The sequence below is a fragment of the Canis lupus genome, chromosome 1 (assembly GCF_011100685.1).
Source record: "Canis lupus familiaris isolate Mischka breed German Shepherd chromosome 1, alternate assembly UU_Cfam_GSD_1.0, whole genome shotgun sequence".
Classification (NCBI taxonomy): Eukaryota; Metazoa; Chordata; class Mammalia; order Carnivora; family Canidae; genus Canis; species Canis lupus.
This window is the reverse complement of record NC_049222.1, coordinates 94,788,294-94,932,472: the sequence shown is the minus strand read 5'-3', so window position 1 is coordinate 94,932,472 and position 144,179 is coordinate 94,788,294. Positions and strand designations below refer to the sequence as shown.

The 144,179-nt window shown below is 39.6% G+C and overlaps 1 protein-coding gene and 2 long non-coding RNA genes across 4 annotated transcripts; 1 reads left to right on the top strand and 2 right to left on the bottom strand.

Annotated features, from left to right (window-relative positions):
• Window positions 1-30,804: 30,804 nt before the first annotated feature.
• LOC111090786 lies at window positions 30,805-35,672 on the bottom strand. Its single transcript, XR_005353191.1, has 3 exons — window positions 33,160-35,672; window positions 32,096-32,312; window positions 30,805-31,080 (listed from the first exon to the last, which is right to left on the bottom strand). It is a non-coding gene; the product is annotated as an uncharacterized LOC111090786 (long non-coding RNA).
• A 39,015-nt stretch (window positions 35,673-74,687) lies between these two features.
• LOC111096991 lies at window positions 74,688-119,444 on the bottom strand. 2 transcript variants are annotated; one of them, XR_005354294.1, is made up of 4 exons: window positions 118,647-119,440; window positions 101,532-101,691; window positions 85,855-85,967; window positions 74,688-74,880 (listed from the first exon to the last, which is right to left on the bottom strand). It is a non-coding gene; the product is annotated as an uncharacterized LOC111096991 (long non-coding RNA). The 2 variants fall into 2 exon arrangements; XR_005354295.1 differs by lacking the exon at window positions 74,688-74,880 and adding an exon at window positions 85,493-85,683 and having other exon boundaries at window positions 118,647-119,444.
• LOC102155374 (spermatogenesis-associated protein 31E1) lies at window positions 117,878-123,808 on the top strand. Its single transcript, XM_038527280.1, has 4 exons — window positions 117,878-118,177; window positions 118,932-119,001; window positions 119,532-119,592; window positions 119,812-123,808. Exons 1-4 carry the CDS (start codon window positions 117,971-117,973, stop codon window positions 123,749-123,751), a joined length of 4,278 nt encoding a protein of 1,425 aa, XP_038383208.1. The 5' UTR covers window positions 117,878-117,970; the 3' UTR covers window positions 123,752-123,808.
• Window positions 123,809-144,179: the final 20,371 nt, after the last annotated feature.

Sequence of the window (144,179 nt, the reverse complement as noted above, 5' to 3'; positions counted from 1 at the left end):
ATATATAATCAGAAAGGATTACTGCAACTGGCATTGCTGATAGAGATAAGTGTAGGGAAGATTTTACTTGCACCTTCACTCAGTATTTCTGATGGTATAGTCAGCCCTTCTCTACTGAACAGCATCCTAAGCCACCTAGAAAATCATCACATTTGCCTTTGGCATAATTGACCAGGATTCCGCCTGCCTTTTGTGGTTTGCTGAGGAGATCAGGAAGCCGAAAAGAGCATATCAGCCCGATCTGGAGCGTGCCTTCGGGACTGCGCAGGTGCTTTTTTGGTATTTCGAGAGTTTCCTAGAACTATAGATCAGGAATAGAGAGGGAGGCACCTCCTGTCTCATACAAACAGATGCTAAATCCCTCTCTGATTCCTCCATTCAGGACTATTTTGTTTGGCTTAATGAAAATTGTAAAGTGGAGAAAGGTAAAATACCAGTCAACCAACAGCCAGGCTAGTGAAGAAAAGATCTAATATGGTGGGTGGGGGGGTCACCCCAAGAATCTGACAAAGCCAGACACAGTTGTTGGTGTGGAACCCTGTGAGTCATGGCAGCCCTCCCACTCTGCTCAGCAGGCCCCAGAGCCTTGCAGATGCCTAATTATCATTACAATGCATTCTAACACTATCTACAATTTCAAATTTCCTCCTCTGGGGGTACGTATTATATACATGTTCATGTACTACCAGGCCACTACATTTCTCTAAAAATTACATTTTATTGCCATGAAACATTCTGAATTCTTTCCTTTCTGTCTCATTTCTTATTCTTGTTCATTTTTAAAAAATATTTTCCTCTCATCATGCTCGACTCACTAACCAAATCAGTCTTATTTACCACTGGATACTTTTCAGAAGAAATCCATATTGTAGTGATAATTATTCTATTTTTGTTCTATTTTCAGCTTTTACATGTCTTTATATCCTCCTCTTATCTCCTTTTATTCCAATTTATTTATTTTATTTTCCAATTTCTTCATTGGAATTTCTGCTTAGGCATTTTAATAGGATTTTTTTTTTCATCAAGATAAACGATGAATATTTATAAATTTTCTATGAACATACAAAGAACACATAGTCTCTGATAAAAGGGCACTGCCTATATCTTCATTAAATATGACTTGTTGATTAAATGAGTTGAATCTTTAACATGAATGCTTATTTTTCCTCCTATTTAATTAGTGCATTTCCAAAAAAGTGCATGTTAACATCTCATTATAATTATTTTTATTTTCTTCAAGATTTGCACATCAGGAATACTTGCACTCTGTATCTGCCCCATTGTTTAGTTCATAATGTGTTGATGTATCTACTTGATTGTGACTTTTGTTATTATGTGTTTCAGTTCTTCAGACCATCTTCTTTCAGCAAACCTTAACAATGTCCATGGCACTTTTTCATTTCCTGTTAAATAGTACATCTTTGTCTCTGTCCATTTAATTTCAGTGTTACTTTGTCCATTCCACATGCAATTCTTATAAAGAGCATCTTACCGAATTGTGCTTGTTTTCTAAAACTGATTAGACTGTTTTGTTTTCAGTAAGGGAATTCAGGATCTGGTGAGCCTCCCAGCCACCACACGCAGAGAGATGGCAGGGGCTTCTCCTGTTTGATCACTTCCACGCATTCAAAGTATCTGGTATCGGATGACTGGGTGGCTCAGTTGGTTAAGCACCTGCCTTCGGCTAAAGTAATGATTCCAGGGTCCTGGGATCAAGCCCTGCTCAGTGGGGAGTTTGCTTCTCCCTCTCCCTCTGCTTCTCCCCCTGCTTGTTCTCTCTCTCTCTTTTTCTCTTCGTCAAATAAATAATCTTTAATAAATGTTTTTAATGTATCTGGAATTACTGGACACCAGCTTCCTCTTTGGCTGCCAGTCCAAAGCTCATCCTGTGGCTTAGGAGGAGGCAAGGCCACAGCTCTTTCCCCTGGTGAGCTCCATGGATTTGCCTAGCACATGATCTGCAGGGCTTTCCAAATTAGGCAGAAGATCCAGGCTTAGGACAGACACTTAATAAACAGCAGAGTATATGGGACCATAGAGGTCACAGTAATACCAACAGGTTGTAGAATCAGAGAGGATTCTAGAAGGTGATGGTCAGTGCTATTAATTGCTGCCCAGAGGTCATAAAACAATTTAAAACTATCTACTGGATTAAGCTTCGTGGAGGCCATTAGTTGGGTTGGGTAGAGCAGTTTCTGTGAAAGGAGAAGAGAGAACACATGGAAGTCATCTGAGGTGTGGATGGCAGGGAGCAACTGGAGATAGAACTGTCTCAGCTCTGAGTATCACACTCAATCTAATCTCCCATGGCAGGAAGTCAGCAATCTTCACCACAGTCTCTGGCCTCTCCCACCATGACCACCATGAAAGCAGACACCAGAAGACACTATGGGGCACACTCACCTTTCCTCATCCCGACTCCTTGGAGCACCCTTCACCTTATGTCTTCCACTTCAGGTCCCAGCATCCTGGGAGAAGCAAAGCCCATCCTACAGTTATTGAGATCACAGGGAACCAATCTAGTCAACAGCAAGCTAAGAAGAGTTTTATTCTTTATGTTCCACCGTGCTGCCCATGGGAAAAGGGAGAATGCAACACTTAATTCACAAGGGAAATCTTGTAGTTTACTAGTTAAAAAAAAAACCTAATTTTAAACTTTATTGTTTATTAATGCATCTTTAGTGTTTTTTGCTTTTTAAAATCTATCTCTTCACCAGAAAATGAAGCCTCTGACCTCCAAGAAATTTCCTTTAAGTAATTCCTAGCGGTGGTTACTGGTGGATTGCTAATGTCCTCAGAAACTTGCAGTGACACGGGGTAAATGTGCTCATTAATCTCCGTCCCAGGGGTCCTCATCCAGATGGGTCTGCCTTGCCATCCCACTTCACTATAAAGTCTTGATTTCCATTTGTCTCAAGATCAGAGCTCTGTGGGCTAGAGCTCTGTGCTGAACACTCAAGAGGCTCAAGTCTAATTACTTAAAAAAAATCACTTTGAGAAATGAAATGGGATTCTAAGAATCATTATATGAAAAAAATTAGTATTCATAAAAGTGCAGAGATTAATATAATGTACTTTTTACCCAGAAGGAAAAGAATGTTATTTTGTAATATTTGCTTCCATTTTTTTAATTATAGACATAAAATATCCCTGATGAAGTTGAAATCCTCTTTATCCCCCTTGATTTTGGAGATGTGAATGTACTATATAATCCTCTAGTCCATGGTCTTATACATTTTCATACATATACATATCCACCTACAGTATTGGGTTGTAATTCTGTTTGTAGGTTTTAAATGAAATCATATTGGGTGTGATATTATATAACATACTTTATTCCCCCAATGTTATCTTCTCAAGATCTACCAATTTTGATAAAAATAGATCTGTGATATTCATTTGAGAATCATGTACTATTCCATCATATGAATGGACCAGAGGCTCTGTGTCCATTCCCTACTTCTCTCTGGAAGCCTTGCTTCTAATCCAGGCAGGCATGTGGTAGGGCTTCCTTCCCATCATGGTTGTCAAAGAGTTGGCCTGCCACCCCCTCTTAGGCAGGTGTCTCTGCTTAATGGCAATTAATTAATGTGTATTATAACCACAGAAGGCACTTGCTTTACTACGCCTTTGTTCAAAATACAGACTTGAGGTACTAGGTTGTGATATGCATCTGTCAGTTCCTAAGTGTGCTTGCTCCTTCCCATCAGACCAGCTGTGCTCATGGCTGGGATGCAGTTCTTGCTGTCTAGTGTTTATGGTGGGGTTGCATGGTTGGGATGCTGGCTGGGATGCAGTTTGTCTAGTCTTCATGGGGCTGCTTCCTTTGGACCACCCTTCAAACCCTCTAAGCTCTGCAGAAGAAGTGCTTTCTTTTATGCCTCTGTTTGTAGGAAGCAATTCTTATTGCTGATATTGAACCTACAATTCTACAGACAGCACTATCTAGTATCTCCCCGGAAACAGTAATCCAGAGGTTTTACTATTTAATATTCCTTTTGCATTGTGTGAGCTATGAATAGAATAAACACGACAGAGAAGGGTGTGATCAGTGTTATGGGCAACTATAGCATAAGGAATGTATTGAGGAGATGGGACTGGGGCTGAGCGCTAAAGCGTGGGCAGGTCTGGATGGCTGGAGAGGCCAGAAACCCAGGGCCCAGAAGGGAAGCAGAGGGCACAGCCCAAGGAGGAAGGTGTGGGAGAGGTGGGAGCAGCAAGAAGTTTTTTTCCTGGGAGAGGAGCCAAGCGCTATAGATGAGGAAGATGGTATCAGACATTGAGCACCTATCTTGTTAGATGCACAGAGCTCCCCATGGGAGATGCTGAACCAGAATCCTGGAGGAGCAGAAGGAATCCAATAACCATACAAAGATAAGAGCAAATAAGTTACAAATCCAACTACAGATTCCAAGTTAATTAACCTCACCACTTTCATGTAAATTTGGAGTCGGATCTTCACGATAAAAAACTTAATAAGTAAGGGATTTGAAAATAATTTCAAATAATTGTTTTTGTCAAGGATGATCGTTTTAAGGAACAAGTTAAATTAATGGGAAGAATTGTCACTGGAGGCCACGGGCACCAGTCTCCAGGTGGCAGGTGGAGGGATCTGGTGCAAACAGCTTGCCCACGAGGACAGCACCGCCACCCGCGCAGCCGCCCAGAACCGGTGTGTCACTGCCCTGCAAGGTGTCAGCCTGCTGCTCTTGGTCACTTGCTGCAGGATTGGCTATGCTGGGGCCCAAGCCCCCGGGCAAGCGGGAAAGGGCTGCCCGGGGAGAGCCAGGCATGGTGGGCTCAGAGCCAGAGGCGGCCTGGCCCTTCCACTAAGACTCACAAAGTTAGGGATTTCCCAAAAATGAGGCAAAGCACAACCAAAAAAAAGTCATGGCTGGCCCTCCTACCTATGAGCACATCGAGTATTTTCCAAAGGGAGTCATTAAAATAATTTCGGTGACTTTCTCCTGAAATGATGTGAACAGTGATGCTAATGTGGTCAGACACATGGCCCCAGGCTAGATGAACGCAGACCAAAGTGGCTCGGGTCAGTTCTGGCAGGAGCTGGGATGGCCGCTCTTCAGATGACTTGGCCTCCCACGGAGCCCGCAAACACCAACATGCTCCCCATCTACCGCCCCCCTCCCCCCTGAAGTGTTCCCTGTCTCCTACCCTGTCTTTGGGCTCCACCGGCCCCCAGCCCACCCACCCCCCAGGCCATGGAAGAGCTGCTGCGGGGGCCCCGGGCAGAGCCACAGCTGTCCTCCACACCCGTGCTCAGACCTGCTTCTCTTCAGTGCTCCCCCATGAGAATGTGGCTGTGACCTCATTCTGCTCCCCAAACCCTCCAAAGTGGGTCTTCATTCGCCACGTTGCCAAATGGAGTCATTGGCTAAATCCAGGCCCCACTCATATCTTATTTCGTCGATATCATATTTGTATTTTTTAAGTCACTTAACTACCCACATCTAGAAATATGCAGCATCTATGTTTATTCAATAATGGATTTTTCAGCTCCTCCTGAAATACTAGAAGACCCTCTGATGTTGGACCTGTTTTCCAGAATCCTTAGATGTGGCCTTGGCCTCCAGGTCCCCTCCAGGCTCACTTCGCTGGGGGGCACTCCCACCAGACCCTTGAGGGATTTGGGCCCTTGCCCCTAGCCCCACCTGGGCCCTGGCCAGCCTGCTGTGTGATGGGCTGGGGTGGGAGGAGGGGACACCCACTGCCAACTCGAGAAGCGCCCCCCCACCCCGGGTGTTTTCAGTGCCTGCATTCTTCCCTCGGAGCTGCCTCCAGAGTGGCGTTCAAGCTGGTGGCACCTGATGCCATCGGAGTCCCTTCTGTGTGCCCTTCCCATGCACTCCGCAGCAGGACCCTGACCTCTGGGAAGCTGTTTCTTTAGGTGGATTCGTCCCCCTGAGCCCATCCCCTGTGTGGCCAGAGGTAAGAGAACAAATGGAGGCTCCTGCGCTAAATAAAGATCAGAAACAATGAAAAGTCATAATCCGAACCAATCGAATCTAACCTCCCATTTAGACAAACACACCTTCATAAGCACCCAGAAGGCCAGGTTCAGATGGAAAATTGTCAAACTTCTCTGGGCTTCTCTCCAAAATGGACAGTGTGGAGACTACAGAGGCTGGGCCAGCATCTCCCCTTCTGGGGCTGGTCACCCCCATCTGAGAAGGAAAACCAGCCCCCGACATCTGGGAACCTGGAAGGAGGGCTCAGTGCGGCCATCACAGGTGCCACAGGCCTCCCCTGTTGGACATTATCTCAGACAAGGTCAGACAGGGTCACTCTGAGACTCTAATAAAGTGAGACAAAACAAGGACACCTCGTTATTTGTCTAAACACAGGTAGAAACAGTCACCATACAAACTACAAAATAGCAAACGTCCCGTCTTCAGGCTTCTCTCCAATTACTTCCTGACCCTGACTCCAGTCTGCTGTCTCTGCGGATGCGATTTGCTGAGATACCGCATCACAGAATTATCCCTCTTTCTGACAGTGCTCACTGTAGAGTGAGTCCCAGCTTCGTTAGCTCTTCACCAAAGGACCCAACCAAAGCCCGAATCTTATAGCTTACCCTCTTATGAGAGGCCCCAGAGTCCCTGGTCCCCCCGTGAGAAATACACCGGCTTGCTCAACTATAGGTGTGTTTGTTACTGGCGGTCTGTGCTGGAGCACATGACAGACTCACCCCAAGCAGTGGAGAAAAGATGAAATAGGGAATTCGGAGAGCAGGTCTATGAGTGATCTGCTGTCCTTTATGCACACCCTGATGACAGACAGCCTGCACCGAGCACCTGCACCCAGCACCTGCACCAAGTACCTGCACCCAGCACCTGCACTGAGCACCTGCGCCAAGGACCTGCTCTGAGCCAGCTCTGCTCAAGCCCAGCTAGAACCTTGACTGCTCTCAAAGGGACAGACCCAGTCCAGCAGCTTCTGGAATCTTGCCTTGCCAAGTGCTTCTGCTTTTCTCAGAGCCCCGGCTCCACTCCGCCTTTGCTCAGGCAGCTGTGAAAACAATTACCTAAGGACAATGGCCTGGTTTTAAGTGATACAGTGACCACAAGGGCAGTTGTATTCAGAAATTTTGTGCCATACATGCGTCTCACCAAAGCGTTTTTAAAAATGTCTTATGCTTTCTTCATTTTGATTTGAAATTCATAACTTCAACTGTTGTAATTCATAACTGTGAGCTCCAAGGCAGCTGAGAGGCAGTGGCTCACCCCCTTGACCTACGCATAACGAATTCAGCCAGGAAAGCCTGGTCCTCACAGCACTCAACCATAATCCTTCTCAAAAGGAATTGGGAGAACTTAATTCTGCTCATTCTGCTTATTCATACCCTAGTTTATTCCCCCAATAGTGTGAACTGCTTCACCAAGGCACGTCTTTAAAAAGGAGGTTCAAATAATTAAAAAATACACAACAGAGGGGAAATCAAAATGGCCAAGGACTCAAGAGAGTGTCCCCTGCTCTGCATCAGAGTCCCTTCTGTGCACCCTTCCCAGCCCCACTGGCAAGCTCAGCCTCCTGATCTCCCAGGCTCACAGACTACCACCTCTGTCCCCTCGAACCCAGAACTCCTCTCAGTCCACGTCTGGTCAGTCACCCACCATGAGAAGCTGCACACCTCCAGCCATCCCCTCATGTTCTGCACTTTTCTCCGTGATTCTGTCCCTTCTGTCTTGTCCCTCATGAAACTGTCACCAAAACCTCATTCTTCTCTCCTTATACCTTCTTGTTGTAATAACTCCCCCCAGACACCCTCGAGAGTGATCCTTTCTCCCAGAGCCTAGGCACCCTGATCCTGGGTCATGTCTACTGGGCCTCTGTGGCTGTTTTTAGACTGCACTCCCACCCACTTCCCTAAAGCTCCCAGCCTTGAATCTACATCACCGAACTAACTCAGGCACTGTGCCTCACTGCAGTGGCCTCTACCCTGGCCACTGCCCGACAGTTTTGAACATCTGCTCAGAGTCTGCTGACACTCTGATGCTCATGGCTTAATTTTGGGAATTTTGATACATTTACCTGCTCTTCCAGCCCCTGTTGGATTCTCTTGGATTCTCCACTGGCCCGTCTCCACAGCCTAGCCTCATGCTCCCACAGCCAGACTCAGTCCCCAGGTAAAGTGAGGTCCCAGATCACCAGCATCAGCATCACCTGAGGGCTTGTTAAGAATGCAAGGTCTCAGACTTTGACCACAGACCCACTAACTCATATCTGAGACCGTGGGTGATTCTTATGCACAGGAAAGATTGGGAAAGCCCAGCTATGATCTATAGCTGGAACTTCTCCATGATCTCAACTTCCTGCCTCCTATTCTCTGATCAATACTTTTGTTTTTTCAAGTCATTCTCTCTAATACTTCATTATCAACAAGATTTTGGGCACCATGGGAACCTCAGCTCCATTGGTTGAGCTAACCATCACCCTCACACACATGAGGCCCCCTCCCTTCGCCTTCTTGAGAGGGGCACACATACTAGTCCTAACCACTCCATAGAATATACTCCTTCAAATCCCATACTCTTCTCTTGCTTCTTTGCATCTGCTGGATGCCATCACAGCACTCAGTGTCATTAAATATAACATTCTACCTTTATTGTGCCTGTATCTAGGAAACCAAGCATGCCTGGAAAAAACGCACATGACCCCTGTAATGGGTCTCATGTCAGCCATAACCACTTTGAGTGGCCAAACCTGCCTGGTAATCCCCCCCATGCTCCTCTGGTCCATTGAACCTCCCACTTTCCCATACAAATATCCCACATTGTCTCCTCCTTCCTCAGCCCTCAGCACATCTGCCTGCATTGATGATCCTGCCCCCTACTTCACTGAGAAAATGGAAGCCATCAAAGAACAGATTCCTACCTCAATGTATGCATATTACCAGCATCACTTCCACATACTCCTGTCTTGCCTATCTCACAAGAAGGTGAAGCCAGAAATGTCAGTAACACAGAATCGTATGGCATAAAACCCTGCACAGATCTAATAATGAAGGATGAGAATCTGACTCTGGGCCTCCCAACAATCAATACAAATTATATACATGAACCATTCCGCTCATAAGTTTCTCTGCACAGCCATTTCCCAATCTCTAAAGCATAAGTCATGTGTACTTGTTTCACCTACCAACAGGTCTCTGGATCCTATATCTCACTCACACATTTTTCTGTGCAGGTGGATCTTGAAGACATATTCTTCTTGAAAAGTCTAGTTTATTTCAAACCTTCATTCTTCACCAAGGAATAATGGTGGCATTGATAACTGAGGAAAACCACTTCTAGCAAAAAGTGTTAATATGTGGCATATGTAAAAAACATTTTGGCAGGTTTTATGACGGAGGTAGAAATTGGTTCCTAAAATTCTTAATTGCAATGCTCTGTGAATCTTCAGGAGAATTTTGATTGCCACTGTGTTATTTTGTGTAGCTCCAAGAACTGAGAGGGCAGGCCTGTTGATAGATATGTAGTTCAGATTTAAGACTAAAATGAGGTTGAAGAGTAGATTGAAGAATTTTTAAACTGGGGGCTCCTGCGTGGCTCAGTCAGTTAAGCTACCAACTCTTGGTTTCAGCTCAGGTCAGGATCTCAAGGTCATGATCTCAGGGTCATGAGATCAAGCCACTTGTTGGGCTCCACACAGAGCATGAAGCCTGATTAAGAGTCTCTCCCTCTCCGTCTGCCCCTCCTCCTGCTCACTCTCTCTCTCTCTCCCTAAATAAAAATAAATGAAACCTTTTTTAAAAAAGAATTTTTAAACAAATCATTCAAATATTAGCTGTGATTTTGTTGTCCTCTGGTAATACTTTTCAATTTCCTAAGAGATGATCAGCCATACTTCTTGGCTTCACCCTGATGAGCTGACCTTGTGTTCCCCACTGACATTCCAAGAACTACCTTTCCCATCCATGTCAATTTTCTCTGTGCTTGGAACATAGTCAACACATCTTTCTACTTGGCTCCCAGAAGGCTTTCTTCAAACATTATACTGGCGTGTGGGTTTTATTTTTTTCCCTGTTTCTTTGTATGTTTGTTTTAGTATTACAACAGAAGGCACAATTTAAGCCATGTAAGAAATAGGTAAAAATATATATGTGTGTGTGTATGTATTTAAATCAAGAAGTCTTCAGATGAGAAATTAAAAAGCCACATAATAATTTTTTCAATAACTAATCTATTTTCTCCTTTTAAACAAAGGGCAGTGGCTAATTCTGGAACAGTTACTTATCTCTTGCCATGTGTCATTACTAAGATGTTTTTCTCTTTCTTTAGGGACTACAATGCTCAGGAGACCCTCACACTGGCCTTCTCAGGCTGTGAGTCCTATTTTAAGTGCCCTCTAGAAAATGTTTATGTAGTGTCCTTCACAGAGGGCAAGAGGATCGATTAAAAAAGTCGTATCTCTTCAATGGAGTTTTGAAATCAAGTGTGTAGAAAAATTCTATATCACATTCTGCCCCCAGGTCTTGTTCTAATTTAATCACATTCATAGGAAACAACAATATTGATTTCTATGGGCAGCTTGTAATAACTTCAGGTACATAGCATCACAAGGAATTGCAAGCCTAAGCAACATTGTGTAACTAATGACTGCACAAAAATAAAACACTGTATGGACATGTTAAGAGATATGCCAAAATCTAAAAAGATTAAATTGCTTCAAACCATACAATAAATACACACCTACTGCAAATAAGTATATTGGTTCTGAAAAAAATATGAGCTCTGTCTTCCCTTAAGCAAAAGTGATAAAATCGAACATTTGAGGGGCCTAACAAGGACATTCCAAAACTTAATTAAAGAAGGCATATTTAAAAAAAAAATCTTTTAAAACTTAATTTACAAGTTTTATTCCTCAATTCTGAACAGGCATACTTATATTTTATTCTACTTGATTATAAAATCTTACATTTATATTTTTTACTTATTTTTATTTATTTTTCCGAGCACTGTCTATAGTATAAAGGATAACTGAATCAGGGACAAATCACACACTCTAGCAAGTCTGCTGGAACAAGATTTATATGTGTGATTATCAAACAGGTGCAATTTGTCCTACAGGGGACTTTTAGCAATGTCTAGAGACATATTTTTTGCCACAATTGTGGGTCAGGATCAGGGAGTTGATCCTGGAATCTGGTGGGTAGAGGCTAGGGATGCTGATAAATAGCCTACCCCCCAAAAGAAGAGCTAGTTAACTCAAATTGTCAATGGTGTTAAGGTTGAGACACCCTGATGGAAATATTTCATGCCTTGGTATGGCTGAGTAGTATTCCATATTTTATTTATACCATATTTTGTTTATCCCCTCACCTGCTGATGGCCATTGGATTGTTTCCAGTATTTGGTTATTATCAGTAATGTTGCCACGAACATTTGTGAGCAAGTCTTTGCACACATATATGATTTCCTTTATGTTTCACAGGCAAACATTTTAAGTTTGATGAATTCCTATTTGTCAGCATTTTCTCTTATGGATTGTGCTTTTGCTTATGTATCTATTGCTCTTTGCCCAATCTGCTCAAAATGATCCTCTCCTAGGTTTTCTTATAGAAGCTATAAACTTTTAGTTCTTACATTCAGGTCTATTAGCCATTTGGGGTTAATTTTTTTAAAAGATTTTATTTATTTAATTAAAAGAGAGAGAGCATGAACAGGAAGGAGGGGCAGAGGGAGAAGCAGATGCTTTATTGATCAGGGATCCCAACTGCAGACATGATCTCAAGACTCTGGGATCATGACCAGAGCTGAAGGCAGACACTTAGCTGACTGAGCTGCCCAGGTGCCCGAATGTTTTAAGTGTGTAAGGGTCAACATTCTGTTTTTTTTTTTTTTTTTTTTTGCCTGATGTTATCCAATTTTGCCACCATGATTTATTGAAAAACCTATCTCTTTTCCACTGAATTATTTTGGTATCTCTGTCAAAAATCAACCATTTATTTTCATAATAACTATCTTGTACATCTTTGTAAGCATATTTTAAACTCTATGCATCTGTACTCATATTTGATCTCCCTTTAATTCTGAAGCTTAATAACATCCACCATTTAGAGATCATAGTGTAGATTGTGGATAATCTATGGGAGGAAAAATCAGAAGCAATATCAATACTAATTCAGAACATTAAGAATTGAAAATATACTTTGGAACTGGACTTTAACCTTTTGTTTAAAGTTAAATTATATTCTACTCTAGCACAATTTTACATTGAGAAAAATTTTTAGATTTATATTATTATTTCCTGTATTTAGTTTCTTGGAAATTAGAGAAACCTGACACATATTCCATCTTATAATATATTCCACTTGCACTAAATGTTTCTCCGAGAGTGAACTAAAAGTACGTGCACAAATGTCAGGTGCATTTTGTTTCTATATGAAGTGAAAGCTAAGTGCTGTATGATCTCTGATTCTACCTCAAGTGAAATGTAACCAGAAACGGAGAGAGAATTTGATGAAGAGTAAGAACATGGTGGATAGAGTCCCACAAACACCTTTCAATCACAGGGGCTTAGAACCTGTTCAAATCACAAACAAAAACCAAACCCTGTCAAATTGTATAAATTCATTGAGATGTCTGTTTTTCGACTCCTGCTCTTGATGAATGAGTCGGGTTCCATTTCCATACCATTGTCCTCTACGAATATGGACATCACACGCTTTCCTGTTTATTCAAGACTGAGTCACAGATAGGTCAAGAACAAACTTATGTGGTTTCTAGCTTTTTAAGATAAAAAAAATCTTTCAACAACAATTTCACTTTTTTTTAACAACAATTTCACTTTATTGCCCTGCTAGACGGTATCATCTATAGTCCTTTTTTGTTCCCATAGATCCCCTTTCTTCATAGTCACCCTTTTTAAAGACATCCTTTTTAAAGACATAGGCATCCTTTGTTTTGCCAATGCCAGCAGGGAATTAGATTAGAAGCCACACAGGTTTCCACATAAAGCAAAGCCCTAAAGTCCTCTAAAGCAAAACTGGTATCTCATTTTTAAGAGCCATAACTCAAAGCTTTGGTCTTATTTAAAATCTACAGTCATTATGAAAATTATATTTCAGTATGTTAGGAGGTCAGGTTGGAACAGTCAGTCACTGACAAATAGTGACTAATGAGCACATTTAAGTCACGTGGAACAAGCACAGCAGTGGAAGAGCACTGGGCAGAGCCTCCAGCAGCCCCTCTCAGGCTGCATGTAACCAAGTCGATGGCCCTGCAGACCCTACTGCCTTATCAGTAGGATAAGAGCAAGGTTTTCATCCACTAGAACCCCTGGCTTAGCAAGAAATTCACATTGCAGTAGCAATAAGCAAACCAAAGCAGAAGAAATACTCTTGAAATACATCAAGAAATACTCTTGAAATACATCAAGAAATACTCTTCTTGATGCTTACTGGCTGTGTTTTGCACATTGAGCTTACTTTTCACATTAGTCTTGGTACTGTCTTCATTTTTTTTTTGACAAATTTTTGTACAAATTGATGTATTACTAAATACTTATAGCCATGACAGTTATATAGGTCAAGATAAATATTATAACTGCTATCACATTAGTTAACAAAGAGAAAGAAAAAAAAACCCAAAGAATATAAATTTTGACCCAAATAGAAGCTGTACAGACATCATTGCCTAACAAGTTGAGTAAAAATTATTTTCTATATAAATCAAGCATCTACTATGTCATAAATCAGAAACAACGAAATGTCAGGAATTCTGAAGCTAAGTGGTGTTATGAAAACAGTTTACTTCTGGGTTCCTTCAGTTTTAAATTACAGCAGTTATATGTGATTTCCCTCAGAGGATCCTTCTGTTCAAGGGATTATAAGTAAGAGAAAAGATGAATGCCAAATCTATGCTGATATAAATGCATATGCAAAAGGAAGCACAACAATTTTAATTGCTTATATCATAAATTTAAGATGATAAAAGAACATTATGATTGGAATTCCACTCATATCTTCAGAATGAAATGCAACATACACTTATCTCTAAGACTGTGCACACATTTCAAGTTAATAAGAAGGCAGGCTTAAATTATTTTAAAAGCATTATTTGGCACCATCATAGAGTGGTTAAATGCTATTAATATGCAAATAAAAGTATACACATTTTAATAAATTTCTTTAAAAAACTTTTATGACAGACTTTTAAAATAAAATTATGCTCCATGAAAATTACCAATACTTATTGCCAAAATATTGAAGGAATATTTGTCATGTTCATTTCTAAGGAACACAGACTACTTGAAATCTGCAGCTGCAAACATTCTAACATATTGATAGCTTTAGTTCTACTCATGGTTTTCAGCTGTGGTTGTACATTAGTCCAGTCAAACAATCTAAAGGCAGGGGTCTAGGCATGAGCATTTTAAAACTCTTTTTAGGTAATCCTAATTTTTTATTTTAACATTTTCTTTTGAAATAATTATGGATTCATATACTGCTTGAAAAACACTACAAAGTTCTCATCTGTGTATCCACCCAGTTGCCCCCAATGGTAACATCTTATATCACTATTTCTTAATTCTTTGTTTTAGTCATCTTTAAAAAGAGCAGTGCTGCACAGAAAGTTACAAAGACAGTACAGAGAAGCCCCATGTATCCTTGACCCACTTTGCCCTAGTAGTTACATTTCACAGAATTAAATGATTCTAATTTGTAGCAGGTTGAGAGCTATCAAGCTACTCCATAGAGAAGTATTTATTCAAAGGATCCTATCGGAAAGTATGAATGTCAAATCTATGATGAAGCAAATATATATATATGACTTCCATTATAAGTCAAAGGTGATTTAATATAGGCATTAATTTATATCTATTCTTACTGATTCAGAAAATACTCATACTAGTAAAATATGCATGTGGATTAAAAACTGTATTGTAAAAGTAGTGTTTCTCGTTCTACTCTAAGCAAAGTATATACAACTCCAGTGGAGTCCAAAAGACTCCAGCATGTTTGGGTAAAATTGATCACTTGGAAATTCTGGGCATGGCCACCTGAGCCAATGAATGTCATAGATTTTGGTCTGGCCAATTCTGTCTTCAAGAACACAGACCACATTAGGTAAGAGAAGGTAATATTTTTTTAAAAAATCTATTTTGGCTTATCTATCCTGTTTTTGAGTGTATCACTTTCTATAGATCTTTTAGTTGTTATTTTGGGTATTAAATTTTACATAAATAACTTATAGATCCCTGGTGTCCAGATTTTGCCATGTGAAGTGAAGGAAAATTATTCTTTCCACTTTATAATTTGTCTTAAATATTTTATCTACACACACAGAAAACCACATTAAACAAAGCAGTGATTTTAGGCTTCAGTTGTAAATAGAACTTAGAATCTAACTCAAGACAAAAAGGATATTTATATTGTACTAAGTTGCATTTTTATTCTTTGGTTTTTCTTTCTTCATTCCTGATTCCACAGCTTTAATTCCATTGTCAGCTCATTTCTGATTTAAGAACTTCTTTTAGTTGCTCTTAACTAGGTTTCTGTGTCATTTTTGAGCCTCAGGCCCCCAGACAATCCCAGCATGGCTCTTGGCTGACCATGTGAGGTCCTGGAACTCAAGCAGAGGGGTCTGTACTTGACTCAAGAGACACTCCAAGGCAATAGAGCTTCTAAAACAGGACAGGGTTTCAAGTAAGCAGTTTCATAGTGATTACTTTCATCTATGAAGATTGACATCTTGGATGATTATTAAATCTGTGAGACCAACTGAAAGATTTCATAGTTATTTCAATAAATATTTAAGGTCTAAGCCAAAGTGGAGCTAAGTGGCATTGGGGAATAAACAACATATAGAGATCTAGAGAACCAAAATGTCTATTTTGTTGATTTTGAAAAGAGTAAGGAGGCATTCCTGGCTCCCACTCTCATCCCCAGAAAGAATTTTGTTAGAGTCAACCCACACTGATTATCTGCTCTCTCCTGATTGTAATACATGAAAAGAATCACATACAGGGCCATTTTCAGAAAATAAAAGAATAATGTTATTAGCAAAATCTCCTTTGATTAAAAAAAGTACACGTCACTTGTCTGCAATGTGGGATGAACATTGAGCATTTATGAACTATCAGGAAAGATGCCTTTATTACTCTGCTCTCCAATCAAGGCTGGGAAGAGACAGAGAGAATGGTCAGGGATTTGAACTAAACTTTTTGTAAATGACCTTGGCCTTTTCTTCCTGCAAATACATCTCTTGATCTTGAGTAGAAGGTTGCTGACAGAAAGAATTGCAGGAGCTGTGAGCAGGGAGGCCTATGACCCTTACCTCACATGTCCCAAAGCTGGGCCCTCTAGCAGTATAGAGCCAGCTACTGCTCAAAGCTCTGAGAGATCCATGCAAACTGTCCAGGCCAGCCACATTAACAAAGGATGCTGAGTGTGGCTGCCCCCAGGAAGAGACACTGTCACCACATGATGTCTTCCATGCCATACCATGGTCCACACAGCATCTTGTGAACAGAAATGCAGAAAAAGGAGAGATACCAACAGACCTGCACAGGTCAGGACAAACGTACAAAGCAGAAACATCTTTTATTTTTTTCTGTTCGTCTAATCTCTCTGAGGTGTGAAATCAACATTCAATTCTTAAAATATTTTGGTCATAATAAACAGTGATTTCTTTCCAATTGAGATTTGCATTACCATGTATTTGCAGTAATGTTTTGTTTTAAAGTTGTGCTGCAATGTATTCAGATAGAACACAGTCTATGAGAAAATATACTGGGAGAACTTCCTATGAATTACTTTGAAATGAAGTTTAGTTCAGCGGGTACCAATTCTCACCCCTCCACATCATGGCAAACAGCTGTGTACATGTTCTTAGGGCAGTTTTCACACAGCTCACAGGAGCCTGGGTAGGCAAAAAGGACCTTGTCCTCCAAATACTGAAGATCTGTGTTCTCTTCACTGATTGTTGCTTCTGATCACAAGGGTCAAACAAATAGGCAGATGGCCACTGTTGTTGCACCCCCCTGCATTGCTGCAAGCTCTTCCCCCTCTGACTGAAGTGACTTCCAGGGATTTAAATGGATGGTGTCTTCCCACCCCTTCTTTGTTCTCCTCTTTTTCCCCCTTTGAGAGACAGATATTGAAGATTAGGACATTCAGAAACAATTGCATATACAGGGAAAATTAGAAAGCCATTACACATGCCCAAGGGAAGGTATAGGCTCAGAGAAGACTTGAGGAGATCTTAAGTTTATACCTCAGGCTAATTCTCAGTACAGAGAACATACTACAGTGTTCTAAAAAGGACACTCCCCTGCATAAAACAAAGCCAGCAAACCATGAGGAAGGTGGAGAATCTGGTTTCTAAACTTATCACATTATTTTATTCAAATGTTCAGTTTTTGACAACAACAAAAATAAGCACAAGGCATGCAAATAAACTGGAAAAGTATAACCCATTCAAAGGAAAAAAATAAAGCAACAGAAACTGTCCCTGAAAAAGACTGATGGTCTTTTTTGACTGATACTAGACAAAGACTTAAAATAATAGTCTTAAAGATGCTTAAAGAACCAAAAGAAGATATAGAGAAAGTCAGAAAAATGATGGATGAATGAAACAGCAATATAAATAAAAAGATAGAAACCCTAACAAGGAGCTAAAAAGAAATTCTGGACCTGAAAAATACAATGACTGAAATGAAAAATTCACTGGAAGGATTCAACAGTAAATTTGAGCAGAAAGATGAAAGAATTGATGAACTCAAAGATAGGACCATGGAAGTTATCTATTCTGAGGAAGAGAAAGGAACAAAGATTAAAGAAAAGTAAACAAAGCCTACAAGATGTGTAAGAGGACCAACATAACTCCTGGTGGGAATCCCAGAAGGAGAAGGAAAAGGAAAAAGAGATGAAGGAGGCAGGCAGGCAAGAAAAAAAGAAAGAAAGAAAGAAAGAAAGAAAGAAAGAAAGAAAGAAAGAAAGAAAGGAAGGGAGAAAGGAAAGAAAGAAAGAAAGAAAGAAAGAAAGAAAGAAAGAAAGAAAGAAAGAAAGAAAAAAGAAGAAAGAAAGAAAGAAAGAAAGAAAGAAAGAAAGAAAGAAAGAAAGAAAGAAAGAAAGAAAAAAGAAGAAAGAAAGAAAGAAAGAAGAAAGAAAGAAGGAAAGAAAGAAAGAAAGAAAGAAAGAAAGAAAGAAAGAAAGAAGAAAAAAGAAGGAAAGAAAGAAAGAAAGAAGAAGAAGAAAAAGAAAGAAAGAAAGAAAGAAAGAAAGAAAGAAAGAAGAAAGAAGAAAGAAAGAAAAAGAAGGAAGGAAAGAGGCAGCCAAAGTCACAGAGATAGAAAGTACAGTGGTGGTTACCAGGGGTTGGGTGGAGGGAAGAACAGGGAATTATTGTCTAATGAACATAAATTTTCAGTTTTGCAAGATGAAAAGAGCTCTAAAGATGGATGGTGGGGAATAGGAATGAATTATTTAATTAAAATTATCGAATGCTGTGTCAGCTTCTAAACTAATGGCCAAGCCTTGAAGAACCCAGTGGATCCACATGGCTTGATTATCAGTGGAGCCATTATAGGTGGGACCACTGCAGACATCAGAATGTCTGCTAACAGAATTTCTGATGCATTTTTGTCGCAGCAGTTACCTGCATTTGTTTGGGTAAAGTACAAAAATTGGCAATCTCATAACAGAAAAAAGGTGTCTTGGCTTTTTCAGTGTTCTCCTTAGTGAACCCAACGCCTCGGGGATAGGGGAATGGGTGTAAAACATGACTCAGGAGTACAGAAAGACCCAAGAATCAAAGGATAGGAAGTGGACTGGAAGTTGTTCAGATTCTATATATGTAGTGTCAGGTCAGCAAAACTCTAAAACAATACGTTTAGTAAATGTGCAATTTATATAGGAATTTCCCAAATTGGATATTACTGCTAGGGAGATTTTACAGCTAATACACTGAACATTAGAAAGCAAACCAAAATATACAAATCCCTTCTCAGTCCTTCACATCCTGGGGATTTTTAATGGCTTAGCTGCTAAATGTTCATAAGACAAATTCGACAGCTTTATTGACTTTCACAGATTCCTTAACTTAACAAAACAAAACAAACATAAACAAATAACAAAAGCAGAGACCAGGCAAGGGTGAAGGGAAGCTAAGAATACTGTTACTGACAGAAATACTGTTGAAGCTTTGAAAGAATTCTGACTCACACCATCTGTGAATATTATAATATAAAAACATCAAAGTAATTAATGCAATTTAAAATTCAGGAAGAACAAAATTGTCTTGTTAGGGCAGCTAGCTTATGGTACTCACAAAAAGAGTCCGTGAGTTTTTCTTGAGTACTTTGAATTCCCATTGATATTCCTTCCCCATTCAGGCATTTTCTACTTTAAAAATTTCATGGGAAATTTCTAACAATGGACCTGTCATTTTTTGCACATTACTCTACATTGTCACTAAGGGTCTCACCTACCCTATGAATCAAGTATAAAGAGGCTTTCTAGGATACTAAATTAGACCTTGAAGTTCATCAATCAGGTGCCATTTTGGTCATTCTATCCATGGGTTGCAGCACAATGACAGGAAACTGGCACAGCCATACATCTCCAATCGTCAGGGGGTCAGTCACTGCACTAGATTTAATGTCACCCACAGTTAAAAAGCAATCCCGGAAACTTCCCCGAAGTAAAGAGAAGGGAAGCACTGAGCGACATCCTATCTATAAAACTGCTTTCCTGAAAGGTAGACTAGAAACTAGAATATGAGATATTTTTCTTTCTTTTGAGATCACTACCTTTTATCAGGCTATTTGAAAGAATCAAGCAAGGACAGAACCATGTTACATTTCCCGAAGTGCACAACAGGTGAGTTTCAGTTCATGAGAATATTGACAAGCTGGATTGCACATTAATATGACTCTCATACACTTTATTGTTTTATTGGTGAAAAGATAGCTCCTAAAGAACTTTAAGTGACCTGCACAATGAAAAAGATTATATCTGATCTTCACTGTAGTTTAAATCATGGATGTGTGGGGAGATTAATTCTAACAATGGCTAAGCGTGGGAAAGTTTTCTGTGGAGCAGTTGAGTTAGACTACCTCAGAGCTGGTTTATTCTGATTCACTGGAGCCTGTTTTATTAGCCCATAAGGTGGCTAATTATTAGCTGATCCTTGTTTGCCCTTGAAGACTCAGTCCAAAAAATGTGCAGTTTAGTAAGTTAATTGAAGTTTATGATTTGATTGGGATGCAAATAATAAAATTTACTCATAATATTCTGAAAATTTCTCTAGGTTTTTTTTTTTGTGAAATTACACCCATTTTTCAATTTTGCAACATTTCATAATACTTTAAAAAGGTATTTCTTGAGTCCACAGTGAGTCTTTCACAACCCATCCCTAATACGAGAAAGAAAAAAAAAAAAAAGATGTTTTAATGGAAAAGAAAACAGACCTTGATTTTTCACATAAGGTAAAAAAAAATATATATATATATATATATCAGAAGCACATCTGCTGTGCTGGTTTTCATGTGCCCAAGAGGAAAAACAAAAATAAAGACCATGTCAAGAAAACTGTTGCCACTATAGGGTCTGTCATTCATGATTTGTAAATGTATCTCCGGCAAAGTGAGGGCAAAATCCCCTTTCTCTCAGCTGCCTATAAATAATTCACATTTTTGTCAAAAGACTCTCCTTTAAGAAATGTAGAAAATTGATTCTGATGGGAAAAGGAAATATAACTCATGAGGGAATGGAGAAGAAAATACACAGGGATGATTTATCCTGTCACATTTTATGTCTCGATATCTAGTGCATCGAGGAGATGCATGCCTGATGATGAATAAAGGCAGGCCGGCAAAAGCATGGACATCTATTCTTGGATGCATGAAGCTGTGACTCTGAGAACCTAACCCCATATCAGAGTGTCTTCCACTATTTACTCCTCTGAAAGAGACATGCACATTGATTAGAGCCTATGTTCCACCTAGACTAACCCTCTTGCATACAGACGAGTAAACTGAATCCTAGAAAAAAATGAATTCACCTGAATTTACAAAACTAGCAAACTTTGTCACATGGATGGTTGAAGACTCCCAAAAATTATTGTACGATTGCTTGAGTCTGATCAACTAAGTTCTGCAAGGAGTCCAATTCGTCTCCCATATTTCAAATGAAAAATATCAGTGGAAAATATCAGAATGGAGCTAGAATACACACACAAGAGCTGTTGTAAATGCCACCTGAGTATTTCTCTGGGCCTTTTTTTTTTTTTTTTTTTTTAATGATAATATTCTCAGTATCTTACCAAAGCCTTCCCAGTCTCTGACCGAGGTCTCTGAGGCCACTGGGTGTTGCATGTGTTTCTCCACTGGGCAAATTATCCTCATGGTGTCACACCTCCTCCGTGTCTGATGAGATACATCATCATCAGTACATGACTCCCCACTCACCTCCCTGGTTAGGATGGTACCCCGTTCCCTCCACATTCTCTATCCTCTTTCCTTGATTTTGCTCCATAACCTCTGGCTTCCAACATTCTACAGTTTTACTAATTTGTGGCCTATGCGGTATTCCACACAAAACTGCAAGTTTCATGAGGACAAGATTTTTTTTCCTATACCTTTGTTGATAGCGCAGAGCCTAGAAAGTGCCTGCTGCACCATAAGCCTTGTATAAATTTTTGTTGAATAATGTTGAGTGCTGTAGGAATTCTGCTGTGGTTCATACCTGGAAGTTTCTTGTCTGGGGAAGGTACCTGCAACACCCTTGGCCACTCCCATGTGAGGTCAAGGTCTGCATGTATAAAAAAGCATCATGTCAACAATACCATGCCTTCCCCTTCTCTCCTTCCAAAACTCCTCATGTGCTCCTGGATAAGAAAGACTCATTCTTATGTCATCAAGCATCTTCCCAACTTTATTAAAGCTCAAAACATGAGCATCTACTCTTCTTTCTCTTTGCATTTCTGCTAAAAAAAAAAAAAAAAAACCTCCCATTTTGAAGGAGTAGATGCCAAGGTGTAGCCTGAATGGGAGAGAATTTAGAACGCAACCAGAGAACAGGGAATGAGGAATACATTGGTTAATCTATTAAAGTATTATATTTCTGCATGAGGAGTGCAAAACGAAGTGTTTTTTAAGCAGCTGTACATTTCAAGGGTTCTCTATTGAATAAGCAGGACCTGAAGGCCATAGTAAAGCCTAGACCTCATGTTCACCTACCATGCTTAACTTTATACTTAAAATTAGGGCCATTCTTGCAGATAATCAGCTTTCAACAATTCTTTTTTTTGGAGGAAATGTCTTTGTAAACTTGACCTTGGTATTATCAAATAGAAAACAAATCAGAACTTAATACAGAGAATTTTTATTCAAAAGGATATTGCATGAAGAGGAAAGAAGCTGTTGCAATGATGAGAGGGGTCTATCCAAACAGCCAGAATCTCTGGCCAGAAAATCTGGAAACATCTCCAGGGGGTAGGACAAAAAAAAAAAAAAAAGGCTTTTCTTATATGGGGAGGAAAGAACAGGCCAGAAAGAAACAGGTGTGGAAATGTGAGGTAAAGAGTAGAGTAATTCGATGCTGAGACCAGCATGCACTCTGGAGACCTTGTTCAGAGCCTGGGGGAAGGAGAAGGGTATCAGCAAATTTGATTAGTTAGTGTTTTGTTCTGACTCATCAGCGGGGAAGAGCAGTTCAGTCAATTATTTACAAACCAAAGAATGGGAGCTTAGAGGGTCTGTGTCTGGCCCTGTCACAGGTACTAGACAAGGGGGCCTCTGCAAGTGAGTCCTAGCTAAGCCATCAGTGGAAGGAGGGGGTCTCTGCAGTGAGCCCATCCCGGAGCACAAACGGCAAGGGTTTCTAATTCCTGCGGTCTTCCTAGATCTCAGGACTCTGTGAAGTTCTATGTTGTCAGTATCAATACCTGAGCAGAAATCACACGTGAAAGAGCTGAAGACCCTTACTCAGTGAAGAGTCTGTATTAGTTTCCAATCTTCTGAGGACTATGACTATGGATTTCTCTAATGACATGATATCCTGTATTGTATAGTGTGGTCCATGAGGTGCCAGACTCAAGTGGAACCCTCGAACATAAGATTAACCCAAGTTGAAAACTCTGAAAAACTGCAGAATGCCCTAAATAGAGGGATAATTAGGAACCGAAGAAGAAAATCCTGTCATTGAGATGCCTGGGGCAGTTTCCTAAATCATTGTTCAGGCCACTGTCTTCCGCAGCCATGGGTGCAAAACAGCAGACCCTCGAGGAAGCTTTGTGATTAGCATCAGAATCATGCAGACCTATAAATAGCCATTTCTTTAAACAGATTTCTAATCTTCAGCTTTCAATAGAAGATTGAAGATTTTCTGTAGAACACCTATGATTTTCTCAGTCTTCTAATCTTGAACCTGAAAGGAAGTCCATGTCCTCACACTGTAAAGTTTTTCTTGATGTTAGTGACAAAATGCTTCCCTAGATCCCAGCCATGAATACCCATGGACAGTGGTGATCCTTTGAGATCTTGGCTGTTGCCTGTCACTTCCACTGGATCACCCCTGATAGACTCTCAGGAGTCCTTCAGATGTAGATTGCAGAAGGAGGAGATTGTAAGTAAATAATCTTCCTGATGATTTCTAGGTTATTCATCCACTTCGATCCTAAATCTCACCACGGAAGTTTCTTTTGGGGGGAAACCATATTCCTCGTTGGGCCCCCAAGGGTGAGCTGACAGGATGCCTATAATAGCCAAAATCTGCTGCAAAGGATTTTGTCTCAACTAGTCCTCAGAAGTTAGCAAAGTAAAATTTAGAAAAAATTAATATGCTATCTGGCCGCTACCACTGCTGAAGAAAACTGCTGGGCATTTGAAACCATCTATAAAACATAGAAACAGGTCCACTAAAGGAGCATTGTTTCTTGTTTTAGGTGATAAAAAATCATTATTCTAGGACTTGCATAGTAATGGAGCTGATCTGATCAAGGAAATTCAGTGAAACTTTTTGTTTCAGATTACCAAGGAGAGGTTTGTATTACATGCTTCACAAAGCTAACATATGCTTAGTATAATGGCTTAATTTTGGATAATTACCCTTGGACTATGTTTTGGAGATAACGTGTAACACTTCTACTTAAGAGTTTTATAACTATTTCAATGCAAATCTAACAAAGATGCCAATAGGTAGCTCTTTTGCCTGGTTTATTACCATGTTGTGCATAAAAAGGAGATATATAAATATGAATGCTTGTTATAGTCCTGATAATGTTGCAATACCCAGGAAATGACCCTGGGGAGGCACTTCCATCTGCTTGGCTGAGGGAAGTCCAAGAGGTTTCCTCTGTGCCTTGAGCTCCTCAGATGTTCCCAGAGACCTTCAAAAAAAACTCAGCTCACCATAAATGGGATCAAATAGAATGAATGCTTTCATATTTTCATTAATAAGGACGTCAAAAGATTCTCAGTTGAATTACGACTCTGATACATCAAACATATTCTTTCATTAATAGGTATGAAATTAGATTTGATCTGAATGAAAGGAGGGAAAAGGAGGATTTTGTTTTGTTTTGTTTTGTTATTAAGGAAAATTTATTTTATTACGAGAGCAGTGTGACATTGCCCATTCAGAATGAAAATTTGGTATATGTTCACATTATGAGGAAGAAGGAAACAATGTTCAGTGTTTAAACATGAATGAAAGCATGTGACAAGCATACTGTAAGCACTTTCATTACTGACTGTCATTTGCAAAGTCTTTATATTTTCTCCAGGTAGCTATTCACTCTTTCTTCCAAATGAGAGCATGAGGATTCTAAAAGGTAGAGTAAATCTCAAGAGCTATCACTGAAACACCTGTAGATTTGAATCTTACCTGCAATAGAATTGTAAGATGCTTTTCAAAGTCATGGTGTCTGGAATTCACAACTAAACCCTGTCACTAAATGAGAAATTCTGATTCTAGCATCGCATCATGGTAACAGAATATCTGAAGTCCATTAGTTCAATATCCCTAAATGAACTGTTACTATCTAAATATTTGTGCTATAATTGACTTTTAAATTATGCGATAATTATACTCTTAGCTTGCTTAAAACCATGTTACAATTTTTTTAAACCAATGAACATTATTTTGCACACCAGCGGCTCTTCCTCATTACAAAATGTAAAGTTGGTTTAAAAGTTGCTTTCCATAAATGTTCTACAAATGAGAATTCAATTCAATGTCATTGCAATTCAAAAAAAAAAGGAGAACACATATTTATAGATAAGAGCCCAAATGACCAGATGTACCGGGCCCACTCTCATCGAGAGTCCACACCAACAGGGCTGAAGTAGAGCAGCTGAAGGACCAGCCAAGTGGAGGAAGGAGCTTATTCAGGATCAAAGGCCATGTTTTGGGAGGGAGGATCGAGAAATGTATATATAATATTGTCTAAAGTTGATTGTTACCCTGACTTAATTATATTATTTTGCTTTGTGAAACATTCATTAATTTTCTTCCAATATGTAAAACAAACCCAGGGGTGAGTACAGAAATAGTGGGGTTTTTTTCCTCCTTTCACAGAATGAATCATTTAAAGGAAATGTTTCTTCACACCAGGAAATTGCAAAAGGGAACAGTTACATGGTAATATGGCCAAATGTGAAAGAGTTGTTTCACTGTAAATTGCCCATGTCAAGCATGTTGCTTTTATACATCATGTAGGAGGACATGTGCAGTGTGGATTGGTTCTTTACAGATATTTAATGGAATTCATGTATATATTTGTATGCATACATATGATGCTCATAAAAATCATTGAAAGTGTCTGGATATTGATCACAGGGGATGGGGCCTGGGATTGGATGAGAACAAGTCTGAGGAAGGGACTTTGCTTTCACTTATTGTTTGCATGACAACAGACAAACATAGCACTTGCATAAATGTCTAAAACTGGAGCCTACTGTCTCTACATCTGCCAGCCTCACCGCCTCCCTATCAGTTACTGCTATTTGACAACATTTCTTATCTATTTACTTTACCTCTTTTGGGTCAGGTTGTGAGTCATAGTTTAAATAGTCTTTTCAATCTTCTAAATTTTTTTCAGAGTTGTCATCTTATTTTTTTTTTTTAAGATTTTATTTATTTCTTAGAGAGAGAGAGAGAGTGAGTATGAGCAGTGGGGGAGAGAGGCAAAGGGAGAGGGAGAAGCAGACTCCTTGCTGAGTAGGGAGCCAGACGTGGGGTTCAATCCCAGGATCCTGGGATCACGACCTGAGCCAAAGGCAGACACTTAACCGACTGAGCCACCCAGGCACCCCTAATAGCAGCTCATGATCAGGCTTCAGTGAGAATAATTCACCAATGAGGATTTCTGACACTAAGGTGCGGTGGTGTAAGAACAGGAGGAAGAGCTGCTGGCCCTGCACCTGCTCTGTGAGCTGGACTGGTCTTCTGCCTCTGGCTTCTGAGGCTACCAGGCTCCCCGGAAAAGTTTTAGCAAAGGCACCCTTTCTTGCGCACAAGCACAGATAGCAGAGACACAGGTTGTGCCTCCTCTCCGGTGGATTGGATGGGATCCCCTGACTCTCTCCCTCTGGGGTCACTGGGCTTCACTGCCAACATGGCCACAGGCCCCTAGACCCAGCCAGCATGAGCGTAAAGTGGAGGTGCTGTGATCTGCACCCTGCCTTCTCCCCATCGCTTCTCTGAAACTCCATTAAGTAATTCATTGGGGGCAGTGTTCTGAAAAGTACTAACTGTGGTCTCACTGAGGTGAGGCCATGGGCCTGAAGGCTTTGGGAGAACTCCCTTTCCTTAAAGACTGGGAGTCCTGGAAGAGATGTGGTGGTGCGGGGAGGGGGGGCAGGGTGTAGGGGTGCACTCTGAAGTGTTTATGCAACATGAAACAAGAAAACAAAAACATAAAGAAAAAACAAATAGGAAACCATGGGGATTCCAGGGCTTCTGCTATGTGGTTGTGGTTGTCTTTTTTTTTTTTTTTTTTTAAATAATCTCTACACTCAAGGTGGGGCCCAAGTTATAGCCCTGAGATGAAGAGTCTCATGCTCTATCCACTGAGCCAGCCAGGCACTCCTCCCATGTGCTTCTAAGAGCAGATTAAAGGTCAGTAAAGCATTAAGGGCTTTAAGAGACAAGAGCTCTGCCTCAGCCCAGCTATGTGATGCTGGAGGGGCAGACCTGGGCCGTGCTTATGGCTGCATTGGCATCTCTCGGGCAGGCTCTGCCTTCTGTCTGGTTGAATTCAATTGTGCACTATGTATTCAACACTAGAAGCTGCTTCAACGGTCTTAAGAAATAAGGTGATGGAAAATACACTAAAAACCACTTGGTTGCTAAAATACAGCAGATCCTCATTATTTATGGATTTCATCTTTGTAAATCCTCCTACTCACTCACATTTATTTGTAACCTGAAAATCAACGCTCTCATCATTTCTGTGGTCACTTGCGGATGTGCACAGGGCAGCAAAAAATTCATTGCACATGTTCCCAGCAGAAACTGAACAACAACTCTATCTCGTCGCATGCAGAAGTGATAGGATGCGGGGTGGAAGAAGATATGACAGAACGAGAAGCTTTGGCTCTGGGGCCAGGTGGTGGGAGTTTGAGTCCCACTCTGGCACCTGTTTAGTGGAGGGGCCTCAGATGAGTCACTTAAGATTCCTGGACACAAATTTCTGAGTTGTAAAATAAAATAAAAAAAAAAATCTACCAAGATGAACTACTTTTTAAAAAAGTTTTGGATGATAATCTGTGTGACATATGTATACATATATTCCTAAGGCGCAATGGCTCAGGATTCACTAATTGGCTATTTGAAGCTATTTTATGGAACATACTTTGGATAACAAGAATACGTATTTGTAACTATGTGGGAAAGCATCTATATATTTATGCTTTCCCACGTAGTTGTAAATACAGAGATTCATATATATATATATATATATACACAAACAGGTAATAAGACCAGAACAAGGAGGCAGTCAGAGTAGAAAGAACTGGCAATGTGTTATACTAATAGGAACAGCAGGACCCTCCCTGTAACCAAGGTCTTTACAGATATACACCTTACAAAGGTATATATATCTTCACAAGAGAAGAGTTTATATATATTTATATGATATATGTAATATTCCATTATTCAAATAATAAACAACTTATATTCCATCATATGAATAATAGAATATTATCCAGCTTTAATAAGAAACTTACGCCATTTGTGACAACATGGATGATTGTTGAGGACATTGTTCTAAGTGAAAGAAGCCAAGCACAGAAGAATACATACCACATGTTACCACTTACATGAGGAATCTGAAATAGCCAAACTCATAGACACAAAGAATAAAATGATGGTTGTCAGGGCCTGGGCAGAGGTGGGTAGTGGGGACATGTTAGTCAAAGGGTACAAAGTTTCCATTACACACAGTACCTGTAGTTAATGACACTCTATTGAATATTTAAAATTTTGCCAAGTGGGTAGATCTTATGCTAAGACTTCCTGGGACAAATAACAATAATAAAAAGGGTGGGAAAAAATTTTGGTGGGGGTGGATATACTTGTGGCAAAGATTTTGGTGATGGTTTATACTTATCTTCAAACTCTCAAAGTGTGTACATTAAATATGTACAGGCTTTTGAACAATATGACACAGAAATAAAGTGTATGCCTTGACAAAGTGAGAGAGAACATACAGCAGGAAGAAAGGGCTTTATCTTTAGCTTCTTACTTTTTCCTGCTTTTGACACATGGGGTCATGCTGCCATTTTGCGTTGGGCCCTGTGCATTGTAGACGAGTCCCTGTAGGAGAGCTGTCTACACTCTGCATAGTCTCACATGTTTACAATGGCTGGACACACTCTGAGTGAGCAAAATCAGACGAATGTGAAATGGATGTGGACAACAGCAACATGAACAGGCACATTCAAAATTCTCTAATGCTGGTACTAAAGTATAGATGAATAAACCCATTATGATACAACCATTTAACACGTTAACCATGGACACAGATGGTCTTGTGGGCCATGGGTCTTATGCTGGGGCCGCCCTGCTAGACCCTGGAGACACTGTGGGAAATGGCGGGTGTGCCTGAGGCCTCGGAACAGACAGATGTATTTTCATTTGACTTTTAAAAAATTGATGGAAAGAGTTTGTTGGGGAGCTCTGTCTTCAATTCCACAACATTTTGGAGGAGTCTGCCACACTCTCCCTGAAGTGAGCAGGGCCAGTGGCGCATCCGAGGTCTCCATGCCACATGAACCTGTGCACCTGTTGGAAAAGTTCCAACTAGATGGATGCATAAGAAATGAGGGGCCAGGGGTGCCTGGGAGGCTCAGTAGGTTAAACATTGCACTCTTGATCTCATCTCAGCTCTTGATCTCAGGGTTGTGAGTTCAGACCCTGTGTTGGGCTCCACACTGGGCATGGAACCCTACTTAAAATTAAAAAACAAACAAACAAATGGAGGGGCCAGAGGTCACCTTAGGTTTAGCAAAGTTAACGTATCAAAACATAAAATGTGACAGAGATAAATGAAAATTCTGCTTTTACTGTCAAAACTAAGGTCCGTCATGATTTTTAAAAATGATCTGTTTTTCCGCTTCAGCCATCTTGTATAGTCACTTCACATTTGGCATAAAAGCACAAATGCTATCTGCCAATGTCCGATCAAATTTCAGAAAGATAAACACCGGTAAAAATAAAAAAAATATCAGGTAGATACCCAGAGACAGAGGCAGAAGCTATGAGGCCTCTTGACCAATGCAACCCTGCCCCAGGAGTTTTGGGTTCTTAGGGCTCTGTGTGACACTGGGCCAGCCCTTGCTTTCTCCAGGACTCTTTGGTCCCATCTTTATGCCTGCAGCGGCCATGGTGGCCCGCCTGCCCTCCAGGACTATTGGGAGAGCATGGTGGGAGGCATGCCAGGAACACTGACAAGCATGCAGCAACAGGGTGGGTACTGTATCCTGAAATGGTTGTCGAGCATCACCAAGCCTCACAGGAACACCCTCGCACTTACCTCGGCATCATCCACCAAAGGAAGCAGTGAGAGGAGGTGTGAGATGAGACTCCTGAGTGGCAGCAGAGGCCAGGGCCCAGAAGGGGAGCTGGTTGGTAAGATGAAGGCCCCAAGGTCCTAATTCACCCGTCTGGGGCTACTTTGGGGAAGGCAAGGGTCTAAAGCATTCCTTGGCCTGCCCAGACCCCAACACCCTACCATCATCAAGCCCCAAATGAACCAAAGCCAAAAATCTTGGATCTATTACATGAGGGTGATGTGGACTGGTCCATGTTCAGAAAAGCTCAGTGTCCTCCTCATCAAGGGAGTGTGGCCCCCCACACACCTTGCCAGAGACACTTCCACATTTGAGGAAGGCTTTGATTAAAGGTCTTCAGTGAAGGGACAGCATCAGGGACTGTGCCAGTTATTGGAATCAATAAGAAGGGAGATAGCAGGCCCAAGATCCTAACTGTTCAAATACCTGAAGGACCAAGGTGAGGGAAGATGTGTGGGCTGGCTCGCAGATCTATCAGCATGAGCACCAATTGTTCAAACAGGCAAATGGGGCAGGCTGGCCTGCAGGAGGTCCCAGCCCCTTGTCATCTTTTTGATGAAAGCAATTGTTACATAATTAAAATCTTTAAAATCATACTCGATTCCATGCATTTAAAAAATATGGTAAGCCATGCGTACATGATAACAAGGGGAGAGTATATTTTTACCAAAAAATGTTTGGGGAAAGTATTCTTAAGAATTTATGGAGAGTTTATGATCATTTTAACCCAGATATGCTGTCAACTATTTTATTTGAAAAGCCTTACATATAGTACCAGATGTTGAAGAGGACACAGGAGATTAGTGTGGGCACGGGGAGTGAGGGGTGGGCAGGGGGAAGACAGCAGGCAACACTGTTCACACCTGAGCCTTGTGGTGTCTGTGCCTTCCTGTGGGGGTGCACTGCAGAGAGGCCTGAGAGCTCATGTAAATCTTGGTGATCTGAGGTTGAAAACTTTGCATCTGACACACATTGTGCTGTTCCCTTCAGGACGGTGTCCCAGGAGGATGTGGCTGTTTCCTGCTAAAGCGTCAGTTGTAGCTACAGAAAGAGGGGGCACACTTTTCAGATGAATTAGTCTGGTTCAGATTTGTGCTTACATTTCCAATTTCAAACATTTTTTTAAATGGATGTGCATTTTGCAAAATAATGTATAGCATAATTTAAACCATTAAGCTCTTATGTTACATATACATTAATGTCTCCTTTTGGTGTATATCAGCTGATTGATACAGACCAACCACGTTTCATAGCAGCTTTCACTCTTAGCTCATCAAGGGTGACCTCGCTCCTGGGGTTCTAGAAGCAGCACCTAAAGCTGATGCCTCCCTCTGCCCCTCTTGGCACTGAGATCTCAGGCAACTTGCTCAACCTTGCTGTGCTTGTTTCTGCTTTTGGAAGATGTGAAATTCCAAATTCCCTCTTTGGAAGAGGCAACTCGGGGTTTTTGTGAGAATTATTTGAAACAGTAACACCCCCCCTCCCCTACTTCCACCCTCCTTTTCTTCCTTCCCAAAGTGATTCCATTTAATGGTGTGTTGGACATGGAAGTAGAAAATATGGCATGAAGGGTAAAGGAAAAAAAAAATCATTCCCTTCAAGATTAAGAAAATAGGGTGTAAGAAGTAATTTTAGGAGGCAAATCAATCCAAGTATAAAAGAACTACTTTTTTCAAGTCTATCTGCCATCCATCCCATAGCTATTTTTCATGAGCTGAAACTTTTGTTCAATAAATAAATAAATGACTTAATACCCAGGTCTATCTGTAAATTGGTAAATATCTCTGAAAATCCATTTTAGGCTTGATACTTAAGTGGCACATATTTTTCATCACTTAAGTGACATTTCTATTTTTTTATGTGTTGACTTTTTTCCTTAACTTTAAGAAGAGCCACATGAACAAGGTAAGCAATAAGATTTCACATGTAAAAAAAAAAAAACTACAGCCTAAGCTATCAACTGAGAGCAAAAGCATGCTGAATAAATCACATTTTGTGAGTGAACTGACAAGAAATAAAGTCCAAAACAAAGTAATGTACAAGCAGATAAAATCACCTTTGGTTGCAGCTGAGCTGACAGCTCTCGAAACTCACGATGATGAGAGTGTACCTCCCCTTAGTCCAAGGACTGCTGAGTGTGGCTGCCCTGCCGTGTGAGCTGGCTTTCCAGCCAGCAGGCTGCCTGCTGCAAGCCTTTCCAACGCCTTCCCCATCTCAAAGGAAGAATGATTTCTAGACTTGGTGTGGGGGTGAGAAGTGAACACAGCAAGGGTCTGTGCCAAAAAGTCAAGATCTGTAGTTAGTCAACAAATTATCACTTTACACATCCCTCATCTTTTCCTCAGTATCTTTTATTTTTTTTTTCCTCAGTATCTTTTAATACAAATCAACAGAATATGCTCATACAAGAAAGTTATTTATGCTAAAGAAATAAATGTTTTCCTTGAAAGAAATCATGTTTTGCAAGTGGACATATGTCTCTGAATGTGCTTTGCAAGCTATAACTAGTTTAGGGGAATGTGATAATTTTTCAATAAATATTAAAAATAACATTACTCAACAGGTAGAAAACCTCAAGGTCTGTGTGGAAAGTAAAACATTTGTTGTATGTGGTGGTTTTAAGTATATTTGACTTCTTGAATGTTGGGTGCCTGGGTGGCTCAGTGGTTGAGCATCTGCCTTCGGCTCAGGGTGTGATCCCTGGGTCTGGGGATTGAGTCCTGGATCAGGCTCCCCGCAGGGAGTCTGCTTCTCCTTCTATGTCTCTTCCTCTCTCTCTCTGTCTCTCATGAATAAATAAATAAATAAAATCTTTAAAAAATAATAAAATAAAATACATTCTTGAATGTCAGTGTACCTCTATCTAAATAAATTGTGCCTTTGTCCCTCAAAGATAGAGGAATGAAATGGAATCAGTTTTGGCAAGGAGGGTTTCACCAACATGGTGTTTAGGACTTACTCCTGAAATGGCCTTGTACTTTTTACTAAAATGATGTTTCCTTTTAAAAAAAAAAACCAGTGGTATGATCTATTATTCAGTTTATTCAGCTTTGCTTTGAGTGTTTCTAGAGCCAACATGAACATATCACAACAATGAAGGAATAACACAAAGGTCCACACCTGTCTTCTTCTATTGAATCTGGAAATGAGGATTGCAGGGAAAGAAGAGGAAATATCCTCCACATAAATCCACATCTGATGGCAGTCCTCCAGCAGCTGCCATGTGACTTCACAACACAGGTACAGGTTCCATTCTTTTGTTTGCTTTTTATTAGTGCATAATTATGACTTAGTTTTTTGAAGATTCAATCTGCTTCCTTTATAAAAATGGCATGTATTACATTGTTCTTTTGTTTCCGAATGGAAAAGAAAAAAAGAAGAAGGAAAAAAGTATTGGCCAGTGTCTCACTAGTTAGAAAAAAATCTGTTGCTATGTAAAAATGTTCAAACAAACACTAAGTGAGTGCACTGGCATGCTTGGGGAGAAAACTTAAATAGCACTAAGTATCCTTAAAAAGTGGAAGCTGTCATTTTCCCCAATCCCTTATTTTATTGTTTTTAAATGTTTAATGTGATTATCTTTTTCTTCTGCCTTTGCTGAGTTCATCTCAACACTTTTGTCTCTGCCAGTAATTTTTCCCCACTGTGTCTGTGTGTTCATTCTTTATCATAATTTATTAGTTCTGTGGTGGTTTTTAGCTGTTTAGTCTTAACTGAAAAATCTGCAACTGTCTCTCTTCATCTCATTGGTTTTACCAACACACCTTTATTCCTGTTAGTCATTAAATCTATATTTTCTCTCAATTTACGATGGCCTAAAACATTTGCAAGGAATGCTCTTCTTCTCCAGTTGCATTTTCTTCCAGAATGTTCTCATCATGGCCACCTACCCCTTCTCCCCACAGTGTGTTTGCATTAAGGCTGTGTTTTTCCATACCTTGCTCTCACTGTCACTCCAGAAGTTCTCTCAGGACCCCCCAGGTCAGGGAGTCAACTTCACCTGGGGTCCTAGGTGCCTTTTCCAAGGACTCTGGTTATGCTGAGACCTTTTCTTACACCTTGTCTTCTTATATTTGGCTGGACCGTTCCTGTTGGCTAGAGAAACGTGGGAGTTGTCTGCATCTTATTTCCTTTTTTAAATTTCAGTGCAGTTGGCCAAAATATCCTAATTCAGTGGCCTTTCTCTGTCACTGGTTACTCCACGAAGTGCTTCTGTTCTACAGGAAACATACAAATGTCTTCTCTGGGAGGCTTCAGCCTTTCTCCTTTTACCTGTCCCCATTTTGGTGGGTAACAGTGAGATTTTCTAGATCGGTGTTTCCACTGGCACCAGTCTTCTCCAGAATTTGGGTGGACAGAGCTTAGTGGGTGCAAGGCCCCCAGCTCAGCCATATGGGGAGTACATGCCTCATGCTCTACACAGATACTCAGCCTCAGGTGTGTGTGTAGGGAGGTCATCTTAGCTGGATACCTTCTCTTCTCCCCCTGCTGGGCTGACTTGGCTCTGAGCAGAGCCAGCGTGGCCATCTTCCCCACCTCTATCTGACCAAGAGTGTGGAAGAACAGGAGATCGAGGTGCCGAAGGGTACACAGGGGACTCCAGGCAACCAGGAGGCGGGCAACATGTCCAGGGCAGGATGCAGACAGGTGGCAGAGCAGCAGACAGAGTCAGGCTGACAGCTGCGGTGTGCACTTCCACTTGTCCATTCCACTAGCTATTGGGGGGCAGCCTTGGCTGAGTCCCTGTTCAGTCCCCATCCCTGTATGTGTGGGCAAGAATGCTATGGCCTGTCCTTCAGAGGGTTCATGAGAATTGCATGTGATAAACAGGCACCCCCTGGCGGGACCTGGTGGGCAAGCCTTTTAGTGATGCCTGTTGCTCCCTTTCATTCTTTACCCACGTCTTCTTCTCATCAGGCTTGATGCATTCACTTCCAGAAAGCAACACTGGAACCTGCATTGTAAGTATGTTCTCACCCCTCATTAGTAGAGACCTTTTCCCCTAATATTTCATGTAAAGCAGTGGGATCAAAGCTGACGGTGACTCTGAAGCACATCCTAGAGCGAGGCCGCAGCGGGCTACCAAACCCCCACTGCTTGTGTGTATTCCCTGGAGCAGGACTCCTTTCATCTGATCACAGAGAGCTGAGACGAATCCTCACGCCACAGCTATCTTTCTGCCACTCAATTCTGTAACCTTTAAAAAATCCATTGTGTTGAATCATTTGCCCAAAATATAAGCTGTTAGTTCATGGTCTAAAGCTTTGCTTTTACTGGTCTTACCCTGAAACCCATCCCCAGCCCTGGCACTTGTAAAGATAAATGATCTCATTCGGGTCTGTCTTCAGGGAGAGAATTATAACACCCTGTGATAGGGGTTGATGCACAAGAAGTATTACTGTTTAAAAATAAAGGGTTTGGCAGTAGGATATAAGTACTAAACAATATAAAGTATCATTGTGAATGACTTCTATAAGTGAAAACACAAGCTTTTGTCTAGGAAAGAATGCTCTGGTCTACATCTGGATGAGTTCCACAAAGAGCTAAATCTTCTGCAATTATTTATTTGTAAGTGATGTGTTCACAATTATTAATTATCAACACAAGACCCCAAAAAAGGATGCCATAAATAAGTGCATGCCTGCGAAGTGTCAGAAGTGCTATCCAACAGAACTTCCTGTGCTGATTGAGAAGTGCTCTATTCCGATCAATGTCCAACACCGCAACCACCAGACATGAGTGGTTAAGGGGTGCCTGAAAAGTGCCTCATGTAATTGAGCTTTTAATTTCATGGGGATGGTAATGGATGCTTTACTGAGTAAAAAATATTTTGGTTTTTTTCCCTTTCTGTTAAAAAAAAAAAAACAGTTACAAACAACAAAATTTGGAGATAGAGAAGAACCAATTGTCTCATTAAGAAAAAGCTCAGTTGTACTCTTGATTTTCTTTCACAACTGAAGTTTTCCAGTTTGATTTAATGAAGATAAGTTTAAAGGAATGTCTCGTTCATTTAATGAAGATAAGTTTAAAGGAATGTCTCATTCATCTATAATTAAAATACCACTAGGTAATATATATTATAAAATTTGAATTATTTAAGTCCAAAGATAATACTGTTTTCTCACTGACCAGACACCTGCTAAATATCAGAAAGCCAAGAGTATTTCTTTTATTTCGTGTCTCCTCATTTTCACTGCAAGCATAGCTTTTCTGGGGGCTACTTTTGACTTAAATGCATTTTCTTAAATTCAGTAGAACTCTTACAAATTTCTAAATACCAAATTTCTTATTCTTTCCAGAATATTTTACTTACAAGTGATATTATTTTCACCAATACCAGAATCTTCATCAGTCAGAACGTAGTGAGCCTCAGAACTACTGGTCTCCTAAGTTTTGAACCACCATATAGGCTAAAACACTGATTTTTTAAAAAATTAAGTGTACTATGCACATGCATAGGCTGTCAAGATCCGATCTACAGCCTTAGGCTCTTTGATGAATAGAGTATGTTCTGGTTTTCTGAGAAGCATGAGCAGCAAGCAGGTCTTTCGTGAAGATTTACAGGTTCTTGGCAACTCTCCTACGGAGTTCCTCCACCTGCATCCTTGTAACTACCCAGCTCATCAGTCCTCAGGCTTCACCCTCCATCAGTGTGATCCACAAGACACTGCCTGGTCCCACCACTCCCATGACCTTCTCTCTTGGTTGCTTATCTCTGCTTGGGATGACCTTTCTTTTCCTGCCTTAATGACACTGTGCTTGTTTCTGTCTCCTGGCATTTAGATCTACCCTTCATTCTTGCTTATACAGTTCTTCCCAGATGCTCCTTAGCTGGCTCCTTTCACTGTTTGAGTTCATTTCAAGTGGCACCTGCTCTGTGTGGCCACCTTGATCCCCTAGCTAACCTTCTGTCCCCATCCCAATAGTCATCATTCTTCCCCGTTGCTGTGATTGTGCATTCACTGTCTAGTGTGACCGTATGCTGCATTTGTCCTCATGTGTACTGACCATCTCCCCCACCAGGGTCATTTGCATGCTGCCCACTGAATATCAAACCTAACACAACGGCGGCTCTGTGGTGGGCACTCAGGAAATATTTAGTTAAATTAAGATGCATTAAATTGTAACTGATAATTAAGGCTTCTAAAACATAACTGATATTTTCCCATTGATTTCTCAAATATGTTATGCTTATCATTTGAAACAAACCTCGGGCTGGAATTTTGGGTGATGTGTATGTATGGGGTAAGGGGATCATGGCACACAGACCCCCCTTAGAGGAAAAAAGAGGTCATTATCACCTCCAGCCTGCCTACTGTGGACAACCAAATGCCATATCTAAATACTTATGATTTGGGGACTCAAACACTTTTCGGGTTCTTAGAGTTTCCTATTAAAAATGTAGATGCTTTGTCACAGTGATTCTTCTCAAGCACTATGTTCGGCTCCAGAAAGTAGATTATGAAGAAGATGAGACATGATTTCTGTCCTTGGGGAGCCCACTTTTTAGCCTCATTGGCTCCTGATTGAGAACAACATACACAGACTGAGTTTTTAAAAATGCAGGGAGGAGGAAAAAGGAAGAGAGAAATTGCAAAGGACTAATTTTACCCACTTTACTATTTTTGTCTCAAATTGGTCCTATAGAACATAAAATATGTGTAAAGACTGTGCCAAAGTAAATGGCTCATATAGTGAGCATTTCTAAGATAGTGTTATGGCTCACTCTATCAATTTTATTGTATAACTGTCTGCTTCCAGCACATTTCAGAGACAAATCTTGAGCAAGCAGTGTGATCAGAAGGGCATTTTGATCTATAAGATCTTATCATTCTATAGATCTATAAGATCTACAATTACACTCCTGAGGTTTTACCCATTTCACACTGTTCATGTTGAGCCTGTTAGGCGTCAGATTGATTCAAAGGGGTGTATAATCTCTCTTCTCGGTGTTTCTGCATAAGACTATTTTTCTTTAAAATTGTACAGCTGTGTAAGCAGTAACTCTAAATGAAAACACTGAAATAGCTTTCGCTGTTTTTCAACATTAAATACTCCAAGCAGAGCTGAAGTATTGAAAGATAATTCCTCTGTTGTTCCCTTGCCACCTAAAGAGCTTTCGCTCTTGCAAATTTTTAGTTCTGAATTTATCTGCAAAGTCTTAATTATGTTTAAGAACATGTTTCTTATTCACAACCTGAATTGATCTAGAAAGTCCTAGAACTAGGATGACATTTTCAGCTCCATGTTGTACCTCAAAATTCCATAAGAACAGAAATTCCATTTAGACCTTCAACTGCTTGGGTGCAGGGATTGGACACTCATGCAAAGTTTATAGGCCACTAGTGAGAATTCCTGGCTTCTGAATCAGACCCATTCTAGGAGCCCTGGTAGCCAATGAGCTGATCCCCAGAAGTCTTAAAACCCCTGCACAATCATAGACAAAGCCAAAGGAGAAGAGAATTCTCAGATTCTTTTGCCTCCTGGTGCAGTTAACTGCCCAGTGCTTCCTTCCCATGGCAGTCCAGGGTGAATGTGGCTGGGCCAGGGTGACTCTCAGATGGTGAGTTTTTAGGACCCTTCTGCCCAATATTGAATTACTGATATGCTTAAGAAGCAGCACTAGATTCCATGGGAGTGGAAATTAATAGTTTTTAAGTTGAAACTTCTAGATCAGAATTCCTGCCCTGTCACTTCCAACTCTAGGGTGAATTCATGTAATCTTTTTGAATTTCTATTCCATTGATAACAGACATAGTGAGGATTGTTCCAAGTCCTTTATCTAAGAGAATGTATGCAATTATCCTGTAATATAACACACCCTAAGACCACAAAAGATTTCCTCCCCAAATCAATTCAGAATGAGGCAAGATAGATAGAAAGAAGAAAAATAAGAAAAAAATCTTGCATTATTATTTTTTGCACTCTAATAGATGTCCCCCAGAATTTGAAAGATGAAGGTACTTGGTGTTTCATGGACAAACCTCCCATATGTCCATGGACACCCTGGAAATCTCAGCAAAATGCTACCCTCTGAAAATGCTGTCACCATTCCCTAATACCAAAGGACATAACATACCAATTTTCTCCCTGTAGCTTCCTGTGAACTAAAAGATTATGTATTTCAAAATTATATTGGGCACCAGGAAAGTGAAAGCTTATATTTCTCACTCTGAGGAAGGAAAATAAGAGTGAAAATGTGATGATATTGGCAGACAATGGTTTTATTTTTAGTACCAAACCTGAGAAGTTTAGGAAAGCATGATGTTTCTTTAATCTCTTTCCCTAGATTTCTCTGGATTGTAGAAAGTCACCAGAGAATCCATTTCCTGATTATTTGTTCCCAATAGCTCACAATTTCTCTCAATGTTCATCTTTAATTTTATCCCCTATATTAACCCAGAGATAGTATTTGGTTCATAGGTGTGTTATTTTCCATTAGCTATAGCCTATCACTACTAAAATTACATTGTGTAGAATGTATTAAATGGAAGACCTTGAACAACCCAGTTAAGCAAAAGAAATATGTGTTATTTATAATATATAAAATATATGTGTATATATACACATACACTACACAACTATATATGTGTGTGTATATATATGTATATTTATTTATAATTATAGCCTGATAATGTTAATTTGAAGATGTTGTGCAGGGACAGAGACATTTCTATGGTCCCAGATACATAGAACATTGATTTCTATACAGCGTGGTGCAAGTTTTATATAATCAATTAATCTTGGGAAAATAGAAAAGTTAAAATAGGGGGATCCCTGGGTGGCGCAGAGGTTTGGCGCCTGCCTTTGGCCCAGGGCGCGATCCTGGAGACCCGGGATCGAATCCCACGTCGGGCTCCCTGCATGGAGCCTGCTTCTCCCTCTGCCTGTGTGTCTCTCTCTCTCTTTCTCTCTCTTTCTGTGACTATCATAAATAAATAAATTGAAAAAAAATTAAAAAAAAAGAAAAGTTAAAATAAAATAATACATAAATACCTATATAAATGTGTATTTAAATATAAAATATATATTGTATCTGTAGCTATAACTGTTTAGAAAAGAAAGGAAACCCAACAAAAACAAAAGCAAGTCTGTGCATAAGGCTACATTATTTTAAAATCTGCTATATTCTTTTTAAAAACGTTTGAAACATACACTAAGTGATGCTAGCCACAGAGAACGATGAGCCCACTTTGTGCAGACACATCCCTTAGATAGTGACACTGAAGACCAGCTTGTACCGGGTATGGAATGCAAGGGGCCAGGCTGGGCTCTCAGGGCAGGGAACCATCACCATGTGGTTTGGGAGCTACCTCTGGGTCTGCTGGGACACGCAGCAGGTGCATTCGCTGGGAAATCAGGCAATGCCCGGTGGAGGAGGTGGTGGATGCAGGGCTTCCACAGCAGGGAGCTTAGGTGGAGACTATGAGAGAAGGGGCATCTGGGGCAGAGTGCACCCACAGGTGAAGGTGCTAGCTGGAGGGAGCCCAGCAGGATGCTCCAGAGAACCCTGCAGACCTTTAGGAAACGAGTCAGTGAGGGGACAAGCCCAGAAGCTGAGTCAGGATGCACTCTGAGGGGACCTGAGTGTCCAAGCCAGGAAGGGCAACTGTGGTCTCCAGGCAAGGGGTGCCTAGGGAAGCTTTGGGACACAGATGTCCTGGTGAAAACAACCCTGCAGGGCCCAGAGGAGGGGAGGGGGAATTGCCTCAGAACCTGGACTGGGAATCTATCTGTACAGACTGTATCTGAAATTAAGATAATTAGTGATCAGGAGTGAGTGAAAATAGAGGCCTTCTCACTTGGAATTACAACAGTTTTTGGAAGATTACAAGCTTGTTTATTGTCTGGGGCACAATCGGGCTTGCTTTTGTTATTACTAGGTTTCCCTTCTTTTCTAACCAGCTGCAGTAAATCAGGGTCAGGGCAGAGTTCCAGTAACTAATTCTGCATGGGTGGAGGTGCAGGAAGCAGGGTCCCCACCTCCTGTGTGGACACGGCTCATCCAGGACTTCCCTGGAAGGCCAGCGCCCTGAGAGACTTCCATGGATTCTGAGTCCTCCACCCTCCCCAGCCTGAAGTCAGAGAGATGGGCTCTCCTTCCTTCCTCTGGGGTGGGGCCCTGAGAGGCAGCCCTGAGGACTTGTCCCTTCTTTGCCAGCAGCCTCTGCCCTGGTGGTTGTTAGGGTCATTGGCTGGGAGGCTATGCCCCACAGAAATCATCATTTAGTGAGTCCTCCAGATGGCACTGCTGGGCCTGGGTGAGGGTCACATTTGGCCCTCAGGAAACATCCAGTAGGAAATGAGAAGTGTGGGTCACTGAAAATGGGCCTGAGGAGGATAAGCTAGAGGAGGGAAGGGCTTAGGGGATTTGCAGGGCCAGCAACAGAAGCACATAGGACATGGCCTGGAGGTCAGCAGAGACATGTGAGGTGAAGGAGCATCCTCTGAGTGCTATGCCCTAGCTGTGATTCCAATTTTCTGTCAATGTCACATTCTGGCCACAAATTTCCCCTGAGGAGTGAAGGCTGCTTTAGTAAGTGGCATGTTTTCACATTACAATACTGCTTCACACTCCTAACTCTGGGAAATGAACTAGGGGTGGTGGAAGGGGAGGAGGGTGGGGGGTGGGGGTGAATGGGTGACAGGCACTGAGGGGGGCACTTGATGGGATGAGCACGGGGTGTTATTCTGTATGTTGGCAAATTGAACAACAATAAAAAATAAATTTATTATTAAAAAAAGCAAAAACAAAAACAAAAAAAAAACAATACTGTTTCATTTCCTGGGCCCGAATAGGCCTGGTCATTGGTACTGGGGAGCGTGGTCACTGCCCTTTAATTCTTGTGGGTGTCCAGGCACATGGTGTTCTGTTTCCAGCAGCATCTGGAGACACTAATACCACCCCTCAGTGAGGAAGCAGATCTGTGTTTAAGGAGGAGCATCTCTAATTATACATGGTCACTTGGTTCTCTTTAAAAGTGACAGTATTCCTGTGCAGTACAAAAGGTCCTCTTAGCCATCACACATAACAGATTGGCAGAGTAAAGACCCTCTTCTTCCAGCAGTGACTGGAATCTATCCATGTTTTCTTTTTTTTTTTTTTTTAATTTTTATTTATTTATGATAGTCACACAGAGAGAGAGAGAGGCAGAAACATAGGCAGAGGGAGAAGCAGGCTCCATGCACCGGGAGCCCGATGTGGGATTCGATCCCGGGTCTCCAGGATCGCGCCCTGGGCCAAAGGCAGGCCCCAAACCGCTGCGCCACCCAGGGATTCCCTATTCATGTTTTCATTTAAAATTTTTCAAAATATGAAAAATGTGGAAAAAAATGCAGAATACTAAAAGGTACCAATTAGCATGTTTTGAAATGAATTTCTTTTTCAGAAGTGATTTTGAAGATGAAGGAACTTTTTCATCAATGTGAAGTTGCCAAAGTAGCCTGGACCACCATGTGATGCAGGGAAGAACACGGAGAGTGCCCTACATATAGGAGTCCCTATGGTGATGAGGACCTCCACTGGTGTCACCAGGGCGCCCGTTTCCCCCATCCTACAGCATGTATCAGCCCATGTTTGCATCCACCTCACCTGACCCCAGAGTCTGCACTCTTACTGACCTTTCTGCCCTGCCTTCTGGTTCTTTCTCGTTCATTTGCTTCTAAGATAATGTACTGTCTTGCCTTGATCTTCCCAACATTTGGGTCAATCTTGAGTTAGCAGAAAAAGGGCCTTATTTCCAGAAAGCCTCTGTTAGAATATACCCTACATTAATAGATAGTGTCCTGGTGATTTTCACTAACATTTGTTCACTAGCACATTAGCCCAGAGTTACACTGGTATTCACTGAGCCTCCATCCAAGGAGCCTGAACAGCCAGGATCAAGGATGGGGGTGCAGGAGATGGACAGCCAATCTCTGGCTGTCCACCAACTCTGGCCGAGAGTGCCTTGTTCTAAAATAGATCCAGGAGGACCTCTGATACCTGGAAACTCCAGGCCATGCCCAAGCAGATATCACAAAGGCATTTAGAAAGAGATAGACATGATACATCTACTTTCCTAAATGCAGATGTTACCTAGAGCATGCCATGTGGGGTCACCTCCCATCAGTGGAATTCCCTTTGGGTGAAAATTTTCTTAAAACATTTGGATCATAGTTTACATGGAGAATTTAGCTCAAACAGAAAATAATTTCTGAATACTCGAATCTAACAATAATAACCACACATCCTAAAGTAGCTGTAGAGAAATTTGATGTGTGTGTGTTCAAAGATTTAACTATAAGAAGTCAACTCCTTTTAGTGCAGAGGTGTCCTGGTGCCATTAACAGGTTTGTCAAGAATGTCTGGATGTTCTATAAGCTTCCTTAAGTTAAATAAACTTAAGGACAGGAAAGCTATTGACCATGTAATTCATTGATCATTTTGCTTATAATAATAATATATAATATATATAATATATATTATTATATCATATTATATATAATTATAATTATAATAATAATAATTATTATTATTATGGGATGTAAGGATAGAAGAAATGTTGCCATAGTGATTTTCAATTGAGTTTGGAGGGGTTTTAGGCTTTTTTTTTTTTTTTTTTTGCCTCTCTCCTCACATTTGCTTGTATGAGCCTTTTCCTGTATTTAAATTTTACTTCTGTAGGAAAGTTAGTAATCATAATATTGCTGGAAAGTAGCACAAAAGCTCCTTGAGGATCTCTTCCCACTGCTCAGGACTTTTTTTTTCTCTTTAAAAAAATGATATTGAGTTTGAAGTGCTGAAAGGAAGACAAGCCAGGCAGTTTGAATGATTACTAAGGATATTCAAGAACAGAATAGGGAAGACAGAGGTTCAAACCCAAATGAAATTTGCATTTGCACAGTGCAGATCAAATTTCTGTTTTATGAACCTGAGGTTTTGTTCTGGTAGTTTCACCCTATTGTTCTTCTTTAAGGATCACAGCTACTTCTGGGCCACCGTCCTGACTCTGGAATCCTTTTACAAAATCTAGCTCGATCCATAGTAGCCAGGAGATTTCTGCACAAGCATTATCTCTGTGCATTACTGACTATAGGGGACCCACTAAGGAGGTCTTCACCCTCTGTGCAAGCTTCTTTTTTTTTCCCTCCTTCAAGGTGGTTAGCAGTAGTCTTATGCTTTCACTATTATTTTATTCTTATTCTCATGTCATATTAGCAGAAGGAAAAGATCTTAATATGTGAAATTAAAAAAAAAAACAAGTAAATGAATCTTACTACACGTTAGGGAATTAGGGATCACCAAAGCGGAATATGGTGAACCATAGGAAATTGCCACTGTACACATCAAGTTGTTTGGCTCTCAGTGATCTCATATGGTTCAACCTACAAACAACCTTGGATCCCACTTCTTTTATAATCAAGGGGAAAAAAAAGGAAGTTCACAGAGGTGAACTACCCTACTCGAACTACTCTACTCGTGGTCACTTGACTTTTTAGGAATCAACTTGGGAACAAGGTCCGGTTGTGCCTTAGCCTGTGACTCTTGCCACCACACATATGAAATGATCAGACTCAGGACAAGACAAGTGTGAGAAATGATTAAAGAAACAGAAGAAGATGGTGATTCACTCTTATATTACCAAGACATTGAACACTGAAAATACAATTTGATGCCACCTATTACACTGGGCTTAATATTTCTAAGTGCTACAAAGTTAGAATGACGTATAACCTGTAGAAGGTGTCTATTATCTACTTTAATATAATTGAAGAACTGGATCATGCCCCATCCATTCTGCTCTAGCAGCCCTGCCCTGTCCTCTTACCCTGTCCTCCGACTCCCAACTTGCTCCACCTTGAAACCCCACCGAAGTCTTATCTTCAATTGAAGTTCAGTGATGTCTCGCCCACTACCCCCTACTCTCTACACTCTTAGAGAGAGACCAGTCACTCCTTATCTCAGGACACTGGCCCATGTTCATTAGTGCTGAGTTTACCAACTGGACTCCATCTTGTCAGGAATGCTTCAGGATGTGTGAACAATGGAAGATTTTGTCCTACTCACAGTTTACCAAGCTACCTTGCTATTGTCTATGGATGCTGCTCCAAGATGTGAGGCTCCTGGATCAGAGACAAATAACTTTCTTACGTCAAAAGCATTACCAGAACTTTGTTTTGGTTTGTGCAGGTTCCCCAGGAGCCCCATCATTTCCATGGGGCAAGACCAAGGGTCCAAAATGGATGTTGGTGCATGGACTAGGCTGCATTACTGGAGAAGGACAAGCACCGAATGTTGGGGATTTGTAGCTCTTACAATGAGCAAAAGCAAATATGCTCTTCTTCTAGGAGGGAGGCAGTACCTTGTCTCTCGGGATGGCAGCTGCAAACATACCCGGCCTGGATAAAACTCAGCTGGGCCTTGCATCCTTGGCCCTCCAAGCAAGAAGATGCAGGCTCACACAGCATCCACGGCTGACTGGTTCTCCTTACAAATCTTGAGGGTCTTTCAGTGGACGGAGGAACCAAACAAAGCACCATGTAGTATTTTTCCCCCAATTCTTGCCAAACCTAGAACTTAACTGAAAAGTAATTCATATGTGTGGTTTAAAAATTGCATTCATTTAATAATTTTAGGCCTTAGCCCCTTACCCAGAGGGGGAAAAGGCTATTAATGATTTCTTGTATATCCATCCAGAAATATTTCACTCACATACATGTGCATTCGTCCCAGGAATTCCAAAGGGGAGCACAATGTGCATATTGTCATTATCTTGCTTTTTAAAAAGACTGTCTCTTAAATGCGTTCTGTGTAATACTGCATTATTCCATAAAATGGAGGTATCATAATTTACTTATGTGCTCATCTACTGGCAGGGAACCAATCATGACCATAATGACATGAGCACTGTTCCCACAGGCACTTTCAATGAACCTCAGGGTCCCTGTGGGATTCATCCCCAGTGGTGGAATTTCTACTTGGTGTAGACAGTATTTTGAGGGCCCTTAAGACACTGCTTCTTTTGGACTCCCATCTTCAGAACTCTAAATAGCAGGTGTTTTAGACACTTTAATTTTACGGAAATCGCCCTCCAGGGATTTGTGCCATTGCTTTTCACACCCTCTGGAAGAGGTTCCTTCCTGCCACCTTTGAGTTTTCCCTGCAAAACTTCTCCGATCTGAATCCCGTAGAGTATGGTGAGCCGGTTTGTGTGGGCCCAGCAGCCGGACTACCTGGGTTCCTGGTCTATGACATCACAGCTAATGCTGTAATGTGGGGGCCATGAACATATACCTCAGTTTACCCTCTCTCTGAATGAGAGGCTGTGTTGGATAAATACATATAAAGCACCCGAGGTAGTGTTCTGTGCTTACTAAGCCCTCAGCTCAGGTGAATTCTTCTTACTGGGTTAATATTCATCTTTAGGGGTGCCTGGGTGGCTCAGTGGTTGAGCCTTTGGCTCAGGGCATGATCCCAGGGTCCTGGGATCGAGTCCCACATCGGGCTACACACAGGGAGCCTGCTTCTCCCTCTGCCTCTCCCTGTGTCTCTCATGAATAAATGAATAAAATCTCTTAAAAAATATTCGTCTTTAAATTTATTCTGTTTTTAAACTTAGTTTTACGCTGTGATATAGATCTGATGTGCTGTCTACATTTTATACTAAGACACAGTAAATACATAACTAGAGAATCAAAGAAAAGGGGGTTTAGATTCTGCCACAATTTGGAAAGTACTATCCTGAGTGAAAGCATTATTAGGAATGCCTTGAGTTGCTCAAATCAGGTTCAGTAGGATCACATAAATGTTATAATATTCATTTCTTCAAATATAAGTGAAGTTGAGCATTTCTCCTATGTTCATAAATCATTTTAGTTTCTTTTCATAAAGTGCCTATTATATTTCTTGCCTGATTTTATGTGAAGTTTTGGTCTTTATCTGTTGGTTTGTAAGAGGGTTTTATAAATATAAGAGATTAGTTCTTTGTTGCATATACTAAAAATTTGTTCCTATTCATGTTTGGAGAATTCTGAGACCTTTTTTTTTTTCATTCAGCTTCTTTCAAATGATCTAATTTAACAGTCTTTTCTTCTGTGGCACCTGGGTTTGGGTCTTGCTTAGATGCTTGATCATAGCCAAAAGGCCAAGAAGCAATTGGGTCTTACTTAGACATCCATGTCCACTTGCACATTATATGCATAAACATTCACCCCTGATTTTATCTTGTCCTTTCTCTGGGTCTGTTTTAGTTTAAATCTTCATTCCATCATATATCTATTTTAATGTAAGGTGTGAAGAATGGACCTAATATGACATATGTACTTCTAGATGGCTTATTTGTGCCAGTATCATTTATGGAATAATTCAGTTTTTCTCGCTGAATTGAATTGCCACATTCATTTGCTAAATTCAAATTTGCTAAATTTACTATGTTTGATTATAAATCTGTACATGTATTTCTTATTGGACCCTATTATGTTTCTTCATTAATACCTGTATTAATATGCTAGTCTCTAAGAGCTAGAGTCAAGCTTTGTAATGTATTTCCTTACACTTGTAGAACTAATGCTTATTATTATTCTTTTTACTAATTGCCTTAACTATTCCTGCATGTAATATTATGAAGTGAAAAATAGAATTATACAAAAAAATGGAATTTTCTTATGTTACTTGGCAGTTAATTTAGGAAGGACTAACGTCTTTATAGTCTCAGGGATTTATTTCTGTCTTCTATCACACCCTTCAATGGTGTTCTCAATATTTATTTATAGAGATCTTGGAACATTTCTTGTTAATTTTTTATTTCAGATTCCATTAAAATTGGGGTTGATTTCTCCTTAGTTTATGTATGTAAGAAAAATCATTGGTTTTTGAAATTACTTTCAGGAGAGACTTCACTGAATGTTCTATTTACTGTTTTTCAGAATGTTGTCTTGTTTTCAAAAAGCAAACAAGGATAATTTTATTTTATTTCTAATATTTATACTTCTTGCTTTCTTCCATTTTCTGCTGAATGTGCTTGGTAACCTAGGAAGGTAAGAATAGAGACCTAGGAGAAATGTTTGAAATATTAAAAGGATGATTATTGTCTTTCTCTGACTGACTTATTTTGCTCAGCATAATACCCTCTAGTTCCATCTATGTCATTGCAAATCACATCAGATCTTTAGATGTGCATGTATTCATTGGAGGGTGTCAAACACAACCTCACATTTACTTTGATTTTTTTCTCTATAAACTTTTTAATTTGCTTTTTCAAAACTAAAAGATTTGGAGAAAATGAGGCAAAATGAACTACTTTTATTGCATTAGCTTCAGTACATATGTATATATATATTTATTTGTTTATTTTATGGAGTTTTATATATACAAGCAACACTGAATGGAGGTAATATAGACTGACTGCTTAATAAGAAAATATGCCGAGATGCTTGGGTGACTCAGTGTTTGAGCATCTGCCTTTGGCTCAGGTCATGATTACAGGGTCCTGGGATTGAATCTCACATTGGGCTCCCTGTGAGGATCCTGCTTTTCCCTCTGCCTGTGTCTCTGTCTCTCTCTGTCTTTCATGAATAAATAAATAAAATCTTTAAAAAAAAAAAAAAGAAAAGAAAAAGAAAATATGCCTATGTTTCAATAGCCCAAGAGTGTGAACAATGAAGGGGACAAATAACAATAATAATTATAATTAATAATATGAATAATATGATTAAAAGAGGAACAGCAGCAACAACAGCGCTGGAAACTCCTGTGTGCCAAGCACCGAGCATAGTGACATAAATGGATTTTCTCATTTAATCCAAGCAAAAATTCAGTTTGCAAAAGCTTAATTGCCCAAATCCACAGTTTATGACTTATTTTCAAAGCCAGTTCTCTATGACTCTAAAATCCCAGCCCAGGCACTAATTTAGTCCAAAAACTGTTCATTCTCAAGTATCATTGAGAAATCACAAATATTGGTCCCAAATCAAATTATTCTTTAAAAAAATCCATCTATAAATGCAAGCTGCTAAGAGATTAACTTAAATAAAACACTCGGTAAAGATTAAAAAATAACGTAATCAAATCAAGGAAAATGGATTGAGTGCCCACAGGGGCATTTTCTGTAGATGCCCACATAGCATTTCTATCTGAGAAAGAAAACTATCCTTCGGGGAGCCTACTCTCAGAAACTCAAGCATCGCCTACTTTCATGTAGGATGTTCACTAAGAAATGTTTTAGATGAAAGCTGACATTAGAATCTGAGAGCTCTTGGCCCCAAGGCAGACACACATGGCCAGCTTCTGGGGTCAGCTTCTTCCTAAGACCATAGACTTGCTGAGAAGCCTGGTTGTGGATGGAGCCTCAGAATGGAATCATCAGGGATTCCAGAACTGGTTCTGCCTCTGCTGGGGCCTCGGAAGCACCAGACAGGTGTGTCTGAAAAAACAAACTGAAAGGCCCCGATACCCGGAGGAGAAATGTTCACAGTTCAGAAGATGTCTTTCCACTGGAGAAAAGAGAGGTTTTTTTTTTCAGCTGGTGACAGGGAGAAAGGTGGGGGAGAAGTTGTCAGGCCACTGGTATAGTTCCCAAAGGCTCTGAGTCCCTGCGACTCAAAGTGGGACTGGGGAAGTCACGTGTGATTCCATGGGGTTCCTGAGGCTACACAGAACAATCCATGACTCACTTTCATTTAATCAATACTCTTTTTAAAAAAAAATTTTTTTTTTTATTTATCTATTCATGGAGACACACAGAGAGAGAGGCTGAGACACAGGCAGAGGGAGAAGCAGGCTCCCTGCGGGGAGTCTGATGCGGGACTCAGTCCCAGCACCCCAGGATCACGACCTGAGCCCAAGGCAGATGCTCAACAGCTGAGCCACCCAGGCATATCTCCTTTTTTTTTTTTAATTGAAGTATAGTTGACATAAAGTGTTATATTAGTGTCAAGTGTATGATATCATGATTTGACATTTATATACACATTATGAGATGCTCACCATGGCAAGTGTGGTCACCATCTCTCACCATACGGTGTTATTACATTACTGACGATATTCCCTATGCTGTACTTTTAATCTCCGTGGCTTATTTATTTTATAGTTGGAAGTTTATAACTGGAAGTAACTTAATTCCTTTTACCTATTTAGCCCATCCTCCCAACCCCAATTTTCTTCTCTGTATTTAAGAGTTCATTTGTTTGTTCATTTTATTTTTCAGATTCCACATACAAGTAAAATCATATCATATTTGGCTTTCTCTGACTTTTTTCAGTTAGCACAATCCCTCTAGGTCCACATGTTGCCACAAATGGAATTTTCACTCCTCTTTGTGGCTCAATGACATTCCAGTGATATCTTAGGCCTGAGTGTATATATGTATCATATATATAGATCACATCTTATCTTCTTTATCTACTCATCTATCAATGGACACTTGAGTTATTTTTATATCTTAACTATTGGAAATAATGCTATAAATAACATAGGAGTACATATATTTTTTCAAATTGATGTTTTTGTTTACTTTGGGTAAGTACTCATTAGTGAAATTACTGGATCATAAGGTAATTCTTTTTAATTTTTTGAGGAAACTCCACTCTGTTTTTCTCAGTGACTGTACCAGTTTGCATTTCCACCAACAGTGCAAGACAGTTTCTTTTTCCCCACATCCTCACCAACACTTGCAGTCTCTTGTGTTTTGATTTTAGCCATTCTGACAGGTGTGAGGTGATAACTTATTGTGGTTTTTACTTGCATTTTCCTGATGATGAGTGATGCTGAACATCTTTTCACAGGTCTCTTGGCCATCTATATATCTTCTTTAGAAAAATGTCTATTCAGGTCCTCTGCCCATTTTTAAATCAGATTTTTTTTTATGTTGAGTTGTAGAAGTTATTTATATATTTTGGATATTAAGTCCTACCAAGTATATCATTTACAAATAAATCTCTTCTGCCTTTCAGTAGGTTGCCCTTTCAATTTAGTGATGTTTCCTTGGCTGTGCAAAAGTTTTTTAGTTTGGTATAGTCCCAATAGTTTATATTTGCTTTTGTTTTGCTTGCCTCAGGAGACATAGCTAGAAAACTGTTGTGAAGGCTGATATCAAGAAATTACTGCTTAGGTTTTTTTTCTGGGAATTTTATGGATTCAGGTGTCACACTTAGGTCTTTAATCCACTTTAACTTTGTTTTTGTGTATAGAATAAAAAAGTGATCCAGTTTGTTTGTTTGTTTGTTCTTGTAGGTAGCTGTCCAGTTTTCCCAGCACCATTTGTTGAAAAGACTGTCTCTTCTCCATTGTATATTCTTGCCTCCTTTGTTGTAGATTAATTGACCATGTAAGTGTGGGTTTATTTTTGAGCTCTCTATTCTGTTCTATTGATCTGTGTGTCTGTTTTTGTACCATACTGTTTATTTTTATTTTTTTTTTATTGAATGTGAACTTTATTGTGGTTTGGATTATGTAAGGCAGTGTGGTGAAGGCACTGCAGAAGTTACACAGACTGAAAAACATGGTAGGAAACGAGTGAGCTAAAAAAAAAAAAAAAAACCCTACAAAATATATTTGTAAATGAATGCGTGCTGGACTAGACTAAGTACTACAACTATTTTTTATCTTCATCATTGCAGAAGCATTGAAATAATTGTCAGAGGTGGGGGGTTGGGAGGGGTTAGGGAAGGCTTCATGGAGGAGGTGGCATTTATGCTGGACATAAATGAGGAGAGGAGAGGAGAGGAGAGGTAGACTGTTGATAGATGAGATGGAGGGAAGAACATTCTAGAATGACTGACTCTAGAGAAATTCTATAGAAATACTGAAAACACAAGAGGGCAAACAACACCCCCCAGGGAGTGAAGCTACCCAACTCAGAGCAAAAGCTGAGGGGCCCAGGTCTGGGACCCAAAATCTCAAGCACCCAAATGAGGTCTTCAGTACCAATGATATTAGGAGGCACAGAACAATGGGCTTGTTTGTAAACCTAGCAGCAGCAGGAGATTTCACATTGCAGTCAGGGGCCCCAAACTGGCTGGACTACGCCTGGGTGGATTTTTCTCATCTTTTCAGGGGTGTGTGGTACTGATTCATCCTTCCTCTTGCCCACTGACTGCCTGAACGGTAGTTCATGCGTGTGTGTGAGTGTAGGTGTGTGTGGATGGGTGGGGGACCGAGGCTTTGTCTCCCACTGTACCATACTGTTTAGATTATAACAGCTTTGTAGTATATCTTGAAATCTGTGATCATGATACTCAGCTTTGTTCTTCTGTCTCAAGATTGCTTTGGCTCTTCAGGGTCTTTGTGCTTCCAGATAAATTGTACAGTTATTTGTTCTAGTTCTGTGAAAAATGCTGTTGGTATTTTGATAAGGATTGCGTTGAATCTGTAGATTGCTTTGGGTAGTATGAACATTTTAGCAATATTTTTTCTTCCAACCCATGAGCACAGAATATCTTTCCATTTGTTTGTGTCATTTTCAATTTCTTTTATCAGTGTTTTATAGTTTTCAGAGTACAGGTCTTTCACCTCCTTGGTTAAGTTTATTCCTAGATATTTTATTATTTTTGATGCAATTATAAATGCGATTCTTTTCTTAATTTCTTTCTGCTACTTTGTTATTCATGTATAGAAATGCAATAGATCTCTATATATTAATTTGGTATCCTACAACTTTACTGAATTCATTTATCAATTCTAATAGATTTTTAGAGGAGTCTTTAGGGTTTTCTTTTTTTTTAAGATTTTATTTATTTATTCATGAGAGACCCAGAGAGAGAGGCACAGACATAGGCAGAGGGAGAAGGAGGCTCCATGCAGGGAGCCTGATGTGGGACTCGATCCCAGGTCTCCAGGACCACACCCTGGACTGAAGGCAGGTGCTAAACCACTGAGCCACTCAGGGATCCCCTGCCCAGGGTTTTCTATTAATAACATCATGCCATCTACAAATAGTGACAAATTTGCTTCTTCCTTACCAATTTGGATGTCTTTTATTTCTTTTCCTTATCTAACTGCTATGGCTATGACTTCCACTACTACTTGGATAAAAGTGGCAAGAGTGGACATCCTCGTTTTGTTTCTGATCTTAGGGGGAAAGTTCTCCGCTTTCCATCATTGGGTATAAGGGTAGTTGTGTGTGTGTGTGTGTGTGTGTGTGTGTGTGTGTGTGTGTGTGTGTTTTATATAGGGCCTCTATTAGGTTGAAGTAAGTCCCTTCTCCACCAACTTGTTGAGAGTTTTTATCATGAATAGATGTTATATTATGTCAAATGTTTTTTCTGCCCTCTATTGAGATGAGAATATGTTTTTTATCCTTTCTCTTACTAATGTGATGTATCACATTTATTGATTTGTGAATATTAAACCATGCTTACATTCCTGGAATAAATCCTACTTGATCATGGTGAATGATTTTTTAATGTATTATTGAATTTGTTTCACTAATATTCTGTTGAAAATTTTTACATCCATGTTCATCAAAGACACTGGTCTGTAGTTCTCTTTCTCGTATTGTCTTTGTCTGGTTTTGGTATCAAGGTAATGCTAGCCTCATAGAATGAATTTGGAAGTTTTCCTTTCTGTTTTATCTTTTGGAATACTGTGAGGAAAAATAGGTATTAACTCTTATTTAAAAGTTTGGTAGAATTCACCTGTGAATTCATCTGGTCCTGGACTTCTGTTTGTTGAAAGTCTTGATTATCAATTAAATTTAATTTCTAGTAACAAGTCTGTTCACACTTTCTATTTCTTTAGGAACCAGTTTTGGAAGATTATTTGTTTATAAGAATTTATCCATTTCTTCTAGGTTGCTTGACTCATTGGTGTATAATTTGTCATACTGTTCTTTTATAATTTTTTGTATGCCCATGGTGTCAGTTGTTATTTTCCCCCCTTCATTTCTACTTCTATTTATTTCAGTCCTCTCTCTTTTTTTCTTGTTGAGTGTTGCTAAAGGTCTGTCAATTTTGTTTATCTTTACAAAAAAAAACAGCTCCTGTTTTCATCAATCATTTCTTTTTTTTTAAGTCTATATTTAACTTACGTCTGTTCTAATCTTTATTATTTCCTCCCTTCTACTAGTTTTTGGGCTTTTTTTCATAGTTTATTAAGGTGTAAGTTTAGATTATTTGAGATTTTTCTTGTTTCTTGAGGTGGGCCTGTATTGCTATAATCTTTCCTTTTAGACCTACTTTTGCTGCATCCTAAAGATTTTGGAGTATTATGTTTTCATTTTCTTGTTTCCATGTATTTGTTTTTATTTCCTCTTTGATTTCTTGGTTGACCTATTCACTGTTTAGGAGCATGTTGTTTAGCTCCATGTATTTGTCATCTTTCTAGGTTTTTTCTTGTAATTGATTTCTAGTCTCATACCATTGTAGTCAGAAAAGATGCTTGATATGAGTTCAATCTTCTTAAATTTATTGAGACTTGTTTTGTGATGTAATATGTGATCTATCCTGGAGATCTATCCATCTATCCATGTGCACTTGAAAAGAATGGGTTTTCTCCCATTTTTGAATGGAATGCTATATATATACATAACATTTGGTCCATATGATCTAATGTGTCATTGAAAGCCATTGTGGATTTGTGCCTTGTGGATTTTCTGTTTAAACTATTATGTAAGTGGGATGTTAAAGTCCCCTACTATTATTGCATTACTGTCGATTTCTCTCTTTATTAACATTATATATTTATATATATATAACATTATATATTTAGGTGCTCATACACTGGGTACATATATATTTACAATTGTTATATCCTCTTGTTGAATTGCTCCCTTTATCACTATTAATGCCTTTTTTGTGTCTTGTTATAGTTTTTGTTTTAAAGTCTATTTTATCTGATATGGGTATTGCTACACTGACCTTTTTTTTCCGCTTCCACTTGCATGATATATGCTTTTCCACCTCTTCACTTTCAATCTGTATGTGTCTTGTTTAAAATGAATCTCTTGTAGGCAACAAACAGATTGGTCTTGGGTGTTGTTGTTGTTGTTTTTAATCTCTTGTGTTACCCTGTGTCTGTCGATTGGGGCATTTAGTTCAATTAAAGTAACTGTTGATAAGTATGTACTTGCTGCTATTTTGTAAATTGTTTTTTGGTTGTTTTTATAGTTCTTTTCTGTTCCTTTCTTCTCTTCTTGCTCTTTTCCCTTATGGCTTAGTGACTTTCTTTAGTGTTACGCTCAGATTCCTTTCTCTTTTTTGCATGTGGATCTACATAGATTTTTGATATGTAGTTGCCATTAGGTTTATATGTAACACCTAATATATATAGGTAGATTTTTTATATGTAGTTACCATTAGGTTTATATGTAACATCTTATGTATATAGCATTCTATAGTAAGTTGATGGCCACTTAAGTTTGAACACATCCTAAAAACACTAAATTTTTACTCTCCCTTCTATGTTTTATATATATGAGGTCATATTTTATATCTTTTTATTATATATATCCCGTGGCTGATTTTTGTAGATATAATTAATTTTACTATTTTTGTGTTTTTACCTCCATGCTGGTTTTATAGTCTACTGATTAGTAGCCAGTAGACTGGCTTTATTAGTCTACTACCTATATTTTATGTTTTATTGTTAATTTTTTTCCCTTTCATAATTTCTCACTTTTAGTTCTGGCCTTTTCTTTCTATTCAAAGAATTCCTTTTAACATTTCTTGTAAGGTTGATTTAGTGGTAATGAACTCCTTTAAATTAAAGAAAGTCTTTAAACAGAACACTTTTTTATATGAAAACTTAAATACATTTAAAGTAATTTCTTTATTTTCAAGTATATTTTCCCAACCTGTTCTAAGAAAAGGAATCTTTTTCTTACATATAGGGACTACATGATAAGAAAACCCACTTAAATTTAAAGCTGTCAATGTATTCAGAATAATAAGTCTCATCTTGAATTCATAAGAGCTATAATAACCTTTTAAATTGGAGTCCTGATGAGTTTTTAATGAAAATGACAAAGCCCTAATTATTGCAGAGAGTGCGGATTAAGGATTAAATGATGGCTCTCTAAACTCGCCAACATCTGGTTGTTATTTATTGATTTCTCTCAGCCCTGTGTTCCAGGCCAATGCCTGCCAGGAGGACACGTGCCTCCAGCTGCCACCTCCCATATGAGCACTGCTATAGGAAGGTTCTTTTGGTCAGCTGCAGTGAGTCATCTGCTTGGGCTGACAGAGGGACAGAAGGAAACTACTTCCTAAAGCAGGCAGAATCATTCGTATGTTTCCAGGCAGCCACATGGGGAATTACAGGAGCAGAATTAGATTTAATTGTTTTTGTTAGTCTAGATGTGTTCTGTTGTAGAGAAAGAAAGGAGGAAAAGAAAGATAATGTATTTGAAGAAGGAAAACACGAGAGGAAAAAAAGAGAAGAAGGGGCAGGAAAAGAAAAAGAAAAAAACATGGGGCAAGCTGGTGTTGCCTTTCAGCACCCAGCCTTTGTGGTTAGAACTGCTGCCCCTACCCCCATGCAAAGGGCTCCCGTGTCCCTAGATGGTCTTCCAGCAGCCACATGCATTTAAATCAAGGTGGGGTCAGACCTGAACTGGCCTCTTTCCTCTGAGCTATGCTCACCACAAAGGCTGGGCATGTCTGACTGAATACTATTCAAGATAATTTTTAATCAGAGTGAAGGGAAAAAAAGTGTCTTTGTGGCAGTGAAAATTGGAAGATGTAAAACTCAGAGCTCACAGGGGCACCTGGGTGGCTCAGTCAGTTGAGTGTCCAACTCTTGATTTTGGTGCAGGCCATGATCTCAAGGTCCTGGGATCCAGACCTGTGGTATAAGTGTTGGGCTCTTCACTCAGCAGGGGATCTGCTTAAGGATTCTCACCCTCTACCTCTCCCCCTGTTTATGCATGCACTCTTTCTCTCAAGTAAATAAATAAATCTTTTAAGAACACAAAAACCTTAAAGCTCACAAAAGGCAAGGCGCCTAACATAGGAAAAAGCTGACCTGCAGGAGAGATGGACTGGCAGGTGAAAAGGGGCATAGTTTGTCCCTAAAGCTCAGCCGGGTCTTCTGATTCTCACTGCACAGCAGAATTTCCCACTTGCCTATATTAATTTGAGTTGGTTTAACTTCAGGAATTAGAAATGCCACCACATAGGAAAGTAGTGATAAAGGAGAGGAATAAGACAAAAGAGGTTAGGACAATGCATATAATTAAGGAAAAGAATGAAAAAAAAAAAAAAAGACACACACTATAGGCATTCTCCCTTGTTGGCTTTCATGAAGTATGTGACCATTTTGGGGAGACCCACATGGCAAGGAGTTGCAGGTAGTCTCCAGGCAACCGCCAGAAAGAAGCAGGGGCTCTCAACCCACACACAAGAAGAAATTAATTCTAACCAATAACCTGATAGAGTTTGGCAGTAGCATCCTTCCCTAATCAATCTTCCAGTTGAAAGCCCAGTGATAGATAATACAGATTTGATACCAGAAAGTATGGTCTTGCTGGAATAACAACCTGAAAATATGAGTGTGACTCTGGATGGCAGTGGGTGGAGGATAAAGGAATTTTGAGTAGTGTGAGAGAAAATCTAAATTGTCTAGAACCAACTGTTAGTAAAAATTTGGGTATTGAGGATGCTATTGATGAGGACTCAAAAGGAAGTGAGGAGCATGTTATTGGAAACCTAAAGTAGTGAGATCCTTGTTATGTTTTCAAGTGTTTGCAGAAATCATCTCCTGCAGTCATTTGAGAAGCAGCAAGACTTGTAAGTCATGAACCTTTATAGCTAAGATTTCCAAGGAAAGATGTAGGTGCCTTCTAGCCTGTAGTACTTATAGCTAAGCACTGCATATAGTAAACTTCTATGTAGAGCAAAATGCAAGAGGAGAGAGATAAATTGGGGGAAGCAATGTTTGAAAAAAATGGATCCAGATTTTGATTATTTTGAAATTTTTCAACAGTCTTTCTGGATGGCAGAGAGAAAAAGTCAAGTATGGCTGTAAAAATTATGTTAAACCTTAGAAAGTACAAATAGAGTATTCAAAAGGCCTTTCGGGTGATCAGGATGTCCTCATGAACCCTGCTGGCCATACCAGAGGGCCTCTAAGAAACTAACTGTGTTGCTCAGCCCACACAGCAGGAATCCCAGGTAAAAAAAAAAAAAAAAAAAAAAGGCTTATCCAGAAAAGACTTTTGGGACTTTTGTCTAGAAATGTGAGCCCCCTGGGAAATTCATGGGAGACCCACCAGTTCTTGATAAAATGTTATCAGTAAAAATCTTGCAGCTTGGACTGAAAGAGGTAGAATACAAAAGGGAAGGAGATACCAAAATCCTAAAATTGTACTATCAGGAAGCAGACTGATGAAACTCAGCTGCAAATATGTAATACCCTAATGAAGAGGGAAAGATGACTCACATGGCTAAACCAAGAACCCAGAGGCTGGAGACAAGAGCCATGGAAGATTACGCTCATATTCTGCAACCTCATCAGGAAACTCCTTTCATCTTCCTAGCTGGGTTTCAGAACTATTATGGGCCAGTGACCTATCTGTCCTTTCCTTTTTCAACTTTTTAGAGTGGGGACATCGATAGCTGTTATGGATGGCTCTCCTACCACTGCACACTTGGTGTAGGAGGAGGGTGCCAACAATAACTTTAATTAAAGCTGGATGCTAGGTCTATAGATTTCAGATCAGTCAGGCAAGAGAAATTTCACACGGTCTCATTCACACTTTGGAACTGGCTTACATGATGAGATTCTGGACCTTGAGCCGATGCTATTGGGGGATGTGGCTCTTGGAGACCTTGAGAGGGATGAATGTATTTTGCATTTGGGAAGGGCATGAATCACTGGGGGCCAAAGTGACTCTGGCAACCTTGTAAGGAGGTCCCCATGATTCCTGTCTCCTGTATGCCCTTGCATAGCTCCCTCCTTCCAAGTGTAGATAGGACCTGTGATTTGCTTCTAATCTATACCATCCAGCAAAGGTGGATATGCATAGGTTACTGTATATGCAGGATTCAGTTACTCAGCATGGCTACCTGTCTTTCTGGAGAATCTTTCTTGCAGGCAGTGCTAAAGCATGCGGCTATTTGGGGAACTGCAGGCAGCGCCTAGAACCCAAAGGCAGCCTCTGGCTGAGGAACAGCTCAAACCCAAGGCCCTCAGGTCTCCAGCTGCAAGGAAACGAATTCTGCCAACAATATGAGTGAGCCTGGAAGTAGACTCTTCCCCAGTCCAGCCTCCATGTGAGAATCCAGCCCTGCCAGACCCTGTGAGTGTGCCCTTGCACAGAACCCATGCCTGACTCACAGAAACAGCAAAATCATAAATATGTGTTGGTTTAAGCTGATAGATTTGTAGCACTATTCTTATGTAGCAATATATATACATATATACGTATATATACACATATATATACGTATATATGTATATATAACAGCATATATGTATATATATTACATAGCATACATATATGTTATATATATAACATATATATAACATATATATAACATATATATATATATATATAAAACATAGCAAGTAAGAAAGAGGGAAAGATATATAAAGGAGAGAGTAAATGCAAAATAAAAGAGAAGAAAAGATAACCAAGGGTCATTAGAAGACAGTCCCCTGATGGAGACCTCAGTGCAGTGGAGGCCACCAACCATGGCCTCCCTGCAGATGAGCCTCTGCAGCACTGGCTCACCGATTCTGGGGAGGACGGGAAAGCAATTCAGAGAGTGTGGACTCTAACCAGTGAACACTGCAACAGCTCCCAGCACCACAAGAAAAAGAGGTGCTAAGGAGGACACGTGGGGGCTGGTGGATTCTGCTCTCTCTAGGACACTGTCAGTACCTGGTCTGGCAGGTACCTCTGTAGCTGCTGAAAGCCAAAGCTTTTTGCCAACCTGTTGTGGTAGCTGCCAGGGTTCTTAGCAGGAGAGATATGCTATGTGATGACAGTTCTAAGGCTCTTCAGGGGGCGCTCAGACCACAGCTCACAATAGTCTCTTTCAAAATGGAATGTCTGCTGGTTTACAGGGCAGCCTCAGGAAATTTTCACAGTGAATTGCAAGTCATATATTTCTTTTGAGATTCTGGTTCTTAATTCTCACAGAAATAAGTAGAAACTAGACATCAGGGAAAGCGATGTGTCAGTGATCATCAGTCTACTGCTTCAGTCAATAGAATGTCATCACATAATCCCTTAGCCAGGCTCCGTAATGTTTACAAAGCACAGTTAGGCTGCATTTCTGAGTAATCTTTTATCCTGACACTGCTCCTGAGCATTTGGTCTTACTAGGCAAGCGGTTCCTTAGACAAACAGCAGGCAGAAACCCAATTACCCACATCTCTCACACATTTGCCTTTTTTCTTAGCACTCGCAGTAATTCTGTCTCGTTTGAATAATGGCGTGAATGATGCTTAACTTAGGTTATTTACCACACACGTGTGTCGTAAGAGTAAGTGCCTGGAGGTAATGCTGTTGCCCAAAGTGTAATAGATAGTGAAACTTCTTAAGTATTTAAGAAAACACACGCACACACATACACACACGCATGCACTCTTGTTTAATGCAAGGGTCTCTCTTTTGAACATAGCATTCATAACTAGAGATTTCATTAACTGCTTTAATGATAGTTAAAACATTTATTAATAAGCAACAGAGGCTAAAGTATAATGCATTTGAGCAACAAATTTTCAGTGATTGCTAGGTTGTCCCAAAGTCTCTGATCTCAAGTGCAGAGGTGATTCAGAATTGAGGGTTTCTGTTGACCTTATTGGAAAGGTCACACTGTATATATGCCATATATGGATAATTATATGCATTATGATTTCTGCAGAAAATCATATGCATTGTGCCTCCTGAAAAAATCATATGCATTGTGATTTCTGGAAAAAAAAAAAACCCTCACTTTGTATTTAAATTAAATAAGATAAAGATTTTATAAATGTCATCAGCCAGGTTAAGCTTTACTGTTCTTGTGTTCAGGTCCAGCCAGGTTTTGCCTTCATGACAGTCTTTGTTTCTTCCAGAATATTTAGTAATTGAGAATTGCAGATGAGGATGTGGACTTCTAATAATAGTCAACATTAAGGTGGATAGTGGATAGACCCAGACAGACAGATACTAAAGTCATTTACAAAAATAAGATAATGTCAGAGAGTTTACTACAGCCAGTGGGTTCCCAACCATGATCAAATAACAGGGCTACTTGGGGCATGAGTTCCTGCCAGGGTGGTGCTGTGTCCCTTAATGTGCTTGTCTTTTTACTACGCATTTAAATGTCCAGTGTCTCTTGGAGTTTCCAGATTAAATCAGGAAGTGAAAAAATAAATGTTTTACTAATGTGAAAAAAAATGCAGAGGTCATACCAAAGGCCACGTAATAATGTAAAAATAGATTATAATGGCTTGTTGATTTCTCAGACACACCATAGTTCCATCCAAAAAATGTATTACCTTACTGCCCCCCCCCAATAATTCATGCACAATGCATGTAAAGTGCAATATGGACCTGTTTTTCACAAAATATTTTCAAAATAAATTGGTAGATTTGATTTCTCTACTCAATATAGGTTAAAAACCCATGTGGGCCTTTAAATAAAGGAACATACCCAGATGCTTCCTTTTTCCCAATATTGCTTCCAATTCCTGCCCCTGTCACTGAACATCACGATGTACTGGTCACTCAGTGGGAGCTCCTGTACCCTCCTGGGGTAGCCACAGCTGTGACCACCATTCTCTCTCTAAAATCAATCTGCAGTAACTGGCATTTATTTGACATAAGTGGGGACCTGCCACCAGCATCTTTTTATAGAAACAATAAACTGAGAAAACAGAGCATCCCTGAGTGGCTCAGTGGTTTAGTGCCTGCCTTCGGCCCAGAGTGTGATCCTAGAGTCCCGGGATTGAGTCTCGCATCAGGCTCCCTGCGTGGAGCCTGCTTCTCCCTCTGCCTGTGTTTCTGCCTCTCTCTCTCTCTCTGTGTCTCTCATGAATAAATAAATAAAATCTTTAATAAAAAAATAAAATAAAATAAACTGAGAAAATAGAAACAAAAAAGAACAAATGGTTAAGATCTTTGTTAATAGAGTAAAAAGAACTGTGAAACTGTATACATATATATAATTAAGGAAATAATAGTTCTCCAACCCATAATATACAACTTCTTATCATTACAGAAAAAATAATTGGAACTTGAATTTAATGTAAAGGAATGGGCCTTAGATTAATCGCTGGACACTCTAGAGGGCAGACATTCCCTGAATATGTGAGGTGATTAATATGGGAAAAGGCCCTCAAACATCTCATACTTACTCAAAAGTGGTGGACCCTTTAGTTCCTGTGCAGGACTTGCTAAATAGCCCTGCTTCTGAAACTTTTGGCTTTTGCTGTGCATAAGGAAGCAAATTCATATTAAAGAAATTCTCAAAAGTATTTCAGCACACTGAAAAGGTTAAAAGATAAAAGCTGATCCAAATAAAGTTGCACAAAAATTCCTCCATGGCATAGGAAAGATGGTCATTCTATATTGCCAGTCATGTGATGAGAAGGAGGGAGCAGTTCAAAATATTCTTGGTAAATATTTTACAAAGGAATAAGACACTAATTTTCAATGTGTCTAGTGGTTTAAATTACAGTGTACTAAATAAACATAGTTTTCATTTGGCACAACTAGATAGACACTCAGCTTAACTTCATGATCAAAGGGGTGTAAAAACCCACCGAGAATGTCTGCTTCAAGCTCTCAAAGCCAAGATTCATTGTGCAGATGTGGTGGTTCAATCCAGAAATAAGTCTGTATGTGGGAATGAGAAGCCTGGGGAGCTTGGGAGCTCCGACCCAGGTGCTTTCCCATTCTATCTTTCTCTTGCCGCCTTCTGTTCTTTTCCTTTAAATAGAAACCTTTTCATGAGTATGCTCTATGGAGTTCTGTGTGTCCTCTCAAATATACGAAGTTGAGAAATCTTCACATTCACCGAATGCGTATACTGAATTGCAAGAGACGTTGTTATGACTCTAAGATTTAGAATGTGACTGGAGCTAGCATTCCTAAAGTGAACTTCTCTAAATATAATTATGCATATTTCTGGTGCCATATATTCAACAATATGAAAGTAATAAAAAGAATAAGAGAGAACACTCTCTATCTCTCCATAAAGATATTTCTTAGAGTAACATAGCTCACTAAATCTGTTGACCTGGAAGACAGCAACATTTTCTGACTTTAGCATTTTTCTCTAACAGATATATTTTGTCCTCAGAAGATATATGACTGAGATGGCTCCAGTTATATAATTTTAGAAAACATTCTCAAGTACTTTAAAATGTGTTGAAATCTATTAAAACTAGTAAGCATTTATGGAGTACCTATTATTAAGGAATGAGGCCTGCACCCAGCCTTTGTCATCAGATATGTCACCATGAGAAATGCTTAATATTTAATGCAGGCACCAGAGATCAGAATGTAAATAAAGTACTTACAATATTTTGTTTTTCAGAAGGGACTCTGGGAAGAGAGAGGACATGAATAGGGGCTTGAAATTCAGCCTTCATTTGATGTCATGGAAGAGAAGTAGGAATGAGGACCATTGGTCCATCTCAACCTGTATGACCCTGGACAAGTCAGTGAGTCCCTCTAGTCTTCTGGGCCCTCACTCAGAATATGCATGGCTTTGACATCTCTAAATTCTATTCCTATTCTATGAATCTGATGCATCACAGAATCACTGCCTTGCTTTGTTCAGCAAAGGTCTCCTAATCTTCATTGAATATTTCAAATTCTTGGACATGGGTCTTTCTTTTTCACCAGAGCTCTACTAAAATATATCAATTGGTAAAAATTGTAAGAAAAGCTGATAGCGAGTATCCTAGTGAGCAGTCCTTGGTTCTATTGCTAGATTTATTAGTCAACCCATGATTAAACTCATTCAATTTAACAAATATCATTTACCAAAAAACCACAATTTCAAACACTCAAGTGTGTCATATACAAGTGTTGAATTGTTTTAGTTCAATATTCCTAAACTTCCATTAAATCCAGTTTGTTAAAATGTCAGTCTTTTGGGGGAAAAAATCTTTGTTTATGATACTATTTTGCAAATGAGGTAAAGGACAAATCCCAAGTTTTAAGTTGTCTTTTGAAAACTTCAGTCTCCAATAATGAAGTTAGCAATACTCATCTAAAATTGTATATTCTGGGATCCCTGGGTGGCGCAGCGGTTTAGCGCCTGCCTTTGGCCCAGGGCGCGATCCTGGGGACCCGGGATCGAGTCCCCCGACGGGCTCCCGGTGCATGGAGCCTGCTTCTCCCTCTGCCTATGTCTGTGCCTCTCTCTCTCTCTCTCTGTGTGACTGTAATAAATAAATAAAAATTTAAAAAAATAAAATAAAATAAAATTTTATATTCTAAAAAGATGATTGATAAAGTAACTCAATAAGTTGGAAATTTGTGCTTCCATTGTTCATGTGTAATAAATTTTAATAGGAAGACAATGAACTTTCTGGTGGAAGAATAAGCCCCATTGCTTTATTCTTTTTTTTTTCTTTTAAGATTTATTTGTTTATTTTAGAGAGAAAGAGAGTCTTAAGTAGACTCCTTGCTGAGCGTGGCGCTCGATGCAGGGCTTGATCTCACGACCTTGAGACCTGATCTCACGACCAGATCTCACAACCTGAGCTGAAACCAAGAGTTGGATGCTTCACCAACTGAGCCACCCAAGTGGGCCCTCCCCCACCATTGCTTTATTCTTTATTGTGCATTTGGTTGTGAAGCCTTTGTACCTTTTCTAAGACAGGACATGTAGAGCCATGCCTGAATTCACAAAACAAGTAAGAGCTCCTATCAGCTCCCTAGAAAACAGTCAACTAAAAAGATGTACAGTTTATAGTGATTACACTGTTTTTAATCTTAAGAACCCTTTCCATCCAAAAAAACCCAAGTTGAATTGAAATATATCACAAATTATCTTTGTTTTACTTTATAAGATGGAAGATTCTTTAAAAGAGACAATTTCAGAGGATTCGATAGTTGAATACATAGTACTTTATAATAGCTAAATGTTTGAAAATCGTTTAATAAGTAGATGTAATCTCACTGCAAATATTTAGGGTCATTTAAATTATATTCAAAGTTTGGGTGCCTGGGTGGCTCAGTTAGTTAAGCATCTGCTCTCAGCTCAGGTCATGACCCCAGGGTCCTTGGATTGAGTCTCACCTGCTTCTCCCTCTCCTCTCTGCTCATGCTCTCTCACTATCTCTGTCTCTGTCTCTCTCAAATAAATAAAATTAAAAAAAAATTATGCCCCAAATCTTCCAAATCGATAGCACTGAATTAAATAGAAGAAACTATGCAAAATCAATAACTTGTTGGGTGTTGTTTTGAAATTCTCTAATGTTGAAACTGTATTTTGTATTATTTGTCATAGTGTTTTGTGGTAGGCAATGCATCTATGAAGATTTTATAGAATGGACCCTATTTGAAGCTTCAGGGTCCATTTCAGATAGACTTGCCTGGTTGTCATGGCCATTGTCCTGGTGAATTGATCATGAACAGGTGTGCATCTTATAGCAGTCCAGTCAGAGTAAGGACTATGAGTTTGTTTAATGTGTGAGTGAAACAATGCTCTTTTCCTCCATGTCCGGTCTGGGGCGTGGCTGCGGGGATAGGGGCTACTCTGTGCATCTCTACCACGAGGGACCATGTGATGATGTCAGAACAAGCAGAAGGAGCTCTGAGGGACAGAGCTGGAGACTGCTCAGCCTCCGAAATTGGTAAAGTCACAACAATAGACTTGCACAACTTTATAAGTTCTCTTCATGTTTTAGCCATTTTTGCACATTATGAGGTTTTTTGGCTGAATAGAAATATCAACCAATGTTTTGAATATTGTGGGGGCCTTTTTAATAACAAAGTAAGTTTTTATTTTTATTTTTATTTATTTTTTTTTTAATTTTTATTTATTTATGATAGTCACAGAGAGAGAGAGAGGCAGAGACACAGGCAGAGGGAGAAGCAGGCTCCATGCACTGGAAGCCCGACGTGGGATTTGATCCCGGATCTCCAGGATCGCGCCCTGGGCCAAAGGCAGGCGCTAAACCACTGTGCCACCCAGGGATCCCTTTTTTTTTTTTTTTTTTAATTTTTATTTATTTATGATAGTCACAGAGAGAGAGAGAGGCAGAGACACAGGCAGAGGGAGAAGCAGCAAAGTAAGTTTTTAAAAAAAGTTTTATTACTTTTAAGTCACCTCTATACCCATAATGGGGCTTGAACTCACAACCCCAAGATCAAGAGTCACCTACTCTTCCAACTGAGCCAGCCAGGCCCCCCCTAGAACATTGCTCATAACTGGACAGATGAATTGTTCATTTAAAGCCATTCACTTAAAAAAATTTGACTAACCAGCTTTTCTAAGCTTCTTATATAGACTTGGAAATAGTAAATAATGCATGTAAAGAAGTAACTGCTTTCTAATATTCTCCAATCTGAACCACCAAACTTCTCTTTTTTTAAAAAAAAAAAACTTATTTAACAGCTCTCTATGCATTTTGCACTAATGTCGTTGGCTTTCAAGTAAATGCTGAAAAAAAGACACCCTAAAGAAATATGCATAATTTAATCTTTACTTCAATGCCATAGTATATAGACACAACATCCATTACAAACACTTTCACTTTCTTCATCTTTGTATTTCTAGTATTCAACACAGCTCATACTGTAGACGCTAAATAAATGCCTTTTGAATAAGTGAAAGATAAAGTGCCTAAATGTTACAGTGCTCTGTTTTTGTAAAGAAGTGGTGTAGCAGGCAGTTGAACACATGGGATGTAAGGTCAGGTAAACCTGAATTCAAGTCTGGCGTGTCAATTTCTAGCTGAGTCATTTGAGGACGTTACATGTACCTAATCTTCACAAGGAGCAGAGTTGCAGGCACTACCTTTACAAAGCCCTCAAGACACTTCATATTGATTTTCTATATTTTCTCTAGACAAGGGCTTTGAGGCTTAAGAGCAAAATGGCATAGTCCTTTCTTTACCTATTCGAGATCACTTCTGTAGGTAAAAGTGTATCTAAAAACAAAGACCAAATACAAATAATAAAAATCTCTAAGCATCAGGAGTTCTATCACCATATATCTAAAAACCTATCAGAAGAATTGGCATTTCATGGTTACTCAGTGTTCTTTATATTTAAATCAAGTGAAAAGATGAGATTAAATCAATTATGTTATATACTAAAGATTGCAGTAAAGTTGGAAAATATTAAAGCAATTAATCCACTTTCAGGACAAAATTAACCTGTTTCCTAAATTTATGAATCTAATGTAATGCAAATTACATATAATCTATCATACGACCAAACTCCAATAAGTGCCCTAGAAGGTTGCTGACCTAGCATTTAATTTTGGCTGAACTATTATCAGGAAGATCTCTCAAATCATGAAATTGGCTTTACAGTTTACAGATTCAGCACCTGCCAAGTATGAGGATGTGTCTGAGAGAGAAAATAGATTACAGTCAATGCATATATATTTTCTTTAATTTATTTGTTCCTTCTCTGATAATTTAAAGACACATTCACTGAACACACTACAAAAATCATTTTCACACTCCCTGACTGACCCCATCCTGTGTAAGGCAGTCACAAGTGGGATAGCCATGTGCCATAGTCATGTGAGTGTGAACTGACTGCTGTGAGTGACCTCCAGTGATTCTTGATATGTGGGAGTCACTTCTTCCCCTCCTGGCATATCTACTAAGGTGTTATTCATCCCCCCCCCTTTTTTTTTAATAAGATTCACAGTCAATTCTTTTTTTTTTAATATTTTATTTATTTATTCATGAGAGACACAGACTGAGAGAGAGAGAGAGAGGCAGAGACACAGGCAGAGGGAGAAGCAGGCTCCATGCAGGGAGCCCGATGTCGATCCCGTGACTCCAGGATCACACCCTGGACCAAAGGCAGGCGCCAAACCGCTGAGCCACCCAGGGATCCCCCACAGTCAATTCTTAATAGGTTATAGAAAAGTAGGTATTTTTTTGTTTGTTCGTTTGTTTGTTTGTTCTAATAGGCTGATGTTCTGATCTTGCCAGCTGGTCTCATCCTTATATAACTTTCTACTCGCCTTCATATCCCAAACAGACAGCTCAGTTGTCTTTCCAAATCACAGATCTGATCAACTATGCTCAGAAACCTCTGGAGGAGGAGTCCATCCTCCTTCCTGCCAAGGTCAGGCCTACCAAGAAAGGAGGCCCTGTGTCTTGCCACAAATCCCTGCATCCTCTTCCCCTTCCCTCTAAGCCCCACTATTCCAATCCTTGCCGACGGTCCAGCCTCCACCCTTGCTTGTCTCACATCAAAGTCTTCCTAGTCCTGGAATAATTGAGGTTTCTTTCCCATCAGCTCCTCTCTTTACCTGCTTTAAAGACATCATTCTTCCACACTCTTCACATACCCTTTGGTGTCTTTTTTTTTTTCCCCCTTTGAGGTCTTTTTGCCTCAGTTTGCAACCATGAAATCCAGGACCTTTGCTTCTTCAGACCAGTGCTGCTGTGGCCCTTTACAGACTGCCCCCCCCCCAATTCCTCAAAGCACCACGGACCTCAGGATGAGTGACTACGGTGTATATTATTGATGGCATGGGGATGGCTATCTAATGGAGCATGTATGTGGCAAACAAAGCTTGGAACTGGGAACAACATGAGTGTTTCAAGATTTCACATCAAAAAACATGGCCAAGACCTTCCCACGGTGCTCCCACTGCCAGCCTGGCTCTTCTAACTGGATAGTCACTGATCTCCTACCCCTGGGGGTCAAACCTCAGGAGCTCACTGCTTCACTTATCTTTGGGAAAAGCCAAACCTCTTTATACAGGCATTACTCTGAGCCTAGAATATGCATCTTGGTCCAACCATGACCATCCACTTGACACATTAATTCTTCAACCATGCCTTCCTGCAGTCTGAGCTTTTCACTCTAAAAACTGTCCCAGAGCTGTGCTCTTGTGAGCCAACCCAGGGCTGGACTTCCCAGGCCTAGCAGGTGAGTCTAAGGAGGCCTCTGACACTCTGTTTTGGGTCCCCTTTGATTTCTTTCCTGCAGAGGACATGCCTCTCCATTCTTCCTGAAATGTTCTAGTTTCCTGTGGATCACTTTGGAAAGAATGCATACACACAAACAGACGTGATACTGTACACACATGCACAGAGATGTGTACAGAACACACATGCGTACATACATATTATATATATGTATACACACATGCTTCACACACGTATGCACATGTGCACATTGCACACATTCATTCTTTCAGCACACAGTTACTGAAGCCCATGTGAAGAATACAGTAAAAGAATACAGTAAGAATACATACAATATGGTCATTGCCCTAATGGTGCTTATGGTCAAGTGAGGGAGATGACGAATCACTGCAAAATAAAATCTCTCCTTATACTCTGTGACTATGGAACTGAAGGCCTAGCTAGCACTCAGAAGATGCCCACCAGAAGGACTTGCCAGAGCAAGGGGATGATAACAGCTTTAGACCTGTTCTTGGAAGAACAAGGAGACCTAAGAGAGGAGGGAAGGGCATTTCAGGGAGGGGGAACAGCACATGAGAAGACCCAGTGATATGAGGAAGGGTTTATTAAGCTCTTAGTATTAGTTCTGAAGGAATTGCCAGAAGACAAATCAAGACTCCCTCCTCTACAAAGAAGTACTTTAAAATATATTGACCTGTGATGCTGAGCCAAAAAAAAAAAAAAAAAAAAAAAAAAAAAAAAAAAAAAAAATCCCACCCATATATAAAATCCTGTTTATTTTTATCTTAATATGATGAGATTTGAAAAATTACACACCATTTTTCTTCCATTTGAAAAACTCTCGTTCAACGTTTAAGTGCCTGCAAGTACCAGAGTTATCGCTCTGCTGTTTTTCTTTGATCATATGAACTTCAATTGCACTTGGCTTTCTGGCAGACACATAACAGATTGATGGCATGCTTTAGCTTTAACCTTCTCAAATTCTGAGAAAGAGCACATCCTAAAATATACGTGTTGATGGCCGATGAACTGAAATGTCACTTGCAGACTCAGTTCAGTGAACAACCTTTAGAAACAAGTAAATGAAAAGTGCAATTGCTCTAAGTTTTATGGCTTCCAAAGGCTCTTTTTTATCCAATATGATTCTGAATGGATCTGACAGAAAAATGTTAGACATTTACAGTATCTTTCTTTGCCCTCTTGGAGCAAATAAGATGCTGATGTTATTTTTAAACTATGGATTTAGTGATTCTTAAAAAGAAATTCTGTAGAAGTGATGAATGCCCAAGAAAAATAATCTGAAGAAGAGAGACAACGTGGGCTGGAAACAGGGGTGTCATCTGGAAGACATTGGGGGTTAATAGCCCTAGAGCTTGCCAATCAACTAGACATGGCTCTTCAGGAGAAGGCAGAGGTTTTCGATGATTTTTCCCAAACCCAAATCCAGTTCTTGGTTTAAAGAATTAGACTCGGTGCCTGGTTATATCTTTGTAGCTACGGCTGTGCCCATGATTCAATAATCTAAGGATGACTGTGCCCTTCAGTTGGTCCCTCAGAACATCTCGTCTCCTTTCTTCCAGTGTGCTTCACCCCATGACCAGCCTGTACACTTGTGCCCTAACCCCAGGCTGGAGGAGACTCCCTGCCCCCTGCCTGTCCTCTTGGCAGTCGAGCTGGGTCTGTCCCTGATGCAGCCCCTGACCTTCGGCTTCCTGTGGTCTGTCAGGTCCTCGATCCTTGTAGCATCACCTTCCAGGTACCAGGCCTCACTGCCTGCTTGGACCACCCTGCCCTTCTGCTCTGCTTCTGAGTTTGCAAGGCTACCTGCCTTACCATATCAGGTGTTTCGTCATACAACACTAGTCATTCCAGACTTCAGCTCACCTGTTCAGACCAAGCCTCTTGTCATTTCCTTGGGTTCTAAGCACATCTGGAACCTGACAGTAGTCTCATCTTCTACATGGTACTTTTCCTTCTGTATTAAATCCTACGGCTAAGACTCTTGCTGTTGCTTACTTGGGTCTCCCAGAACTCCCAGGCCCAACCCACTCTGGCAATGGACATATTTGACAGGTGTGTACCACTGATAAGCAGCCTAGCTCTGGCTCCATTTCTCAGCAGAGTTGACACTAAAACATTAGGGTACACACCTGTCTGTCCTCTTATGCTGTTAGCTTGACATGGACACTAGAGTCTTAGTAACACATCTCACTGCCAATGACTCTATGATGCCTTATATGATTTTAAGCCTGTTCCCTCATCAGGTGCTTTCCTCATCAGATTTAGTGAGGCAGTCAGATATCAGTGAGCTAGGCCAGGAAGCAAACCCCTGAGACTGAGTTCCCCAGCTTGCAGACATAGGCTTTGGGAATCTCTGAGACCAGGGACTTTCAGAGGACTTGGTGGAGAGGGAGGGAACTGTGCAAGGATCCAGCAGAACCTTTCCCAGATGCCATCTACATAATATGGAATCTCAGGGTGCTGGTAATGATGGCTGCCAGGGTGGAAATAGCCACACATACCTCCACTTCATGGCATGAGGAACCCTGATGGCTGGTCCAAGAGCCTCCTTTGTTCTGCTTTGTTGTTTTTCCTTCACACTCCCAGCTCCAATGTAGTCACTTTAGTCTCAATTATCTTGCAAAGTGTAGATCCTTCCAACGCTCCTTCCACACTCTGATGTACTTCCTTACATAATACTTAAAATTCAGTGTGTTTTAGTGTGCAAAACAGCATTGCATTTTGCTCTTAACTGTATTCTGTTTCATACTTTTTCATTAACATGATGACTTTTAAACTTATTTCTATTACTGCATTACTTCTAACTCCTTTATGATGTTACAGAGCATTTGTGGATCATTTTATATTTCAAGTTTTCTAATAATGGATGCTTCAACACTTTACTGTTACTAAAGACACTATGGTGAACATTATGGACCTGCCGAAGAACTTTTTAATATGAAGAAGATATACTTTTAACCAACTTAATAAACAAATATATGCAAATGAAGTATAGTGCAAACAATCTATTCATTTGAATCTACTGCATTGGATTTCACAAGTAGAACTGAGCTTTTCTGACAATGTGTTCAATGTCCCGTGTATAGGAAGCACTCACTCAATCAGTGTTAACCTAATTGGTTAACATACACAGCTTCAGATGTCATCTATTGGACACCTTTATCCACGAGATATCATGAAGTGCTCAATAATGCTCTAGTGAACCCAAAATATCAACATCTTTTCTTGTTGACTTAACAGCACAAAAGAATATATGTTAATTAGACTTTAGAAGTTTGGAACATAAGAGGATTTGTTTTGAACCTCAGAGGACACTTAATTCACACACTTTAGTCAGATAATATGCTTGCTTGGGGGAAAATAAAGGTATTTATTTCTTGAGGAATCATAAATGTCTAAGAACTTCAAGTCTCCAACTTAGGGATTCTAATAATAAAGACTCCTAAATGTAATGGGTGATTATCAGGACCTCTGGGTTTTAGAAAGTGGAGTATCCTCAGGACACAGAAGTAGCTCAGGTCCTCCAGAGTCATGGTAGGGACTGACATGGGCCTCTGTGGGATGCTCACATGAGTAGATCCATATGCACCATGGTCCAGTGCTTTACATTCTCTGCCTATGTCACTCTTGAGCTTGGCATTTGGCAGCCCAGAGACTGGATCGATTCCATATTTTGTTTTGTTTTGTTCTTGTTCTTTACAATGAATTTGTTATCTGCATTTAAAAATGAAATTTGTAATAAAGATGTAAATTACCAGCTTCCATAATTTGGCTATTGTAGATAATGCTGTTATAAACATCAGGGTGCATATATCCCTTTGAATTGTTTGTTTTTGTTTTGTTTTTTTGTATCCTTTGGGTAAACACCTAGTAGTGCAATTGCTGTATCGTAGGGTAGTTTCTTTTTTAACCTTTTGAGGAAACTCCACACTGTTCTCCAGAGTGGCTGCACCAGTTTGCATTCCCACCAACAGTGCAAGAGGGTTCCCTTTTCTCCACATCCTCACCAACACCTGTCGTTTCTTGTGTTGTTGATTTTAGCCATTCTGACAGGTGTGAGGTGATATCTCATTGTACTTTTGACTTGCATTTCCCTGATTATAAATGATATTGAGCTTCTTTTCATGTGCCTGTTGGCCATCTGTATGTATTTTTTGGATAAATGTCTATTTGTGTCTTCTGCTCATTTTGAATTGGATTATTCATTTTTGGGGTATTGAGTTTTATAAGTTCTTTATATATTTTGGATGCTAAACTTTCATCAATTATGTAATTTGCAAATATCTTCTCCTATTCTATAGGTTGCCTTTTAGTTTTGTTGATTGTTTCTTTCACTCTATAGGAGCTTTTTATTTTGATGAAGTCCAATGGTTTATTTTTGCTTTTGTTTCCCTTCCCTCAGGAGACATATCTAGAAAGAAGTTGCTATAGCCAATATCAAAGAGATTACTGCCTGTGTTCTCCTCTAGAATTTTTATGGTTTCAGGTCTCATATTTAGGTCTTTCATCCATTCGGAATTTATTTTTGCGTGTAGTGTAAGAAAGTGATCTAGTTTCATTCTTTTGCATGTTGTTGTCCAGTTTTCCTAACACCAGAGGGGAGGTGGGTGCAGGGATGGGTGAAACAGGTGATGAGGATGAAAGAGGGCACCTGTTGTGATGAGCACCAGGTGTTGTATGGAAGTGTTGCATCACTATATTGTACACTTGAAACTAATATCACACTGTATGTTAATAGGAATTTAAATAATAACTTTTAAAAATGCAGATTACCAGCTTCTTATTTCAAAAAAATTAAGATCTACAAAACTTGGCAGTAACTGGCTAAAAGTGAGGAGCAGCAGCCTCTGTAGGATGAAATATGAGATTCTCCATCATGCTATATCACTACACTCACTCTCATTGTGTATCCAACATGGGGGTTGGGCATCTTGTGTTTGTTATATTTACCATCTACATTCTCTTACTGATGTTACCTGGCTTCCTCTGGGAGTTATAGGAGTGTCTGATACAGAGGCTCTCTTAGGGAGTGCATGCCATGAAGAAGGGGCAATGGAATGATTAAGACAAGAGAATCAGGCTTGTGCACAAGGACCTCCAGTAATGAGCTCTGTGACCTCAGACAAGTTACTGTGCTTCTCCAGCCCTGATGACCCTTTGTAAAGTAAGGGATTGGATTATTCAGTATTTTTCAAATTAAACACTGCTCTTCACAAGAAACTAATAGGTACCCCATTAAAAAAAAACAAGAACCATGAGATTTTTCTTCTAAAATGCATTTTTAAATATATCAGCTTATAAAAACATAAAGTTTGCAAAATAAGCTTATTTTTCAGACTTTATCCTGCCAACTTTATGTTGCAACTTCCCAGTTTATATCTGTAGGTTGTAACTCTAAGAATTAACACATCTAAATCCACACCTTTGATCCCCCTAGTCCTGTTCCCACTCCCACTTCCAGATGTTAAACCATCAACCCAACCACTCAAGCAGAAACTTCTGTAACATATTTGGCTCATTATTTTCCCAGATGCATCCATCCCATCAGCTAATTCTGTCTCAGTATCAGTTACCTAGCTGTGTAAAAAATGACCCCAAAACTTAGTAGCTTAAAAAAATAAACACTTTATTAGCTCGTAGTTTTGCGGGTCAGCAATTTGGGCTAGATACAACTGTATGGCTTTTCTCTTGGTCTTAGGGAATGCATTCAAGTGGCAGCGTTAGCTGGTGGGTTGGCTGGTGCCTGGTAGTGCCTCAGCTGTAACAGCCCATATCTACCAGATATGGTCTAATCACCTGTGAAACTGGCTTTGGCTTCTTCGCATGGCAGTCTAAAGGCAACAAAAAAGGGCAAACACCATGATGAAGGCGCATTTTCAAGTCCTTGTTTGTAACACATTTGTTAATGTCTTGTGGGTCAAAACATGTCAGCTGGCTAAGTCCAGAGTCAGAGAGGAACCACATAAGAATGTGGATAGAGGTGAGGCATGGTCACTGGGGACCACTGCCGTTGATGCTCTTTCCCCAAATCCAAATCAAATCCCAAATCCTTCTGCACTTTCCATACCCACTGGTTCATCCAAGATCCAAGTCACTCTAGTCTCTCACTTGGAAATTGTCATAGACTCCTAACTTATCTGTCTACGTTTTCTTTCATATCCTCCTATTAGGTTTTCCAAGGACAACAGATTATTTAAAACGTAAATAAGGTAGTTTCTTTCCCTATCAAGAACCCTTCAATGATTTATCATTTAATTGAGAATGTAATGCAGATTCCTTCTTTGGGCTAAAACACCTATGCAGTTTTGTTTCCATTTACTGGTGCTATTCATCTCCTTTTACTCTACTGTCATCATGGATGCCATTTTTCAATTTCCCAGAGAAATCAGACTCCTCCCAACAATGCATCTTTCCATTACCATTCATGCATGCTACCCAGAATGTTCTTTCCTCAGCCTTTGCATGACTTGGCTCCCGCTCAGATCTCATTAAAGTGGGATCCTTCAATTATTCTCTTTCAAACCTGGTTTGTTTCTTTTGAAGTGCTCTATGAGTCGCAATTTTCTGTTTGTGTGTGTGTTTATTGTCCTTTTCCACTTTCTTGTTTGCTGTTAGACACTAGATTATAGACACATGAGGACAGGTTGCAACCTTTTTTTCTCACTGTTTTATCTGTCGTGCTTAATACATAGTAGAAATTCATGAAATGTTTGTACAACGATTTCTACAAACTCAAAGCAGAATTATCCACATGGCCAAGAAGTGGAAATGACCTAAATGCCCATAAATTGATCGATGAATGACTAAAATGTGGCATACCCACACAAAGGAGTATTATTCTATAATAAAAAGAAGTGAGGTAGTGACACATGCTACAACATAGATAAGCAGGGCAAACAATGAAAGACATCAGACCAAAACAAAAACAAAAACACTACGTATGTATGATTCCATTCTTGTGAACTTTCCAGAATAGGTAATTCTACAGAAACAGAAAGTGGATTAGTGTTTGCCAGAGACTGGGCAGTGATAGCGCTTGGAGATACGGAATGACTGCTCATTTTAGGGAGTTTCTTTTTGGTGTGATGAAAATATTCCAAAATTATATAATCATTAGGAATGCACAACTCTGTCACTACACTAAAAAAAATAAATGTGCACTTTATGTGGGAAAATTGTATGATACATACATTATATCCCAACAAGAATGATTAAAAGCAATTCTTAGAGAATGAAATAAAATCAAGGGCAGCAATAGTGTTTCAAAAATTCTCTAATTTCTGTTATCTTTTCCATTTTAGAGGTAAATTGTAAAAGAATAAGTGCTTTGAAACCAGAAACAGGAGGAGTCAGCCTAAAAGCTCCTCTGGCAAAGATGATTTAGTTAAAGAAAAGTTACAAAATCATGGAATTTTAAAACTTCAGTTCACACTAAAGAATATTCCATCATAAAATGCTGTGTCCTTGAAGATATTTTAATTAGCTAGACACACGCGTGCGTGCGTGCGTGCGCACACACACACATACACACACACTTCTGAATTCATTCTGGCTGTGCAAGCACCAGGCAAGACCCAAACAACTATTTCCAACTCCTGACATAGGTGTGGAAATAGGCTTTTTCTATCATTGTGAAAATGTTTCTTGGTTGTCAAAGAACTACTAATTATTTATTTTAATCTGCCTGAAATTTAAAATTATTTGAGCTTGCAAACTGAATCTGCTCTAGTTAGCTTCTTAGTCAAATGAGGAAAAGCAGCCAGTATGTTTAAGAGACTTACCTAAGATGATTCAACTAAAAACAAAACTCCAGTCTACAGATTTAATTTTCCTTGCTCTTTCCCCTAAATTTTATCACCATAATTTGTCATTTCAGATCTATAATTTGTCATTTCAGATCCATAATGTGTTGTAATAATACCCTCCTTTGGAGTGTGCTGCTACTGAAAACTTTTTGGAACCATGAAAAAGGAATTATTTATCATGGTGCTTCTCTCATTAATGTCACATTTTTGTTGATATCTGATATTGTTGAAGATACTCTTAGACAACATCCAGAGTCTTTCCACTCAAGAAAAACAGCCACCAATCCACACAATTAATCTTTCAAAAGACGTTTTCCCTACGAGAGGTGATTATTTTATTCCCTACCACCTATTTTCTTTCATGTATTCTATCCTCTGCTTAGAAATTAAAAAAAAATACATACAAACAACAACAAGAAGAAAACCACCACATGTACACACAATAAAACCCCTCTGAGATAAAAGTCTGCCTTAGCTTATCACATTGTCTAATGTATGTTGTGTACTAAGTAACTTTGGATTGAATAGTCATGCTAATAGGTTGTTATACGACTGTGTGGTAATGAAAGAAACAACGAGATACCCAAGCCCTTCCAAATTGTGTTGGAGCCTCAGTGTTCCCTAATTTAACAAAGATCCTCCCTGCCAACAAGACAACCTATCCTGCTGGCATGAGCCTTGCCTCCCTCCTAGACACAGGGGTCCTAACAAAAATTGCTCCCTGAACTAGCAAGATGGACTTGACCCCTTGCAGTTCAAACAGCCCACCTGAATCAGAGTTAGACATGTAAGATTACCATGAAACTTAACGATGAGAGCAAGGAGTTAAACATTGAATTTGGAATATAAATATAAAGATATTTGAATGCAAAATTGAATAGAGGTTTATCTAGATAAAGAATTAATGAACTGACTTTGGTTCACAATTCTTATTGGAAGGAAGACAAATGATAATTTGTCAAGTAACATTTGATATGCCAAGTGACTTACAAATAGTGTTCTATTTAATCTTCACATTAAATGTATGAAGTAAGGGTCACAGTCTGTAAAATAGATGAGGAAATAGAGGATGGAGATGTAACAATTTATTGAGATCATATAATTTGTGAGATATAGAACTACGTTTTAAAATATGGCTGATCTTGGGGCACCTGGGTGGCTTAGTGGTTGAGCATCTGCCTTTGGCTCAAGTCATGATCCTGGTTCCTGGGACTCTGCCCGTGTCTCTGCCTCTCTCTTTGTGTGTCTCTCATGAATAAATAAAGAAAATCTTTAAAATAAAATAAAATAAAATATGGTTGATCTTGTCATTTCTATAATACCAAATTATTCTCCTAGAGTTCCTCAAACTTCAAGAAATACACAGAAATTTATTTGGGATCATTCCACAGTAATTTATTGAGGACAGATGCTAATACAGATCTTTTGAGAATCAAAAAGATCATTAAGGGAAAGAAAATTGGTAAAGTGTATTTTTTTTTTCCTGAAACAAAATACATCTTTGGTCCTTAGTGCTAGGTATAGGGTTTAAAAGCAAGTGTACGGTCGTCTCTTTGCTTCTCAGAGAAGCCTTCCAAAATTTAAGGCAAAGGACCAGAAAACCTGATTTTACAAGATATCTTGATTCAATAGTTTTGTTACTGCCATTTTTTAAAAGATTTTATTTATTTATTTATTCATGAGAGACATACAGAGAGACGGGGAGACATAGACCGAGGGAGAGGCAGGCTCCTCACAGGGAGCCCAATTCAGCGACTCTATCCCTGGACCCGGGATCAAGCCCTGAGCTGAAGGCAGTTGCTCAACCGCTGAGCCACCCAGGCATCCCTGCTACTGCCATTTTGTTGCAGTTTTGTGTTGACCTTGCTGCTTCCACATTTATCACAAGAATACAGAACTTTAATCAAAATTGTCTCAAAACTGAGTCTCATTAAAATATTCACTTAATTAATACTGTCTTCCTAACACTATGGATAAAATATTTCTAATTTTTAGGGTTTTTTTCACTAAATGTATTTTTGTGGTTCTAATTCCTTACTTATTACTTAATATTTTAGAAAAAAAAACTTTACTTACTGATCAAGGTTTACTAAGTCTATTTCATGCCAATGTGTACTTTGTTTTGCACACAGTTGTTAACTAAATGCAACCTTTCAAGATCTTAAATATTTCAACTTTGTCAAAAATATTTTAATTATCTGTCCATTTTTACCAAACAAAACATCTTACCATGTAAAGTACTACCTGCTGTCAATATTTTTGTGCTGATTCTTTCTACCAACTGTATTTTTTGTATTTTATTATTGTTTTCAACATTTCCAAGCTATATGATTCTTCAAAAATATTTTTACTTATAACTATCAGTTTAGGATTTTGTTGATTACTTCAATCATAATATTTACTAAGAAATGGATAAAAGTTTTAGATGTAATTATCATCATGTTTTCATGATAGACATTTCAAACTTTCAAAAAATGATTATCATTTGGCTTAATAAAAGAAAAAATACTCCTGGATTCATATCAAGAAAAAAAAAATTCTTACAGCTTTAGTAATTACAAAATAAGAATGCTAATTTCAAGAAATATTACAAACACCAGCATTATTTGGTCTATTGTGCAAGACTAATCATTCAGTTAAATAAAATAATAGATTTTAATTTCACTTGATCTTAGTAGAAATATAAATCCTATTTTTTTCTGAATTATTTTTATCATAGTAAAATATGCATAAAATATACCATTTTATCATTTATCATAACTATTACCATTTTAAAACTTTTTTTTTAAGTAGGCTCCACACCCAGTATAGAGCCCAACACAGGTCTTGAACTCAGAACCCTGAGATCAAGACCTGAACTGAAATCAAGAGTCAGACACTTAGCTGATTGAGCCACCTAAGTGCGCCTTTATCCATTTTTAATTGTACAATGTAGAAGCACTAACATTTATGATATTAATCACCACTACCCATTTCTAGAACTTTCTCATCATTCAGGACACTCTATACCCATTAAGCAATAACTCATCATTTCTCCCTTTACTCTGCCCCAGGTAACCTTTATTCTATTCTCTGTCTTTATGCATTTAACTATTCTTAGTACATCACATGAGTGGATTCATATATTTTTCTATTGTGTTTGGCTCATTACACTTCGCATAATATTTTTGAGGTTCATATATGGAGCATGTGTCAAAATCTTTATTCTAAGGCTGACTAATATCCCATAGTATGTATATACCACATTTGTTCATCCATTCATCTGTTGATGGACATTCGTGTTGTTTTCACGCTTTGACTACTGTGAATAGTGCTGCTGTGAATGTTGGCCTACAAGTATCTCCCTGAGTCATTGCTTTCAGTTTGTGGGGAGGGGATGGTAAATACCTAGAAGTGGAATTACTAGATTATATCATCCAGCTTTTTGAGGAACTGCCACACTGTTTTCCACAGCAGCTGCACCATTAAAAAATGCGCATGCATTTCAGTTCTTAAATATCCTTACCAACACTTGTTGTTCTAGCTTTTTTTGATAATAGCCATCCTACTGGGTGTGAAGTGCTATCTCATTGGGGTTTGTCTTGCATTTCCTCAATGGTGAGTAAAACTGAGACTTTTTCATGTGCTTTTTGGCCATTTGTGTATCTTCATCAGTGAAGTGTCTGTTCAAGTCCTTAGTCTATTTTTTATTTTGGGTCTTTGTCTTTTTTATTCTTGAGTTGTAGTATTTGTATATTCTGGATATTAATCCCTTAACAAGTATGTAATTTGCAAATATTTGCTCCCATTCTGTGAGTTACTTTTTCCCTCACTTGCTAATATTTTTTGATGCACAAAGTTTTTAATTTTGATGAAGTCCAATTAATTTTTCTCTCATTGCTTATGCTTTTGGTGTCATTATCCATAAAATACCAAATCCAATGTCATGAAGATTTTCCTCAAAGTTTCTTTTGTGTGTTCTACAGCTTTAGCCTTTACATTTAGATCTCTGATACATTTTAACTTATTTCCATATATGGTATAAGGTAAGAACTCAAACTATTATTTAACTTCTAGATATTCAGTTTTCCCAGGACCATTTGCTTAAATGACTGTTTTTCCCCCCTATTAAATGGTTTTGGCACCTTGTTGAAAATATTTGCCTGTACATGTAAGAATTTATTTCTGGGCTCTCTATTCTATTCCATCCATTTATATTTCCATCTTTATTCCAATACCATATTGTTTTGATTACTGTGGATGTATGATAAGTTTCAAAATCAGGAAATGTGAGTCCTCCAGTTCTGTTCTATTTTTTCAGGATGTTTTGGCTTTCTGGGTGTCTTTGATATTCAACATACTAACTTTTGTATTTACTCACGTATGTCTCTTTACCAAAGATCTTTATATCTTCCTAGGGGTTCTACTTACTGTCTCAAGTTGTTTCGTTTCAATTTTAAGGATTTATTTTTATTGTTTTTTTGTGAGAGAGGCTTATGGTTAGGAACTCTATCAGATTTTGTTTATCTGGAAATGTCTAGTTTCTTTAATTTTACCCTCAAAAATGAAGCACAGTTTTGCTTATTATAAAACTCTCAGACAGCATTTTTCTTTCAGCTACCTGAACATATCCCACAGTCTTCAAACTTCCAAGGTTTCTGATATGAAATTGACTGACAATCTTACTGAGAATCCCTTGTATGTGATAACTCATTTCTCTGTTGCTTTCAAGATCCTCTGTCTTTGTTTTTCAATAACTTCATTAATGTGTCTCAGTGTGAGTATCTTACAGTTTACTCTACTTGGAGCTTGTTGAACTTGTTAGGTTTACATTATTTTTGTCTTTAATCCAATTTGGAAATTTTTTTTACATCATTTCTTCAAATACACTGTCTATCTCTTTCTCTCTCTTGTCTTTTTCTGGGACTCCCATAATTCTTATGCTGGCCTGGTTGGGATTGTCCCACACATCACTGATTCTCTGTTTATTTTTCTCATTATTTTCTCTTTCTCTTCTCAGACTCCATGATTTCAGTTGTCTTATCTTCAAATTCACAAATTCTTCTGCATGGGGTCATACCTAATGTTGAGTCTCTCTGAATTTGTCATTTTAATCACTGCACTATTTTAGCTTTAGAATTTTTGTTGGGTTTCTTTCTGTGTTTCTCTCTCTTTACCAAAATTCTCATTTTACCCTAATATTCATTTTCTTGACTTCCTTTAGTTACTTGTCCATGTTATATCTTAATTTGAGTATATTTAGAACAGTTTTAAAAAAAGTCTGTCTAGGGGCACCTGGGTGGCTCTATCAGTTAAGCGCTCAACTCTTAGTTTCAGCTCAGGTCATGATCTCATGGGTCATGAGATCAAGCCCCACAGTGGGCTCCATGTCCAGTGCGGAGTCTGCTTGAACTCTCCCCCTGCCCCTATCCCCCCTATGCATGCTCAAGTACTCCCTTTCGCTCACTCTCACTCTCTCTCTCTCTCTCTTTCTCATTCTCTCTCTGGAATAAACCAATCTAAAAAGTCTTTCATAAGTATGCTCTCTGGACTCGGGGATGACTTGGATGGTTGGGTTTTTTTTTTTTTTTTTAAGATTTTATTTATTCATGACAGACACAGAGAGAGAGAGAGAGAGGCAGAGACACGGGCAGAGGGAGAAGCAGGCTCCATGCAGGGAGCCTGACGTGGGACTCTATCCTGGGTCTCCAGGATCACACCCCGGGCTGAAGGCAGCACTAAACCACTGGGCCACCAGGACTGCCCGCTTGGTTTTTTTAATTACTAAAGATTATAGTAGCCCATTTGTTTCAGATTTGTCTCAACTAATTTTCTTTTTTTTTTCAACTAATTTTCAAAAACTTCTTCTTGCCATTATGATTACTGAAGCCTGTTCCCTCAGCTAGTGTTTAGTCATACAGACACAGATTTTCCTGAATGCCTTAGGCTGAAACAAAGAAAAAAAACACACACAAAAATAAACTCTCAAAAGTAAACAACCTTCTTTCCCTACCATTTCAGATTGGCTCTGTGCATTCCTTCACCACTTACCTAGGCTTATTCTGAACCTTCTTGGTTCAATAATCCCCCAGGTGAAAGCTTAAGGTACTTTTAGATCTTTTCTGAGCATTCATCTTTTCTGACCATGCACATGGTTTTCTAAATTCACCCCTTAGATATGGCTGCTTTGAAATACCCTAATTTCCAAAGAGTCTCACCCCAGCACTTCTGGGCCATGGATAGTCTATTCTATATCTCTACCAGTAACCTCTTGCTCTAAGTATCTCTCCTAGTTTTTACAAACTATTCCCACTACTTTTCCTGCTTGTGTTCCAAGTTATACAAGACAGAAATGAATGTCTTACATCAATCTTTCAGAAATTTTCAGATTACAGCAGATGTACATAGTAACTTGAAAAAAAAAGTCTGTTCCTCTAATTTGAGGAGAGAACTAGGAACCAGGTTACTCCCTGCAAAGACCAGGTCAGGCAGGAGATGGAGTTAGGATGAGTACCATTTGGTTTCTACAAACATTTTACTATTTTCAGAGCTCTTACAAATTTATTCAGACAGCTTCTGGTGGGTGCATGTGAGTGTATGTGTGTGTGTGTGTGTGTGTGTGTGTGTTATGTGTAGAAATCAGTCCTTGGGATTTTCTACTTTGCCATTTTGCTGGTATCATTGCTATATATTTTTTTAAAGATTTTATTTACTTATTCATGAGAGACACAGAGAGAGAGAGAAAGAGGCAGAGACACAGGCAGAGGGAGAGAGAGAAGCAGGCTCCATGCAGGGAGCCCAACGTGGGACTCAATCCTGGGTCTCCAGGATCATGCCCTGGGCCGAAGGCAGCGCTAAACCACTGAGCCACCAGGGCTGCCCTCATTACTATATTTCTTAAAACCTATGAAATGTTTACAGATAAAATATCCCTTCGAATTTTTTTCTGCTCCATTTTAGTTCTCTTCTTTTGGACTCCAATTGCATGCAGGAACTTGGGATAAGTCCCCCATGTCTCTTCTGTTCTTTTTCTATTCTTTATTTTCTCTATATTATACTTTGGACATTTCTATTGACCACTTCAGTAATATTATTCTATCCAATCTGTTCTTGAATCTATTCATTATGTTCTTAATTTCGCATACATATTTTTCAACTATAAGCTATGGGTTTTACTTTTATATGATGTCTAGTTCTTTGGTAAAGATTCTCTATGTGTTCATTTTTATGTCTATATTTCTCTATTTTATTCAGCATATTAATCATAATTATTATAATATCTTGTTTGCTAAGGTCATTTTCTGGATCACCTGGCAGACATTTTTTTTCAGACTTTTGTTATCTTGTTTGTTTGTTGTTGGTTTTAGCCATACTGTATTATCTCCTTGCATGTCTTGTAATTTTTAACTGCATGCCATACAGTTTGGACAAAAGAACCTTTGAGGGTCCAGATGGTATCTTCCATCACTTGTCCATCTCTTCTGGTAGGCAAAAACGGTAAGTGATTGGTAACTTCCATCTAATTACTAAATTTTGGTTTGGGTAAGATTTAGTTTACTTCTCCCTCATCCCTCCTTATCAGGTGGGGCCCTCAATAGCTTTTAACTGAAAGATTAGTAAGCCTTTTAACAACATAGCCCTAAAGTGGATATTCTAGAATTTAAAGTACAATATCTAAAATTAAAACACAGAAGGTGGGTTTAAAAAGCCCACTTTTGTCCTTTAAAGACTTTCAGCTGAATTATTTAGTCTATCAGCCAATAGCTTCAAAATTTGACAACTGGAATTCTGATTTTAGATTAGTTATATAGAGAGCTAGAAAGAGTATCACCCCTATTCTTAAAATAAGGGAAGGAGCTATAAAGCTGGAAGTTGACTAATTTCTATGAGAACATGAAAGAACTGAAGTAACAGCTACAGAGACAGGTGCCTTCAAGAACAGCAGCAGAACATTTACTTGCCTGAGACAGAAGTGTCCCAATGTCATATACACAGGTAGAAGTATCAAAAAAGAAAATTTTAACAAGTGGTTGAAGCATGAACTCTATAGAGAGTGTGAAGCCCCTGGGGACCACTGATATAAAGGAGGGATTTCGCCCTCTTGCAAGTTTTCTCCTCTAGGAACCCCACCAGACAACCACTGGGAAGATGAGAATACCAAGAAAGCTAGTGGCTGAAGGAAGAGCAGCCACTGCCAAAACTCCACCCAAACCCATCCCCCTTTATTTTCCCTAAAAAACAACAGTCATAATCTACAGAAGGAACATCAATTAAACCATAGTTTGGGTCCTAGGGAAAGGGAATGGAGACCCCCACTGAAAATCTATCATCTCCCCTACCTTTACAAGTGAATAAAAGTCTCAATCTGCAGAGAGTACTGTGACCAAACCACAGGCTGGGAGCATAATGGAAACCCACTAAACATGAAGGGGGGAAAATGAAGCTTTTTCTGGAGAAGGGGTAGGAATACTTAGTGACATTCATATTCTTAAGACCAAGGTTCAACCTTAAAAAAAAAATCCTTAAAAAAAAAAGACCAAGGTTCAGAGTGATTGCCTAAAACTGAGGTTTAATTTAAAAATCAGAGAATTCCATCACCCAAATTTTATTCCCAGCATCATGCTAACTAGCCTGAAATAAAAATATCAATGGAGTACAGCAGAAAGCACCATATTATTGGTCTTCAGGGAAATTCAAATTAACAATACAATGAGATACCACAATTAGAATTGCTAAAATGAAAACAGTAAGTGTTTTACATGAACATTTATAATTACCATTCACAGCTGACAAAGAATATAAACAGCCAAGATGTCCTTGAACAGATGAAAGGATAAACACGTTGTACACCTGTACAATGGAATACTACTCAGAAATGAGAAACAGTGAGCTGTTGATTCACAAAATTGCATGCTTGAATCTTAAATGTATTTTGCTAACCATTAAAATCTCTCCCAATTTCTCTGTCCCCCAGCAGATGCTCTCTAATAAAAGCAAAAAATATGTACAAATAAAACATACCTGTGTTCCTTAGTGTCAGTTCACCACTATCTCCAGAACTTTCTCAGGTCTGTTTGATTTTCTGGTCCTCTTCACCTTCATCAGCCTGGGGAGCTCGGGGAAATGCTTCCTTCCTAAGGATTGTGAGGTTAGTAGAGATTTTACTGCCTTTCAGAAGATTTTTGGAATATGCTTTTTACTCTCTGGTATAGAAATCAGCAAATGGTTTCTGGAGTCCCCTGGACTCGCAATTTTGTTATTTTAGTTCCATGTGGATACTAAACTTTGTGTTAGTTTTTCTTTTTCCCATCTACCTCAGTCCTTTGCTGGTCAAACCATGACAACAGGAAGAATAACTGCCTATCATTAGTCCTCCACCAAAGGTTTGCCCTCTTTGAAATTTTAGTTTCATTCAATACTGCTGTTTCCACCTATATCTCCTGCCTCCAAACACATAACTTTTTATAACTTATTCCATTTTTCCTACTTATTAGTGAGAGTGTGCCATGAGTAACTCCCTCACCCAGGAACACACATTTCTATCCTAATTATTTTCAAGAAAGGCTAAATCTTAGATCAAAACACAGAATCTATCATTTGATTACAATGTTAAGTTTCCACATTTTTCCAGTGATTTTTTTAAACGATTTATTTATTTATTTATTTATTTATTTATTTATTTATTTGGGAGAGAGAGTGTGTGAGCACAAGAGGGGGAGATGCAGAGAGAGGGAGAGAGAGAATCCTCCAGCAGACTCCATGCCGAGCACAGAGCCTCACCCAGGGATCCAGCCCAGAACCCTGAGACCATGATCTGAGCTGAAATCAAGAGCCAGCTGCTCAACAAACTGAGCCACCCAGGTGCCCTGGTAGCTGAATATACTAAATACACTAAAGAAATTCTCTCTCGTTCTCAAATATTTCTGAGGTTATTCTTAATTTTGATTGTTCTTTATTGAAACATCCCTTATGCTTTATCTCCTCGGCCTTTCATGTTTCTCTCACATTGCAGACTTTCTGTTCTGGACACAGACAGAAGGAGAAGATTAAAAGCGTCATAACCCACTCCTCCTGGACGTGATTTCAAAGCTACTGCCATACCACACCCATTGGCATCTTTTCAGCCTGAGGTTCTGGTTTTATAAGTAAATTATTATTACATTTCTTATGACCTGTGAGCCACAAAAACAGCTGCTTTCATTTTCTTAGAAAAACATATAAAATTTAAAATACAAAAATAACTCCCAAATTTATTAAGTTTTCTGTTTGTATTATTTTACTAGAGTGAGTAAGTTCAATACATGGTGAGTAAGTTTGGAAAAATTAAATATTTAGTATAGCATGTTACATGCAGGTTTATTGCTATACGTGAAAAACATGTATGCACACTGAAATGTAAAGAAAAAATTTTCATTAATAATAAAATTTTTTGAAAAGTTTATTATTCAGCACTATAGTGCCTCAGAATCATCAGCTAACTTATTCATACAACAAATATTTATCAAATGCTTTATTCAGAACCTCACTTGATATCATACTATTCAGAAGTCCCAATTAATGGAGATTATAGTTGATGGAAAAGGTGATCAGCAGTCATTTATTAATGCATTTTGAAAATAGCATAGAAAGTTATCTAAAATAGTTAAAGAATCCAAAATTGAGGGATACCTGGGTGTCTCGTTTGCTTAAGCATCTGACTCTTGATCTCAGCTCAGGTCTTGATCTCAGGATCATGAGTTCAAGCCCCGTATTGGGCTCCACACTGGGCATGAAAACTCTTTTCAAAACAAAGAATCAGAATTTGGATTATCTGAGTCAGAAATAAAAGGATATTAAAAATGTAATATGAACTGCTCACAACTCCAATTATCTCTATTAAAGTGTGAGCAAATATAAGCCAAAAACAGTTTATCTATTTAATGTATCATATACATCGATTAAAAAACAACTGCTCAGTTAAAAGCAAATATCATAAATAACAAGAAATAGGATCAATAATACCAATATCTAGTTGTCTACTCTATACTAACATATATTTCATGCTATGAAGTTTAGAAAAAAATATGTCTTCGTATGCACTATAAGAAAGGCCATAAAATCTTTAGCAAACAGGAAAAATGAAGTCTTTGATGTGTTCATTATTAAAAACTGCAGCAGGAGGGAGCCTCGCCTGCGAGGCGCTGGACTGGCTCCCCGGCTGGAACACATCGAGCCAGCAGCAGGGCACTCATGAATTTGAATCCAGTTTCAGCCACGGCAGCACCAAGGAGATTCTAACTGGCAAGGCGGGCTGTGTCTCCCCACCGTGCGATCCCTACAGGGTAATTCCCTCACACCTTTACATCCCTTCTGGAACAGCCGTGCCACCTGCCCGGCAGCTGTTCCACGCTCAGCAACGCCCGTGGCTGTGGTACCTGCAAGCTGTGGGGACAGCGAAGCCTCATCACCAGCACTTCTGTTCAGTCTGTTCCCAATGATAAATAAAACATATTTAGGTTGGGATATGAACGTCCACTCGGGAAAGCCTATCCAATGGGATCTGCAATCCAAAGATGGACCTCAAGTTTCAGTTCTGCAGTTGACTAATGTTGGTATCTTGAAAATCGTAGAGTATAGGACCATCAACCGAAATAGGACAAACACTGGAATGTGCACCCAGTTCAGTCCTGGGTGGGAACCTGGTCCCATCAGTCTAATTTGGCAGTCTCTTTTTGCTCAAAGATCAAGAAACCTGAAATAATATAGAATTTCCTTGTCAAAAAAAAAAAAAAGAATTTCCTTGTCTATAAGGTTTAAAAGTTTCTTTCTAATTATAAAAAGTTATTCATGGTTATTGGAAAATATTTGGGGTATGTTCCCTCTATCCCTATAGTGGGGAGAGTTTTAATCAAGAAAAGATGCTGTATTTTGTCAAATGCTTTTCCTGAGTCTATTGAGAGGATTTTTTGGTTCTTGTCATTTCTTTTATTAATGTGATGTATCACGTTGATTGATTTGAAAATATTGAATTGCCCTTGCAGCCCAGGAATAAATCCTACCTGGTCAGGGAAATAAGTCAATCAGAGAAAGACAATTATTGTATGGTTTCACTCATATGAGTAATATAAGAAACAGTGCAGAGGATCACAGGAAAAGAGGAAAAACTGAATGGGAAGAAATCAGAGAGGAAGACAAACAATGAGAGACTCTTAATGCTAGTAAACAAACTGAGGGTTGCTGGATGGGAGGTGGGTGGAAGGATGGGGTAACTGGGTGACAGGCATTAAGGAGGGCATGTGATGTGATGAGCCCCGGGCGTTGTATGCAACTGATAAATTACTGAACACCATTCATCTGAAATAAATGATGTATTATATGCTGGCTAATTGAATTTTTTAAAAAAAAGAAAAGAAAATTTGGGGGGAATGCAAAATGATTTAGATGAAAATATATGTCCTTCAAAGCCCTAACTCATTCCATAAATGAGGAGTTACTGTCTTGATACATTTATTTCCAAGGTGCTTCAAGTTCATTTCTTTATCATTTTAGCATAGCTTTCTACATTTGACAGATTTGTAATTAACAACATCAAAGTCTGAGTGTGACAGCATATAGAAAGTAGGAATGATGATTTGATTTTGTTCAGGTGAGCCTCTGCGTTAGCTGAAGGAACTAAGGGTTAGGGTTAGGGTAAGGGTTAGGGTTAGGGTTAGGCAGAGTTACTACATATCCCTGGCGCTGTCAGCAATAACTTATCTTTTGGAGGACTATGAATTTATGGTTAAATCCATAAAAATTTAAGGAGATAAAATAAGATAAATGAAGGTAGATCAATAGTTTCACAGTTATCAACAGAGCTGCAGTATAATTATATTCTAGACATCTACACCCTTAATGAACTTCTGATAAGAAGCTATGGATTAATAGTCCATATTAACTTAGGCAGAGCTGCAGAAGAAAATCTGCATTTATAATTGTGTCGCTTTTGCCTGTTTTGCAGAATTCTATTCTAGACTGAAGTGCACTATAAAAAGATACATCTGTAATCAACCACCATTGAGAAGAAACACGAAAGAAACTACCTAATTTACATAACAAGATCAATAACAAAAAAATCAAAAGATATGACAAGAATTTTGTGGAGTAATGTAAAAAGCCTACATGAGGAAAACTTCCATTCGATACAAGATAAGTCTTTTTTGTTCTATTGATTCCATTTATTTTTAGTGATGATACCTAATGCTTTGAAATTTCAAGTGATATTTAAGAACCTTTAAAAAAGGATATACAACTTCCATCTGTAACAAACATGACATAAGTTAAGATCTACAGCTCTCAAAGTACATTTCAGTAAACGTATTTCCTTCCTGGGCTGTGTCCATAGCCAGGGATTTACTGAACTTTAGACCAGAAGTGTATCAGCAGTGGCAGTACAATTTAAAAGGCATGTGTTATTTAACAGATATTTTATGATAACTATTTCTTTTCATCTCCATAAGAGCTCTAAAAAGAAGATACAAGTATTTCCATTACACAAGCAAGACAGCTATTCCTAAAATCTGAGGCAAGTTCCCTTACTGGAGCTCTGCTTCCAGGCAATGAACTCAGGTCTGCATGTTCCAAAGTCCATATTCTTACTTTCCACTGCCATTGGTACGTTGACCTAATAAAATAGTCCAGAAAATAGGAAAGGAGAGTGGAGATCTTTTACCTTTGCTCCTATGTTCTTTAAATCCTAAAGAAGATTTTGTTTTTGTTGGATTCTTACTACTTAATCTCTCAGATTGGAATTATAAATGCAGACTTCTTATCTTCATTATGAAATTACAGACAGCTTGTAAGCAGAATCACTAATTCTACATTGTATCTCTTAACGTACCTAGAACTAAGATGACAAAAGAATGGACACAATCACGGAGAAGTCTTTCAAGAAATATGGTCAGAAGGGAAAAGGAATTAATAATAATTTGGCCTAGAAAATCTGTTCTAAACAATAGATTTTGAATAGAGTCAGTGTAATTAAAATATTAGCTATTCCTAAATTAATACATTTAATGTGATCCCAATTACAACTCCGAAAGTTTTTGATTTGCCTTTTCCGTTTTAGTGAGTAGTGAGGTCTTTTAGTAAAGCAAATTCTGAAGTTCACATGGGAAAATAAACAAAAAAATTTTAGTAAGACTGAATAATGGAGTAGTAGAGAGTGACAGTGCCTACCAGGTAGTAAACATTTACCTCTCTCCTAAATGAAAAATGCATTCATCTCATCCCAGCATCTCCCAAAGTCTTAACCCATTCTAGCATCACCTCTAAGTCCCAAATCTCATCCTCTAAATACTCTACATCAGGCATGGGTATGGCTCTGGGTGGGGGTCATGCTCAGAAGGACTTTTTATCCATGAATCCATGAAACTAGAAAATTGCTCTCTCCTTCCAGAATAGAACAATGGGGCAAATACAGTATAGACTTTCCCATTTCCACAGAGGGAAACTGGAAGGAATAGAGAGGTCACCAAATGAGTCCAAAGTCAGCAGAGCAAATTCTGTTAAGGCTCAGAAGATCCTCTGAGGCCTGACACCCTGTCCCTAGGGCCCTCAGGAGTGGTCCTGTTGGCCCCTGGCTCTAAGCCTGTCTCTCTGGCCTCTGTCTCCATGTCCACGTATCTGTGTTTGGAGTCTTTCTTCCTTGTTACTGAAGGACAGCCCATGTTTGTCACCAAGGAGCTCTGCAAGCCCCCTTCCTGCTTATAGAATCCCAGAAGTTTGATAGCTTCCCTTCATTTCTTCCGGTCTCTGTTCCTTCCAGAGAAGCTGATGCAACATTCCCAAAAACCTTGTTGGTCTGTGGTATATGTCATGCGGACCCACAACATTAGATCCTTCCTGCAAAACCACATCTCTTTTCCTGGCTCAGCTGAGATGGTTGAGTGGATTCACCGGGCCCCTACCTAATCTCTTCAACAGAAGGCTGCCCTACAGCGTTGCCCTTGGCCCTCCCTCTGGATCCTACTTCCCCAGCCTGTGAATGGCCTTCTGTTTCCATCCTTTGTAAATGCAATTGGCTTGGAACCTTCCAGTCAAGTGCTACTTCCTCTTTGCCTAGTCACCCCCTCCTCAATTTATCTTCTTCCTCACACATTTTGCTACAGGCAGAATGGAGCTCTGTTTGGAAATCTCTGCTAACTATCCACATTCATCTTTTGTAAATTCTGTTTTCCACCAAACAAAAGAACACAATTCAGTTGAGTTTTCTAGCTTTGTAATAAAGATGACCTTTTCTCCAATTTCAGATAATATGTTCCTCCTTTCTTTTTCAGATCTCACCAGAAACACGTTTAACATTTGTATTTCTGCCAAGATTCTGTTCTTCAACAGACGGATGTTCATGATGAGAAACTTTCTCTGCAATGTTTCTTCCTGAGCTTTCATCAGAATCGCCCTTAACATCCATACTTCTTTACCAATTCCGAAGCCACTTTCCTTGGGTGCTGCCATAACAAATTGTCACAAACTCAGTGATTTAACAGAAATGTATTCTCTCTACAGCTCTGGAAGCCTGAAGTCCAAAATGAACCTTCTGGTGTTCCTTCTGGGGACTCTAAGATAATCATTTGCTCCACACTTGTCCCCTGGTTTCTGGGGGTTGTCTGCAATCCTTGGCATTTCTCGAACTGTCAATACATTGCTCCAATCTCTGCCCATGTCTTCACATGGCATTCTCTGTGCCTCTGTGTGTGTCCTTTTCTGTGTTTTACAAGGACGATCTCATTTGATTTAGCACCCATGCTAATCTAATGGGATCTCATCTTGATCTTTATTGTAATTATATCTGTAAAGCCAATAAAGACACAGTCTGAGGTTCTGGGAGGACCTGAATTTTGAGGGCCACTATTCAACCCACAAGAGTAAATTTTATTTCAAGCAAACTATTAGTAAACAAACAAACAAGCAAACAAAAAATGTGTCCAGAGCTTGCCCATACAAAATAGCATTAAGGCTTGTTTCTCCTGCTGGAATTCTCTGAGTTCCTCTAGCCTGATTTGGCCCGATGTAAAGTCATGTTATCCCCATAGTGATTTAAATTGATCCTTCTTTTCTGTTAGGTGAATTAGAATTTTTGTCTCATTTGATCCCAGTATTAAATTTTCTTTTTGATTCAGCTGGCTTCTGAAGTGATAACTTCACAGTGTTGAACATACAGATGCTGTTGTATACATCAGAGTGTATGGCCCCCTGAGGGGTTTCTGGGAATTTCCCAGGAATCTTAGCAACAAATCTCATTCGTGTTCTCATACCATAGTTCCTGGACTGTTCACACTGTTATTTCCTAGACTCCAGCTCCTTCTACCAATTTGTTCTATTCATTGACATATAAAGTCTAATTTCTCCCTCTCTTACTCTCTCTGTGGCATAAGGAATACCTGTACCCCACTTCTCCCTCTTGCAGTGCTGATGTGACTGGACTGTTCACTGAAGCAGGCTTCCAGCCCTCCTGCCTATTTCTCCTCAGATTTTTCAGTTATGAAAATATTCTTCTTATCACAGACCTTATTATGAGGTCCTAAATAACACTTGTAGCTTCAGTAAAGCTGATTTAAAAAAAAAAACAAACCTGTAATTTCTCAATGTTTCATGAAATAAGGAGCTAATTGTTTTAATGATTCCAATATAAGTTGCATCTTATTTCACTGTGTTGATACTAATGTTAATGTCACGTGGTGGTTGTTTTCTGATGCAAAATCAGTTTTAGGAAACGTTTTTTGTGGTCAAGGGTATAGAAACAGCTTTGGGCACCAAATCCTTTAGATCTCTGTTTTTCTTCAATTACCTGGCTGTGTACATACAAATATCAAAATGAAACCACAGGGGCTCCTGGGTGGCTCAGTTGGATGAGTGGCCAAATCTTGATTTCAGCTCAGGTCACAATCTCAGGTTTGTGAGATCAAGCCCTGCATCAGGCTCTGTGCTGGGCATAGAGCCTACTTAGGTTTCTCTCTCTGTCTCTCTGTCTCTCTCTCTCCTTCGGCCTCTCCTCCTGCTCTTTCTCTCTCTTCCACCTTCTCTTAACAAAGAAAAAAAGGGGGGGGGGCGACCACAAAAGTCATGTATTGCATTAATCTGCTTCCAGACTCAAAGTTCTATTCTTTTATCCCAACCAGAGTTGTTACCATCTTGTTCAGTGCCAAATGAGCCTTGATAATATACATTACTATCAATGCAGGCTCTATGTGGAATTCCCTGAATATGAAGGGTGCTACAAACCTTCTTATTTCCGTGAAAGCAGTATCAATGGTGCTTGATGCATAAACAAAGTATGTGTGTATTCAACTTTGATGCAAGTTGAAAGATGTGAAAAGAGGTGAAATTGGTAGAGCATCAAATGAAATAAAATATAACAGTTTAATGTAACTACTAGTAGGATCCTACTCTACAGTAGTTGTAGATCAAAGATGTATATGAGAATTTAGAGCAAAAATGAGTGGTTTTGGTTTTGAGCTGGTAGAGTAATTGTTGGAAAGACTCCTATAATCATCATATCATAGAGGCATCATCCCCACCATGTGCCATGCACATTTGTCCTATTATATGAAAGAAAAAATAAGCCTCTAATAAAAAAAAATTAATTGTTTTAGAGCTACTATTTCTTGCAGTGCAAAACAGATCCTAATTAGTTCACTGCCATTCTTTGCTTCCCTTCCAAGAATAGTTCTTCAGCTTGCATAGTAGTTACTGAAAATGTCAATATAATTTTGCTATAATTCTTCCTGAGATGTATAGAGATAAAACCAATCAACATTACATTGTATAATTGTGTGCAATTTTATTTAAAATAGTCATGCTAAGCAGTATGTTCTATATTCTCATATAAAACATCAATAAAACAAGTTTCATGCAATTAAAAGTCAAAAAACATATTAAAAACTAAATAAATATTCATCGGTGGGTGGTAGGTGGAAGAAATTGGTAAACTTCTCATTTTTCAGTTCAAATAAATAAATTTTTAAAAAGTAATAAAGGGGGAAATTGCCTTAAAATTGTTTCTACCTATAACTTTTAAATAGCTTTAGTTGGGTTAAATTAGAATAGTAAAAAACTTGGAACCCTCCTGATTAAAGTATTTTTTAAAAATTCTGAATAAGTATTCATTTGCTTGTGATTTTCATATATCAGCAGGTTTGGATTCATTAATTGCAAAAACGCTATTGAACTGGTGCGATCTGAAAATATTCAAGGAAGAACCACAGTTCAAAGGAAAAGTACTTTTCTAAGCAGTGGTCTTCATTTTATCCTTTCAAAAGACAATGGTATTTGGTACTTTTCCCCCTCGTGATGTGTGGCGATGTAATATCAAGTTAGATATTTCACAGTCATGGTGACAATATGCTCAAGTATGTGTGAATGAAGTAGCAGCACTGTATGGAGCTAGATCTCACAACTGAAAGGCTAAGCTATTTTACTTTTCTTTCTGTGTTGTCACTGTATGGAGAAGGGCATTTTGGCACATTTGGCCACATGTTTCACAATGAAAACACAAACTAAATTCTTTTTAGAATAATAAGATCATTTAAAATATGGACCATAAAAATACAAATACAAATGAAATGAAATGAAATAAAATGTGGACCATAGACACATCTCAGTTTGCATAAAGAACATAACTCAGCTTTAACAGTTATACCCATGAGTGTATGTGAAGAAGCACAGGGCAGAATGGAGGATGGTGGAAGCTCAGATTTATTTTTTTCAGCCCTTCTCATTCTGCTCCCCCCCCTCCAAAGAAGCCAAAGTAGACCTACTGTGCAAAAACCTTTCCATGGATAAAGGTGGTTACTACATAATGACAAAAGATTCAATTGACCAGGAAGATCCAACTATGAAGGTATATGCACCTAACACTGTCTCAAAATACATAAGGTGAAAATTAACAGAACCATGGGTACAAATGAGCACATGAGGATACTGACCACAACAACCACAACAAAACAGGCAAGAGATAAGCTTCAAATTCTGACAATTCTAACTGAAATATTGTGGAAAAGAAATGTTCTCTGAAAAGGAAAGATATTTGAAAGCCAAAGGGGAAAACATATAAAAGAATGAAGAGGATATGGCATAGAAGAGGGGTAAGACCAAGGGCTGATCAGAGGGAAATTAGAAGTAAGCAAGGCAACCTTTACTTGGAGGAGGATGGACTTTAAGATGTGGATAGGAAAAAAATTCTTAAGGATTGCAGGAAACTGACCCAGGATAAAGTGAGTATGTCTTGCGATGGGTCTATCTAAATGTAGACAAAATCCAGAGCAGGAGAGAGACAGTCTTTCCCAAGAGAATGCCCTGGCAGGAGGAAACCCAGCAACACATACTCTCTGAATGATTCTGAATGATTCAAAACAAAAAGAGTTGGAATTAGTTGGCTGGAATTATAGGACCAAGATGAAACAGGCAGAGTTAAGAGGAGTGGATTATGACCCTTAGAACAAAGAAAATGAGGAGGAGCAAAAATCTATTCTGAGATTCAGGTCTTTCTAAAACATGCAAGTTTCCAACTGTGGAAAGAAAAATAAAATACAGAGCCAGAAAAAAAAAATAAAAAGCATAGAAAATGTGATGGTAAACTGGGTGAAGTGAGAATAAGGATTATTTGAGTGTTCCATGATGTTCAGTATTTGGGAAAATTTAGTTGACATCAGATTTTTAAGAAATTTTGAAAATGTTAGGGAAAAAATTTCCAGAACAAACTCATTTCATTCAACAACATTTATTAAGGTTTTGTTCATATGGCTGACTTAGTTTTGGGGTGCACACCAATAAATAACAGCACTTCCCTGTCTAAGATGGAAGTCAGACATGTAAATAGTCAGAATTCTGAAATGTTTTGTGATCTGCAAATGCCAGCGAGGAGAGGTAAGTTTTTGTTATGGCACAAAGATTCCAAAGATCTTACCAGTTACAGAACAAAAGTTATTTCTTATTCATATGTCAAGTGTAGGTAAACAAGGACAAGTAGACAGGACTTCATTCAACTGATAAGAAAAGATTTAACGTCCAGTGATTTTTTTTTAACATTACCTGTCATTGAGAAAGGTGGCATTTGTCTAAAAATCACTTTCTGAGAGCTTTGTCCTGCAATGTACGAAGGCGTGTAACAACAGCTCAATAGAAGTAAATTATGTGCTTCAAAATAAAATTGGTTTGAATATTTAGATGAAGAGAACACAGTCTGCTTTTAAACTTTAAGGGAACACATCCTGTCTATAAAAAGAAGCAAGGGGTCCCAATGGACATTTACCACAACCATCATCTTGGCATTAGAAATATGTCAAGGAATAATCTTTTTTTAAAAGCTGTAGAAATCCAACTTTAATGTCCTAAAACAAAGGAAAAAAAGAGATCTTTCTCTTTTCTCTGCTTCCTTCTGTAAGTGTGCTTTATTATTAAGCCTTTGGTTGGAATGGCTTTTTTGTTCCTTCAGTGAATGTGGCCAGCTAAGGTTATGTGTTTTTGTTCAGGAGATGAATCAGATGGGAGTGGGGAAGTGAAACATTTTAGTCCCATTTCAAATTCCTTGGGGAGAATTCCAGTCATTCTGCCTGGGGTCAGGTGTCAACTAAAAGTATCACACCTCCTGTGAGGATCATGGGGATGGATGGGGTTGCAGAAAATTCATGGATGAAGGAGGTGAAAATTTTCCCGCAGAAAGCAAACAGAATAACAAATAACTGAGAAGGTGGCGGGGAGACAGTACCACCACCCAGTAGAGAGGGTGAACTGTCACAGCATTAGTTATGTCTTTGGAAGCTTCCTTGCAATAAGCCAGGGCAGGGGTGGGGTGTGGGGCGGATAGTAATAGAGTAGGGATTACTGTGAGACCCAGGGTCTCCTCCTCCTCTCCTGGGGGGAGCTTGAGATCTAATTTCATCAGTATTCCTTCTGTCAGCAGGACATGGACACCCCTTCCCTGCCTTGACTCTCCTCTGTCTCCTGCTCCTAATTGGGCACATGGACCTGAATTTTGCCCATTGCTTCCCATTGCATAGTATATCTCCTTGATGCTTTAACTTTTAATTTTAAATTCAGAATATATTTTCTTGCCTCCTAAAATCACAGATGATCCCAGGATTTATCTAAATAAATCAGAAAGAAGATTTTCATCGACTCAGGAATGCTCTTGTTGGCATCCAACACCATTATGGCTTATTCTGAAATCTGAAAAACGTGATGATATCTAGCCTTTGTCTAACAGGGAGCTAAGTAACTCTGCAATGGAACAAAATTCTAGCTATTTAGCGTGACTGTTCTTGTTTAAATTGTTCCCAGAACTTTGGTTTTACTGGTGTTTTCTCACTGCTTTACCCCATTCTAGCTGAAGATTATTCATGAATGATGAAAAGAAGCAAGCATGAAGCTTGGAGGAGATGCTCAAGAATACATAAAGAAAGCAAAATATTTGCATTATTGCTTTTTTTTTCATTTTGTTTTTTACATTCAGTATTTAAAGTAGACTTCTTACAGAGAGAAGGGCAGCAAAATGCAACCACTTTTACAGCTAATTTGCAAATGGAAAGTGTTAATTAAAATTTGAGGCTCTCAAAGTTTCTAATTAGCCTGTAAAATTCATTCTGCTATTGGGATTTCAGTTTTTATTTCTTTTCCTGGTTGTATCTCTAATTATAGACTATAAGCTAAAAGGATTTTTTTTTTATATTTCACAAGAGCATTATAAAAGAAAACCATCAAAGTTTTAAAAATATAAAAGGCTTCCTAAGATTTGGTTGATACAAATACTGTTAGATAATTTGGCTTCACTGTGAAGTGAAAACTTCTAACAGAAATGATTGAGCTTATACTTTATGAATTGGAATTTAGGGAAAATAATCTCAAACATTGATAAAGTTTATCTAAACCATGGACATAATTCCATCTGTTGGCAATGATATCATACAATTTCCATATTAATTTATTATCTAAATGGTACAAGAATATGACAAAAAGTGTGAGTCAGCACTCTATTTTTTAAAAGATTTATTTATTTGAGAGAGAGAGAGAGAGAGAGAGAGAGATCAAGCATTGGGGGAGGGATAAAAGGAGAGGGAGAGAGGGAATCCCAAGCTGACTCCCCATTGAGTAAGGAGCCTAATGCAGGGCTTGATGTCACAACCCCAAGATCATGACCTGTGGCAAAATCAAGATCCAGATGCCTAACTAACTGAGGCACCCAGGTGCCCCATTCACTTTTTGAATACATGTACAGGATTGGTGTTTTAGGATAACTGTCCTGCATAGTAAGTAAGAAGTTGAAATTATGGAAGAATCAGAAATTAAAACAACAGCAATTCATTGACCAGCCCCCATATATACCAAGAACTTAATTAAGGTCTACCTGTCACAGCAATCCTGAAGGTTACATCTTTATTTTTTACCACATACAAAAATACATAGCTAATATATTATACAAAGCTAGTAGGTGTATATATATATATATATATATATATCCTAAAGTCACCCTATTTTAGTGTACAATTCAGTGATTTCTAGTAAATTAGTAGAGCTGTGCAACCACTCCCATATTCCAATTTTATTTTATTTATTTATTTTTTTATTTATGATAGTCACAGAGAGAGAGAGAGGCAGAGACACAGGCAGAGGGAGAAGCAGGCTCCATGCACCGGGAGCCCGACGTGGGATTCGATCCCGGGTCTCCAGGATCGCGCCCTGGGCCAAAGGCAGGCACTAAACCGCTGCGCCACCCAGGGATCCCCCATATTCCAATTTTAGAACATTTCCATCACCACATAAAGATGCCTCATGCTCATGTGCCCTCAGTTTTCATTCCCAATCCAAGCCTAAGCAATCACTAATGTACTTTCTGTCTCTATAGGCTTGCCTTTTATGGACATTTCATATAAATGGAATCTCACAATCTATGCTTTTTAAAAGTTTACTTAGCATAATATATTTTGTGGTTCATCTTTGTTGCAGCATGGATGGGCATTTGGATTATTTCTACTTTTGGGCTGTTACGAATCATGCTGCCATGAACATTCATGCACAAGTCTCTGTACAGACACCTATTTTCATTTATCTTGATGGATATTCAGGAAAGTAATTGCTGGGTTATATAGTAAATTTACCTCTTCATTTTCAAATAAGTGACAGATTGTTTTCCACAGTGGCTGCACCTTTTTATATTCCCATGAGCAATGAATGAGGGTTCCAATTTCTCCACAGCCTTTCCAACACTTGTTTCTGACTGTCTCTTTAATTATTTGCCATCCTTGTGATTGTGAAGTGGCATTTCCTTGTGGCTTTCATGTGCATTTCTGTGATGGCTAATAATATTGATAATCATGCCATGTGCTCGTTGGCCATTTGATATACGTCTTCTCTGGTGAAATGTCTATTCAAAATTTTAGCTTATATTTTGTTGCATTTTGGTCTTCTGATAACTGAGCTGTAAGCTTTTAAAAGATATTTGAGATGTATGTAATTTATCATACATATGCTTTGAAAATCTTTTCTCCCCATCTGGGACTCATTTTTCACTTATTAATGGTGTTCTTGAAGTTCAAAATATTTGAATTTTTATGAATGTAAATTGATCTTTAATCACTTGTGTTTTTGGTGTTGTATTAAGACTTTGACTAACCTAAGGTCCCTACTTACTGAAAGAGGAAACTGAGGCCTCATGAGGTCAAGGAGACACTTGAGTGCAAGAGTGTCTCCTACGCCACGTCTCCTTTGGACTCACTGCCAGCAGCATGAATTCAGATGACTGATGTCTTACACCGGGCCTGTGATGTCCCTGACAGTGGAGGTATTCTGAGTGACACAAGTACACAAAGAAAGAACAGACATATCTTCCTGGAAAATTCTCTTCTAGCTTTCTCTGTATAACTTGAAAGAAAGGTTCTATAAGCAAATACATATTATAAGAAAGTTTCTGATGATCATTTAATCATCCTAAAGTAAAATGAACAATGCTTTTCTTTGACTTTAAGATCTAAAAAATATACATTTAATAAAAAATTGGCTTTTAAAAAGTTTTAAAAATCTTCTATATAAAGCAAATCCTAAGGCTGGCTGGGTGGCTCAGTCACTTGAGTGGTGGACTCTTGATTTTGGCTCAGGTCATGATCTCAGGGTGATGGGATCAAGCCCCTCATTGGGCTCTGCGCTCAGTGTAGCATCTGCCTCTCTCTCTCTCACTCTCACTCTCTCTCTCACTATCCCCCTCTCTCTTTCTCCTCTCTCTCTCTCTAAAATAAATAAATCCTTTTTAAAAAGTTCTGTAGGAAAACCAGGAGATGAATTATTAAATTTAAAGTAATCAAAAATTTTAACTGGATTACTCAAATTAGAAAAATTGACTATTATAATGTGCCAATAATTAAGGCTAGTCACAGTGTTATGTGGGTTTAATGTTAAACCTAACTAAAGAAATGTTGTGAAGAATAAATTGAGGAGACTAGCTCATGTTGTGAATTCAGAGAGCACTTCAAAAATGTACTTGTGGCAGGCAGCCTCTAAGGTGATCCCAATGACCCCTATCTGCTTGTATTCCCACCCTGTGTAATCCTCCCACTTTTTAAATATAGGCTAGACTTACCAACCAGCTTCTAAGAAACAGTATATAGCAGAAGCATATATAGAGAGATCACTTTCAAGATTGGGTGACAAAATGACCTTGGCAACCACCTTGCCCTCCCTCTTTTGCTCACTTGCTCTGGAAGATGCCAGCTGCCATGTTGTAAGCTGCCCTATGGACAGGCCCACGTGGTAAGGCCCTGGTGTCTCTTGCCCACAGCTCAAAAGGCCTAGGCGAGGGAGTGCCAGTCACTGGCCCTGGAGAGTGATCAGGTCTCATCCTCATCTATGAACCTACAGAAAAAAAAAAAAAAAAAAAAAAAAAAGAAATCCTTTAAGTCAATACGATTTTTGGATAAACCAGATATTCAAATTAAGTTGACATCAGTCACACCAGGAGAGAGTGAGATGATTTTTAAGTGTCCTGTCATTATCCAAGCATATTACAGGTAAGGTCTAATGAGAAAATGCTATCAGCAGCAGCCATCAGTGCATTAACCTCTGTGGGGATGAGTGAGCTCTGATTCTGCCGTGATGACATCAGACTCAAGGCAACACCTGGCATCTTCATTATTTGAGGCTTGCACAAAGACATCTTGTCCATTCAAACTGTTCATTCTCAATTCTTGATGCACTGACTGTTAGAGTTAAGGTGTTGATTTATATTCTTATGACCAGAACTAGTTTAGCAAAGGGTACAGTTTAAAATCAAGCAATTAAAGGGAGTGAAATTTCTTGTAACTTATCTCTCTTTAGTTATGTTATCATGAATGACTCTAATGACTCAGTGTGAAGAGCATCACAATAATAAGGATGGAAATAAACAGGGAATTTTATAAAGCAGCACTTCTCAAAGTGGGCTTCATCTTTTATTTGAAAAGCAAATTCCCTGTCTCCACCCCCAAACTAGTGGATCAGAAACTCTAGAGACTAGGATTCCAATGTCTTCTAAGGTTTAAGAAACACTGTTCTAGAGCACTTGTTTTCTTTTTTTTGTTTTTGGTTTTGTTTTTGTTTTAAATTTATTTTTTATTGGTGTTCAATTTGCCAACATATAGAATGACACCCAGTGTTCATCCCATCAAGTGTCCACCTCAGTGCCCGTCACCCAGTCACCCCCACCTCCCCTTCCACCACCCCTAGTTCATTTCCCAGAGTTAGGAGTCTTTCATGTTCTGTCTCCTTTTCTGATATTTCCCACTCATTTTTTCTCCTTTCCCCTTTATTCCCTTTCACTATTTTTTATATTCCCCAAATGAATGAGACCATATAATGTTTGTCCTTCTCCGATTGACTTATTTCACTCAGCATAATACCCTCCAGTTCCATCCACGTCAAAGCAAATGGTGGGTATTTGTCATTTCTAATGGCTGAGTAATATTCCATTGTATACATAAACCACATCTTCTTTATCCATTCATCTTTCGATGGATACCGAGGTAGAGCACTTGTTTTCAAAGAGTGGCTTTGTCCTAGAACCAAGAGGGTCCCCAAGACTGGCTAAAAATTGACACTAAAAGCAATAGATAATACTACATGCTTAGTTTTTTATGGACTGCTGAGTATTAAATATTAGTAGATTAAACTGAACCAATTAATGATTAATTAAAATTTATATTCATAACCTAAGGTCAACTATTAGAGTTTATTGACGAAACCAACAACACCTTGTATTTTAGAAATTTGGTTGCAAAACTCTTGCACTAGAAAACAGTGGAAAAGTCCACATTTTTTTCAAGAATGACACTTGGTTGTCAGTGTATCATCAGGGTACATCATGGTGTTGACTGAGGGGCCAGATTCAAAAGGAAGAAATCTGCCTTTGTAGGTATAAACAATGAGGTCATGCATTTAGCAAAACAAACAAAAACACCCCAGTAAATTCGATTTTAAAAATAGTTTATTTTCACATCATTATGAAAGGTTTTCTGAAAGAAGAGGTTGAAGGAGTTTGGGTTGGATGTTTACAACTCATATATTATTGTGGGTTTTTTTAAAATAGTGGGTTCATCACCAATTATAACAACACACATTGTTCTTTATGATCAGGCAGGTCCAAAAACAACCTTCTTTTGCTCCTGTTGAGAGACGGTACTGTGGGAATCTTGCCAGTTCCCAGGTTTTAGAGAAGTTTAGGTGAAGGGAATGAGGATGAGAGCGTACATCTGTGCCTTGAGTTCAAGGTCCGGGAGGACAGAGCCTTGTGTGGAGGGGTGCGGCCCCAGGGGCAGTTCTGATGGCTCAGGACTTGGAAGAACCTGAGTGAGGAGCTCCCAGAAGAAGAAGGGAAGGATTGAAACCAATTTTCCCTTTCTTGCCTAGTGAGGTTGTGAGACCGTCTTCCTATTTCTTCATGCCTCTGAAAACATTCTGATTGTCTGTTTGCTTTTAATTTCTGCTGTAAGAACAACTTTTCCTATCAAATAAAAATGTGAACTGAAAAAATAAATAACTAATGGAAGAGGGGTGAGCAGTGGGAAGGGGATCTGCACAGAATGATCTGTCAGGTTCAGCCCTACCTGCTGCTTTGGTGTCTCAATTCAGTCATGAGGGAGGTCGCATGGCCTCTGAGGTATTTTCCAACTCAAGACATCTTTAATCATCTCTCTTCTCCATGTATTTCAATCCTCCTTATGTTATGGTCAGAAAGACATAGGATTTGATCGCCCAACCCTGAGATCATGACCTGAGCCAAAACCAAGAGTCAAATGCTTAACTGACTGAGCCACCCAGGCACCCCCAGAAAAGGTACTTTTAAGGAGCTAAAATACACATTACTGAAAAGAAAATTAACTCACTCAGAACATATGTACAGTGATCTCAGGGTCATGAAAACCAGCCCTATTTTGGGCTCTGCACTCAGAGAGTCCACTTGAGATTCTCTCTCCCTCTCCCTTTGCACCTCCCACTCATGCTCACTCACTTGCTCTCTCTCTCTCTCAAATAAACAATTACATCTTTTTTAAAAAGTACCCTTTCTGGCTACTGTACATATGCTCCAAGGTTGTTAACACAGAAAGCCACTGGCCTAAAGCCATATACATTTGATCTGATCCATTTCAATTCTGTGGGTTCAGTATTTCTGTCTGTTTGTTAGGGTCACCAGGTTCTAAGAGGCTTTGCCACGGCATCCCAGGGATCAGGTGTGAACACATCATGGCATGAGATCCATATGTATGGAGACAACCAGAGTCCAACTCCAGAAAATGATGCAAAAGGCATGTATCAAAGAAGAAATAGAATTTTTTATTTGCATTTTAGGTTTAAAAACTATCAGAGGTATTTGTATTTGTACTTGGTTTGTTATGAACAGGGTAACAGGGAGTTAAAAGAGAACCACTATTTCAAAAGCTAAAAATCTCACCAAATCCTTAAGATGTTATGAAACAAAGCTCTGGCTCTGGTGTACAAAGCAGCCCCTGGAATGTGTTTTCTGTAACCTGTGTGATACCCTCTAGTGGATAGGGCTCATTTTTTGGTGCTGTTATTGTTTATGTTACTTTTCCCCAGTTTTTTGTTGACATTATTATTTTGCTTTACGTTTTAAGGCTTGCAAAATGATGTAAGTTATGCACAAGATGTAAGAAATAAAAATAAATGAACACCCACGCGTAACCACTCCACCGAGGAAAGAAAACTCATGCATGCCTTTGCAGACCTCTATTGGTCTGTCTCTAATCTCATCCCGTTTATTATTCCCATTGTTCCTCTTTACAGTTTATTGGATATAAATATACTGCTACATAAGATATTGCTTTGATTTGCATATTTTTAAAAGATTTTATTTATTTATTTATTTGAGAGAAAGAGAGGATACAAGCAGAGGGAAAGGCAGAGGAAGAGAGAGAAGCAGACTCCTCGCTGAGCAGGGAGCACGACTCAGAGCTGGGTTCCATGACCCAGGGATCATGACCTGAGCTGAAGGCTTAAACCAACTGAGCCACCCAGGCGCCCCTGATTTGCATGTTTTTGAACTTCAAATAAATGGAATCATACTGTGTGTATTCTTTGACTTGCTTTTTTGGCTCAATATCATGTTTATAATATTAACTCTTATAAAGTTTCATTGCGGTCTATGGTCATTGCTTTATTATATCCCATCATAAAACTATATTAAGCAAATGTATCCATTCTAGTTGATTGGATTGGGTTCTCCCCCACTCCATTTTTGATATTATAATGACAATAACTCTGAATCTTCTTAGAGAGGATTTTGGATATAGGGGCTGGAATTTCTTTAGAGTATATTCAGTGCAATTACTGTGTCCAAAATTTTACACATCTTCATATCTACTAAGCTATGATAAAGTGTCTGCATCCCTAGGAGCAGTTAAAAGACTCAGGAGATCCATGTCACCACTTATAGTTGATAGTGTTGCTCTTTTTAATTGTGTCCAATTTGATGGTTGGGAAATGGTATCTCTCTATGTTTTAATATGCATTTCCTTCATTACTAAGGCAGCAAACAAAGTAAATAATTTTATTTAGACAAACCAAGGAGGAAAAGATAGGAAGGGGCTACCTGTGATGAAGAATTGGCGTGGAGGTCTCCTCTAGAGGGTTGGCTGTATAGACATGAGTGACAAGATGGGCTGTGCCAGGTGGCCAGCTGAGGGAAGGAGCTGCAGACAGAGGGAGTGGCTTCTAGCTCTTCCAAGAGGCAAAACCTTTCCTTTTAAGTGATGTAACTAAATATTCTTAGTTGATAAGTTAGAGACCTGGGAAGACAGTTCTCACGTAGATTAGGAGACTCAAACAGATGGTGTTGGAGAGGAAATAATGCTTAGGGTATTAAAAAAAGAATGGATAAGGAGACATACATGATGCCTGTTTATTCTCTTAATTAGAATCTGAATTTGCATTGTAAGAGAAGGAAAACCACACATAAAAACAAATTTTAAACTCTTTGAGAAGAATTAACGTGACATGAATAATGCAATATTATAAGCTAAAAATAACTATTAAGATCTTTCTAGAGATGGAGAATCAAAAAAAAATTGGGGGGTCCATCAATTTTTAGATCTGTGTGGTTTTGTAGGACGACAATGCCTTGTCTGTGTTAAATCCAGATGAAGCATTTCCAGCCCTTTGGAGATGCCTCCCAAGTTTTATTATATGTAGCTACAACGGATCATTCATTATCTGGAGTGAAAATCAATCCTTGCTTTCCTGCCTTGAATGGTAAGCTGAGTTGAGTGTCACCATTCACTCCTGGAAAAGGACCCACTTATTATTGATCAATGGAGTCCAGAAGGGCCCAGGGAGAACCTTCCTTGTTTTTCCTAGTTAGTCACTTTGCATTCTCCTATGATCAGGTGCCAAGATGGAATCAGGCACATGAGTGATTTGCCAGGGAAATGCCTGCAGAGAATGAAGAAGCAGGAGTAGGAGCAGAAAGCATTCCAAAAGAGATGCAGGTCTGACACCTGAGAAAGGAGATAGGGGATGAGGCAGGATTGGGCAAGAAGAGCCTCAGACTTCAGTGCAGCTCTGAAACAGCCTCTGCCAGGCTGATGGGGAGCTGTAGAGCAAAGGCTATCTACTGGAAAAATCTTGCATCAGGCAGGGAGGGCCTGCTCCACCAACCAGTCATTGACTGGGAGAAACCTGTAGAAAGCATGGCCCCAGAACGAAGGGTTGGGTGGTGGGAAGTGGGGCAAGAAGTCCCAGAGGTGCAGCGGTTGTCACTTTCCCACACCCTTTGCGTTAGGACTGAAAAATGTACCTCCATAGTTGCCTCACTGAGAAATATAAGTTTATTAAACTTGTCACATCAAGATGTTTACAGTCTTCAATGTCTCCATAACAATTAAATATCATGAATACATCTGGGCTTCTAAACTGTGTTCTTGTCTATCAATTATGACACACAAGAGTATCTTACTGGTGTTCCTAATGATACTGAAATGAAATAAGGATTATTTGCCTGGCTCAAGGGATTATTTTTTTTTAAACTTTGCTTTGTTTACAAACAAATTAAAACCACATTTTTTTTTAATTTGCAAGTTAAACTGATATAGAGACATCTGTTGGTATCCCGTAGCTTCCTTTCTCTATTTATCTATAAGTACAGTGATTCTCTTTTGTGTTCCTATCCTCAGGCACTCTTAATTGGTTTATTGTAAAGAGAGTTTCTTCACCTGAACACATAGTCATTATCTATTTGGGCTTCACATAAAATTATTGTTATCCCTGACCCAGTGGTCCCAAACCACTCATGTGTGTCTAGAGTGTTCTGGGCCTAGTGATGCTGTCATATGGTTGTGGAAACCAGCCCTCCTTCATTGCTTATTATGTGACATTCAGACATCTCAGACTCATTTGCTTCATTACTTTATTTCTTATTAACGGCACATCCCATTAAAGCAGAAAGATGCAACAATGGGATTCAGATAAAAAGAGGCCACGATTAACCAAGAGACTGGTTCTCTATTCCTCCCTCTGTTTGCAATGTTCAGCTCATTTAATTTACAATTGGAAAGGAGGAAAGGAGTGGAATGGCTCACTTACTAAGAGCAGAAGTAAGAGGAGAAGAAAAAATTAGAGCAAAGGTATAACATCTAGTATTAGGTTAGCCATCTGTGTGGGAGAACAGAAATATGAATCCCTACAGGCGGTTTCTCTAACAAAGGCTGTGTAGCCCAGGGAGGTAGAGAGAACTCTAGAGGTGACATGCATTTGAGATTTCTAGCATGTGACATGCCTTTATCCAAACGTCTTTCTATCTTACTACAACCTCTTACTACCCACCATGGTTTTCTGCTTAGTCCTAGGGCCACAGAGAATAATTTTCCAGTTGGAACACCAATACTCTCTGTTCTCCTGATGGCCTCCCGCTCCAGGTCCCTGACTCATGCCTATGTACCTTTGCCCTTGAATGGCTTTCACTGACAACTTGACCTTCCTTTGCTCCTGTCAAGACCCCTAAGCTCCCTTTAATGGAAACAAAGAGTATTCAATGACAGTTGCAAGAAGACCCATTAAAAAAAAAAATAGACCCCAAGTCACTGTTAGAAGGCTCATTGCAAACCAAAGAATCAGGTATTCTCAAAATCAAAGTTCATGGGAGAAGCCAGACCTCCCAAAGCCAATGAAACTTCTTGACTGACAAATATAATAAGATAGCCACTTTCCAAGAAACTCTTACTTTACCACCACACACTGTCCCCTGCTCAGCCTTCTGTAGAGACAGAAGCTTCACAAACTTAAAGCACAACAGCTGCTAACACCTGAGACTGAGAAGCTCATTGGAAGGATGATGTGGGATGTTTTGCTACTTGGATGGGTTTCAGAAACACTCATATTGGCCACAGGGTCTCTCTTTGGTCCTTTGCCCAAAATTTAGTCCACAGTCTTCCTAAGATTACACATCAATGCAAAGGAAATCTCAAAGATCTTCTCCACAAATATTGGAGGCAAAGATGATAACTAGCTCTTTTGCACAACTAGAAATAGGAACCATGTGCTTTTGTCTGATGTGTGGCTGAACTTTTAGAATTGCAGCTCTCACTTTGAGTCTGTCTATATGTTTTTGTGTCTGTGAGTATGTAGTAGTTTCTTACCTTTGGATGGTATTACAAAATTACACCATATATTCCTTAAAAGGACCTCTATTCTGTTGCTTTAAAGATAAATAAACATTTATACAAATTAAACAGTTCTGAAATTCCCAGAAATTTGGGAAATATATCTTCGAATATCTTCTAGAAACTAACTCAAAGATTTTTAAAATTCAAGTTAACACAATTTAGGTTAAGTCTTTGGCAAAAAGGACTAGTTTGATATTGTTGGTTGAATAAAGACAGCTACATTGTCAGTATCACACATTTTTATTCTATTTGGGTATGCTCTTCCTAAACTTAAAAAGGTTTCCTGATTAAATAAACTAGCTTTGTAGCTACCAGCTGTTTCAGATCATTAAAAATGTGAATTCATGGTTAACCAAATTAAACCATTCTTCCAACCAACCTTATTTTAACAGTACTTATGATTTGTGGTATGAAAATAGTTTCCAAGCTCTTTACGTAACTGAAAACCTTAAATTTATGTTAAACTGAGTTAATAATATTCTTTAGATACCCAGGTCACTTATAAATAAAACAAAATACTAAAACTTGATTACTAAGCAAAATTTTAACTTTACATGCTTTTTTTTTTCTCTAATTTTTACATGGTACAGAAAGGCTACAGTCTACTTACTGTAACATTTTATATTCGTATTTCTCTTTATTATTTATAATATCCCTCTTTCCAAATACCTGATTTCCAGGTCTCTCAAACAACTGATTAGAGAACTGAGGTCAAGAGATGCATCACTAATTTATTTAAGAGATGGTTTCATAACTAAGCAGTTACACTTAAAGAACATATTGAAGAAAAAAAAGAACATATTGAACTTCTACTACTTTAGGGATAGTCTTAGAACACTAGCAAAGTTGCAGAATATTGCACACAGTTCCCCATGCCAAGTTCCCAATTTCCCATAACATTTCTATTTTAGCTCCTAACTTATGGTAGAATTTATAATTCCTTCCTTATGTTTTTTGTGGTTGCCCTAGAGTTTACAGTATGTATTTATAAATAATGTAAGGCCACTGTGCAATAACATTACACCACTTCATGTGTGGTGTAAGGACCTTATCACAAAGTATTGCCAATCCTTTCCCCTCATCCCTATGACATCACTGTCATTCATTTCATTTATCCATGTTCTATAACTAGGTAACACATTGTTACTATTGTCACTTTAAACAGTTACCTTTCAGGGACTCCTGGAATTCTTGCTCTCCACTCAGGTCATGATCTCAGGGTTGTGAGATCAAGTCCCACATCAGGCTCCCCACTCAGCAATAAGTCTACTTGAGATTCTCTCTCTCTACCCTTCCTACATGCATGCATTCTCTCTCTCTCCCTAAAATAAATAAAATATTAAAAAAAATAAGAAGAGTTCCTTTTAGAAATCAATTAAGAATTGACAAACTCAAGGATTCCATTTTGCCTTCATTCATTCCTCCCTGGAAGCTCCTCCTTTATGTAGATCCAACTTTCTGATCTTTATCAGTTGGGCCATGTTTAATGTTTGTGGTAACATGGGTGCTAGATGTTTCAAATTCCTCTAGTGTTCTTGTTTTTGTCTCCCTTCTTGACTTTGGAGCTTCCCTAACTACTCCTCTTCAGAGACAGTCTTTGACCTGCAATTCTTTTTTTAACTAAACTAAATTAAATTAAATTTAAATTCAATTCATTAACATATAGTGTATTATTAATTTCAGATATAGAGTTAAGTGATTCATCAGTTGCATACAACACCCAGTGCCCATGACATCACATCCCCTCCTTAACACCCATCACCCAGTTACCCCACACTAATAATGAGACCAAAGAAAGAGAAATTAAGGAATCAACCCCATTTACAATTGCACTGAAAACTATAAGATACCTAGGAATAAACCTGACCAAGGAGGTAAAGGATCTGTACTCTGAAAACTGAGGACCTCATGAAAGAAATTGAGGAAGACACAAAGAAAGGGGAAAAGACTCCATGTTCGTGGATTGGAAGAAACATATTGTTAAAATGTCTATGCTTCCCAGAGCAATCTATACATTCAATGCAATCCCCATTAAAATACCATCAACATTTTTCACAGAGCTGGAACAAATAATCCTAAAATGTGTGTATGTCTTGCAGTTCTTTCGGCTATAACCTACTTTAACTAGACTGGAGACCTGTAGGTATCATCATAGACTGTCAGGGACAGAAAGCATTCTATAACCTGCCAATAAATCCCAGGCCATAGTGGACTCTGCCTGGGGCTGTGGCCTCCACAAGTTTTTGTGACTCTGCTACAGGGATATGCCTCTCTCCCTGTGTCCCTACTCCTTTCCCTAACTGCAGCATTCCCAATCTTTTTCTGGAGGCTTTATCCTCTATTGATATGTTTCACCCACCTATCCCCTCATATGAGCAAGGAAGGATGCAGGGGGCTGAAGTTCCCCTGACTGGGATGAAATATCAGAATCTCCTCCTGGCCAAGTTCTTTCTCCTGAAGAGCATGCTTCTGCTCTATAGAAAGCTCTGGATATATTTCCAAATAGTTCCTATGTCCCCACTACCTCCTCCTTTTATTCACCACTCCCTCCACAGCCACCAAGGCACCTTTCTCCATCTTCACCATAAGAACCTACAGGGGTCCTGTTGGGGAAGCCCCCAAGACTGTGGCCTCCAGGATTTTCTCAACTAGTCACACCCAGCCTCCAGCAATTTGTCAAAAGTATCATTTAAGTCTCCCTACTAGTTCGTGGTTGCAGTGGTGCCTGCGATAGATATAAGGAAGCAGGAAAGCCAGGCTCAGTTCCTATCTCTCTGTGTGTGCCTGCCTCTCCAAATGTCAGGGTGACAATTAGCCTTGAAGCCTTGATTCTCTAATAAATCCAAGAAAAGCTATTGATTTACAATTTTCTAGATTTTTCTTATTGTAAGGCTAAAAGTTATGACTTCTGGAAGTTCCTTTCCTTGATGTTAACATCTTATATAACCATGGTATGTCTTTAATACTAAGAAATGAACATTGGTACTACATTGTTAACTACAGATTTTATTCTGATTTTACCAGTTTTTTCACTAATGTCCTTTGTCTCTCTCAGAATCCAAATAAGGAAAATAATGCAGAGAATTTAGTTAAGTATCAGCTTAGTCATCCTCAATCTGTGATACTTGCACCATCCTTTCTTGCTTTTCATGACTTTTTCAGTTTTGAAGTTCTCTCATTTTGGATTTTTCTGATAATTAGGCTGGGCTTATGGCTTGGAGGAAGCATAGCACAAAGGTGAATACCCTTTTTATGCATTATAATGGGGCATTCATGACAGCAACATGACTAATCATTAGGGATGTTAGCTTGATCAGTTGGTTTATGTGGCATCTGCCAGATTTCTTTGCTGAAAATTTACATTTTTTTTTCTCAAACCTATATTAGTTAGAAGCCAATCACTAAATTCAGCGCACACTCAAGGGAAAGGAAATTAAACTCTACCTCTTGGAGGCAGGAATATCTGTATCTGTATTATTAATAATTTTTGTTATTTATTTTTTCATATGGACTCATGGACAGCTATTTTATTCTTTGGAATATGATCTAGCACTTGTTTGTTTCATTGCTCAATTTGTTAAAATTTTCTGGTTGAATCTTTGTTTGAGCTTATAACTTATTCAGTCTGTGTCTGCCCTGAGTAAGGTAATGCTGAGCTCTTACTTCTTCCCGTAGGTGCCTATCACTCTCTAGATTTCATGTTGCTTGTTTTCCTGTAACATCAGTTCTCTGCTGGGTTCACAAAAAGTAATTAATTTCCAGCAATGCTCTTTCCAGCTTTCTATGTCTCCAAAGTCACTTGCCAGAGTGATATCTGTCAAAAACACCTTTCCATCTATCCATAAAAATGTCTCAAAAAAAAAATCTCTGAAAAATCATGATCCAAGAGCTCACATGAGAATAATGGATATGTAATTACAATATGAGTTCTGACTCATTGGTTCTATGTGCTATGAAATGTTTTGATCCAGGCTGGTGCCATTTAAGAAGATAAAAATAGAGAGATTATTTCTTAGTGTCACTTCAATTCTCTCCCTTTGCATCATTCCCATTTGTCCCTCACTTACAGAACCTATTACACACACACAGGCCAATGACTCGGCTTGTTTTATATCCATACTATCAATCATGCGCTTTGGCCTTACAGCAATAGATTCACTCCCTACCTTGTCCTCAGTGGAGAATATAGTAAATTATCAAAAACAGAAAGCTCACATTACTCTCATAAAGTGTAGTTAACAAGCAGGGGGAATGTTCATGCAACACCCCCATCAATCAGCCTCTGTGCCGAGGCATAACAGTAAATATCAATGGCAAATAAATAAATAAATAAATAAAGAAAGAAAGAAAGAAAGGCTTTTAAAATGGGCATACCTCCCAGGATCTTAGAAAGAAAGGCAACATGCATTTAGAACTCAGAGATGTTTAAAGGTTGAAACAGGTCAAGAAGAGTAAAACTAATACCATTTCACAGATTTGAGCAATGACCTGAGGAAAAATCCATTACATAATATACCTGTTAGATGTTGAGGAAATAGTTTGGAAATGTACTATCTTGCCTGAAAAAAAACACTATAAAAGTATATTCTGGAAAGAGATTCAAGATGGCAGCAAAGGTAGATCCTGAACTCATCTCCTCCCATAGACACACCAAAGCTATAGCTATGTATAGATCATTTCCCTGTGAAAAAAGATCTGAAATTTGTATGAACTGCTTCCCCACAAATAGAGATAAAAGAACCTCATCAAAACAAGTAGGAGAGGCAGAGATGTGGTCTTCACATAAAACTCAACCCCTAGTGCCTCAACACATAATAGGGAGGGGTCTCACCAGTCAAGTGCTTCTTCTGGAAGAGTGAGGGGTTGATGCCTTACTTCAACTCTTGGGATCTTCACCAGAGAGCTGAGCTCCTAAAGATGCCTGGCTTAGAAAATCAAGGGGGATGACATTCCAGGAATCCAAAGTACCATAGGAAACAGATTCTCCTTCTTTCTAAAGAGCTCATATTCAATCTCACTCATCCTGGGATCACATTCAAAAGCACCAATTTTTAAAGTGTCTAGACTGTATGTCAAGGAAATTTATTTGCTCATCTGAGGTATCCGTCTGAGGGGAAGAGGAGAGTCAGGGGCCTCTCTGGAGACAAAGGCTCTGGCAGACACCATTTGTGTGCTCTCTACCTACCCTGATAGCATGGGTAGGCACACTGAGACACAGCAGCTTCCCGCTGCCTCACTGGGAAGGGTGGGGGTGAGCAGCACAGTCCACTGCCTTGCTGAAGCAAGAGAGAGCAGGTGGTAGCAGCAATTCTTTACTCCCTGGCTAGGGTAGGGTAGTGTGAACAGTCAGGGCATTTTTCTGCCCTCAGCCTAAGGCCTGAGACAAGGCATTCTCTTGCAGCATTGCTGAAATCCATGAGTGCATGCACTCAAGGCATTTCCCGTTCTTTCAGAAAGCATGCCTTTCCTCCTCTATATACCAGGGGCCCTACTAAAGCCAGTAGGCATGTGCAAACCACACAGGGGATGTCCCTTGTTTGCCTGGTGGCCAAGGAGGCTGGCATTCCTGTGCTCCAAGGGAATATAACAATTGCAAAGATACTTCTTGGCAGGCCAACACCCCCAGGGCACTGCACAGACAGGATGCTGGAATACCCACTTTGCAGTCTTCCTGTGAAAAAGGCCTATTTACTTACCCCAGAGCTTCAACCTGATGGACAAGTTTCAGGTTTTCCAGACCTCTAGAGGCTGCAGATGTGCTCCCAGGGAATGTAAACAGAGAGACACCATCCTTGTGTACCCCCTTGACCTCACTACAGCTCTACCAAACATCCCAGAAAGGAGCTTATACACTTATCTGGAGCCTTGAGTTTTGAAACTGTCACCCAGAGATGCCTTCAGATCTCTCAGTCTGGAGTCCAGCTGGGTTTACAATTGTCACCCTACAGGACTATATATGTTTGCACACTTTAAAAGCTTCTGTCTAAGAATCTGCCTGCCCATTAGCCTAAAAACTAAGTGTTAAATTAGATTTCTCTTTTTGGAACATTGACAAGTCCTGGCACACCCTCAACAATAGGGACACATCAAAAATAATTCAGATTATTTAGACAATCACAAAGGTTAGGAGACAACCAAGAATTAGGACAAGGGTGAGAAGGAAAGTTCATATCCTACATATGGCAACTCCATCAACACTGAAAGAAGTAGTTGTTTTGCCAAATATATAGAAAGGCAGAAAGTCAAGCAAAATGAGGAAATAGAAATATGTTCCAAACAAGAGAATAAGATAAAACTTTGAGAAAAACTCAATGTTATGGAGATAAATAATCTACATGTAATGAATTCAATTTGATGGTCATAAAGGTGTCATGCACCTTGGGAGAAGAATGGATGAATACAGTTGTTATAGGATTTATTTTCCTTTAGTGCCTGTGGTTCTTGATCATGTGGCTTCAAAGAATGAAAAGGTAGACCAGGTGAAGAGTGATGGGCAGCAAATCAAAGTTTATTGAGCAATAGTACAAAGCTCTCAAAGAGAGAAGGGACCCGAGAGGGCTGCCACCAGGTTTCTAAGCCTAAGGGGTTTTACAGGCGTTTTGGTGTGGGCTGTTTTAACCTGATTAACTCTCCATATGCCTGTCACTCAATCCGGTCTTTATCCTTTCATGTGAGAAAGGGTGGATGGCTCCTTCCAGGGTGGTGTAAAATCCTTTTAAGGGTGATTTCCTCTTAGGGCAGGGGACCCTTGTCCCACCTTGCCTGTCTTTCTTCCAACTCTCCTTCATTACAGTGAGAACTTCAACAGAAACAGTAAGTATGAGAAAGTACCAAACACAAGTCACAAAGCTGAAAAATACATGAACTGAAAAGTACACTAGAGAACTTCAACAGTGGACTGGATGAAACAGAAGATGGGGTCTTCAAGGTGGAAGACAAAGCATTGAAATTCACCCAGACAGAGCAGCAAACAGAAAAATGAATTTAAAATGGTAAAGATAACTTCAGAACTTATGTGACAACATCAAGCAAAATAATGTTCAAATTAAAGGGGTCCCAAAGGGAGAGGAGAGAGAAAGGTATAGAAAATTTATTTGAAGAAATAATGGCTGAAAAGTTTCCAAACCTGGGGAAGAAAACACACATCCAAGTCCAGGAAGGAAAGGAAGTTTCAAATATAAAAATCTCATGACATCTACACCAAGACATGTCATAATTTGAATGTCAAAAGTAAAAAATAGAGAATATAAAAAGCAACAAAAGAAAAGTGATTTGTTATGTATGAAACCCCATTAGGCTATCAGCAGATTATTCACAAATTTTGCAGACCAGATGAGAGTAGCATGACATATTCAAAGTACAGATAGAGGGGCGCCTAAGTGGCAGAGTCAGTTAAGTGTCCGACTCTTGGTTTGGGCTCAGGTTATGATCTCAGTTGTGAGTCAAGCCCCACATCAGCCTCATTGCTCAGCTTGCTTGGGTTTGTCTCTCCCTCTCTCTCTCTTTCTCTCTCTCCCTCTGCTTCACCTCTCTCTCTGTCTCTCAAATAAATAAACCTTTTTTAGAAAGAAAAATAAATGCTGCCTGACTGCAGCCTGCCTTTCTTTACAAAGTGCAGAAAGAAAAGCTTCCAACCAAGAGTACTCTACCCAACAAGGTTATCATTCAGAATTAATAGGGAGATTACGAGTTTTCCAAATAAGCAGCAAAAGGGGTTGATTACCACTAAACTGGCCTTATGTTTAAGGGACTTATTTAAACTAAAAACAAATGGCATAATTAACAAGAAAATGTACAAAAGTAAAATCTTAATTGCAAAAGTAATATAGAGTATATGTACAGCAAAGGTAGTTGGATAAGTCATTTATAAAATATCAAGACAAAAATAGCAAAATTGACTAAAACTACAAGAATCACTGAAAATATTCATAAAATAAAAAGGACAATGTGACATCAAAACCATCAAACATGTGGAGAAAGAAGTAAAAATGCAGCATTTTGAAGTATGTTTCCATTTAAGTTACTGGCAACCTAAAACAGACTGTTACATGCAGAGGGTGTTTATGTGACCGACATGGTCACCACAGAATGAAAATTTGTAGTAAATATGCTTAAGAATATGAGAGGGGAATCTAAACATAGCACTAACAAAAGGTATCACACCTTCATTAGTGTGATGAGGGAAGAGAGAAAAAGAAAAAGGAAAAAAGGAACAGAGAGCAGCTACAAAAAGAGCCAGGAAAAAAATACAAAATGGAAATAGTATATACCTGTCCATAATAAATGTAAATGGACTAAATTCTTCAATCAAAAGACATAGAGTGGTGGAATGGATAAAAACCAAGGCCCATCTATTCACTGCTTATCAAAGACTATCTTCAGAAACAAGGACATTCACAGACTAAATGTGAAAGGACAGACAAAGATGGGCCACGCAATTGTAAATGAAAAGAATCAGAAAATATCAGCTTTAAATGACCCATATATATTGGAGTGAATGGATAAAGATGACACACAACACACACACACACACACACACACACACAAGAATACTATTCAGCCATTAAAAAATGATGAAATCTTGACAGTTGTAATATCATGGACAGACCGTGAAATACCGTGTTACATAATATAAGAGAAAGACAAATACCACATGATTTCACTTATATATGGAATCAAAGCAAAACAAAACAAAACAAAACAAAACTCAGACTCATAGAAACAGAGAGAATAGTGTCTGCCCAGGGGAGGTACGTGGAGGTCCAGGAGGGTAGAGGGATGGAGCTGCAGGGCTGGGGGTGGGGGGAGGGGCTGTGGTCCAGCCTACTTCTCTTCTGTCCCCTCCCCCTCCTTCAGGAGCCCTTTGTGACAAAGCCAAAGCTCTGTGATGTGGCCTGGGCCTCTTGTCCCCAAGTCCACGCCCAGGGCTCAGTAGCCTGCTGGCAACAGTGCAACTTGGCACTAACACATTTCAGAAGAGAGAGATGGAGAATTACCTCTTCTCTCTGAAAAGCATTACTGCTGGTTGGCTGAGCTTCAGCCCCACTTCTTGGACAATTAAAGCCATTTTCATTTTCTTGTGTATACTGGGAGTATACACAGTATACTGTATATACTTCTTCCTGTTATTCTCCTACTTCCGGAATGATCCATCCTTACCACCACATAAGAAACACAGAAGCAGCAGGAAGGTAAGGAATCCTTGGCCCAGACCCAGTAGAGCATGATCCCATCCTCTTTTCTATTAATATTTCTACTTTTCTGAATCACTGGAGAGACTCCTAAGGTAGGAAAGAACAGCACATGCATTGTTATGAATAGAGCAGAACACCATCTGTCTAGGGACAGGCCAGACCAGGAAGAGGTTAGAGGGGCACGAGGATCTCTACCTGACAATCTCAGGCCAGGAGTGCAGGTGTGGTGGAGGGCCCCAGAACAACATCCTCAACACACACCACCAGTGGCCGAGGACGGGATGGCTGAGGGCTCCATCTCTAGCACAGATCAGGCCCCTGAGAACCCGTTCACCAGCCACCTTCCTGGGGCAGGTGTCTCAGGTGAATGTTGCTCTGTCGGGGCTGATCAAGGGCAGCCGCTGAGCTCAGGAGGCCCCAGGAAGCAGCTGGAGTGGGGCTCTGACCTCAGAGAGCAGGGTCTTACCTGAAGAAACGCAGATGCTGCAGGTCTGGGGATATGTGTGTTTCTTGAGCAGAGGACCAGTGACAGAGGAATTTCTCACGTAGAAAATCTTTCTGTACATTCTTCAAAGAAGAAAAACTGAAAACGTACTTATCTACTTTGAAAATGAGTAAAAGAAAGAAACCCATGCCCCCTCCCCTCTTAGTTAAATGTAGGAAGTCACATTGTTCATGAGCACTGAGCATCTGCAGCTTGCTCCAGAGGGCAGGGAGGGGGTCCCAGTCTCCCCATGTTCTCTCATCTCAGCATCGAGTGGAGCCTCAGAGAAGGAGCAGCAGGAGCCAGAAGAAAGCCCAGACTCTGAAGACTCTGAAAGGTGAGCCTCTGCCCCTGAGCCCTGCACACCCCAGGTACACCATCCCTCCTGCTCCGAGTGCCCAGCCCCACAGTCTCCAGGATCCTGGGGCCCGAGTCTGTTCCTTGGGAAACAGAGCCCTGGTGGGGGCTCCTGGGAAGCAGAGCAGAACCCTGACGCTTCTCCAATTCTGGGCCAGAATGAAGCCCCAAGGGGCCAGACACGGTATTGCCCAGCAGGAGCTGCAGGGCCTTGTCAACCTCTAGCTCCAACTGTGGACAAGTTGTCCAACTTTGCTCAGAGTCCTCTGTGAGGTGACCCAGTCCTGTCTCCCCCAACAAGGTCATGAATGGGGATGTACTCTGTATAGGACAAAGCGATCCCCATCATGAGCTTTGATGTCACTGTGTGGCACGTGGCCCTGGACACTGAAGTTTGGGACTCCCAAGTCTAAACCACAAAGGTCTCCCCTAAAGGGACACTGTACCCAGCCTCCTCTAAAAGACTTGGGCCCCTGCCTTCATGTCTATGACCCAGTTTTCTGTTTCAAGCTTGCAGAGATTGCCTGCAAGAACTAGAGGAGGTTCAGGACCTGATTTCCCTTCTCCAAAGGTAAAGAATCTTTCCCCTTTCTCTGCTGGATGATTCTCCCAGAGTCTATAGTGTGAGCCCAGGGCTGCAAGGACCATGGGGATAGAGTGTGGCTAAAGCCCTGGGGTGAGGGACAGTAGGAGCATTGCGAAGTGGGTGTGGGGGTGTGGAGGGCCATGGGGCCTACCCTCTTGGCCACGTCTGCTCCTGGCTGCAGCTTGTGCCTCTTGTCTCTTGCAGCTACCTGGGGAGGCTCCCTGACCAGGGGGCCTTTCATCACCTCCTACATCAAGAAGCCCCTGAGGAGGTGTCCAAAGCAGCACCTGCTAGAACCCACAAGCCAAGGAAGGAGTCTGGGGAAAATGCTGCTCACACCTTGGCCCCATCAGCTTCCCCTGCTCCTCTCCATCGCCTTCTACCTCTGGACTCCACCCTGCCAGCAGAACCTCAAGAAGACCAAAATAACTTAAAGAAAATCCTACTGGGCACAATCACAAAGAGCTTACTTCCAGGTAATTCCTCTTTGGCATCTCTCATTCTAGCCGTCTCAGGCCTCAGACATGCCGACTATCCCATTTTATCCTTTTCCTGGTGGTGGGAAAGTACCAAGTCCTTGTTCTTCCCTACCTCGTCACAGCACAAATGCCAGCAAGAACACCTGGCCTGCCACCCACCAGAGGCCTCGTTCTGGGGTGACCCTACAAACTGGCAGATAGAGACTCATAAACCCTCTTTTGTCACCTCGGATGTCCAGAAGCTGCTGGAAATACTAATCACAAAAAGAGTAGAACTGAAGATTTGGAAGGAGAAAGAAAAGGATGGATCAATTGGGAAACAATTGTGCCCAGACAATCACCTGAACTCTTTGGGGACTATGTGGAAGTTACTCAGTGCTGAGCAGACCACCATAACCCCACAATCCTTCCAGAACCAGAAAGATGAACCAGAGCAGCTGGCCAGTCCTCAGCAGCTCTCATCCCCCAAAATCTTGGAAGACCACTTGCAACAGAAATGCAGCCAGCTCTTCTGGGGTCTCCCCTCTCTGCACAGTGAGTCCTTGCTGGCCACTGCTTTGGTCTGTACTCACTCTCCTCAACTACAGGTTCCCTTTCTTTTATTCAATGGGCTCTCTAATTGCTTGCCAGCTCTAATTCAGGATCAAATATCTTCACAGTTTTCCCATGTCTCATCCTTGCCCCACCATGGGATCCAACTCCAACCCTCGACACCAATCTGGCCCCAGCCCCAGGCCCATCTTGCACCTTCTGTCCCAATCAGACCACCTTCTCTTCCACCCCAGATGAGTGCCTGTGGGGTACCTTGCCCTGCATCCCAGGAAAAGACACAATTCTTCATCCCAAATGAAACTCAACAACTGGAATGGCCATTGTTGCCAAAGCACCAAGAAAGGGGGAGGACTTTACACTACATGATGAAAAGATATCGGAAGTTCTTTGGCAAAGTCCCTCCCAAGCTTCCCAAGTACAACCAGGACTCCCAGTCTTACGGGTCAGTTTCCATCATTCATGGGGACTTTGTAATCTTTAATATCCAAAAACACCACCATCAAAGGAGGCTCAGCAAGGATAAACACAGAGACAGCCTGCCCCACAGGGTCCAAGTGTCTCTGGAACTGATGTGGCCTCCCAATGAATTCCCAGAGACAAGTAAGGCACAGGATAACCAGGGATTCTCAAGGCCCTTTGTGTTTAAAGGCAAAAGCAGCCAGACTACACAGAGGACCAAGTCCAGGGACCCTAGAAGTTTCTATAGGAAGAGTCAAACAAGATCCCAACTACAGAATAACTTGGGTAACGGTCTACAGCAATGTCTGAAGAGAAGCCCAACAGATCTCTCCAGAGTTTCAGCCAGCTTCCCAGTAAAGGTTCTAGGAACTGACTCTGAGGAGGAGTTAGAAAGACATTTGATGAGGACCTTGAAGAGTGACCAAGGAAAACACTTAGCCAGGGGCCCAGGTAAGAAACATCTAGAAAAAAACTTAGAGGTTCACTTGTGCAGGAAATTGGGACAGATCAATGAAGGTTTGATCCCTGTGAGCGTGCGTCGATCCTGGTTTATGGCCACTCACAGTTTGCCCAAGTCCCACCTTGGCAGTGAACGTAGAAATCTGGCATCCTTGAATGATCGGAAACCCTGCATAAATACCTCCCATGAGCTGCCTTTCCTTAGTCCTCACACTCGACAGATGTTGGAAGCACACATCATAAGGTTTCGGGTGAGGCATAAGTGGGACCTACCTTCCCAAGCCTTTGAGCCCATAGATCTCAAGCTATGTGAAGCTCAACCCTTGCCCCTTCCCCTGCACCCCTCTCCTTGCTCAGCCACCTGTGTATCTGGGACCCACTCAAGAGCCATGTTCTACAAGTTCTTGGGAAAACCTCCTCAGCCGCATCTGGGAGAGGAGATAACAGAAGAGTCCATTCCCACCTCAGAGAGTCCCCAGCCTGTCCCCTCATCTGCAAGTGAGGAAATTCAGCAGGCCTCACCTGGTGATGTCCAGGAGCCCTCAGAGGTCCCTTTACCTGGACAGGAAGACAGATCACCTTCTCAGACCTCTACACTCAGCCTCACAAACAGAGCCCTGGAGAGTGAGATTGTTATGGGGGCCAAGAAAGACAACCTGGAGTCAAGTTCAGCAACGGCCAGGAATGAACTAAAGGACAAAAGTGGGGATCAGGCCTCACAAAACAAGGTAGCAATACTGAAGATGAAGCTCAGGTCCCAATTTACAAGGGCTGAAGAGGCCAGGGAGGAGACAGAGCCCAAGAAGGCCCCTGCTTGGAAAGTCATCTTAAAACCCAGTATGCTGGCCAACAACCAAACCATTTATGTGGATCTGAGGAGATCAGGATCTCCATGCCCTAGTAAAAGCCCCTTACCACCTACAGAGTTGGCTGCCCAAGATTTAAAGGAGCCATGCCTTAAAGCAAAGGTTGCCAGTAAGTTTGAGCTCCAAGAAAAGGTAGAGTCAGAGAACCAGCCTCAAGGACCTATCGCTGGTGTGCCTCTTCAAGATTCTTCCAGTGACATCTCCCTTCAAGACTCTGGCACTTGCGACCTTGTCCAAGACCATGATACTAAGGTGCCCCTGCAAGATTCTCCCACTGATGTCCTCCTTACCATAGACACCTTGTCCACACACAAATCATCCTCCTGTTCCCAGAGGGAACATGCCAGTGGAGACACACCAGCTTCCCCAGTGCCACATGACCTTGTATCAAGTGAATTGAGCAGTGAGGTGCAGCAGGAGCCCAGTATACCGAAAGCTGAGGACCCATGTAAGAGCCAGAGTGAGATGACTATCTCCACTGCTGAGACAGAAGACCTGCAGAGTCCCAAATCAGAAGAGCATGAAGAGTGTGCAGAGCCATTGGGAAGCAGCGTTTTCCAAGCTGGTGGGACAGGCCACCCTCCCCGTGTCAGAGGAACAGGAGATAGCCTTGGAAGCAAATACCTCCAGCTCATGCCAGAAAGGGGACAGGTTATTCCAGAAAGCCACTTTAGAAAAAGGGTAAGGAACTTTCTGCAATGTCTTAATCTCAATAAAAAAGGCAAAGGACTGGAAGATCCCCTTCAAAAGGGCAAGCCTGTGTCAGCAACTGTCCAGAGGGAGGTACCAGTCAGAAGCAGATCAGTTATGGACAGCAGAGCTACTGAAGCTCAGACGATTGTGACAGCTGTGGGACGGGTCCTGGTGGAGAAACTGGGACTTTACCAAGGAATGCGTGCCTCAGACATAAATATGCACAAAGAATTCCAGGCCCCAGGACGTGGGCACTCCCGCCACCACAAGGTTCTTTCCTCCCCAGAACAGGGGAGAGTGATGAGAGAGACGGCCTCCAAGCAGCAAGCCATCCCCAAGGGCCACAGCTGTCCCAACAGGGCCGAGTGGATCCCAGGCAGGGACAGCAGATGGGAAGGCCCACCCAGGGAGCTGGGGGCCCCAGGCAGACCCAGCCAGCACAGGCTGATGCTGGCAGGTGCCTCAGGTCACATTCACCGTTATCCAACATATAGTCTTCAAAAATGTGTGTCATCCCATCAGGCAGTGTGTGCTCCTCACACCTGTCATGGTAGGAAAGCTTTACTTCAAGAAAAAGTTGAGTATATGCAAAGAAAGCCTTTTGTTTCTCATGTTAGCACATCTTCCATGTGCTAATGGCTTCTTTGTACCATGATTTGTATTGCTTCCCAAAATATATGTTTTTTTTTCTCATGAGAGGTTCTGCCTTCTGTGTGGGCCCTGCTGGGGAAGAGAGGGATGGAGTCTGCTCTCCCCAGTGCCTGCTTTGGCTTCCAGAAGGGATTGGGCCTTGGAGGGGGTGAACCCGCGGCCTGCCCCCCATGCCCCCTCATGCCCCTTCCGTTTCCATAGCACCGTCCTTATGACCACACACAAAAGAGGAACAAGGCCTGGAAGGCCCCCACCCCAGGATCCAGCTAGGCCCATCCTGTCCTGCAGTGTCCCTACCCCGAACTCCTAGGCCATAGGGAGGGTTTGCAGAGACAGAAGGCCCCCGCCCCCCAGGCTCCAGGCGGGTGGCAGACAGTGCCCTGTGTCAGAGTCAGGCACAGGGTCTGCAGGCGAGGCTGGCCTTGAGCGGAGAGGCAGGGGGAACCATGCCCCCCGGGCCTGGTAGGGTAGAGGGTGGCTCTGCTGGGGGCTCTCCTGTCCCCACTGACACCGGGGGCCCTCGCAGCTCAGTGGCATCACCCCCTCGTCCCCTGGGGCAGCGCAGGGCGAGGACACCCCCGGCTCTGAGGTGTGAGCAGGTGGGGAGCGCAGAGGCTACCCCGACCAGTCCCCTGCTCCCTGGGTCGCCCCTCCTGGGAAGTGGAGCAGGGGCAGGTGCCAGGGAGGTGGGGACAGGCCACACCATGTGGCCACACATGGGGTGGTGACCAAGGCCCCGCAGGCCCCCGGGAGCCCCCCTGCCACCCGCAGGCCCAGAAGCTGTCACCCCAGGGTCCTCCCCCACTCCTGCTGCCAGGGCCCAGGTGGAGAGAAGCCACCGCACCTCCCACACCGAGGGCCTGGCACCCGGAGGCACCGAGGCCTGCAGGGGGAAAGGGTCCCTTCAGCTGAAGGTGATAAGCTTGCTCAGGACTGGGGACCTTGGGCAGACTGGGGGTCCATGACCTGTGCTTAAATGTGCAGCCCACAGATGGCTCCCAGAGGACTGGCCTGGGTCATGGAGCAAGTGTTGCCTGGTTCCCTGTTATGGTTTCCTGGAGCCCAGGGAGAGGGAAGAAGCCATCGGGTGGGGTTTGCCCTGCACCTGGCGGGAAGTGACCCATCCGGAGTGAGGGTGCCGTCCAGGAGGGTCCCCCCGCCGTCAGGACCCAGCCCATGGGAGGGAGGGACCTGAGGGACAGGTGGCCTGGCCACGAGCTGCTCTGCTGCTGCGTCTCCCCGCAGAGACCTCTGCCAGACACCCCTCCAGAGACCTCTAATAGACTCACACAGAGATCTCCCACAGAGGCCCACACCAAGACCTCAGAGACTCTCAGACTCTCAGAGACCTCTGACTGAGGACCATGTCCAGGAACCACTCATAAAGACCTCCCACACACATCTTACAGAGACCTCTCCCAGAGACCCACACCAAGACCCCACACAGAGACCTCTGACAGAGAACTCCCACAGATACCCACATAAGACCTCTTCTAAAGACAAAGCTCACACTGACCCTATGCGGAGACCTCTGACAGGGTCCAACATCACAGAGTCCATATCCAGGGACCATCCACAAAGACCTCCCACACATATCTTATGCAGAGACTCTCACAATGGCCAATACCAAGAGACCTCACAGGGACCTGTGACAGATCCACACAGACTTCACACAGAGACACCTCAGAGATCACAGGTCTGAGCACAGAGACCCACACACAATCCACGTAGTCCACAGAGAGACCTCCCAGTGCCCCACAGACACCAAAGCTAGACCTTGAACAGAGGCCTCATCTCCATTCTTAGGACCCTGAGTAGCCATCCAGTGACAGACCCCCTGCATGGATCTACAAATTGGCAGTACAGCTGTGCCCCACCCCCCAGAGAAAATGCTTGTGTATTTTTTAATTACTTCTGAAGAAAACTTTCGATTCCCCATGTATACCTGAAAAATCCTTTCCTTCGTGGATTTTCAGTACCCTGAGCTCTGACCCACAGTTGAAAGAATCACAAACTGAAAACAAACAAAACTTTGCCTACATCTAATGAGGGAAGATATCTTATCTGTCCTTTTTTTTTTTTTTTATTGTTTAGCAATACAGCATCAGGGGTCACATTTTGTATTTTGTTAGGGCCAAGTTCCTGCACTCAAAGCGACTTCTTCACATTGGAAACGATGTAGGGAGGCCTACAGCAACTGAATGCAGTGGATTGAACCAGCAAAGAGACGTCTGACTCATGCTGTAGACAGCATGTTATTTGGCCCCAAACAGCTTGTGTTCAGTTTGGGAGGTTTGCTTTATTTTTAAATCAAGCGAATCCATAGTATCAAACATATGAAGCTGTTTTAGAAATGAGACGGAGTTTTGGCAATATTTCTATTACATCCTCAGGCTTGTTTATTTTTACCATTAATAACATTAAGTAATTATATCTTTTTCTTTTTTTGCTCCTTTTAAAATACAGTAATATCCTTAGATGATATTATGTCTATCTCCAGAATATGAAAAACTCCTAATGCTAAGATAGCTTAGGCTTCTGGGCTATGTAGAATAAGGTTGCATATTTTATATAATTCTAAGGAATGCTCATTTTCTAAGACTCCAGAAGTCAGGTTCTATTTTATGTTATAAGGTCAAAAAAGGATGCATTGCTTAAAGTAATTTTGAAATCTTAGAAAATATTTCACTTAGTTGGTGCTTGAAATACATATTATCTCAATTAAATTACTTGGAATTGGCATTTTAACATCTTTTAAATTAAAGAAAGTATACTTTTAATCTATCTAATAGATAAGATATACTTTTAAAAAGTATACTTTAAAAAGATATACTTTTAATCTTATCTAATAGATAAGATCTCACCATCTTCCTAAGATTTTCCAAATTGGGCACTTAGTTGTGACTCTATATTTCTCACTGGTCATAAGAATCCTATTGCCCTTGACTTGGTAAGATCTTGATAATAAATAGATATCAAGTGTATGGTGAAATCTCTCAGGACACCCACTGGGATGACAATGTCATAATCCTTTCTCTCAGAAGAGAGGAATGAGCTGGTGTCAGTTCTGTGGGTATATATATATTTTTTTAATTAAGGAAAAAACATAGGCAGTAAAATATTTTACAGAGTAATAGCTATTAATGTTTTGAAATTCACTCCCTTGGTGATACTTTCTCATGTTATTGAATCACAGAACTATGGAAAGTGGCCATGGATGCCCTCTAATGTCCAATCAATAGTATTTAATAACTAGGATAACTCATCATTTCCCTATAGATGCCCACATCCACAACATTCCACAGTCATAAAAAGGATACTTTCTTTTACGAAAGTTTAAGCTATTTCCAAACCATGTTTTTAAGTAGAATAAAAGTAAATTATTGTAAGAGGCATAAAGTAAGTAACTTTCAACAAAATAGATGAAGATTTAGGAAATGCTACCATCTTTCGTAGGAAAACACAATTGCCTCATCTCATGCTGATACCAAGAAACCTGGGTGACACAGGTCTTTGCTCTGAGCATTTTTATGTGTGTGCTTATTTGGTCCTGTGGATAGGATTTTTTTTGTGTGTGAAGATTTGTATGACAAAATAGTTTTACAGAAGTGATAGATAGGATATGTGTCTGGTAAGTTAGCTTCGATAGCCATTCTTATCCCTCTTGGAATAAGGGCAAGCAGAATAACCGACAAGTATTTTCTGGAAAATGGTTCCATTATCTTGAACCTTTCTCAGTGGAAGAGAAGATGGAGGCCTTGGGTAGGAAGCTGAGATGCCCTTGCCCCACAAATAAGTATGTAATTTATAGGCTATTAAAACTGGAAGGGGGGCAGCCCAAGTGGCTCAGTGGTTTAACGCCGCCTTCCACCCAGGGAGTGATCCTGGAGACCTGGGGTCGAGTCCCACGTCGGGCTCCCTGCATGGAGCCTGCTTCTCCTCTGGCTGTGTCTCTGCCTCTCTCTCTCTCTCTCTCTGTGTGTGTCTCTCATGAATAAATAAAAATCTTTTTAAAAAATAAAAATAAAACTGGAAGGGCTACCGCAAGGCTGTTTGCTGGAAGGATCTGCAGAGAGCAGATCAAGAAGGACAGGCAATAGTGTCCTATGGCCAGAGCCAGGACACTATTTACAAAATTTGTCCATAACATAAGCAGGAAACAGAACTTGGCCAAAGCAGTGCTGCATGCTGCACCTTCCCTCCATTTGTTCAGAGATGACACTGCCCTCCACCACCACCTCACCCCATAATCCTCTCTTATTGTCAAAGGCATACTGGAGACTTCAGATGAAGAAGAGTAGGTAAAGAGAGGAGAAAGTGGAAGAGAAGAAGCAGGCAGGAGAAGGGGGAAGATGAAGAGCCTTTACCGGAAAACACACAAAATTCTCTATCCCAGCCACTCAATTAACAAATGGGGACCCTGTGGCATGCAGAGACTCCCCAAGCCATATGTATACTCAGTTTCCATATCTGACTTTGATCAGATGCTTCCTCTACTACATGACACAATTGGCATGAAAGGATCCCTTTCCTAAGTCAGATGACATCGCTACAGGAAATTATTTCCACCACCACCAGGTTATGGTACATATCACTATTTCAGAGAAAAAAAAGAAGAAAAAGCCACGTTGCCATATAGACAATGAAATATTTCAGAGAATGGAAACCTCTTTTGATCACAGTCTGTTGTTTTTAATCAAAGCATGATTTAAAAAGAAATGAATGACAAGGAAATTTAATTTCATTAACTTCCATGAAAACCAGCACAATGTAATGTGTTCCACTTCTCCATCTGGGTAAAACTCCATTGTGAAAAGTGTACCTTTCTCTGAATCCTGAACCCACCTGCCATTCAAAGTAGTCATCACAGATTTTGAGGATTGGAGGCAAAAATATACAAAATCCAGTTCCTGGAGATACCATTCCTGCTTTGCTCACCTGAGAGGCATGGGAGTCCCTTAGGGGTAAGACCCCTTGATGGAGCATTTCACCAGGGGAGTGGACAAGACAGTACACTGTGGTGCAGAAGAAAAATATTAGAACTTCCATGTGGAATCTTTTTCATCTCATTAAAAAAAAGTCCTTATATTTGTATAAGCTTTGTCATGGATATAAATCACAGAATCATAGTGCATGCAGTTCATTTGCAAAAAAATAAATATACACACATAAGATGCTATGTGCTCAGAAAAATTTTTTATGGGCTAAAAGAATGATAGAAATTTTGGAGAGCACTGACATGAACAAGATTCTTGGTCTTTTCTAAGAAACAGACCCAGAATCCAGAAACCCTGATGGGTCTGGGCTCCATCAGGCAAACCACATGCATGGCCTATCCAGAAAGAATGAGGGCTACGGATATACTCTAGAAGGGCTGTTTCACCAAACTCTACAACTTGGAGGAACCCCGTCAAATCTGAGCGTCACCTCGTAGGCAGGGGGTGGGTAACACAGAGGTAAGTGAAACGTTTTTCCCTGACTCACCTGCAAACATAATGCACCTGTGAACTAATAGGGACCCCAAGTCTGTGGTGAAGGGCTGTGCTGAGTGGAAACAAAAGCCCAGAGTCAGTTAGAATATAGTGCAGGAACCTCATGCCCTCCCAGGGCCATCAGACCTGCAGGAGGTGTGGGGAGGGTACAGAAGCAGTGGAGATCCCAGACAGTGTTTAGCAGAGATTGCACACACCGTAATTCAGGAAAATGGCTTTACAGTTACAAATGCAATCGTTTCCATTTACATTACACTTTTGGAAGTATCCTATTGCTTTCAAGGCAAAATTTTGAAGGTAGTAGTTTTATTTACTAATTTTTTAAAAAAAAGGAAAATCTACTGGAAGATGTTATTTGCCTTGGATCATGTGAGCAGTTCTGGGGAGAGAAAAGAATGGATTCAGGAAGTCAAGCATAAGGACACAGTGACTTGACTAGTAAGCATGAGGGCTGAGAACGTTGGACAAAATTAAACAGATTGGATATTCCTTGGGTGTACAACCATTGATCATGCTCACAAACCAGCATATTAAGACAGACCTCTCGGTATCAGGCCAAGCAACTACGGTGAGCCCACTTGAGCATGGACAGATCAGGAAACACCCCAAGGTAGGGGTTGCAAATGAAGATGAAAGGAGTTCAGCCAGTGATCCAGTTTCAATGAAGGCAGCATCTGTAATGGTCAGCACTTGCCATCAGAAGACGATATGGGAAGAACAAGTTGAGAAAGAGAAGTAGTTCAGTTTTGATGCCAAAATCAATCACCTGGATGTATCACTAAATGTAGAAAACGGACTGAACTAAGTCTAACTGGTTGATCCACTACATGCTATCTACATTACCTGCTTATCTTCTTCAGGGAGTTATGTCATTATTTCTCACACTTGGTGATCTCTAACATGCTGGGGGAGTCCAATATATTTGTCAAGGTGAAGCCAGACATCAGTGACGGACTCAGAAGTGTGAAAGTCTTGCAAGTAACTTCCTTGAATGACACAGCCACCAAATGAAACATTTCACTGCATGACATGATATGATATGATATATGACTGATGTATCGATAAACAAAGGAATGGAGAAAAATACTGTAAATTATAAACGTGAAAAAAGTGACACTTGTTAATCTCTGGAGAAGTACTCGATTTTTAACATTCTACAGCTTCCAAGAGCTATTGTATCTGTGTGTTTTTTTATTACGGTGACATCTTTACCCTTACTCACATATGGATAATTTATCAGTGAATAAATTCTTATTAAAACCCTTTGTAAAAAAAAAAAAAAAAAAAAAAAAACCCTTTGTATTTAGGGACGCCTGGTGGCTTAGTGGTTGAGTGTGTCTGCCTTCAGCTCAGGGCATGATCGAATCCCACATCAGGTTCCCTGTGAGGAGCCTGCTTCTCCCTCTGTCTCTGCTTCTCTCTGTGTGTCTCTCATGAATAAATAAATGAAATGTTAAAAAAAAAAAACCCTTTGTAAAAAAAAAAACAATTATGAACAGACTTTATATAATAAGATTTTTTGTGAATATCTTCTTTGTCTTATATCATTCCATTCTGATACCATTGCATTAGTTTTCTAGGGAATAACATTGGGCGGTGTACAGATAGAGGTTGAAATCTTAAGCAAAGGGAATCAACAGGCACAGGCTGAGACAGTATTTAAGAGAAGGTGCATGAACTGAAATCATATTGGTGTTTTGATATTTATGCATTTTTACTATGCCAAAATAAATACAAAATTTGGGAGAGGAAAAGTTAAGCAAATCTTAAAGAATACATCCAAGCCAGTGATGCACTTACCCATTAATCTGTTTCTCCTTCATACATTGAATGGGTTTGGCTAGTAGACCTGTACCTTTCATTGATTTCTAAAATTCAAGAATGATGTTTCCCAATTGAAGCTAAAAGATTCCCCTATGCTTCCTTTCACTCATGAGAGAGAAGTGGGGGGAACTAGCCCTGCTAATATCCAGAAGTGGCCCTCACTCACACCAGAGCCATGCTAATCTCCTCTTGGACATAAATACCAAGAGATATCACAGAATACCAACACCAAAAAAAGTTACTTTGAGATCATGATACAGTGAGATAAAATGAAGATAATTCATAATCATTTTCTAAGTATAGAAAGATCATGGTGCCACCCCTAAAAATACCAGACACCCCATTCTCTTGGCTAAAATGAGTGACATCTACTCATTACCACTAATGGTTTATTCTGGCTATAATCTTCTCTCTTATAGATAAGATTTATTGAGATATCAATCATAGAATTGCCTCTGCTTTCAGCATCCAATCTAAAGTGACCCCTCACTTTTAAGCCCTCCCTCAAATCACCCAACCAAAACCCAACCCAACAGTAGGTTTTTTTCTAACACCTCCTACAGAGACACTCCATGGTTTCCAGTGGTGTATGTCCTCCTTTGTTGAAATGAATAATAAACCCAACTTATTCTGGATAAAATTTGTTTAGAGGAGTGTTCCTGATGGTCTTTGGCCGGAGGACATGGACATTGGAATGATCTCATCTCAACCAGCTGACTCTGCCTCCCCAAGTTAAACATCCCCATTCTTCAGCCTTTTCTTCAAACATCACCTTCTCCAAAGCATTCTGTACTCCCCCACCTAAGTCAGGTCTCACCTGTGCTGTGAGACCCCTTTGCACTACCTCTTGTGACAGCCACTGCTTATCATAGGTTTCTCACAAATGCACTGAAAGCTCCTCGCAGGCTTAGTGAGGAATGTCTGACCACATTTCTTATACTTAATCTAGTGCCTGTTGAAATGTATCAATAAAAGTTTGTTAATTAATGGAGATGTGAATTAAAGCTTTTTAACCTACCTTATGTATAATCACAACAGTATAATCATATCTTTAAAAAGGTTTCCAAAAAAATAAAAAAATAAAATAAAAATAAAAAATAAAAAAAAAATAAAAAGGTTTCCAACTCTTTCAAGTAGCCAATATGTTTTGAAAAGAATCTGTAAGATAAAATAGTATTAACAATTGAAATTTAATGATGCAAAGAAAACTCCAAATTATTGAATCGAAGTCTTTTATTTTATATGTCAAATATGAATATCCTTGTAGCTTTTCAAATTAATCACAAAACTTAAGTGCTTACCGAATATAGTTTAAAAAGCAATTTTACCTCAAGGTATTGTTTCTATGATGACAAAAATTTCATTTAAAAAGCTATTACCAAAGAACATATTTAAAAGAATTTAAATATATAACTTGCAACAGCTACATATATTGTAAATCGACTATTCTAAAAATAAGAAACAATTATCTCTTGTTTAACGTTTAATATGCTGAAAAGTCCAGAGAACCATTGGTTTATTAGCAAATTCATATAAAACGGGATAGTGAACAATCATACTGCATGCATTTTTCCCTCTTTGAAAATTATTTTTGAGTTATTGAAAATATTTCAAGACATTTGAAAGATGTGTGTGAGTGTAGAAAGATATGCTTGCATGCTTATTGCCTAACAATTTAACTTACAAATATACAGAAGGTACAAACTTGTAGTTATTATATGAGTAAGCTCTTGAGATTTAATATACAATACGGTGATTATAGTTAATAATAATGTGCTGTATACTTGAAATTTGCTAGAAGAGTAGATCACAAATGTTCTCACCCCGAGGAAAGGGCAAAGATGTAAGATGATGGATATATTAATTAGCTTAATTGGGGTATGATTTCCTGGTTTCACTCATGAGATGATTGCAAAATCATTTCACAATATGCAGGTAAATGAAAACATCATATTGTACAACCTAAATATATCCATTTTTATTTGTCAATCATACCTCAATAAAGCTGGGAGAAAAAATATCCACAGACATGTATATGCACACATATATCTACGCATGTACTACATGTGTGTATATACATGTGTGTGTTAACATCCTTACACTTGTATTACTGATTTCAATTTTTGCTGGAAAATACTGTTTTCATTATTTCTAATAACATGACATTGTAAAGTTGACCAGCAGATTTGAAGTCCAAGTAACTATTCTCTCTCTTCAGCAGTTTCTGCCAGGTTGACCTGAACTTGGGTTTGGCAAATCCCCTCTCTGCTCCACAAGATTACTGCCAGCATCCTCAGTTCACTCTCGACACACTGGTCTACTCTTAATCCTCTAAAAATTTCATGAACACAAAAAGAGATTTTTCCTCAGGAAAACACTGGATGGCTCTACTATTGACCATCTGTGGATGTATAATGAATGATCAATCTATGTGATTTGTCTATAAACCCGGTGAATACTCTTCCTTTTTTCTCAGAATAACTAATGGTACACATAAATCTGTTATTGAAAATAAAATTTTGTTAAAAGGTACCCACAAAAAAGAACTAAGAGCTCTTGATCTGTCCTGCATCCAAAAGGTTTTCTCCCAGGATTTGTTTTAATAGTTTTATAATATTACTTTTTATACCTAAGCTTCTGATTCATTTTGAGTTAATTAGTGTGAAAGGTGTGAAGTTTAGGTTGAGATTTCTTTAGCCTATGGATGTCCATTTTCTCCAGTATCATTTGTTTACCAGATTAGTTTTCGTATTTCAGAAAAAAATTGTCAGAGACTACAGTGAGTGAAGGGGAAAAAAAGTAAAATTGAAGACTTTATTGCCTTTGTAAAAAAAAAAAAAGCTTTAGGATATTTCCATTTATAAACAAATAACAATTTATGGATAGAATTACATTAAGCAATAAATAATTGTGAAATTGAATCATGTTCAAAGTTAGTGCAGCAAGTTTTAGAAAAAGACCTCATTGATGGTACCCTTTGCTATGAGAGTGTCACAACTTCCTGGGTATATTTGTGAATCTGAGAAACAACTTGGTATCACATGGCCCCAGCTAACTTGGTTGAATGCTATCTGCGTAGCCTCAAATTGCCTAATTCTGAAACTCATCTAGATCTTGAGCAAAGGAAATATAAAGGCTTGTATATTCATTTTCTATTGTTATGTAACAAATTACCACAAACTCAGTGGCTTCAAACAATACCCATTTATTTACATGGTTTTCAGCAAGGCTGGATTCTCTGCTCAGAGTATCATAAGGCTGAAAGGAAGGTGTCAGCCAGCAGACTCCCTGCCTGGAGGCTCTAAGGAGATATCTGCATCTAGGAGATATTAGATTATTAGAGTTCAGGTTTTTAGAGTTCTGTTCCTTACAGTTGTAGAGGAGGTCCCTCTTTTGCTGGTTGTCATCCTGGGTCCTTGCTCAGCACCTTAAGGCCACTCTCACTTCTTCTCATGTGTCTTCGTCTATCTTCAAGCCAACGATGATGTGTCAAATCCTCCTGTGCTTCAAATCTCTCTGATCTTCTCTTATATCACCACCCAGACAAACCCTGTGTGTAAAGCACTCATCTGATTAGGTCAGGCTCACCTAAAAAAATCTCTATGTCTTAAGGTGAACTGACTCAGAAGTTTTAATTACACCTGCAAAATCTCTTCACAGTGGTGTCCACATTAGTGTTTGATTGAATAATAAGAGGACAGAAATCTTGGAAGACTCTGTGTAGAATTATTCCAACAATAAGGTGCCTGGGTGGGTCAGTTGGTTAAGTGACCAACTCTTCATTTCAGCTCAGGTCATGATCTCAGTGTCATAGGATTGAGCCCCATGCCCAGCATGGAGCCTGCTTAAGATTCTTTCTCTTTGGGCAGCCCTGGTGGCCCAGCAGTTTAGCACCACCTTTGACCCGGGCCTGATCCTGGAGACCCAGGATCAAGTCCCATGTGTCGGGCTCCCTGCACAGAGCCTGCTTCTCCCTCTGCCTGTGTCTCTGCCCCCACCCCCGTGCCTTTCATGAATAAATAAAATCTTTAAAAAAAAAAAAAAAGATTCTCTTTCTCTCCCTCTACCCCACCCCCATCCCTTTCTAAAGAAAATAATAACAGTAGAATTATTCTAATCATGGCCAACATCCATCAGTCTGTAATGAGTAAAGTACATGTGTAGGGATTTCTGGGAATTCTCAGGAAGGTGTTATGCTTGGTGACAAAACGTTCTAGTCAGTTACCATATGATATTCACACATCAATTCTTTACATTTTCCTGGGGTCTGCATTGTCCTCCAGCTATTCCACATTCATCAGGTTCCATATACTTCCTGGGGTTACTACTGTCTTCACTTGGTATGTCTGAAAATTACATCAGTGGCAAAGCAGGAGATTCCTTGAGGGGTGCCATGATGAGAGATGAGGTAGAGGACAGTCTTCTTTCCCCTTCTGTGTAAAAGCTTTAAGGAGGTGTCAAAATTTCAAAGCTTTTGGAACAGTTCTTTTGTTTTTATTTACACTTTGTTCCTTCCTCCATGGGCCTCCGGTATCAATTAATGGAACTGGTCCAGTTGATGGATCTAATTAGCAGGATCAACCAGGATTCCATCTGGATCATGACTCCCCCTAGGATGTCAAGGCTTGGGCTCACTTTTATTCATGATCAGTAACTTCACAAGGATTCTAATTTTTGCCCAAAAGTCCTAACGTATTTCTTCTCTTTACTCTTCTTCCTCCTAAGTTATTTTATATTTCAAGCTTCCTCTTTCTGCAAGCCTCCAAAATCTCTTCTCCAGTGCCTACTCTCTGCTGATGACTTGCTTCCCACAGGATTGAGAAAAAAGAAGCAATCAAAGACACTTTCCCTATATTCCCCACATCTGCCCCCCTACATGCCCCTGTACCCATTTACTCTGCCTTCCCTCTGATGCAGGGGGTACACTGCCCATGCCCCTTTCAGAGACCAAACTCCACCTTGCACTAGAATCTAACTACTTCCCCGGACACAAGGACACAAGGCACTTCCCCTTAGGAGTCAACAATGAAAATTTTATTTAATCATTACAGTCAGCATGCAATCACACCATAATTTTTGAATATTAAGAAATAAATATGTAATACCTCTTTTTTACCTCATATCTACATTTAGCTACTCCTCCATATCTCTTCTCCAACCTACATCTGTATTTGAATTTTTTTATTGACATACAACATTAGTTTCAGGTGTACAATAACATGATTTGATATTTGTAAATACTACAATATACTTATCACTACAGTGAGTCTGATTAACATCTATCACCATACATATAGATTTTTTCTTGCAATGAGAACCTTTAAGACCTACTCTCTTAGCGACTTTCAATATGCAATACAGTATTATTACAATCACCATGCTGTACATTGCATCCTCATAATGTATCTAATTTTTGTTTCAGTTTTTATTGATTATTAAATTCTCTTTATTATTTTTTCATTATGATAAATATGCTCTTAATCATCACTTATTTCACCTATCCACTCACCTTCCTCCCTTCTGATAATCATCAGTTTGTTCTTTAAAGTCTTTTCCTTGGTTTGCTTCTCTCTCTCTCTCTTTCTTTTTGTTCATTTGTTTTGTTTCTTAAACTCCACATATGAGAGAGATCATATGGTATTTGTCTTTTTCTGATTGAATTATTGCACTTAGTATTATATTCTCTAGCTCCATCCATGTCCTTGCAAATGGCAAGGATGCTGCCATCTCCTGCTTTGCCACTGATGTAATTGTATTTTGTAACTGGAACCTGTGTCTTTTGATTCCCTTCACACATTTGGACCAATCTTTTTGTCCCCACCTCCAGCAAGCACCAATCTGTTCTCTATATCTTCAGGCATGATTTTTTTGTTTTTATTTTTATTTTAGATTCCACACATAAGTGAGATCATATAGTATTTAACCTTCTCTGTTTGACTTCTTTCACTTAGCGTAATACCTTCTAGGTCCACTCATGTTTTTGCAAACGGCAGGATTTCCTCAGGATTTTTTTTTTCAATGGCTGAATAATATTGCATTGTATGTATATATCACATTTTCTTTACCCATTCATGTTTTCCATATCTTGGTTATTGTAAATAATGCTGCAAGGAACATGAAGGTATATATATCTTTTTGAGTTAGTGTTTTCATTTTCTTTAGATAAATACCCAGAAATGGAATTCCTGGATAATATGGTATATCTATTTTTAATTTTTTGAAGATCATCCATACTCTTTTCCATACTGGCTTCACTAATTTACATTCCCACCAACAGTGCACCAGTATTCTCTATTCTCCACATCCTCACCAACACTTCTGTTTTTGAAAGTAGCCATTCTAACAGGTGTGACGTGATAACTCATTGTAGTTTTGATTTGCATTTGCCCAATGGTTACTGATGTTGAGCATCTTTTTTTTGGTACCTGGTGGCCATCTATATATGGAAGACTATTCCAAATCTGTTTGTATCAGCCTATATCTGTTGGCCATTCTCTTCCAATTTTATCTAGAACTCACTCAGGCAGGCTTCCCTCCTACCAAAATTATCTTTCATAGACATCACTGACCTCTTTCTACATCCAAAGTTTGAATGCAGATCTTTACCTTAACAGACACTGGAGCAACAATTGACATTGATGACCACCAAACCTCCTTATTAGAGAGGTGTCTTCATTTGGTTTCTAGGGACCATATTCTCTTGTTAGCCTCCTACCTTAAGAGCCACTGCATCTATGCCTTCTTTGTTAATTTATCCTTATATTCTCATTCTGCTTTTCCCTAACTCCTTAGGAAGTTAATATTATCTCATGACTTTAAACTCCATTGGTATGCTGGTGACTCACAAGTTGGTATTTCCAGCCTGGACCTATTATCCTGAACTCTTTCTTACGTGTCTGACTGTATATGGCTCAGCCCAAGTGTCTAGAAGTCATTCAAAATTACCTTATCTCCTGTCCTTGTTCTCTTGAATCTGTTCCCACTTCCAATATTTCTTTTCCCAGTTAATGGTAACTCTATTCTCCTAGTAGATTAAGTAAAAATTATTGGTGTCATCCTTAATTTCCAACTCACATCCTATACCTCACATGTCAATCAATCCAATTGGCACTACTTCAGAATTTTCACTGGCATCTAGCGATGTCTCACTACTACCCCTCCTCCTGCTCTTGTCCAAACCACTATCTATCATCTTTTGCTGAGGTTTTGTCAGTTTCCTAACTCTGACAGCCTTTACTGCTTTAGGCCTTGTGCCTCTATAGTTCATTCATAAAAACCAGAGTGAGACTTCTAAAACTCAAGGCAGACAGTGCCACTCCTTTGCTCAAAACACCAGAACTTCCATTCATTCAGTCAAGTCTAAAGTGCTTACCATGACTAATCAGGCTCTCTGCCCTCCCCAGCACTCCCCCTTCTCTCATCACTACCCTTCTCTGAATTGTCTAGTTTGTCTCTGTGCTTTTCTTTAAACATGCCACAGCCTTCCACTTTATTTGCTCTGTCCTTAGGTGTTTCCCCAGACATTTACACGGCCCCACCCTGACTTCCTGCAGCTCCATCATAAAGGCACCATGATAGTAAAAACTTCTCTGATCACTTTTTTTTTAAGACCCCAGTCCCCATCTCCCCATTCTGCAATCTTTATCTTCCGTTTGTTTCATTTTACTTAAAAAAATATATATTTTTAGAGCTGGTTCAAGATGGTGGCATAAGAAGATCCTGAACTTCCTTCCTTCCACAAACACAACAAATCTATAGCTGCAAATGGAATAAACTCTGAGAGAGTCCTGAAAAACTAGATGAACAGTGCTTCTACCACAAATGATAGAAGAGACACATTGAGAGGGATAAGAGCAGCAGAGACAAGTTCTCACCAAAAACACCCCCCCCAGGCAGGGCAACACACACACAGGTGGGACCTCAAAGGTATGGAACTGTTCCCTAAGGGGCAAGGAGCTTATCTTCCATATCAGACATAGCCAACCCTTGGGCCCTGCACCAGACAAACAAGCCCCCAAAACACATGGCTTTCAAAACCAGTAGGGAGTATGTCCAGAACAACCACAGAACTATAGGGAAAAGATAATTCATTCTTAAAGGGCTCACACAGAGATTCACTCAGCCTGGGACCCAGCACAAAAGCAGCATTTTTAAAGGACCTAGACTACATGTGGAAGAGACTCATCTACTAATCTTAAAGTGACTTCCAGAGAGGCAGAAGCCTGTTGGGACTCTTTTCAGGAACAAAAGTGCTGGTGGGCACCATTTCTATAATCCTATTCCACTGGCAGGTACCATTTTGGCACTCTAACCTGCGAGTGGCACTGGGACCACCCTTCCCATGCACACACGACAGCCACATTGTAGCCAGTCAGGAGAACCCAAGCTCTGCTTTGCACTGCTACCACACTACAGCCAGCCAGGCAAGCACCCTGTCTCCCTGTGCTGCAGCCATGCCATAGTCGGATGGCTCATCAATACACTGCCTATGAGAGACTAACTTCAAAGTAAGGACACATGTGCTACTGAAAGTGAAGACCCATAAAGTGTTATTTCATGTAAGTGAAAACCAAAACAAAGTTGTTATAGCTATACTTATATCAGATAAAATAGGCTTTAAAATGAAGACTGGACTAATAGACAAAGAAAGGCATTACATAATGATGAAGTGGTCAATCCAGCAAAATATAACATTCATAAATATATATGTACAAAATGTGAGAGCAATAAATAAAGCAAATATTAACACACCTGAAGGAAGAAACTGACACAAATAATACAATATACTATAATACAAGTAGGCAACTTTATCCCCCCACACACACACACTTACATCAATGGATAGACTATCCAAATAGAAAAATGCATAGGGAAACATCAGCCTCAAACAACACATTAGACCAGATGGATTTAATAGATATGTGTAGAACATTCCATCTGAAAGCAGAAGAATACACATTCTTCTTAGGTGCGCATGGATCATTCTTCGTGATACATCACATGCTAGGCCACAAAACAAGTCTCAATATATTCAAGAAGATTGAAATCATATCAAGCATCTTTTCCAATCACAATGATATGAAATTAGAAATCAGTTACAAGAAGAAAACTGGAGAAACCACTAATATGAGGAGATTAAACAACATGCTACTGAACAACAAATTGGCGATTGAATAAATCAAAGGAGAAATAAAAAATACCTAAAGATGAAAGAAAATACAAGTGAGTCATATCAAAATCTATGAGATGTGAGATGCAGGAAAAGCGGTTGGAAGAGGGAAATTCATAACAATACAAGCTTACCTCAAAAATCAAGAAAAATCTCAAATAAGCAATTTAACTTTACAGCTACAGGAACTAGGAAAAATCAAAGAACAGGGATCCCTGGGTGGCGCAGCGGTCTGGCGCCTGCCTTTGGCCCAGGGCGCGATCCTGGAGACCCGGGATCAAATCCCACGTCGGGCTCCCAGTGCATGGAGCCTGCTTCTCCCTCTGCCTGTGTCTCTGCCTCTCTCTCTCCCTGTGTGACTATCATAAATAAATAAAAATTAAAAAAAGAAATCAAAGAAAAAACAAAGCTCAAAGTTAGAAGAAAGGAAATAATAAAGACCAAAGCAGAAACAAATAAAACTGAGACTAAAAAGGCAATATAAAAAATAAAACTTAGAGCTGGTTCTTTGTAAAGATAAAATTGAGGAAACTTTAGCTAGACTGGCCAAGAAAAAGAAAGGATTCAAATACATATGATAGAAATAACAGATGAGAAGTTGTAACTAATTTCACAAGAAATACAAAGGATCATAAGAGACTACTAAGAAAAAATAGAAGCCAAGAAATTGGACAACGTAGAAGAAATTGATACATTCCTAGAAACATAGAATCTTCCAAGTCTAAATCATAAAGAAATAGAAAATCTGAACAGACATTACTGGTAAGGAGACTGAATCAGTAATTGATACTTCCCAACAAGTAAAAGTCCAAGACCAGACATTTATAATTACATCAAAAAGAATAAAATGCCTAGGAATAAAGGTAATTAAGGAGGTTAAAGATATGCACACTGAAAACTATAAGGCATTGATGAAAAATACTGGAGATTACACAAATAAATGGAAAGATACTCCATTCTTATGAGTTGGGAGAATTAATATTGTTAAAATGTTCATACTACCCAAAGCAATCTACAGATTCAATGTGATTTGAGTCAAAATTCCAAAGGTGTTTTTCACAGAACTAGAATAAGTAATTTGTATGAAATCACAAAACACTCCAGATAGCCAAAGCAATATTGAAAAAGAGGAACAAAGCTGCAGGTGTCCCACTCCATGATTTCAAATTATGCAACAAAGCTATAATAATCACAATAGTAGGGTACTGGCATAAAAACAAACACAGAAATGAAGAGAACAGAATAGATACCCCAGAAATAAACCCACTCATATATAGTCAATTTATGACAAAGGAGGCAAGGACGTATAATGGGGAAAGAACAGTCTCTTTATTAAATATTGGTAACTGGACAACTACATACAAAGGAAAGAAACTAGACCACTATTTATGCCATATACAAAAATCAACACAAAATATATTAAGAATTTGAATATAAAACCTAAAACCATAAAACTTCTAGAATAAAACACAGGCAATAATATCCTCTTAGTGTTGTTTTTTTGGATCTGACTCCAAAGGCAAGGGCAACAAAAGCCAAAATAAACATTTGGGACCACATAAAACTAAAAAGTTTCTGTGCAGCAAAGGAAACCATCAACAAAAAGAAAAATAACCTAATGAAATGGAAGAAGATACATGCAAATCATATATCTGATAAGGGGTTAATGTCAAAAATATATTTTTAAAAAACTCATACAACTCAATAACAAAAAAAATCTGACAAAAAAATAAGCAGAGGACTGACTTGAACAGACATTTTTCCAAAGACATACAGAAGGCCAAGAGGCCCTTGCAAAGATGTTCAACATCATTAATCATCAGCGAAACGCAAACCAAAACTACAATGAGATATCACCTCACACCTGTCAGAATGACTAGTATCAACACAAGAAATAACATGCTGGTGAGGACATGGAGAAAGAAAATCCTCATGCACTGTTGGTGGGAATATAAATTAGTGCAGATACTATTGGATACAGTGTGGAGGTTCCTCAAAAAAATTAAAATAGAACTACCATATGATCCAGGAATTCCTCTATGAGGTATCTATTTGAAGAAAACAAAAATACTATTTTGAAAAGCTAGACCACTAGATACTAGACAGATACAGTTTTGTTCATTGCAGCCTTGTTTACAATAGCCAAGATATGGAAACAATCTACACATTATCAACAAATTATCAACAAATGAATGGATAAAGTAAATTTTATACATAATTGAGCATTCTTATAATGATAAAGGTGTCAATTGTCCAAGAAGATATAGCAATCCTAAACATGTATGCACCTAACAGAAGAGCTTCAAAATACATGAGGAAAAAGCTAATCAATATGAAAGGAGAAATACACAAATATACATAGTAGGAGACTTAAATACTCTGCACTTCAATAAATGATGGGATAAATAGGCAGAAGTTCATGTGGGTCATCATGACTTTAAAAAGTCAGATGTATATTTATCGTGATTTCAAAAACTCAACTAGAGATTATAAATTAATATGCCATTAGTGTGTTGTTTTGGCTATTTCTCTATTATTATCTAAAGAGAAATGCAGTTAAGCCAGGGTCTAGAGCTATGTGTCATTTATAAGGATTTATCTTTTGCAAGGAACATCAGAAAAAAAAAAATTAGTGGGAATGAAAGGATGGCTAATACAGAGACAGTGGCATAGTACCTTTGGATCGAGCTCATTGTGAATGCTCTTCTGGTGGGACTCCTAATACGATTCATTATATAAGCAGATACATAAAAATTGAGACTTAACAATTCCTTTTGTTCAACTGTATTAGTGCTGTGAACCCTCTCATTAGCAAGTTTTCCAACCAGTATAAAAGTTTTGGTTCTGATTTTTGTTTTCACAGCTGAAAACTATTTTAATCCAATTTCACATTCACAAAATAATAAGAAATTGTTCAACGTCTCCAATTCAATACAGTAATATTTTCATGTTGAGGTGGGAAAAGCAAAGTGGAGATAAAAGAGGATGATGAAGAAAAGAAATTCCTCAGTCTCCTATAAAAAAAAAAACTCTAAGCATACTGGTATGGTAAGCAAAATTCAACATTAGAATTACGTAAAAATTCTCACACATGTCATTCTGCAGAAGAGGCTGAGAACATGATAAACATGGCAGCAATCACGGTACTAATAAAATGTGAGTCTGTATATCAAGAACTCATGGAGCTTCTGGAACCACAGAGCTCCTGACCCATTAGCTGTTGAGCAGAAGTGGAGAGTCAGCATCAAATAGCAGTTTCCTGGAACCATAATAACTAAAATAGTACTTACATAGTTGTGAACATATGCACCACAAGAGAGAACCATTGGCTTGAATTTATTAAGAAATTAAAATTCCAGTATAACTCCAGAATAAAAGATCTACTTCCATATGTCACTCCCTTAGGACTGATTATGGCAAGATAGTTGTACTTTACATAATTTACCTTTTAGTACATTATTAGAAATGTAGTGAAAATATCAGAGGAATTTATCAAATCTTTTCATCCCTCCCAAGGAATTATTAATTATAAGAGACACCATCAATACTTTAAGAGGACTAACGGAGGAAAGAAAACACTAGATTAAATATGCACTTTAATTTTCAAAATCATACTAACTAGAAATATTAAGTATGAAAAACATGTCTAATCTTTGAAGGAATACAGCAAGTCCCAACATACTGATCAATAATCAGACTATTTGAATAACCTCATTCAGGTGGACACATTATAATAGGAACATTCAATAACAGATGTAGCTCTAGAGGAAAGCAAAGAGGATATGAGGATTCTGAAAACACAGTCCTAGAACTCAATGGAAGTGTCTAAGATTTGCTGAAAGTATAAGAATTGGAAGTGGAATGATGTGTGGAAGTGAGATCTAACTTGCTAAAAAGGATAGGTCAAGAAGAATAGCATTGGTTTTCA

Coding starts and splice junctions, on each gene's coding strand:
- LOC102155374 (XM_038527280.1), top strand. CDS start 117,971: ATGGAGAATTACCTCTTCTCTCTGAAAAGCATTACTGCTGGTTGGCTG. Junction 119,002..119,531: donor GACTCTGAAGACTCTGAAAG/GTGAGCCTCTGC, acceptor TTCTGTTTCAAG/CTTGCAGAGATTGCCTGCAA. Junction 119,593..119,811: donor CTGATTTCCCTTCTCCAAAG/GTAAAGAATCTT, acceptor TGTCTCTTGCAG/CTACCTGGGGAGGCTCCCTG.